We start from the raw sequence: 144,179 nt of genomic DNA, 5'->3' as shown, positions 1-144,179 counted from the left end.
TAATATGGTCAGTGACAAATTTTTAAGAGTGTCAAAATGTATTAACCAGTTACTATCTTCATTTGCAGGAAAATGGTTTAGGAGACAGAGAAAGGTAAGTTATACGCTATCTTGAAGTTGGTTACATAAAGAAAGTGAGTATCTCTTCTGTTAATGTCAATTTAGAGTTTACTTAAAAGTCAGTGTGACAGATCTTTGCCTCTTTAATCTTGCCTTAGAGCAAGGGACTGGACTGAAACTGCTTTGCAGTCCTTCAATTTGATATTTCTGTGATTTCTGTAACATAATTCCATTTATTGTTGTGCTCATTCTCCACGGCAAATGAAACTATCTGGTCTCGGGAGAAATTTCTTCTTAACACTTCTTAACTACTGCTCAACACACCGAGAATTCTGAAAATCCTTCAACTGCTTCTCTTTCCTTCCTTTAGAAATGAGTTAAAATTGTATTAATCTTATTACTGTTCAAACCAGTTTTGTAGCTGCATCAGCAGGTGCTGCCTTGCATTCCAAAAAATTATTTCATCAGCTATTTGTTAATTCATAGTTTAAATCACTGCTCTTTGATTTTATTTATTCTTTTAAACTAAGAAACTCCTAACAGGAATTCCACTGTATTTGAGATTTCTTAAAGCAGAACAAGAATTGACAAACTGACATACCTACTTCAGATAGAAAAGGGTCACAAAGGTCAAAAGCTTATACTGGATGACTTGTGCATGGCCAAAGATAGAGAACATTTATACAGCTGTGCATATGAGTCAGGAATTCTGTAATCCATAACTTTACCAGATGTAAAACTACTCAGCAGCTCTATCAAACATTCGAAGTTTAGCAAGTGAGTTTGGGGAAAGAATGTAAGGTTTCAATTTCTCCAATATTTTCATTCATTAAGATTTTTACAAACTATTTTTTTAAACTCACATTTTAGGAAGAGAAAAACAGAATAATTATACTGTTGCAATATTCACACTTACCATCATTGTAGTCTTGCTGATGATATGAAATATGGTATCTTCGGGGATAAGTCCCCCCCTTTCCAAATTTCTCAAATATTGGGATATCATACTCTACTAGAAAATAAAAAGATTAAAAAAATTAAAAAAATTTAAAACTAATCACTTTGGCATTAAAAAATTAAACATGGGGGAACATATCAGAGGATATGCTTCAAGTTGAAACATCAGAGCAAAACCAGATTATACAACAAAAGCCACAAATCCGTCAACCCACAAGAACTAAAAGGACATTCAGTCATAAGTTCCAGGGATCAAGAATTCAACAGCTCAAGAGATTTGCTTAAAATAAAGTCAGAGGACTACAGCAGGCATAATTACTCCAGTTTTAAAAGTAGTTTCTAGAGCAGAAACTACTCTAAAGAATGTAATTTAAAGATGCATAAATATGAAAAGTTGGTGAATGAGTCAACACAGCTTGAATTACTGAACTACAATCAATAGGTCTAATTTTAAAAATTATTAAAGGAGAAAAGTATTCACAAAATAAAGGAAAAAGTCCCTCATGCATAAATAATTGGTTAGAAGATAAGTACATAGGAAGGGAGAAAACGGTCAACAGTTTGACAGGAATCTGGGCTAAAACTCATGCAGTTTAATTATGTATGAATTCTCTGTACAGAATAATGAACAGTGAGGTGACAAAATCATTCTGAGAAATAAAGCCAACTGAAGAATTAGAGAAAGCCCTTAAGAATCTACGTGACTGGATGTTAAAGTGGCAAATGAAATTGAATGTAGGTTTGCATAAAGGTTTGTGATAGAGACTTCCAGTAAGCAGTAGCTGAACTCTATATTGGCTAGGAAGCAAATTAAATGCTGTAAATCATTAAGATACACTGAACAAAGTTTTGATTTACTCCTTCATAAAGAATGTAGGCCCCCATATACTAGAAAAGTAACAGCTCAAAGGGAGACAAAGAGGTCTATAAAAAACCCAAAACAAAACAATCCCCCTCCCCCCCAAAAAAACTCTAACGAAAAAAACACCTCCAAAAAAACGGAATCATGAAGTGCATACTTCTTCATAAAATACAATAAATTGCACAACTTCTTGTTGCAACATACTGTTGATGCTGAAAAAGTTTATACAAGTTGAAATAGGGACAGGAAAACTTTGCAAAAGGAAAAAGATCCAGCAAATCACAGACGAATATTTTGAATTTGCAGAACCCTAGAGCTATACACGACTAGGAAGATATCCTGAGGGAGGAATACTACATGCTCCTCTGCAGAAGCCTGGTACTGGTTGTGGCAGGAGGAGAAACTAGGCCAGATGGACATTTTTTCTGCTTTTGTTACACGTCAAATCATGAGAATAAATACTGAATATGGAATTAATGATTGCTGTCTATCCCACTGTTAACATACCAGAGCATCCCACAGGAAAAAAACTAAACTCACAGAAAAAAAAATATTTCAAGATCATCCTATTAGTAAAGTAACCCTAATAAACACAAGTAAATTAGATTAAGATTACAGGAAAGACAAATTATTTCTGACATTTCCAACTTTTTTGGTGTTTATCTCTGCCACCTAAATGTTCCTTATACATAGTTTTGTCTTATTTTCATTTAAAAGTGGGGCAATCTGTTAAGCAATCTAGAATCCTTAAAGGAGAAAACTCACCATTGCACAATTACCTAGATAAAGCTTCACAAACAAAATAAAAAGAAGCCTTAAAAGTATGTAATAGACCAAAAAAATACAAACCTCCTTTGATTTACTGGAAACTAATTATTGTTCAACAGCAAAATTCTGTAGTGAGACGTGACCATGACAGACACTTCAGAGCACTTTCAAGGTTACCCACTGCACTTCACAGCCTGAACCCTGCACAGCAACTTGGATTCAAGCCAGAGTATGGTATGAAAAAAACATTAGTGCTGATGATTAATTTATAGGCACAGCACACAGTCCTCCTTCATCCTTTCACTTTGCAGTGCTTTGAACTACAGAAGTTATGAGCATTTCAAAGTGATCATTATTTCACATAGGAGAAAATGAAGGCCCCACATACTGGTTTTGGCTGGGAGAGAGTTAATTTTCTTCATAGTGCCTCCCATGGTACTGTGTTTTGGATCTGTGACCAAAACACGGTTGATAACAAAGGGATATTTTAGTTATTGCTGAAGCACACTTGCACATAATCAAGGAGTTTTTTTGTTTCACACACTGCCTTGCCAGCTGGTAGAGTAGGTTAAGGGCACAGGAAGTTGGAAGGACACACCTTAGACAGCTGGCCCCATATGACCCAAGGGATATCCCATACTGTCTGAAGTTGTGCTCTGCAGTAAAAGCTGGGAGAAAGAAGGAAGAAGGGAAGACATTCAGAGTGGTGGTGTTTGTCTTCCCAGGTAATCATTAGCTGTGATGGAGCCCTACTTTCCCGGAAATGGCTGAACACCTGCCTGTGGATGGGAAGTGGTAAATGAATTCCTTGTTTCGTTCTGCTTGAGTGTGCAGCTTTTGCTTTACCTCTTCAACTATCTTTATCTTAATTCACGAGTTTTCTTACTTTTACCCTTTGATTCTCTCCCTGATCCCATGCAGGGGAGCGAGAGGGCGGCTGTGTGGGGCTTAGCTGCCTACTGGGGTTAAACCACAGCACCCAAAATGAAATAAATTAACAACAGTTATATGACAACTTAGAGATGAATGTTACAGTCCAGTTTAACCAACTGCTGTGTGCCCCTATGCACTGCAAGGTTTGTTCTTTTCACAGAAGCAGACAGTTACACTATGAACACTAACAGTGGCATCACAACAATAATCTGGAAGAAAACATTTAGAAATTGTGTTCCCATGGTATCTTTTACTGTGTTCATTTGGATTGGATTTTGTTGCTTTGTCTTATCCCACCACACTAAGTTTGTGTAATACAATAGCTGTCAATGTGAATGTACCTTCTCAGCCTTATTATTTGCTGCAAGAGGAACAGTTCTGGAAAGCTAGTATGTCCAGAGATTTGTACCTACCTGAGAATTCCTGATGATTATCTGGATAGCTCTGTGCTCTTGGCATCCGAGTTTTGGGATAGTTGTCCCTGGAAATGTAAAACATTCAGAAGCTAAAAACTGCTGTTAATCTACTGCTTGAACATCTAATATTACTGTCTCACAATTCCTTACAATCATTGAAAAGCTACCGCTATAGAAGAAGTTGTTGCACCAGTTTAACTGGGTGGAACTCAATTCTGAAACTCAGATCTAGTAGTTATCTATAACAACTGAAGATCAGTAACAATGGAAAAGCTTATTGAGTTTAATGTAGTAAGAAAGCAACAGACTGTTAATGAGCAATAATATTAGTAAAAACATTAATTATCACAGATAAAGCCACAAAGAAACACTGTTATGTTTAACATCTTTATGGCTAAACACAAAGGTTTACAGACTGGCAAAATCTGTTATACAGCCTACAAAAACTGGTGGGGAAATTTAACCAAAGAAATTGTAGAACCTTTTGATGAGAAAAATATTTCCTCTTCTCTCCATGAAAGTCATAGGATTAAGAGAGTGATTTTGTTAAGTTATAGAATGATGAAGAATTTTTGGTTCTTACATGATCACACTGTTTCTTACCTACAGTTGGTATGTAACTCCCAGCCACCAAAAGGAATGGATGGGATTGCCAGTCAGAGCAATCGATTACAGTATATTTCCATAAACATACCAAAACAATGTCCTCCTTTTTCTGGTAAGAATTTCTCTAATGGGTAACAGAAGCTAAATGGAGACACAAAACCTACATCTTTGTAGGAAATATTTCAATGGGGAAAAAAAAAAAAAAAGGAAAACAGACTAAGTAGAGGTGACAAATTAAGTAAATAAAAAACAACCAAAAGAAGTTCTGAAGAAAAAATATGAGTTGTATTAAGATTGCTTTGTTTCCCCTTCTTCCACCTACCCTTACCCCACAAAAAACATAAAAATTTGGCAATCTGGTAGAATTTCTATTCTTTGGAGCTACATTAAATATTATGTGTGTATAACCTACCACACTACAACCACAAAATACTTTTCATGTCTATTGTCTTCTTGCTTGTGAAATGAAGACTCATTATTTAACTCAAAAATGTGTATGTTAGACCAAATGTATTTGTGTTCTCAAATCGCACCTTCTCATATGAGACAGTAATATGGAATATTATAACTCTGATTCGATTGCCACAGGCAGTGATTTCCAATTCTTTACCTTTTTATCAATTAAATTAAATAGCACTATTTGTATAGGAGTTCCAAATAAACAAGTAGCCAATCTGCACAACATTACACCCAAGGTTATTTTCCTGACCAACCACAAGCCAAACAGGAGTATGTTTTGCTTGGCTTCGCTGGTAGACAGCGACCCTCTCAAAACAGGAATCCCTTCAGAGGTCAACACATTACAGACCTACAGACCTTCCCCAGTACATGCTGCCTCTTGCTAAATGACGGGCTTTAACAAAGGAAAATCTGTGGAAAGCCTGCAGTGGGGAAAAAAGGGAGAGGAATGGACAGTGATCGCCTAGAAAAGGATGGGATTGTCTGCTGAGTCTATAAATGATTCCACCATCTTCTTGAAGTGGGTACCCTCTGCCTTGGCAAAGGAAAGCCTCCTTCATATGCCAGTACCTTAGAACTGTAAATGTAATGGGGTGGTTCACCGCCAGGAAATATACTTCACACATATGTAAAACCCGGCAACGTCTAGTAAAAATCTTCAGTGCGTTTTTGTAGAATGTGAAGTCTAATTTTTTTTTTGTTTGTTTCAAACACAAATTATTTAAAAAAAATAAAGCTAATGTATTTTCCAAGTATTAGTAAGTAATTAAGTTTCAATAAGCTTTTATAAATGTTCTGTAACTTAGAGAGGGATTTCTGGAAGAAATTCTGTCACTGGAGAGTTGTTATACGTTACAACTGATAAATTATGCAATCTAATACAGCTAAATAATGAATGTAAATATTTTTTACCCATCTAACGGGCTGTCAAGTGAGGGACAGCTTCCCGAGCCAGAGTTTTCAGGACTGCTTAAAGACAATGGATCCAGCATCTAATAAATAACAAACAGAGGAAGATCGACAAGTTCAAGTATGTTTTTTGAAATTTTTTTAAATACTTTAAGGTTTCTGCTTTGAAACAGCTAATGAAAAAATCCATATCAGATAAGACCTGGTAAAAACAGAGTGGAAAGCTCATCTGTTGTCTTAAAATAAGCTCCCTCCTAAAATGAAGATTTCTTTTGTATATTATGTAACATCTATTATTTCCTATGAACTACACACCAGTCTTTTGCTGTAAATTAAGCAGTTACCCCTCCAATTTTTATCGTCTGTGCTGCATCTTAAAGGTCCTGGGCATAAACTTTGCTGAACACCAATCAAGGACTTATTAAAGAAATGTTGTCCAGAAAGTGAGTTTGTACTCTGCAAGTCAACACTTTAATAAACTCTGTACTGGGGAGGATGACATTTACAAGTTCAGCAGTTTTACTCCTCTTTTCTCATGCTGAACAGTGGGTCTTGAAAGGGAAAAAAAGCCCACTTGCTGCCATATTAATTACCTCTATAATCTAATGCAGTATGGCCCAAATGGCAGCCCACTTTTACCCAACCCATCATCTCTTCTGTACAAGTGTGGGGTCTGCTGTCAGTGTGAATGGCTGTGCTCACACAGATCAACAGCAGAACAAAGCCCTCCACTCTCAAATTCCCTTCTTGTCTTTGTGAGGCAGGCTGTGACAGATAAAAGCAGCATGGCCAACACTTGCCAAGGTGATGTGGCACCTTAGTGGGGAGGAAGGAAACAGAATTTGTGAGTTCCCAACATCTGAAACTGGTCCTTGAGGCTGTTAAGGCTGAACTAGCCTGGCTTCCCATGAAAGTAAAATTCATTAATTTAAACCTGCTGACAGTTTACACAGCAATGCATACATGACAGATTACATATTTCTTGAATACTGAGAAGCAAATGGACATCCCACGCCTCAGGTGTATCGTCTGTCTGACCAGTCATGGTCAGACCAAAAATGACTTGGCCCAGGTTAAAAGTAATCATTTCATTGAATGAATCTAGACCTGGGATGGATCTGACCATGTGACTATGATAAAGAATAGCACCCAGCTCTAGAAAGTAGGAAATTCAGTCTCTATTCTCAGCTCAGTCATTAAAATTGTGCAACAAATTGCACAATCCCTTTGCCTCTGTTTTTATTCTATCATCTGTCTCTCATTTAGTCAGCTCATAAAAACCACTGCCTCTTGCCATTTGTAAATACAGTGCCAATGTCAACAACAACCTAAAGTGATTTAGGTATGCAGCATTATTTTTCTTTCCTCCTTAAAACATCTTTCTCCATTGCCAATTCTGTGAGCCATTACATTCCTGCTTCAATTTTGATATTCAGAGACCAGAATTTTTAGTCTTGCTGAGTGTGCTGATATCCTGCATTAGCGATGCAGGCGAGTAAGAACAACAAAATAACATACATTTGTGATCTTTACACAAAAAACAAGTGACTTTGGAAAGTATTTCAGAGCTTACTTATGCCAGGCCCACTGCCATCCCCTTGCCTCTACCTCAACACAGTATCACAGAGAATCAGAGAATATTCTGAGTTGGAAGGGACCCACAAGGATCATTAAGTCCAACTCTTAAGCATCAGTTAAGCCCAAATAACTCTGACAAATCCAAAATCTTTCCTAAATTCTCTTTAATTACCTGGAAAGGTGGTAAAACTGTCTTTCTTACATATCCTTCTCATTAAAATAAAAGGGTTTGTGCTTTCTAATGTAGACATTTCTGCTGTTATTTATATTTATCACTACCTCACTCAGCTATCATGGGAATTAAGAATACTATCTTTGTCCTTGTAGCAACATATTGAATAAATTGAAGAGACTTACAGAGAAAATAAACTGGGTTCTACAAGACTAAACAGCACAATTATTTAAAGCTTCTCTCACCAATCATGTCTTCTAGAGTTAGCCTCAGTTTTTTTGTTGTTCTTTTGAACAATTCCATACCCTTAAGCAGTATTTCATAAAGCAACCTAACAAAAACTTTAATTTTAATAAATCACACACCTACCTGATCCATACTTTCTGGAATGAATTCACCCTCACTGTTGATACTGGTGAAGGACCCATTTCGAGCCACCTGATGCAGCTCATCTGGAATGTATCCTGGGGGAGGTGAACTCCTATCACGAGTATTAGAACCTTGTGAAAGAAAAGGGCCAGTCAGAGTCTCTGCATTAACACAGAATCCAGGGGTTTTACTCAAATGCTTCACGGGCACTGAGCCTGCCTGAATCACTTCTTCCTTTGGGCATTTCCCAAATGCCTGTGCAATGCAACACTTAAGTACAGCATTTAAAATCTGCAATCTAGGAATTATGAAAAATCTGGGGCAGAGTTGCCTCAACGGCATTAAAAAGAATTTTCATTATACAGGAACAGAAACCCAATTTGCTCACAGATCTAGTTGGGTAAATTTCTTCTTTTGAACAAAATCAAAATCCAAACCCTTCCATCTATGTCAACTAATCGTTTCCAACTCTTGAGAATTTCAGTTTTTCTTTGTAGAATACTAAGTCTATAAGAACATGAATATATATATTCATAATAAATGCATAATAATTAAATTGTCTGGAAAATTATTCATGAAACTTTCTAGTTTCATAATTAAATTTTGAAGTTTACATCACACCAATTTCAAAATATTAACAAGCAAAAAACATTATCTCAATGCCTAAATAAGCATCTTACAAAAATGTTCACACATTAAAAAAAATGAGGGTCCTAAACTGTGCAAGAAAACATGCTGCCATAGAAACAGATTTTTCAGTAGCTCATTCCTGTACCTGAAAATAAAGGGGAGTACTAACATCAGCTTCTTAGATTACCCATCAGTTACCTCAAATAATTCTACATACATTTATTTACCTGTGGGGTTTTTGGGTAATTTTCTTTTGACTTAAATTCCAAATCCACTCCCCCAAGTGCAAACTCTACATTAGAGTCACTGATGAGTATGAGAAATTCAAACACTGTGTGGTGAGAGCAAAATCCTCATGAACAGAATACCACAAAAGAAAAGCTTTTACAATTAAAGCTATTGAAATATGCACCTTACCTATTACAGACAGTCGCCTTTTCCTGTCTGCCACACCGAACACTGTATTATCTAAATCTTCCAGTGAGGGCAAGGGTTCCATATTATTTACACTGGGTGACTGAAAATGCATAAATATTACAACCTGTTATTATTACTCTTCACAATGAAAATACTTTGTAAACTTTACAGGTTTTGTGCAGTACAGTTCTTTTTTCAAGCAGTCAAAAAAGCAGCTTGCCAATTTATATCACAATCCCTCTATTTTAGTAGCTCATTCTTACTCTTTAAAAATAATTTTCACTATGTACCAGTATACAAATCCTATGAATATCAATGCCATAGTTTGTTAGATAATACCAAAATACCTCAGCATTTAGTCTACAGTCCACTACTCTTTGCTGCAACAAACACTGAACTTCCCACAAAGGAGTGTCAACAATGTGTGACTTAAAGAATAGTTTCAAATAACTACTGTTATTTAATTTTTATGTGCTTTTCAAATCTGTATCACTTTATCATCCTACTAAGGAACACTTTTCTACCACTGTAGGGAAGACAAACAAAGAGAGGGACCTAAGAGAGAGTTAAAACTGAGTAAATACTAAATGCTAATGGATGTTTGAAGTGAAATCAAGAAGCAATTAGTATTATTTTTAATTGGAAAAACGACATCTTTAAGAAAAGATACAAATTATACTTCAATATGAAAACTTGGGAAAAAGACATTTAGCATGTCAACTCATACCTGTGTATTTCCATGTATTACAAGCAATATCTTCAGACTCTTCATATGTACGCTACGGTCAAGCAGTTCAACAGCTTTGTCCAGGTCATCCTGTGTGGTTAATGGAATTACAAGCTACAAAAAAGGGAGGGGGAAAAAAAGTCTTAAACAGGACACAAGAAAGAAATGAGAAAGTCAAGTGCAGAGAAACAAATAAAGGGAATATTTTCTTTCATTCCAAACAACTTGAAAATAAAATTCATTAAATGATCCCTTTAAGTTAGCATCAAAATGTCTGAAGTTCAACCTTAACTCTTCCTTTAGATACCTTCACTAATTGCAGCAGGTGGAACAAGTCTTCATAATCAAAGAGAAACCATTTTGCATATATGCAGTTTAACATCCTACAAGTTTCAGAGAAACGGGTGCAACAGGGTCAATGTATTTACCATTGCCTAAATTATCACAAGTCTGTAAGATAAACAGAAGTCTTATTTTACAGAGCATAAAACAGACTTTTCTATCTCAAATATTACAACTATACTTGCTTGAAATTGCATCACTAACAAAATTTCTCCATTGAAAAGCAAAATTTGTCAAGGAAGTATATCCTTACTTCCTTAAGGAAGACGTGATCCACATGCAGCAACTCTAGTCCTCACTAGAATCTTACTTGGATCTAATTAATTAGAATTAACTTGGCATACATGTATCTTTAGAACAGAAAACGTTACACCAGTTAAGTGCTATTGAGATCTGAATTCTATAACATGTAAGATCGAGTTGTGTTTCAGGAGTGTACCTTACAACTTCTGCTTGTAACAAAGGAACAGCCCAACACAGAGTTTTAAATCTATTCTACTTGTAAACAGAATCAGTCAGTAATGCTTAAATACACCACTGGTCAAAATACAGTAGTTTTATATAAAAAGAAATTGGATTGATGAAGAAGGTCTCGATAAAATGAAGAGTTTGTACATTTGTTAAGTTGCAGTTTTAATGCTAATGATACACTATTACCATCCCATTTCTGAAAGGTGATGGGATGATTCGCCAACTAGTGTAGAGGTTGACAAGAAGAAAACCTACTCAAATGCCCAAGACTCTATCAGTGGAAGGAGCTGAGGCTCAAGCATTATGAAGGGCCATTGTTTCTGACCTTCCTAATCTCCAAAAGCCTTCTGTTGGAATTCTTAATTTTGAGGATCAGTTTCACAGAAGTGCCTGGTAATGTTACCAACAAACAGCAATTACTGGCATTTTCTTCTGCAAAGATGCAGATTAGATACAGCAATTATGTTGTGCATAACCACAGGAATATTCCTTTATGAACTTTGCTGACTCATGGTAAAACCCAGAAGTAATTCATAAGAATGGATCCTGTATCTGTAAATTTATGTGTTATAATTCCATCTCTGCTTCTAAAGGAAACCTGGAAGTAATATTGATCAAGCATAAGTGGCTTGACAGTGCTGGCACTGTTTCCAAGAAATCTTTGGGAACCAGCCACTTTAAGAGGAGCAACAGTTAAGCCTATTTCTCCAATTTAAACAGTAAATAAATGCAGCATTCTAGCAATTATCTAACAAGATTAATTAAGGAGTTTACAAGAAAGGATAAATGTTACTTCAAATTTACAAACACAACAAAGCTCAAAGAGCTAAAGACTTTCCCAAAGTCATATAACAGAACTGTGGCAGATCAGGAAGACAATTTATCCATTCTTAACTCAGTCTGAGACATAATTCATTAGGATACTCATGAAACATTTCACCTATTTCCTGCCTATCCTAATTTGGACAAGACTTACATATTTGAGAAAACACACACACATACTAAAAACCTGGGGGTTTGTCACAGGAGTAAGTTTTGTCACAGGAGTGGTTCCCACTACTTATGAGAACAAATTTCAGCCTTAAAGCAATCAATGTCCAAGGGAAGAATTCAGAAGACACAGAATATTACCTCATTATTGCTGTAATGTAAATCCATAGTCTGTCCAAAAGCAACTTTAGCTTTAGCTGCAAGATCTTCAAGTTTAACAGGCCTCGGTAATTGCAGGATCCTGAAAAACAATTTAAGTTTTAAAGAATTTTTGTCCATTACCTATGAAAATCTGGCAACTCATTACTTAAGAACTATCTTAGAACTAAATTTATTACTAAAAAGATCGTAAGAGTCTATGCTTTATTCACTGTCCTCCATATTTTGAAACTTTAAAAAAAAGAAAGAAAAGCAGTGAGAAAGTTAAAAGGGATAATCAGGGACAGAATTAGAATTCATTATGACTATTGTACTTGCTTCCATATGGCTTGCTTAATTCTTTGCAAGCCTCCATTTCAGAGGCAAATTCTTAGAAACTTCTAAAATTTTCTACTCCAGAAAACTAAGACAGTGGAGTACCACAGGCTGACAAGCATAAGCATTCAGAAAGGAATTACTCCCTTTTTTGGAAATCTGAAAGACTATCTTACCTGAGGAAGGTAACTTAATGTCACCATCTTTACCATAATGAACTACACTCTCAAACTGCCCAGTCCATCACTAACTGTGCTTCAACTGTGCTCCTGTAAGAATGGTGCAGTTGTAGGTCAACAATTCAGATTTTGTTGTAACTCAATGTCTCATCAAACCAGTTAGCCCAAACTGCCCTTTTACTACAGAAAACTACTGTATTTTTTTGAGATACAACAGCATTAAACAAAAAAAGCATTTAAAAATGATTAAGCTACTGAGGTACTTCCAATTCACATTCAAAACAGAAAGAGCACTCAAATTCTGTAAAGCAGAAAGGTTAGCAAAGGGTAACTGTTCCTTTCATCAGTGATTCAGTTACTACTACACTGGTTAGGGGACAACTTGCCTCACTGAAATGAGGATAGAAGCCAGGTCACTTCCAATTAAAAATTATTTAAAAAAAAATAAAATCTTAAAAAAACCACCCCAAACAACAAGTAGCTAACACTAACTCTCACTGTAGTTAACAGTTTGTGCAACAAGCTTACAACTCTACCCATCACACCACCAGCTCCTTGGAACAAAGTGCCACATTCACCACAGAAAGCAAGTCTGAAATTACTTCTGTTTTTCACTTCTCTTTTTCAAAGCTAGTGAGAAAGCCATTGCATAGCTTATTTTTCCTGCATAATTTCACTACTTCATCTTTAGATCTACATATTCAGGCAACAAAAGTATTATAACTCCTGCTGAGCAATGAGTCAGGGCTGCTCAGTACCTCCGGGCAAGTAGGCTCAGGTCACTTGGGAAGGTGCAGAACAGAGCTAGGCCCATCAGCATAAAAGCTTGGGAAAAGTATCTTTCCACACACTTATGTTATGCTTGTTAATCAATTCATATTGAATTGATTAACTCAGTCCACTGTGAAAGTGAATTATGATAAACTGCAAAATGCACTGTCCATGCAGACTGGCAGCGAGTAAACACCTCTGTTTTAAATTCATGCTTCCCCTTATTTCACAAGAAATAGTTAGGTAGAAGAGTCCTCAATTTTCAAAGCTTTCAAAAAGACTTATTTCCTCCAAATTACTTACAGCACTCAGCCATTACTGATGCACTTTAATGTGTGATGTTCAGAGAAGCGATAGAAAGAAGCTGAAGAATGTTAATACTGAGGGGACTTACTGCTATTTTCCCTCTCCCTGCACAGAAAGGGCACACACTCTACTGCACGTCACACCAAGGGCTGCCCAGAAGTAGTATAGGTTTCATTCTGAAGCAATTAAGAAATTTACAATTTCTACTGATGAACAGCATGACCAGGATATTATTTCCTTTTTCCTTAAGTATTTTCAAAGATCTTATTCTATAACCATTTCTCTGCAGGCAGAATGAAACTTTATGCTCTCAGAAAGAGATAGGCGGGCAAAATAAGTTGTCCACAACCAGTTCTGCATGGAGTTGTGCACTGAATTCTGTAAAGGTTTTTAAGCAGGCATTAGAGCAGTGATATATACAGATGCTTGTATACTTTAGGCAGGTACCTCTCATAAACAAAATGAACATAAATTTTAACTGATTAAATGAAAACAACAATAAATTTTCCACTTACAGTTCTCAGACTGGTCCCTTCAAAGTAAAATTCAATACTGAGATTTAAGATCTAGATCTCTTTCTCTAGGTGTTACAGTAACAATAAATTATCACGCATTTATTACATGCACAATGAAGCAAACAAAATTTTTTTCTGGTCTATTCAAACTATTCTAATGATCTAAGTAATTGATCAAGGCTACAAACACCTATCTGAAGGGTAACCAAATGAAGGATGCTCCATAGGACATAGGTACAGTATGATACTTCCACATTTATGTACACTTAGAGCCCACATTTCAAACAGCTAATTCTCTTTAAACTGTGTTCACATAACAATTAAAGCTCAAACCAAATACACTTAGAGATCTGAAACATTTTGAAACTTTATGATAGAAGCACAACAAAACTCTATAAATAATTAAGAGATAAGGCTGTTTCCTTACCTTTTTTCACCTCGATGTTCAAATTTGACTCTAACATCATTCTGTAAGAAAAGACATAAAGGAACCACTCTTATTTTTTTTAATACCTCCTTTAATGAAGGCCATGAACTCCCTTTCAATAATCCTACACTAGAACTACATTCCATAATTATTTTCTGTCCTTTCCAATACAACAAGTATCTAAACAAGCTACCTCTGCTGAAGTAACTGAAGGGGTTTAAAGTGTGTAAAAAATACAAAAACTTATTCTGAAGTACAATGAATGCTTCTGTAAGTAAACACATTATTTTCTATCAACATATTTTAATATTATAACAGATTTATGACTTCAAATTCAGTGTGGAACTGGTTACCAAAAAGTTCAGTATCCTGGACAGGCAGGTAGATTTAGCTACCAATAACAGGTTTTTACATACACTTTGCAGCTGAGCATTCCAGGCTTAAGAAACATATCTTCTTTCATAACCATTACCATAGAAACCCACACATGTAATTATGCCAGAAGTCATGCAATAAATTTCCCAGTAACCATATCTGTATATATTTGCAGTAGAAATAAAATTTGCTTTTTGCAAAACAATAATTTTAAGAATCAAATTGTATTAGCACCTATTGCAGGAAAACCAAGAATGCATTATCCAAGTAACAACGCTGCATTCTTCCAAAACAACTGATTATCAAATTATTACCTTCAAAATTCATAAACTGAAAGAGAAGGATAAACATTTTTTCTAACTTTCTAAACACGTATTATGCTCAAATCATTTTGGATCATAAATGCATTTTACCACAATGTCTAAAGTCACAGCTCAGACATGAGTTACATGACACCAGCAAAGCAGCACTGTGATATACACGGAACTCCTGCAACTTTTAAAGCACACAATTAAAAAGATGCAGCCATTGGATTTCGACAGTTTAAAAGCCAAATATATAGGAATATATATTAAAAGGTTAAAATAAGCACAAACTGAAATTTCATTAAATATTGAACTGTAAATTAAAAATCCAATCAAATAAACATACAGTTAATTCAATTAGGGCAAAAGTCTTTGTCCTCTCCTAATCTAAGTATTTACTACTTATTCCATTTCTGTTTAGTATCTAGAGAAAACAAATACAGCTGAAAAGAACTCACATTTCCAGCACATGAACAAACAAGAAATCGAGGCCAAAGATGCAGTAAAACAGCTTAAGCATGTTCCTGCTGCTTGTACTGACATTCTTTGGTATGATAGAGGTGACAACTGGACAATCTACTAAACCTATAAAATTCTTTCTTGATATTTTAAAACAGTATAGCACCAATATAATAATAACAACAACTATAAAAACACTCTACATACAATGTCAAAATATCTCTATGATCTTCAGTTTATCAGTACAAGAGTTATTTAGGCAGATACTATGATCTGCTCTCAAATGCCCCCATTTCATTTTGCTGCTAATACAAGAACATGAACACAGAAAATGGCAGCACATGCGGGAGACTAACAGCTCATTCTGGTATGCTCACTGGTCTGGCAAGAAGAACAATTACAGAAGTCACAGCAGGACATTCCATGTTCAGTAGGTTAGTGAGGATATTAAAAATTACCTGTTTTTTAGGTGAAGATGACTTTGGTTTTCCTGTTTCTTGCTGGGGCAATACAGGACGACTGGCCTTATGAAGCACAGCCAAATCCTGCATGATTGAATTCAAAGCTTGCTGCTCATCTGCTCAGGGAAAGAGACCAGACAAGTGTAAAAGACTGTTACATTTGAAGGGCATTACTGTCTCATTTCACAATTAGGCAGGCATTATTCTAAAATCCAAAAGTCCTCATTACACTCCAATACATAATTGCCAAACTAAAAAAAAATTGCTGCTGCGTTGCAAATGTTTTTATTTTATTTATCATTAACAGTGCTTAAGGAAATAAACAGCTTAATCAGTAACCACATTTAAATAGCAAGTTTAAAAAAACTGAGGTCATAACAGAGACTTTGGCTCTACACAACTGCAGGCTGTACTAATAAGAGAAAGGGGGTGTAGGTGGAAAAGCCTTATCTACTTTGTTTCAAATAATACCCACGGCAGAGACATTTACTAGAAATTACATTTCCTGCCTCTCTCAGAAAATAAGAAAAAAACATAAGCACTTTTGAACCATTTTCCCTCTGTCCTGAACAGGTATGATCATGCCCATTGGAAGCATATACAAACTCCCAGAGGAACACCTCAACTGTTTGAGCATCTGCTGATAGCTCATGAAGTAATTAAAAGAAAAACCAAAACAAAAACCAATAATAAAAAACCAACACATAAACCAAAAACAAAACACCACAGAACTTTTCCAGGACTGAAAATACAGAGGATCTTAGGGCTTAAAGGAAGAATTTATAAGGAGAAACAGAAGCACTGAACCCAGGGAACAAGTTAGGGGCAGGAGTGCTACATAACTTAGGTTTCAATTTCACAAAAAACCCTAAATCCTGAACATCTGCCGCAGCTGTGATGGCCTGAGGCCGTGATAGGCAAGATATGCCCTAGAAATGGGATACAGATAGGCTATAGATAGGCTCCTTTAGATAGGAAAACACTTAGGAGCTCAAAAGCCTGAACATCCATCACTAAGAGAAATTTATTTCTAATGTTTTGTATTAATTCCTTGCCCGAGCAATAGTACCTGCACTCAGCATGCATCTGGAACACTGGATGACAAAATTTATCTGCAAAGGTATTGACTGTGGACCTTCATGGCCCTTCACAATGAAGGAACATTGTGAACAATGCAATGTTTGTTGAAGAATTCATTGCTAAATGCTGTGATTTACAAAGAAACGTATTTCTCAAACAAGGACCTGAGAAGAGCTCCACATTAAAATCAGCAAGTAACCATTCTAAGTGTTCAGCAACCATGAGAATTCCGTCACATTCTATTAAAATACAACCAAATATAGTTATTATACAAGGAAATTGTGGGATTTAAGTGTTCTAATTTAATAGATTCCTAACAGATCAGAAAGCTGCTCTGAAAATGAGTACCTTTGATCATCACTCATGCTGTCATTATTCATAACTCTACTAAGATATGCAAATCTATAAAAGCAAGTTTTACTAGGAATATTTGGCAGAACTGAAGGCGTTCTTGCAGCTCAGTTATTCTTTTCTCACACTAAAACACGCTTCAAGATTTGCCAAAATTAAAAAAGTTGAACTATTTTATTATGTTATAGCCTATTCTAGTGCTCAGCAATGGTAAAAAATAAATTGATGTTTTAGCAGTTGATTGGAGGTTTCATTCCCAGTGGTCACTGTGTTGCATATTTCATGAAACCAAAGAACTGTGGCAAAGCGTTCAAAGTTTACTGAATACCCATCATGACTCAACAGTCACTTCTCTCATGCAAAATGTTGCAGAAGATCAGAAATCTGAAGAGTGCTGTATTCCCAGATTAGGCAACTTGATTATTGAGCATAAGGTCAGGAACACTAGCATAACAATAAAAGATGAAAAAAAACAATACGAAAATGTGTGTGTTGTTGGTTTGCTGGGATTTTTTTGAGAGGGAGCACCGATAAATGATTACAATAACAACGTGGTCAACTCATTAAAAAGCACGCACAGCTTGAAAAACTGGCCTAAAATCTAAAGTAATACAAATGTGCCACATATTTAGAAAAACAGACCATCTACACAGTCCTGGCTTTGCACTGCAATGATACAAGGCAACAACAGAAAATTCTTTAAAATAGACTTTGTGGTTTGTTTTTTTCCAACAGTCATTACCATTTAGAGCACAGTAAATACTGTTGAGTACTCTATTACCATCAATCTCAATTTCCTACACTTAAATCTTTAAGTTACCACATAATGAGGGAAAAAGTGCTATATTACAAGGAAAAAAAAAAAAAGAGAAATATTTTGAATACTGCAAAGCTGCTGAACACTGCCTTTCATACAGGTGCTCCACTGCATTAAACAGTCAAAGCACACATTTCCTAGGAATTTTAGTACATTAATGGTTTTAGTGCTCAGTAGAAATGAAGAGTATCTAAACTAAATTTTTATATATGTTACACATAAGACTTACCCATTATGGCAGTGAGACTGAAAACTCGAACTTCAAGGAAAGGGTTGCTTCATTAGCATTGTTTTATTCCCTAAAAAGCAAAATAAAAAAACCCACAATTATTGAAGTTTTCAAAGCCATGTAAAACAGTCAACTCTTCATTGTTTATGGGCAGTTTTTCTAATATTCTACATAGCAAATACAATTGCATAAGGCACATATACAATGCGTGGAGAAAACATACTGTCCCCAAAGCCTCACCAGCCTCTGAGCAATGTACATACTTTACTAAGACACAAAAGCCTGAACTAAATATTCTTCTAGACTTAAGCTGATTTTAGTCTCTACCTATATCCCTAAATGATGATTAGTAGCTTAATTAACTATAACACTCTACTATGTGGGATACCCACTACTCCAGACTATTAAAAACTGATTCTTTTTCTACAGTTTTACATTGTATCTGGTGTGTAAAGTTCTGTGTCCAGAACTCCAGATATAAAAGGTCCATATATTTAAATACATATCAGACTCACAGCACAAATCAAGAGTCATCAATACCTACTGATCATATAAACTAGAAAACTTTGTGTTATTTTTCACCATAATTCAAGATCATAACATAGATATCCTAACGTTCCTGAAAGTAAATGGCTCTGGAAGACAGCAAGTATTAACTTTTAGTATACAATATAAGTTATCCAGAAAAGCAGAAACATAAGGAGCACTTTTATGAAAAAAACCTGTCAGAGTATCTTCAGAATTGGCCAACTGAAAAAAAAAACAAACAACCAATAATGAAGGACCAATTAAAATAATCTTTCTATGAGATGTCATTATGGAGATTAACAGCAAAAACGGAAAGACATATCCCTAAACAGACGATGAGATTGTTGCAATACAGGCTACCACAGGAAAAATTTAATTTTCTTAATGCAAGAGAAGAAAATTCTAATTTCTTAAGCAGTCACTGTAACCAAGTAGGGAAGGCCTATGTCCCTCCTCCCTTTTGTTGACTGCAGTGGACCACCCTTCCTTGGGACTCAAGAGAAAAAATATTCATCTTACTCTGACAAAACCAAATTATTTCCCTACTAGTTCATTCAAGGAGCTACACTAATAGAATATGACTCTTTTTCCCGCCCTTCTTTAATCAGAATTTTCTTTCCTTTGGTTTAGTTCCTTACAAGTGTCAAACAACCCCTGAGACCAGCACAGGGTAGCCTGTGGGAGCACATGGCTGAGAAGAGAGGGGAGGAGCTCTTTCAGCACCAGTCAGTCAGGTTTCCTTGCTTGAATATTCTGTCAATTTTCTATCTAACAACAAATTAATTGTAGTTGTTCAAAAGACTTCTGAGCATCTTCAATTCAGCATCTAAGATTCTGGAACTGTCTCCTACATTGGACTTGAGAGTCATATGAAGGTCTCTCCTAAATAGTGCCTTTTACCTACATATCAGGTGAGTCACCTACTACTGTCTGTTTCAAGCTCAGGCTTTTAATGAAAACCCAGAGGTTTTCATTATGTAATCAGAAATCAGTTTGGTTGAGAGCACACAAAAGAGCACATTCGAACTAAAATGAATCTGAAAATATGATGGATGTGCATTCAGAGTTACAAACTCCTAAGTCTATGGACAGCCTCAAAACAGTACCTGAAACAGCTTCCAAGCGTTGTGGAAAAGACACTCCCATCTAATGCCTTGCAAAGTCTGTAACTAAACCTGGCCTGGGTGGCCCACAGCCTCTGCTTTTCCTACTAACATGGTCTCCAGCCCCTTGATGCCACGACAGCAGACGACAGAAAATTCTGTTTAAAAAACCCCCCATAAACCAACCAACCAAACAAATACAAACCCCAAAGCAAAAACAAAAACTAAAAAGGAAAAAGCTTCTGTTGCACCCTCACAGAAAAGGAAATACATGAAGACACAAAAGCAGCCGATTTGTACTAATCTTCAGAGAGAAAAATGGACTGAATTTTCAATTATTTACTAAATGATAGTGCCCAATATCATTCAAAATAAGGAAAGTATCTTTGGACCTTGCTCTCACGTAAGACGCCAGGAGAACTGGTTTACTTAGTGAACTGGGATTACCTTTACAGCCTTAAATATCTCAACTAACATTTCTGTCCCATGTCTGATTCTTTGCACCCTTTGCATCAAAAAAGCAAAGCAGAACATACATGAAATTATTTTCTATGCTGTTTTTTGTATCAGCAGTTGTCTTGGGGGATCTCCCAAATAATTACTCATTAAAGATGCTCATAAAACATCTTTTTAATTCTGTATTTGATTCAACTGTCTTTAAATGAGAGCTAATGTAATTTTCTTATGCCTGTTTTAATTATGTCTTAATACATTAAACATAAAAATATGTTTCATGACTTTGGATGAAGTACTTCTGTAATACTTCCTTGAAAACACTTCAAAGAAATACAGTGGTTCTGTGAGGCATTTTAAATCTTCTGCCACACCTGAAGAATACCACACCAAGTTACATCTCCAAACAAAACCATTCCAGATGTTCTTTCTAAACCTAGCTGAAAAAAAAATCAAAACAACTTGGAATCTCGAGATATTTGAGCTACAGGGCTCATAGAGGGCTGAAGAAGAAACATTTTAAAAATATCTTCTCCAAGTTGCTCCAGCTACAAGAATTCATTCTTTATTGTTTATGTGTCATCTCTCATAAAAGAACATAAGCTAATAAGTGAACATTCATTTATTTTCTCTTCCACTCCCTTATTCCTTAAAAAAAAACAAACAAACAAACAAACAAACAAAAAAAACTTAGGAAAATTAAATTTCTCTGAGTAACTTATATATGTCTTACTTTATCATCCCTTTTAACCAAAATTCTTTCTGTTCAAATATAAAATACAATTAATCACCAACTAAACAGCTTAACAGTCTTTCTGTTTTTAACCGCTCATTTTTACAATGGGCTGTAACAACAGGGTGGTTGTGGAGAGTGAGCAAAAACAAGCTAACAAAAATCACCATTTTTTCAAACAGAAGTATATACATTCTGTAGAAAGGGAAAAAAGCATACCCTAATCCATAGTTGCACAGTAGAGACAGCATAGTGCACACACACAAGAGTAAATTACAATGTAGGACAAAAAAGGAAGCGAAACAAAAAACTGGAACTCAGGAGAAGCAAAGGCTGCAAAACACAAAGAGCAGATGCAAAGGTAGAATAAGATTATGTCAAGGTCTTGCAGAGAGACACAAGCAGCCTGAATTTGAATGTAATTAAAGAAAGGATAACAGAGAGTGAATTTCAAAAAGGTGTTTGCTACTCTTATCACATCATCAAAGAAGAATATCCTAGCAACAGCATTTTGGAAATAAGGGTGGAGAGACGCTGATTCATATTCATGATTCACTTCGCACCAGCCACCTTCCAGAGCCTGGAAGTCTTTCAGAATCTGAGAAAGCCACCGAAGAAAGAAAATATTCAGGTGATTCTTGGAAATAGTTTTTAGCTTTCTCAATGCAAATGAAACAAAGCCTGAAGGCAAGCAAGTCATGCGGCCGATAACGAGCTGTTCAAACACCCCGTGCTAATTGCCCGTACGCGCTGCTGTCATAAACACAACACGGTGCCCTCTCGGTTACTGACAGACAAAAGTGTACAAGCACTGCCACACATATTACATCGTCTCTCATGACTGACTTGGTCACATTCAAAAGCTTGTAGGCTAGGAAAAAAAAAGACTTTAACCTCACATAGTAGAGGAAGTAACCAAGCAGGTGCTATATAGAGTGAATATTTATTAAGTGAGATAGAAAAGGTGTTGTAGTTCTGTGAAATATAAAGATCCATGGTGTTCTGAAATGAAATGGCTCCTGCAGCATTCAACTTCATAAGAGAAGTACAATTTTTAAAGAGTAAAATTAGCTATGGCTACAACAAGTGCCATAAACGAATCATCTGAGAACACTACAGGCAGTATGAAACCACTTAAGAGCATAAGGCAGCTTTAATGCTGCTCATGTTACAAATCAAGAACAAAAGAAACAGTGAAGCCAGCAATCTACCTTAGCTTAATTTTGTATGAATTTCAGACTTTATACAGTAATACTTTATCTACATATAAAGGTGCATTACACCTTGGGAGTCCAAACCTGTTTCAACAGTGGCGCAAGAATCTCAAAGATATCAATTTCCTACAATAAATTTTCTCTAAAATAAATGAGTGCAAGAATACATGGCTTCCAGCTCTTACACCAAAGCAAAATGATACTGTGCAAACTCAGTAAGAAAGATGCATTGTAATTATTTCCATCACAGGTAAAGATTAAATCAGACTTCTACTATATTAGATACAAGCTAAGCAAGTTAAACCAAAACAAGAAGAAATCAAAGTCTGTGAGCATTGCTATTCAGACACACACTTCTCTATAAAAAACAGATGATGCAAAGAGCAAAGTAAAAATCAAGAGTGAGCATTCACAGGTAATTTCTCAGACTACAGAATGGACAATCAGAATACAAAGTAAGATCATAAAAATTTATTTCATAGCCAGAAGAGTAAGCCAGACAAAATGGTTTTACTCTAAAAATGTTATTCCTAAAGAATCAAATGCTTGGTCTCACACAACCAATCTCAAATAAATCACAGTAAGCAAGGCTGAAGTGATCACCCACTCAAATACATCTACTTAACCTTTAACCAAAAAATAATGTGCAGCACCACTTGTCACAGGTTTTATTAAAAAAAACCAACAAAACAAAACAGTGTCTGTTAACAAGACAAACGGTAATACCTAAACCTGAACTTTCGTAGCCTTTTTCATAGCTCAAAGCAACTGCTGGCATAAATGACAATAATGGCAGTACATACTGTGACAAGCATAGAAGTCAGCATTGTTACAAGACATAGCAGATACCTAAAAAAAGGTAACTCCATAGAAATGAACAAAAAGAAGAGGATTTTATATGGAAATACACACAAATGAACACTGGACAAAAAGCCTTTTTTTCAAAGACTATGAAAGTAGCAGCAATATAATAAAATCATGAAGGACTGAGAAAACAGAAGCAAAGAGCAGTAATGAGAAAAAGTCTAGGACTGACACATCAGATGTGAGATCGGCTTTAGAAAAACTTGGGTCTTTAAAATATTGTAATAATATATAGGAAAAGGTGTTCACAGGAAAAGTAGGAAAAGGAGAAAAAGGTTAAACCAACCCAATCAAAAGCCAACAACAATGATAACTGATAAATTAAGGTAACACTTGGAAAACAAAATGAAAAATAAGACTCACTGGGTCTAATTTGGAACATTAGAAATGGAAGTTTATTTTTTTAATTCACCCAGTAAAAAATATTATTCCTGTCACAGTACTGTGGGATCTTTTAAAATTAAAAGACACGGCAGGGGAATGAATGAATGAATGAATAAATGAATGAATGAATGAATGAATGTTTCTTAGCCAGCAGGGAGGAATCTTGTCTATCAATAGCACGCCAGCAAGGGCAAGAGCCACAGAGCAGTAATATTCTCCTCCTTAGGTCTTTCTCTGTCATGTAACCCCTTCTACTCTGAAGCACTTTCTTCCTCCTTCAATTTATCCAAATTTGGAGATGAATTGCACCGGACAGGACACACTGCGAAGGCCCACTCACTTGTGCTGTTCTAGGAGAGACTGGCAAAACAGCAGAACCAACCAAGCTCTGTCAGCTGACGGCCCAGAGTAAGGAAGGCACACAACCTAAAGCAGCATCTCTTACAACCAGGGCAGTAATTCAGGATTAGTTACCTGTCCTGGTCTCAGGTAACATCAGACAGAAATTGTATTCCCCTTTATTTTTACTTCATAGAATCATTATGTTGCAAAAGACCTCCAAGACTGAGTCCAACCTTTGACCAAACACCACCACATCAATGAACCCAGAGCACTAAGTGTCACATTCAGACACTTCTTGAACACTTCCAGGGATGGTGACTCCTCCACTACCCTGGGCAGCTTAGTTCCGATGCCTGACAACCCTCTCAGTGAATAAATTCTTCCTAATGTCCAATGTGAACCTCCTGGGGGCACAGCCTATGGCCATCTCCTCTTGTCCCATTGCTGGTTTCCTGGATGAAGAGGCCAACCCCCACCTTGCTACAGGAGCACCTCACTGCATGATTTTCCGTAGTTGCCATCATTCAACAATTCCATCCTGAACCACTGAACTAAACCCTTCTACCAACAGAATGACTGTTTGACAAAATAAGCAACATAAACACATCAAATACTTTTTTACCGGAAGAACAATTCTGGCTTATTTCCTGGAAAAGTACTTCGACTTATTTTTAAAAATATTTTAAGCCTTGTTCTGATTGCATGTAGCTTAGTTGATATACTTCCAAATTTCACCCTGAATTTTCTCCCTCTCTTATAATGAAACCAGTCCATTCAGCACCCCAAGCTATTTTAACCTGTTGTACAGAGGCCAAACAACCTTAAACACAGTAACATGAGCCAGCAACCTCTATGAGCATGATGGGCTTCATAAAATAATAGCAACCAACTCATTCAAAGTTAACACTTATTTTTTAATTACTAATGAAAATATATTAAGGGACAAAAAACTCTTCAGATACCTGTTTTTTACTGAGTTTAGACAGTGAAATAGCAAGTGATGATAAAAAAAAACAGGAAGAAATAGCCAGCATCCATTTTTTGTTCCAGTTTTGGAAAAAAAAATCCAGTGGTTGTGTCCAAACCACAGCAGTGTAACTGGAATAGAAATTTCACCATCCACAAGAACAAACAGATACAATGCAGAATGTAATATGCTTCAGATCAAACATTTAAAATTCACGATCCAGGGACTTATAAAAGTCTAACTAACACTCTTCACAAACTCAGGGGTTCAGTTTTCTAGATAATTCTTGCAAATATTTGTAAATATCTGGAAAAGAAGAAGATTCTGGTGAATTGTAAATATTATATAAGTAACTGAGAAGGATAGAGGAAAGGGTCCAAGAACTGCCAATTGTTTATCTTCACATCAATTGAAAGTAAAATATTGCAACACTTAGCTTGGTTTCTACCACAGTATTAAATGCAAAAAACACAGTAAATCCCATGATTTCAAGGTTTATTATCAGTGCCAAGCAAAACACATCTTCTTGAAATGATTACAGATTAGTTAACAGAACTAACTACAGCAATTATCCTACTTAGGTTTTTCCAACATATCTGGCTAAATATCACATGACATTTTAGTTCTTTGCTTTCAAACCTCAATTGACTAACAGGAAATTATCAGTTGATGGATTAAAATGAAATACTTTGAGATACATATTCCTGCTTAAAAAAAATACCAGAGAACACGACTCCCTGTGCAGCCCCCTGGAGACCAGCAATCATCAGACAGGCACAACAGGACAGATAAGTTATGGCTTAAACAAATGACCTGAATCATGTAAAAACAGTCACAGTCCAGCAAAAAAAAAATTTAAACACCATTAAATATTTGAAACACACATAATAATTTATTGTGGTTTCCCTTCATTAATTATTAATCAAAAAATAACATAAAACACATTAAAAAAAAAGATATTAACTTAATTTATGTGCTAAAATTAACAGAACTGCTTTTTGAACTTTTATGCTCCCTGCAACCAGGAGGGCACCGCCCATAGTTAGAAGCTGTATTTTATGCAAATCTAAATATTGTAGTTTATTACATTTATTTAGTAATGGTTTCACATTGAATGCATTTTGACACAAAGACAATCATTTAAGAAATTGAAAAAAAGTTGTGGCTAAAAGACTGGACAGTTTGGCAAGAAACAATTCAGAAGAATTATTAAATCATGATGTGTAATTATCTAACATAAGTGCAGTACAACATTAAAGAGGTATTATGGAATCCTTGTGTGTATAAAAATATAGTGTATGCAGAAGCCACCTTGCTTCTGTACACAACCTACTGGGACACTGCTCAGCGCAGAGCATTGGGAAGGCTGCACACGGCAACTGTGGGATGGCTGATCAGTATCAGATGTATCAGGTGTCTCTACAATCTGCTGCACACTTGAGATTTCCTAAACTGAAGACATTTAAAATCTTCCTAGCAAGGAAAAAAAGCGAATTTATGTCTCACTGAGCCCATATGACCATGCAGACTTGCCTCATCTGTACAGTTACAGACACGATTCGGTATTTGTTTGTTTTCTGAAAAGAATGGTTTCTAACTGCAATCCTTACAGAGATCAATTTCATAAACAAACAAAAACCCAAACCACAAACCAAAACAAAACTAACAGCAACAAAACCCAAAATAAAAACAAACAAAAAACCAACCCTAAAACAATAAATGGGACTTGCATAAAATACAACTTCTATGGATAGTATCCTTCCAGTTCCAGGAAGGATAAGACCTTGAAAAACAGTGTGGTCAGTTCTAGCACCATAAATGCAGCTCTCTCTCAAATTACCTTGAGAAACAGAAGTTTCATAATGAACTGAAGGATCCAACATGCCCAGTGACAACAGCAAAACTTCATCCTACTCAGATTATATCTTTAGTTACTGTTGTTCTAGAAACTGTAATTTGACACATTCATATAATATTTATCAGCTTGATGAACAATGATCTTGATTTGAAAAACTTAAAATGTGCTGGAAGGTTTGAGTATATGAGGACACAGTTTTTAAGGACTGTTCTCATAAAAATGCAAAGTAGCAATTCAAGATGAGTTTATAGCAAAATTAGGCTTTTGAGATAAATATCTTAGCACTTACAGCAATATTCTCAAAGAGTAACCATAGTCTAGGAAAGCTAATCTCTCTACGCTTCCTTTACAGTTGATAGGGAGAGATAAGCATATTTAGAGAGTTTCAAGGCACTTAAATGCAAGTTTCCTGCTTTGAATGAACCTCTTCTTTCCAAGAAGTATCAAGAGCCTCTATTACCTAACCCTTCATAAGCCCACCCCAGTTCAAGTACACAAAAAAAGATAAGACTGTAATTGGCCTCAAACAGAAAAGCATCTATTTTCCTCAACAAGATCTCTTTCTTCATCTAATTCAAGTTTTACAGAACTTCTCCATTTCCTGTATCTGTCATTGCCTCGGCAGCAGCCAAAGCACTCGACAGCTCATTTCTCAATCTAACTGAAGAATGACTGCTGATACATCAAGCAAATCTGTCTTGAAAGTCATGATACTTTCTAAAGATCTGTTCATGATTCCAAGGGAATAAACCATCATTATTATGAAACAAACATGAATTTTAAATTGAAGAAGGGTCACAACAGCTGAAACTTGGAGATAGGTACCACAACATCACCTTGGAAAATACTTTAGTGCTGCCAATTTTGCAACAGAACATACTGGTTACAAATTGACTGCTCATACTCCTCTACTCTTATCCAAGACCAGATTTTCTCACAAAGTATGTTAAAAAGTAATAGACACAGTTCAATGGACTAGAAATAACTGCATCACTGCCTCCAGAGCACTTGGGCGTCTTGGAAATTTATCACCACCACTGTGGTGGAAAGTCTCAGAGCATCACAACACTAAGAACATATTCCTTACCATTAACTAAGCTATATGCTAAACAAACCGCTTAGGGCTACTCACATCACAAAAACATCTAAGGCTAACTCAAGATATTAAGATAACACCATAGTGCTCACAAACTCACACAATAAAACACTTCCATGATGTTCATAAATTTTTCCTAATTTACTATCTTATGTGAACTGAGTAGCTGCGTAAAAGGTGTCTCAAACAAAACAGGAGCAGGAAATTTTCAGAATCACAGAATCCCGGGAAACGTGCACTACAGTGAATGTCACAATCAGATTTAGATCATCTGTTTCTCCTTCTAAAATATCTCAGTTGCACTCTCAGCTCAGCACCTGTTGCTGCCATTCAGAGCTCTCCTGCTGAGGCTGTCATGAGTGGCATCAATATTAGTTTTACTCCAAACTTACTACCAGCAAGTCTAATATATTTGTGACAAAGGGTTAAAGGTGTTACAATGAAAACCATTCCCCACTACAAGTGTAAACTGCATGTCCCCTATCCAAGATCCTACAGGAAGACAACCGTTTTGGTTCTTTTTTGGTTGGTTGTTTTTTGGTTTTTTTTGTTCAACAGACATGCAGTACATACCTTAAAAGAATACAGAATAGCTCTCTTCCTTGTGACACCACCCAAGTTCAGCCAAAGAACTAACTGTACATGGTATGTAAACTTATTCTTACTAGCACTAAGGGTATTGGCAATTCCTGCAACCTTCACTACTCTAAGAAGACGAGGCTACATCCAGGGACAAATAAATGAATTTTAAAAGTAACCATTCACTAAAAATGGTTACTAAATTTTTACTAAAAAAGTAAACCTATCACAAACCACTTCTTATATATACAAATAAAAACAAAGTACATCAGAAAAAATGCAGGCTTCCAGCAGAAACTGAGTATTGCAAACAACTAAAGCATTTCAATTAACATACAAGAGTGATTACACACAAATCATCAGTCAGATACTGCTTTTGAGGATATACATAAGAAAGCACCTCCTTAAACTCCAGTAACTAGTTCTATCCTTTTCAATTAACGTTCCAGTTTTGTGACTGTGATGGATTGAAATATGACCATTTTCAGAAACAAACCAGAGAAATAAACCCAATCTCCATATCTACAGCATTTGTTTTATCTATGTATGGTTGCAAATCGCACCACCATCATTTCAAATCAAGTACCAAAAAAAATTAACATAAGGACCCATATGAGTCCTTCTGATTAACATGATCCACCTGGCATTTTGCTTGACACCAGCAAAAACAGAATCTAAATCTCCAAGGCCATATTTGTGTCTTCACTGTGAAGACATCTCAGTCTCATTTACTACACATCTTCCAAATTTTGCAACAAATCAAGGAGGAATCCTCCTCAGTGAACTGCTACAAGCTATCTTACTCATTCCTCAAAGCACAGTTGTTCCTCAAAGCACAGTTCTCCCTGCACACTACACAAGGCAGCAATATAATAAGGAAATCCAGAATACCACAATATAACAATGATTTTTATCATCTTCTTCTTCTACCCTGTTGTCATGTTTTCCTACTCCACTGACTCAACATAACCTTTAACTTCTGCCTAAAATGCCTTTCCTGGCTCACACTCCCATCTTCCTAGTTCAGTACCCCACTTGCTCTCCCCATCATAACTCAAATTAACTTTGTAAATTCAGTTAGACAGTTCTTCCATTATTTCCATCCTCAATGGTAAGAGCATAAAATGCAGGACAATCTCATAACACACTAACATGGAATATTTAAGCAGGATAAGACATTCATGAGCCATACAGATTTCCAAAACAGCATAGAAAAACACACTACTGAATCAATCTCCAATTCAAGATTATATACTCAATAATGACAAGAACAAACAGCAATGAATTTAACCAGGGAGCCCCAGTTATGGATAGACTAGGACCACTTGTGCTTGGAACGCCACAGAGAGCTCAATAATACCACCAAGAAGACAGACAAGTGTGCATCCAATATACAGTAATGGAAATTGAAAAAACTCTTGTGTGCATCTGTGGGTAACATGTACTACGGAAAATCCAAATATTCTTTTACCACACACATAACATGACTGTTCAGCATTTTTGTAGCCAGCAGGTCTCACTGAACTGGTCTAAACGGACAAACTTTGAAGTTTTTATCCATATGCAGTAGGCACTGTTTTTTAAACTGGATGACTCATATAGGCAAACATATGAAGATATTGCTAAGCTATCAAATACACAAACTCTTTGTCCCTTTGTACTTTTGTGAATCTGAAAAAAACCCACGTTATTCAACCCAATACCTCATAACATTTAAACAAAAATATAACAATAGAAAAATAGTTTTGTCAACATACTCCAAAACAAAATGCAAAGATGCAAAAACAAGGTATTGTCCTAATGCTTCTTTCATGCATCTCCCGTAGCACAGTGGGTACCAAACTGACATAATGACATTTGTGATGTTTTATAATTATACTTTTCCCTTAAGTGATAAAAATGTAAGAACCCTCATAAATACAGCTATTAAGGTAAACTAACTAGAGACTCAAAAGTTCCAGAGGAAGGATTACTATGTCCGTGCCCACACCTAATCACCACCTTTAAGACAAGAGTCCCACTGCTAAGGCTGCATTTCTGTTGAGGGAGTACTCCTGCTTGTCCACAGTAACTGCTGCTTTCCAGATGAATCCCAGTGACAAGCCGGAGATCCGGAGCAAGCAGATGATCCAACTGAAAACTATTTATTTATGTGTTAATTAACCATCAGCTTTTCTAACTGATCTCACACTTTTACAGTACCAACACTAACATAAAGAAATGAGCAAGAACTCATGCTGGAACCATCCCTCTTGGCCACTGCACACATCTGGATGTTGTAAAAAGATCCTTTAAAAGATAGTCATGCATAAGGCAGGGATTCCAGGAAACGACACACAGTTAAGTGCAACCTGTAACAAATAAACCACAAATAATGGGCATATGGATATTTACGACAGAACAGGGAAGAGCAGATAAGCCTGTTGCAAGAAGAGATCCTGACTTTCAAATTTTGGTGCACTCTGAACCTGTGTATAAAGAACTGATCTCAATCACTATCATGGTCTACTTGGATTTCTGGTGCTGCAGAAGTCTCACCAAAGGATTTCTTGCAGTCACAGCATAAAAAGACTCACCCTTGCATGAATAAATTGGTTAAAATATATAAAACATAAGACAGACGTTGTTTTCACAACAGTTTTCACCAGTGGGGCTCCACAAGAGTCTGTGTTGTTCGATATATTCTAAATTATCCAGGAAAGAGGAGCAAGGTAAAAAGTTTTCTAACATTCCAGTGCCTATTTGTGAGAGCAGGGAAAGGGCTGACTACAGTAGAGGCAGAGGTCTTTATCAGACACCACAGATGAATGAAAGTGATGCTAGTTGGGTGGAGGGGAGGAAGGAGAGCAGCAGGTTCTAACTTTGCACAAAAGAAACCAGTGGACTTTGCACTGAATCCTGCCAGCACCCAGAAATTAGGCCAATGTTAGGAATTATGAAAAAAAAAAAATCACAAAAACCCAATCTGAAACAGATCACTGTTTTCACATCTTGAACCCTTCAGCTCTAGAAGAGGATATAGCAAAGCAAGAGGGCATCTATTAAAGGTATCTATTGAAGACATCCAGGGGAAAACAAATTGGCAAGTTAGGACTCTGGTTTCAGTAAGATTTGGGTGGAAGGAGAAAGTGGTAAAGGGCTACAGAATTGTATGAGGAACAGAGAGATATATTGTTGTGTTGGACAGAGATAGATTGTCCAATCTCCTCCAATTGAAATGTGGTACCAAAGGAAACCAGTACAAACCAGTACAAGTTAAAAAAAAAAAAAAAAGGTAGATTTTAAAAGAACAAATAGCATACCTATAGAATTTCTTACCAAAGGATATTTGGATGCCAGGCATTTAGCTTCATGCAAAAAAAAAAAAAAAAAAGACTGGTCAAGTCTGAGGATAAAAATCCAAACGTTACTAACTACACAAAAACCACATAAGATTTAGAACCAACCTTTACTGGAAATAGTTTGGGATTGAAAGATTATTCAAGCTAAATATTATGTGTGCTTACACTGTTCTCAATCTGCCATAAGCATTAATTCATGCTCACCACTGAGGGAAGAATACAGGATTATCTTTTGTTCGATTTCACTATGGATTAAGATTTTAACTAAAACTTGCCAGGTACTTCACCAATAACATTGATATTTTCATTTTCAAGTCTCACTCAGTATTCACAATACTGCCAATAGCACAAAGGCACAACAGATACTCTGTAAAAGGAAGTAGCTGAGGCAGCTTAAGAAATCACTGATTACACGATCCAACCTCATTCCTGCCTGACGTTACTGTGCTTACTGGTACCAGCAGTGCAAGAAATGCTTTCCTGACTACTACTTTATACCAAATCAGTTATTATCAGGGCAATATGGGGGAAAAAAAAACAAAGCAAACCAAAAAGAAACACAGGGAGTTGTTACTCAAATTGATTTTTATTAAAAAAATAAAAAAGGCTCATGCTGGATTTATAGTAATTGTAGTACTGCTAACAGCACACATAGTGTGACAAAACAACAATTAGATACAGGTTGACCTTTACCAATCAGTTTTTAGCAGTTCCATTAATAAAAATATTTAGAGTGACAATTCCTCACACTCTTCTGCAGAATGTCATATCTTCTTTAGAAGTTTAATTACTGCTTGTGGCAGTGTTTTAGTTCTCTATTCTCTTTTTTTAATAAAGTCAATCCACAACTTGATCAAGATGTTTTCCAATTTTCAAATTTTTGTTCAAAGGTGAGACTATGGCTCCCATTGTTATCATTTTCGTAACATGCCATTCAAACTGTTGGCATTAACAGAACTCTTGTCTAAATTATTTTAAAATAATTTTGAGGACAGGTAAGAGATAAGCAACACTGACTGCTTTAATACTTCTTCCTGCAAGAAACCAAAAGAAGTCTTCTTTAATAATCATTATTGGTGTCTGCTTCATTTTTTTGTGAAGAAAGTGCTGATGAAAGAATCACAAAATCTGTCCCATCTGTGATCTAGACTCAAAAATTATGGATAAAATCATTTACATAAGTCAGACAAAATGGAGTAAAAACAGGGAACATGTTGAACACATCTGTTTTGTAGCTGACTCTGCAATTCTTCCAGTAAAGCATGCCTAGAGGATAAAAATTTCTTCTACTATGTCACTGGACCATATGACATCTCAAAATGGCAAAAGGCTTGTTCAGGTACAGTTACAGTGACAGAAGTTATCGCAGCAATGCAATTCACAGTGTTATACAGCACATGTATAACACAGACCAATAAAGACACATTTTTGCCAACAGAAGCCATATCTAACCCTAGGAGAACCTTTTCTCAATCAAGTTCCCTGTTGTAGAGCAGGCTTACGTTCAAAAGCCACAGGGATTGTATGTGCTGGAAAACAGATATGGAAGAGCTGTGGCTGCATATTCTCCTGTAGAACAACTTACTGAAAAGTGATTCTACTAAGTCTAGAAACGCTTAATAGAAGAAAATTAACCTGAAATGAAGACTGAATTCAATGGAGTGTCAGACTGTATTCTTTCGAAAGATAACTCCAATTTGTCTATGTGAAGAAAGAGATGCCTGATTTAACAAATGTTAATAGGAGCTCCCGTGTTAGCAAATGCAAGAGCCAAGAACCTGATGTTGTTGGCAAGGAAAAAACCCCAACAACAAAACAAAAACAAAACCCAACCATACCTGTATGCACACACCCTAGAATGACATTTTAACAAGGCTGACACGTTACTTCTGCAACTTACAGATTAAGTCAATTACTCGGTTGCTCAAAGACTTTGTCTGGAGAACTCGGAAAAAGATACAGACAAATCACACAGAGCCCAGCGAGAGCGAACAACAAAAATCCTGTTTGCACAGTTTAGTAAAGAGAAGTCTGAAATAAAAGGAGACAGAGGAACAGTTTTCATGTACGCAAACAGTTGGTGAAATGAGCACTGAACTCATTATCCCGCATGAGTAATAAAAGTTGGATGAGAATTAACTGGCTTAACTAGAACCAAGGCAGAGACTTAAGTTAAACGTTAAGAAAAGCCTCCAAACGATAGTAATAGTCATGTACTAGCTATAAATAGATCAGTGAAGAGGTGTGGTATTCTCCTCTTCTGAGTTTTTTAAGAAAAGATGAAACAAATGTCCGCCAGACACTATTGCAGCATATTTACTTCTGCCTCGAGTAGGGGCTGACCTCATGAAATCCCTTCCCTTCTTACATATCCATCATTTATTCCTTCATCCAAATGAGAACTGTTCATTAGTGTTATCATACTTGAACTTCAAAAGTAGAGCATAAACATCTGAAGCATTATGAATTTTATTACACTGTTCTTGTCAGATTGTAAGTGCACTTAGCACAAAACATCTCAGAAAAACAAAAGCAACATCTTTTACTGCTGCAGACAATCCACAGAAATGGACAAATGATGAATGGAAATAGAAAAGAAGTAAGTGAGAATGACATAGTGAAGGATTCAAATAAAAAAATGGCTGAAAACAAAGTTACAGCAAAGAAAAAATACTTCAGCCTAAAGAAAGTTATTTTCCTCTTGTGAAAAAGCAAGTTACACTTTGTTGGTATATTTTCAAAAATATGCAATAATTTGAGATATAGAAATAAACATTAGTAAGAGTTCACAAATGGACAAGAAAAAGACACGTCTCTACAGGCCTCCCTGTGGTACCAATTCCTGACTCTCAGTTTTTAAAGGACAATGCAAATCCTTCTGCTTTGGCCAACTTCAAATAACCTCATTATGCTGGGCCCTAAACTATGCCATACGTGTATTTGTGGGTAAACTGTCTCTAGAGCAGTGGTTCCCAAGGAAATCCCTGCAATATCCAAATACAGAATTCTGTTTTTCCTTTTTTATTGTCACCAAACCTTCCAGAGTTAAAAAACTGCTCTTAAGGTGAATACATTAAAAACATTCCAGGAAAACCTGCAAACAAGCATGTTTAGCCTAAGAAATTGAGTTAACATAGAGCCCTAAACTGCATTTATCATCTCAAGATCTCATGCCAAGATCCAGAAGTGAGAAGTGAATCACAGCTAACACACTGCATTCTGAACATGTTCCCACTGCCCAATTACGTTTCCAATGTTATTCTGCAAGCTATGTGCAATTATAGCATGCATGATCTATTTTGACCTATTCCTTAGCACTACAAAATGCCAGAATACTAAAATAGCAAATGCAGTATTTATTCTTTTAAAAAAAGATTTTTCTTCCTTCCCACAGAAAAATTGCTGTGTTTAACAGAATTCACAGATTTTTTTTTCTTTAATTTAATACTGTGTCAATTCTACTTCAGTGTTAAAAGCTCACATTTAGAAATTAAACTCGCAGGTCGACAAACTCAATTGCTAATTAGATAAAGCTAGGTGGAGTCACTAGCCCATATACATATTTACCTTAGCTCGTCATACATACGAAAATGCGAGACATTTTCTGCAAATGTATTTAAGCTGCATTTAACTGCATAAATCAGTCACATTTTCACCATTCATTTATTTTTCTCCAAATAGTAGTCTAAACAGAAGATAACGTTAACAGCAAATATCTAAAAAGATATTACTAGAAAATACATTCATTACTCCAAACTAAATGTGTACCTCTCCTTAGATCAGAACACCCGTGGTTGTGTGTTTGGTGGAAGAGAGAGAACAAATAAACAAAATCAATCCATTATCATTCTCAGGTTGCATTTTATAAGAAAACATTAGTTCACAGAATGCCCAGGTAGAGAGCCACTGAACAACCTATCACAAAAGTAAATTACCTGTTACTCATTTCTTTTGACTTAGTTTGCTGACATAAAAAGTCAGCCTGCAGTAAAGATGAAAGACAAGAAATAAAACTTAAGATTGCTAAAATACACAAAGCTTTTTTTCCAGTCATTCTTCATAAATACTTATTATTAGTGATAGGGTTTTAAAAACCAATAATTCTGATTTGTACTTAACTACAAGCACTTTATTTTAGGAAATGTTAAGGAAAAAATGTGAAGTAAAAATGACAAATGTGTACTAAATTTACAGCACGATCAACTTCTTTGCTTTCTCCAGAACAAAACTTTATAATAAAGCATCTCTTCTGCATTTATCCTCAACAGGCTTTAAATTCCACAACCCTGTGCACTGACTAGCTTTCCAAACAACCACAACAAAGAACCACTGACAAGTCTATGACCAAAATTGAAAGGTTATTTTTACCATAAATTAGCTAGTTTTATCAATGTAAAGCAAATAAAACCAACCAACCAACCAAAAAAAAGCTTCCCTACCACAATATTAAACAAGATCATGCTCCTGTTTCACTACATTAATAAATTCTACCTGTCACAGCTCTCTGCCCACTCACATATACTATAAAAGCTCCCAAGATTACTAAACATCACAGCTATCTTAAAAAGTTTCCTCCGACAGTTTAGAAATCTCAGCAAGCCAAGGCAAGCAACTTAAAAACATTTGTTTTCTTCGCCATAGTCTTCCATTAGTGCCAGGTAAACCACCTGTTTAAACACTGACACAGAGTTCATCAAGGCAAACTCTACACAGAATCATTTTTTTCTCCAGCAATGATTCAATCTGATAAACGTTATCTTCCTATTCTGCTTTATCAAAATACAATAAAACCTTAAGAAAATCAAGTTAATTATATACAGTCTCATTACCTGAATCAATATCTGAATCAAATTTGGGTTCAATACATTTCAGTGGCAATCATGATGGAACACAAAGCGTAATGAAAACAGGAACTACAGCAAGTTCTCATTTTTAAATAGATTTCCGAGGAAAGCAGTTAATTACCAGGTCACTGTAAGCAAGGGCATATGTGAAAGCAGGAAAAAACAGCAACCAAGAAAATTCTTCTAAGGTTTTTCAGTGTGGCATAAATACTAACTCATCAATGCCTCTTTCTTTAAAAATAACCATAGGGAATTCCATAGGAAAAGAATGCTTTGTAGGGTATTCTGCTGGTAAGTCCTTTGCCACGAGAGAATGCAAGACAAGCCTGTAGACATTCATTCTGCAAACACGTCTTTGCCATGCACACAGCAACACAGTTCTGAAGGCCTCTAACTCTGCAACGTGCTGCATTGTTTAAAGAAGAGAAATGTAGTTGAGAGACATTTTCTGCATGGACTAGAAATCTCCCTTATTTCAAGGTGGGCTTCTATTATCTTTCACCACCCTCTTAGTGGACACTTCATGACAAAATACAGCTTAGGAGTGCTCAGCTAAATTAGCGCTTTGATCTTCAGTAATTCCACAGCCAAAAACTAAAACCAGATTTATGAAGCAAGAGAGGAAACCGGGGAAAAAAAAAACCCTTCCTCGTGGGTGCTGCAATGCACTTCAAATGCAACAGGGGAATAAATAATCCAACATTCACTTTTTCCCCTGACAGAAACATCTCGCAGTATCTGACCTACATACCCAATTCACAGCACCGCTACCACTGCAGAGCAATCTGAAGACGAGAGCCCACAGCATCACCTCGCGATCGCGGCGAGGGTTACGAGGGGCACAGGAATATTTGCAAAGCTCGTAAAATACTTAAGGTTTCGCAGCTGCAATTTAAGCAGCGAATATCACCGAGTGCGTCCCCGGCTCCTCAAACAACTGCACCGCCGCGCAGCTCCACCTGCACCGGGCCGGGGCCGTGCCCCCCGGGGCGCCCGGACAGACCCGCCCGCGGGGCTCCCGCAGCCCGGGGCCGCCCCGCGCCCGCCCCTTCTCCGCGCACCCACCGACCTGTGTGACGGCGGAGGCCGGGCGGCCGCCGGGGACCCCCCGCGCTGCCCGGCGGCGGCGGGCGCAGCCCCGGCTGGGCGGGCGGCGCGGAGGGAGCGGCCAGGTTTCCGGAGCGGAGCCCACCCCCCCGGGGGCGGGGGGGAAGGGGCCGGGGCCTGCCCGCGCCGGGGCACGGCGGGGACGGTGACAGGCGGCGCCGAGGCCGGCGCGGCGGGAGCGGGTGGTGGCAGGGGCGGCGGGAGCGGTGCCGGTGGCGGTGCCGGTGGCTGTGGCGGTGCCGGTGCAGCCGCGGCCGGGCCGGTGCGGGGGTCCCGTGGGGCTCGAGGCGCCGCCGCCGCCGCCCGAGAGCTCCGCCCCGCGCGCGCCGGGCCCCGTGACGGGCAGGGAGCGCGAGGCGTCACCGCGCGGCGCCGTCACGGCGACGGGGCGGCGCGCGACCGGGGCTGCCGAGGCGCGTGCGCGCCGGGACCCCCCTCCCGCCCCCAGGACCCCGGTTCGAGTCCCGGCCGGGGCCGGACCCTCCGCGGCACCCGCGGGCCCGAGGGCAGCGGGGCCCTGCCGGCTCCTGCCGCCGGTTTCAGCCAGGCGACTCGAGTCTAAGGGATCTGCGGGATCTGCGCCGTTGAAGGGCAGGGTGTGAACGCGCACCCCGGTACCACCATGGCCAGCGCTCACTGCAACAAATCCGTCGCCCCTGCCAGGCCCGAAGCGGCAGCTGCCTCAGCCCCCCCAGTGACGCTTTTTAAGACAATTCAGAACGGCGCTGACGCCTTCAGGTTGCCCATTTCTCCTAGGACTGGCTGAGCCCTCTCTGCAGGAGCCACCTGCTTCCCTCAGGAAGTCAATACACGCAAGGAAGAAGGATGCTATCCCAAATTAATCAGCGAGGAAGCAGTCCCTGATATGTAGCAGGACAGCTATTACTGCAACCCTTGAAGTCTAAGTAGCCGATGACTGTAAATAATTCCGTGGCACTGTAATTAGTTTTATACAGGTTTAACAATAACCTTACAGGCACGAACCATTGTGTAGGAGATGCACGAATGACCTGTGCATGTTTAACAAACGCCCTTCTGAGACACCCTGGCAGGCGATGCGTGTTCGGAGAGCGCTGGACCGAGGCACAGCGATCTGTGATCTGTGCTGCGGCACCTGACTCCAGAGAGCACAGTAATCCCCGCTGAGCTGCTGCTCACATGCTGCTTTCTGGTCATGTGCTCAGAGGTATTTAACATGTAAGACAATTAGAGGTTTGCGAAGCCTGCACAAGCCCTCAAAACCTACCCAAAACAAGGGCTGGGGGGTTATTTTGATCACTCTAAACAAACCCAAGGAAAAAACACTTGAACGGAAGTTTAAGCTTTACATGTCAATGTCCATTGAAATTGACACATGAAACTAAAAAATTGCACATCAGGTCCATTGCTGGATTGTTTTGCGATGTTCCACTGAAATAGGCTGCAGAGAATGATAAAATCAAATACTAGCATTATTTTAAAAATCGATTGAAGAGGACGGTGCTAAAGAAAGACCAACTGATGAAGCACATCCAAGAAAGGCACAGGGCACTGAATCACACTGATTCCAGAGCCAACATGAAGGAGACATAGTCATCTCCCAAAGCTAAGACATTCTGTTCCACATTTGGCAAAATTGTCAGCGGTGTTCATGAGACACTTGTCATGACCACGAGTCTTGAACCAGACGGTTAAAAAGGTGACCTTTTTTGCCAAATGACAGGGCCAAGAAATAAATAGAGCCAAGAAAACTGCTGATGTGTAATGCTCCTGCACCATCAAGCAAGATCAATGAGCCGCAGCTGCTTACACAGCTCTGAAAACACATCCAGTGTTTCCCTTGCCTTAATGTTACAGTTCATGGCCATTTGTCAGCTTTAGCACCCTGCAAATGGATTTCACTAATGGAGGATGGGTTAGTGAACAGTTTGTTTTCAAGACAAAGTTCCCTCACTTCAGAAGAAGCCAGCAAGGGTTGTGGAAAATCATCCCACATTCCTCTGCCCATGTGGTCCTTTGTCTATCTGCACAAAGCCTGTGCAGCTCAGAGCACTCTCACATTGCAACAGTGCTTTGCAGAGGCATCAGTACTAACGCACCATAATCCCTAAATCACAGCATCTTCAATATAAGGAACAGGATAAACAGCTAAATATTGACTTTGAGATAAAAAATATCTATCGACACCAGGGACCAGGACTTATGACAGTGGCTCACACTGAGCTCAGCCCAAACCCAGGGGCATGTTTCTGGGATCAGGTGTCATGCTACAGGAGCAAAATAAAGCTTACAGAAACAGTGTAATTGCTGATATGGAAAATAACAGTATAAAAATAGCTGACAGGAGCTACAATAAAGTATATCAGTTATTTATGCATTCAGTACAAATCCTGTACAGGCGACAGAAACTGGGAGATGTGGGGGTGGAAATTACAGGGTAAGCACATCTTAGGATAGTGTACGCAGGCAATTGACTGAAATCTGGCAGAATGGCTCTCCCTGAATTCCAGAATCAATACCTCATTGCAGTAAGAGGTTCTCACCTCCTACATGTATTGCTTGAGGCTAACCAGCGCCTGTATAAGTCAACACTACAGTTGTAGCTTCTAAACTTTAAAATGGGAACAAACCAGCCCCTTTTCATAGCCATGACATCCTCCTCCTTTTTCTCCTCAAGTTTCTCAGCCTCCCCAGCACTCCTTCCTATAGCTGGCACCATATTACCACATTTTGAACTACATCCAGAAAAGGATCTAGTTACATTAGAGATTAATTTCACATGTATTTAAGCAAATGAGGGGGTTAACTGGTAAAGGAACAAGCTGCTGCAGACAGAGCAGATAAGGGAAGACAAAATGGCTTCTTCTGGGAACAGAAGTAGTGTAAAGTTTGTGATGCCAGAATGTTATAACATGATCCAGTCTTTCCTCACCAGTAGGAGGGCCAACAGTGCTTACAAATTTAAATCCAGCTCACATGCATTAAGCAAACAGCAGCATTATTTCAAACCTTTGCTAGTCATGTCTGCTACACTCCTCTGCCTTTCCATGTCAAAAAGAAACATGTGCCTGCATCTCAGCAGTTCCAGTTTCTCCCAATACAATGCACCATCACTGGAATGCTGATGCCAAAAGAGAGGAAGAACAAATAGCTTAGGGAGGACAGTCCTAAACCATTGCTAGAAGATTCATAAAGATGTACTGTACACTCTAAGTGAGCTTGGGTAGCAGTACTGGTAGGTTTCTCTGCTCCAACCCCATCACTGAAGTTTATGAAGCAACTCATTTACCTTTAGGACTCAGCCACATTCAGTAACCCCGAACACAGATGCTCTTGACTTTACTAATACGACAATTCCCCCAAAGCCTGCAGCGCTCAGCCATTTAACACAGGTCTGCTACTTGAGATGGCAAGAGGAAACTGGGAGATGCTGATGAGAAGTTTATGAAATTACACTATCTGGCAAAGAGCACACTTTCTCAAAGATTATATGGGATATTCTATACAACTATTCAGAAGACTAAACATAGCCACAAATGCTTGTTACAAGCAAAGGTTGCCTCGTATTTTTTAATTTACATCTTAAGGTAGACAATGGAATTACTGCAGAATGACACTGCACGGACTATATTCCCTTTACCAAACACAAAACCTGTAAATCTTTAAAGAATGAAGATTTTTTACAACACAGACTTCATTTTACATTAAGTAAACTCACAGAATAATCAAACTTCATTTTATGCTAAATAAGTACCCTGAATGAGCAGATTTCTGCTTAACATACAGAGTATCTGTAAAACATAAGGCAAGTACAATTGACAGTTGAACTACACTGCTGTCACAAATGTAAAGTTTTACGACACTTCAAGATATAACACCAGAGAGTGGAGCAAAGTAGCAGTTGATAAGCACCTATTCATCAGTCAAATAAATATCTGGTAAGGGATAGGCAGAATAGGTACAGGTTTAGCCAGAGGTAAATATTAAAGCAACCAAAGTGGGATTTCTAACAGAATGGCAAGTGTAACTGTCATTCCAACAGTCTTCTCTTTGCTTATTACAACTGTGCAGTGCAGCAAACATTTAAGTTTCAGTGTTTGGACAGTATATTTCCTTGATTCCTCAGCCCTTTTCTCATAGTTGCCTTCACCTTCCTTGTAAAATAAATAAAATAACATCAAGCCCTGTTCTCTGAACTTCAGATACCCAAATCTTACACAGGTCGAGGATATTTTGCTACCACACCCATCTTTTTAACCTCTCAATGCCCTTTGATCAAGGGCTGTTGGCATAGGAAGAGCTTTGCTGCAGCTGATACTATCTGCAGCACTAACAGCACAAACATTCATGCTGCCAGCTGACACAACACTGGGTTCCTGCAAGGTGCTGCAAAACTTTTTAAATCATTTTAATCTGCATAAAAATGGACCAAAGAGACAAGACCAAAATAAAACCTCTGTTCTGAGAATTAAACATTTCATGTCCACCATGGTGCAAGAAGAGAACACAAAACCCAAACAAATATAAATAAACAAAACAAAACCAACCAACAAACAAGGATGCCTGTGATTACTGCTAAACCATTACAGCGAGGAGTTACTATCCTGATATCTAACAAACTGTGATAAGCATTTTAACATTGGTCACAGTAAGGGGAATGTTAGTAGTATTACTGGTGAAAAAAAAAGAAAAAGAAAAAAAGTGGAGAACACTGATGTTTCCCCTTCTCCTTTCGAGGATGCATCTTCTGTATGCTTACACCAGAGCATTCTATTTTCCTACTGTACTAAGCTGCAGCACTTTATGGCTCTGCAAATGCTGGCTGTTTCAGCTTCCTGCCAGGGAAAAAGCACACACAGCCTCTTCTAAAGAACTAGCTTTTATCTTCATGGTGCATCCATTGCTTTGCTGAAAGCTGAAGAAGGAGAGGTCAAATAAAAGGTCCTTTAATTCATCCCAAGCAGAAAGGTTTGTTATAGTTCTTACTTGTGAAGGAGTTTATTAATTGCAGACTGAACCTATCACCCACACAGGTGAATGTTCACCTTTCTAATATTCCATTTCCTGAGATGAATGATGCATTTCACCATCACGACATATATAAGACCCCTCTTAATGAATATTCACACTCCAGCATAGTTAAAGAGGAAATTTGCAGGATGAAAAATTTATTATTTCCAAGTTTATACTCAAATTCTGCAGTGAACAGTTCTGGGATATAATAAAAGTAATTTAGTTTTAGCAATTCACTTCCATCTCACATCAAATCCACAGTCCATGTGTATCATAGAAACTCACATTCAAACAAAGAGAAAGTAAATTCCACAAGTCTCAAGCACACACATTCACATTTAACTTTCTTTTCCAGAAAGACGTTAAGAACGTAGAAATAATGTCTTAATAAACTAAATAATTTCATTCAATGCAATGGGCTAGACTTCTAGAGTTAGTTATCTAACAGGTGCTTTTGCTTCCAGGAATTCTCTTACTGCACACCCTGCACACACTAATATTTGCAATAATCAAAATATACCTTCCACAACAGGTTTGAAAAAGCTGACTTCATCTCTGAACAAGTTTCTCACAACTGCATAAATGATCGTCCAGTTACTAAGGAAGGAGAATACACCCGAAAGAGCACATATTTAGACTCAAACCTCTCTTCCCACCCAAAAACGGAATTCAGATTTTCATGAAAAGCAATCTATATGTACCTACGTAAGAACCCCTATTTTACTGAAAAACATGAAGGCCAAACATCTTTGCAGAGTACAAGCAACTGGCAGACTCTTACATTCAGTTCAAAATGAAGTATTAAAAGTTCACTTCTATTGCAGCAACTTGATTCCACAAATTTCAATTGTTACAGCAAACACAGTCATTACTTATTTTTTATATTTTCACTAAAGATGGCAGACATGAGAATATTTGCCTTAAAGCCTTTTCAAGTGATACACTGCAAGATTTCTGGTTTTTAAATGGCATCTCCGCATTATTCACAAAAATCACATCTATTTTAGAGACACTGATAAACAAAGTTCTGTAAGATATGGATAAAGCATTTTAACTGGTAAACAAAGGATTATAAATCTCTCCTTTACAAGTATAGCACGTTGAAGAGAGCACTGCACTACACACCACAGATTTTGCTTCAAGATTTTGCATGATGAATCCCTACCACTTTCCATCCAACTTTAACTGTATATTCAAGTTTAAATTCATCTGAGTTATTCTATTATCACATTTAAGCAGCAGTCAGTTTAACTCTATTGTGTGACTGTATTTGCAAGCAATTCAAAATATTCCCAATACAATATGCCAATTTATTTTAAATATTAATAAGAGTATTCCACCTTATTTTTAATTATTTTCAGAGAAATACTTACTGTACTTGGTCTTTAAAACCATTGTTGAGCACTCAGTGTGTGGCTGAACAGAAATAGTGTACAGATAACAGTTACCTCAATGGTTATTGATGCAACTAATAACAAGATATTTAAAGTACCTTCTCCCTTAATTGAAGGATTCCAAAACATTCCCTCTCGGCTCCCTTCACTTAAAATCTATTCACTTCTGGCTGGGATTCTTGATTACTTAATCTCTATGCAAATGGACAATTTGTCTTTTATACCTCCCCTTTCCAAAAGACTGAATGGCAAGTGTTTTCAAAGAAGATATTTCCTGTGTACAGTCTTTCAAGTTTTAAATATAGACCAATGAAAATCAAGGCACTCAGTGTAGTTACACATGAGAAATCAAATTATTAATGAGAATTATAAGCTCAAATCACAAAGTCAGATTATCAGCAAGTGTGTAACTGGGAATAAGGTGAAATCTCCTTCTTTTACAGCTTTGGCTTGAACTCGCCAGAAAGAAGCTTTTTCAGCATTTCAGAATTTTTTCCTTCTGGTGGTGCAGGCCATCTGTCATGATCTGAGGAAAACAAATAAAAGGAAATATTTAGCTGACTGAGAAACCAGGCATTTTACATTTGTGTCCTCCCATTGCCCAACCTCATTCACTAGAAGGGCATTATTTTGTAGCCCATTTCTTACCAGGTATTTCTAGGGTATGGCTGTATAAACTTTGGCCACCATCCACAACCATGGTTATCCCAGTTATGAAAGAAGCAGCTGGAGATAGTAGGAAACACACTGCAGGAGAGATCTGTCAAAAGAATTACAATTTTAATCCTTCTTAGACCACTGGGAACTGTACATGTCAAAGAGGCTTGTAAAAACTTACACAGGTAAGGCACACTAATATTTTTTACTCAGTGAAAACTGTAACAGTCCTAAAACCATCCTCCTAGCGATGAACATCAAGTACTTAACAAAAGAAAAACAATAAGCTCTCAGCACCAAATGCTTAAAAATCAAACAAAAATGCGGACCAATTTATCAAATAAGCACATTTTTGGTAGAAGAGAGCTAAGTACTTTTAGGATACAATTTTTTTCACTTTAATATTCATTCTTTCATTCATCCCTGCTGGAAGTCAATTTCTTCAGGAACTAATGTCTACCATGAAACACTTCAGCTGTAAGAGGCAGCTGAATTAAATTTTCAGTATATCAGTTACTACTGGTTAAGTCTCCCACTTGGCATGACTACACATTACTACAAGCTTTTTTTCTTTTTAAATATTCCATCACAGTGCAGAATTAAGTCTTTTTTTTCTCCACATAATAAAATGGCTTCTAAATAGAGACACAGAAGTAGAAATATCACAAATGTTTTGAAATACATTACCTCCTCAGGAACTGCTGACCTCTTGGCAGGAACTTTTGGTATGCTCTTTAACCACATCATTATACCTTGCTCTCCATAGTTTGCAACAGCAGTTTCCGAAAATACTAGTCCCTAGTAATTTTAAAACAGCACAGTAAAAATTAAGTTCTCTTGCATATGTTTAAATGGATCATTCTAAAATTGTGAAGTTGTCATCACTGATTTCCCGTGGGATTAAACTATCTAAAGAGCACTTGAATGCAAGTTTTTAAATGTAATGGAATAGCATAATTTATACAAGAAGGTAATTTGGCTGCCAGCCACTTCTCTATTCAAGCACAATACTTCTGATTATTCCAATTCTCCGCTGTCACTTCAATAACTAAAAAATGGAGTATAAAGAAACTCAGAGGCTGCTTTGAAATTACAAGCATTTCATGTTAGCTTACAGTGGGAAACTACAAAGCCCCATGAACAAGTTCTCAATAGCATCTTGTCATCTGTAAAAACACGAGACGGATTTATTGCGAATTATGGAAGCAGATTTCAGTCAGAATTCCAACTCTCCCTACATAGCTGCTGTAGAAACAGAAAAAGGTGACTATGTTTGTTCTGATGATTATTCAGTCCAATTTAGTCTTGAGAGGGAAGATGAAGGCTACAGCAATGGAACACCGTCAGGACACAATCTTTGGGACTGAAGTTTAAGTCAAATAACAAAATTTGAATTCATCCACGAAGTACATACTAAGATTTCTAAGAGATCTGTATAATGTGAGCATGCACAACCATTTTCTTCAGAATGCACGTTTCCCTCTCTGAGAATCGATTCCCTATAGGTTAGTCTGCTCCTCTAATGTAGTAACAGTTTTGTATTGTTACCACAGACCTGGAGTGTCCACAAAGGTGACAGAAGTATCACTGTAACTACAACATGGACTTTTGTTACCAGTACAGTAACAAAGCTAGCAAATACTTAGGAAAGAGCCAAACCCCTGAAGTGTTTGCTTGTCAAAAACTTCTTTTGACATGTGCTATAATGTATAATCACCATGATTCATTAGGTAATTAGCATGCCTGAAAAGTATATTCACATAATAATGCTGTCTTAATTACTTACTTCCCCAAGACTTGATAAATCAGAAAAAACAAATAAACAGGAAGTGCAAGCCAGTAGATGTTAATATTTAACGAGTCCCCAGATGAATTGGGTCTCACAAAGGCTACATAAAAGCCACTACCTGAATGATCATCACACATCGGCCATTAAGCATTCTCTGCTATGCCAGTCAAAGAGAGCCAGATGTTTTAGGACAAGGGGCTTAACAGGATATACAGACATTCTACAAAAATAGTAGCGACACTTTCCTAGGGTTCACTTAAACAAATATGACACCTCACTTATGACACTCACTTATGTGAGGTAGGATAATTCCTGAATGTAGAAGTAGCTGCACAAAATTTACATTTCCTCTTTTGATTTCGAAAGAGTAAATGTGCAAAATAAACTGTGGTTGAGAGCAGATTACAAAAATCACAACAAAACACACAATCTCAAAATTTAAAGCTAGAGATTCCATATAACCTCTGTATCTGCAGTACTATCCTTTACAAAATATAGCTGCTCTTTCCATACTGTTATTTAAAAAAAAAAAACTATCTGCTGCCTACTTCCTCAGAAATGTGGCAGGCATATTTTAGCTGACCTGTATAGTGGTTTCCTGTCTGCATGAATTTGATAAGAAAAAAAATCAGAACGCACATTTTTACATGTGATTTCTCTGAGAGAAGGTTCACTCCAAATAAGTTCTCTTCATGTCTAAAGCAAATCTAACTTAACATGTACAACACAGAGTAAAAGGCACCATGTTAACACTCAGAGATTTTTAAAGTAACTTTGTAAACACAGGTTGAAACCATCAGCATACCTGAACCTCAAAACAGAAAAAGCTTCATGAACTCAGAAATAATGTATGCATCACCGAAACACAAAGCATTCAGTAATTTCATGTCAAGGCTTTGTAAGACAGGTTACCACCTTGTACCAGTATCATTTCATTAAGCTACAAAAAAACCAACTAGAGTGCTGAGTCAAAGCAGAAAGCAGAAGCAATTTTATCCCAAATCCTCTGACTCATCATCCAGAAAGTACAAAACACTCTCAAATGACCCAAAGAACACAGATGAGGTGATTATAAATAAATGAATGCATAAACAATCCAAAATCAGTTACAGATTTTAGTTATAGATTATATAATAACAGTTATAGATTTTAAAACCCCTTTTGGCCTGAAAGCTTTAATTATGAACATGTACAATTGCTAAGTTTAATCATATAATTTGCCATTACTTACAGGAGCAACACTGTTGATTCTTACTCCACTGTGGGCCCATTCCAGTGCTAAAGTCTTGGTCAGGTTATCCACTGCAGCTCTTGCAGCTCCTGTGTGCCTATTGAGAGAAGAAAGCAAAGGAAGCACCTGTTCCCTCAGCTAGGAGTGCCCAATATAAATTCTACTGCAGTCTCACTGGGGTAGTCAGAGTAGCTTTCTGTGGCTGGACCAACCCTCTGAGAGACAGCAATTCTCTAGTTTGTAAGTCTGACCATAGGTTCACTGCTTCAACAAGCTGTGCTATGACTTCCTGTCATTGCTGGAAATACTTACAATCCCTCCCCCAGTGTGACACGAGGTCAGCTACTCTATGGCAGAGGGAGGCTTATAAAATGTGAAACAAGGAGGTAAAGTTCAAGCTGTGTAAAACTACCTGTAGGCTGCAGAGGTAAAACAAGATTTGGAAGGGCAGTGGTCTGAAAAACAGTTTAAACCTTCTGACAGACATGATTAAAATCAGTCACTACTCAAAAATTACTCTAGATGGATGGAGATAGAGACAAGAGTTGAAGTCATACACCTTGCTGCTATAGGAGACTAGTCTGAAATGATTACAAGCTTGAACAAACGCAGACAAAATTACTGCATAAGGAATAGTAGACAGTTGGATTGATAGAAAACGAACAGAATTTAGATTCTTTAGCCTAACAAAGAAGACTTAGAGGAGATGAAACAACAGCTTCTCAAATACCAGGGAAAGAATACAAAAGCGTGAAGAAAAATGTAAGAAAATATAACTCATTTATTTATGGTCTAAACGTATGAATGACCCCCAAGTACACTATGAGCAAACTTGACAAGTTTTATGTTCAAAATTAATACTTATGGAAAACTGTACCGGGTGACTTTCAGCAAAAGTGGTGGCTGGAATTGTAAAGCCAAATCTTTTTCAATAGCACCTTTCTACAATGAGTATCCATTCAGCAGGAATTTAATTTGTAAGTAATTTTGTCTATCCACCTACATCTAGGAACATTAGTTATTTAGGAAAATTTGTTCACCGTTACACAGAATTAGCTTTTTCTTGTGGTTCAACTCTCAAAAGCAGCTTCAGCATATTTGCTGAGATAATTCAGGTAGATTTTACCACAGCGGAGAACCTCAAATAACTGCAGCTTCAGCACCACCCTGTGGATCTCGACATTCATTCTGTACTGCCAAGAACAAGCTACGGAGAAAATATTCTGCTGTTCCTTAAAATATGTTATTTTTGAAAACTTTCAATGCTGGACAAAGAGATGTAATGCAACACATTGCTCAAAGTATATTGTTGCCTAAATGCTCTGAGGCATCATATTTTTTGTGTTTTCTTCAATAGAAACTCAATTTCAAAGTTAAAAAGAAAAAGAGGAAAAGTTTCAAAGAAGAAATTCAGATTTTTTTTTTTTTCAAGAAACTGTCAACATGCAGCACATTGACAACTTCAAAATTTCTTTTGAAAAGAAAATAACCGAAACAATTGATTTCCTGAGCATTACTCCCTTTCAACACATTGGAACTTTTGTGGTAGCAAGTTTCAAATTGGAAAACTCCTGCTCACCTCCATTTTCAGGGTAAAGAAACAAATATAGTACATGTACAAGTATGGATAGGAGGCTACCTTTTCATGGCTGTAATCATTTGCATCAGTATAAAACAACTACAAACATGGCAGTATGTTTGTAGCCATGAGCCTCCTCCCAGTCAAGAAAGGAGCAGAGCAAATAGAATTGATTCTATTTGCATCAGAAACCTTCTCCAAGAAAGATGTCTACAAAGTGGGAGTAAAAAGGAAAACAGGAAAGGCAGGCATTATGTGAGCTGAAGGACAAAGCCAAAACCTGGTAACGTACTAGAAATGTTCCTCCTACTCCCCTGCTCCTGGTCCAATTTCCTTAACTCATTGCACCATCAAGATCTGCAAACTGAGCATAGAAGAGAAAAGTAACTGGTGCCAAGTTCTTGCAAACTTTCCAGCAATTTGGACAAAGAGCATTTCAGTCCACTAGCACACCATTTCCAATGAAAGCTCCACTGGAAATGGTGTGCTGCATAGTTTCTTACAAAACAGTTGAGAGAGATCAGAGATGCCATTTACTCCTGTAGTCCCTACTGGATTAATAAGAGATCCCCACACATTCAGCCAAGTGATACTCTTGCTCTCTCTTGACCAAACTGCTATATTTCTATACTCTGCTGCTGAAGTGTTTAAGAGCAACTAGTACTTCTAGGGGAAAAACATAGGAAAATGTAAAAAGAAAATATATATATATAAAATATATATATATAAAATATATATTACGACATTCCAGGAAACCCATTTCTCACGGCAGCAGTAATGTTGACAATGACTCCTCCATGTTCCTGCATCCAGGCATTGTACACTGTATGAAGGAGGAAGATAACCTATAAATATCAGAAGAAATGCATACAAATGAACTTGCCAATTGGAAGACAAATTTGGAGTCCTAACTGCAACCACAGCACACATTTTCCCAAATCTGCTCTTTGAACCGCACTCTTGCCAAGCCAGAGGTGAGGTTATGGGATGACAGGTGTAGTACAGGTAAGGCTCAATGATTGTCAAGAGGCATTTGGTGGAAATCAAGATTTCATGGTTTTACTATTTATGTAATGTAAATTACTTTCACTTCCACATTCCAACTATTATCTGAGAATCACATGCCATACTTAAATTTAAGCTTAAATTTATATCCATGAAGGGAAAGTATTTTCCTGTGTTACACACAGTAAATACAGGCCCCAGAAGTTAAGTGGTTTTCCTATAGTGTATTAAGTGAGTATCCAAGCCAACTGTCTCCCCAAACCTGGTCTTAACCAGAAGATCATACTTGCCTAAATGTATCTTTGTATATATGAACAAATGTAATGTACCATTTAATGCAAAACTTTGGATGAGATTCATGAAAACAAATACCCACTGTCAGATAAGAATGTGTCTTCTGGTATTGCTGTAAAAAAAGTGAAAAAATAAACAAAACAAAAAAAAGCTTTATGTTCAGACCTTACCTGCTTTGCAGCAATAGAAGGTCCCTGTCAGATTCGTGTCTATTACAGCATTCCAGCCTTTTGCACGGATGGCTTCAGATGGACTTGCAAATTGGCCCCCTCCATTATTCACCAGGAAATCAATCTTCCCATGCAGACTCAGTGTAGACTTCACCAAAGCTTCTACCTGAAATAATATTTGTTAGTGTGGTATGCTGATTAAGCCCTGTACCCAATTTCATTCTCAGACAATATTTTCTCTCTCATACCCCTTCACAGAACAAGAGGAGGTCCAGCCTTCAAAGAGGCTGTAAGGTTTAGTTATCCAAGAAGGGCTGAGCTGTGTCCATGTTTATTTAGGAAATCTTGCTGGTATAATGCAGGTGCTACATAAAATACCAGCACCAAAAGAAGAAGGGGATTTAAGCTGCTGAAGATCTGTATAGTCAAACACACACAGAAGCTACACAAGTCTTACCGAGAAAATCCCCTGACATTTTTCAAAAGGGTGGGGGTGCTCACATCAGATGCTCGAAGAGCTCCATAGAGGGTAACTACTGCTTTTTTATTTGGCCAGTACACCTGAGCATTCTAAATAGAAAACGTAAGTCATCTTGTGGAGTTTTAACATTCTTACCTAGAAATTTTGTACATTCACTAAAACTATGACATATGAGTTGGCAACAGTCAATCTTCTTACACAGACCAAGAAGGTTAGTTACCCTACAAAACATGAGCTCTAAAAAATGCTGGAAATGCAAGTTATCTTCTTTAGCAAAAATATTATTACAAGATAGTAGTAAGAACTCCATAGCAGCTAATAAATAATTTAACCTTTATCTCAAAAAATGGGAAATGGGACAACATGACTGTTTCCTGCTTACATCATCAATCATAACTAGATACCATGCATCAGTTTTGCCTACTCAAGCATACATGAAGTTATTAGCATCTGTGGTTAAATAAAACACAGACCAAAAAACCAACAGAAAAATAAACAATTGCAGTGATGCTGCTGCTCAAACAGATTGGACTAGGGGAAGGATATCTATCAGCCTTTCTCTGTATATAGTTAACAATAGAAAACATCAGAAAAAAAAGAGCAAGCAATGCGTGATCTGTATCTCACCATGTCAGCTACTCAATCTCATAAATAGCTGCCTGATATCTTTTGTTGCTAACAGTTTCAGATGATTTAACAGGATAGTATGGATCCTGCGAGGATGCACCTCTCTGAAGAAAAAAATGTAAACAAACATAAAGTGACTGAAGCCTGACTGAAAAACCAATGCCTGCTGAGAAAGAAGGCCTCAAGGAAATAATTTTGATACTTAAACCACCATCTTTAAATTCTGAATGTCATCTTATTTCTAACATCAGCTACTGCACCTTGAGATGCACTTCTGAGGGGAAAAAGCCCTAGAAAACCAAAACATGACAGCTGTAATACACTGGATTATTATAATAATTACAGGCTCAGACCAACTCCAGTGTGTATGTGGAGGGGGGGGGGGGCGAGGGACTGTTCAAATTTTAATTCTGTTCACGAAAAGCAGGAATGGCCAGCAGGCTCTCTAGTGACAGCTCAGGTGCCTCCAAATATAGCAATTTTCACAATGTCTTCTGTGTTGTAGAAAAAACATCGTTGCAGTGCTTCTCCCAGTCACCACCCAGTAAACATGACAGCAGCCAGCAGCACAGAGAGGAGGAGAGTCTGGTAGAACACATTTAAATCACAGCAAGAACTCAAGAAGATTCTTTTCCAGTCCTATAATTTCAAAATGCACTTAGAAAAGTTACTAAACACTCTCTTTGTAAGCAAAGCAAAGCCTCAAGAGGTAGAGCTACTAGTTTAGGACATTCTTCTGGAAAAGACTGAAAAGAGCAAAATCAGGCATTTCAGACATAACCAGAACATTGGAGCTCTTCAATAAGGGACATTTGTGTGTGACTGCAACTCAAAAGTATTATGCAGTAGCACACTTTCACAGATAACCAAGATGACAGTAGTTGGACAAATGTCCACAAGCATTCACAGGTCACTCTGAACTTAAATAAAACTCACAGGCAAACAACCCACTACAGAGTGTTGGAGATTTACTATTTGGGAACTGAAACTAGTAGGTATTCTGGCACAGTGATAACAGGCATTTTTACTTCATGTTTTTGCTTTGTTATTTAAAAGTACAACAACAGGAATCTCTTACCCACAACTCCCCTCCAAGCCACGGTCTTCCAGTACAGGCTTCATAGAGACAGGCATTAAGCATTTATAAACCAACGGAGCCTACGCTAAGCTACAGCTTTATTGGAAAAGAAAAACTACTAGTGAACTCAGACACAAGGTAAGTGCTAAGTAGTACTATATATGGAGTCTGTCTGAAGAAGTCCTGTTTGTCAGATGTCCAAGTGACAGGTTTTACCCTTGGGGTCTGGTCCAGCAGCAGGAGCTTGAGTGTGAAAATTCTGTGCACAGGATTCTGAATTGTTGACTACAAGAACAGAAGTGGCTTACCAGAAGTACAAGGTTTTATCTTCCACTTACCTATACATGTCTTCTACTTATCTAAGTGCCAGTTAAAGAAACGTTTGTCCATAGCATATAGCAAAAAGGCTTTACAAAGGTAAAAAGTTCCTCATGTCTTGCCTCATCAATAGATTTGTCATAGCTCCCCATTTAAGATGCTCAAATACTTTCTTCCCCTTCCAAATACATAGAGAGGTAAATAGAAAGCTCTTTTCATAATGGAGAAAGGATGGGGTCTCTCCCCTCTGCTCTGGTCACTGTTACATTAAGGCAGTGAAATTGATTAAATATGTCCTTGGATTTTGGACAAAGAGCTTGGTTGGAAAAGACACACATGACAGAGCTGTCTGGTTTGCATCTCAGCAAGAGCAAACTGACCTGCTCTCAACAGGTTATGTGGGCAGTGCTAGCAAATATGCAAACAATTAAAATCACTTCAGCTTCATAATCATAAAGAAGCAACATCTATCACTACCTACAGACAACAGGATAAGGGAGAGGCGCATAACCACTGCTCCAGGATAAGGCCCTACAACAGAATACAGGAGCCTCAGATCCTCTTACTGGCATCCCAGAACCCTCTACTCTTCCATTCTAAAAAATAAAAACGGGGTTTTATCCTTTACAGAACACTCAATGGAAAACTAGTAAAAATAAGCAGCAAACTCATGACAAAAATAAGCTTGACAGGTTATGCAGTAGCTGAAAATCCTCCATCAAGGTGGATTATTTCCTGCAAATTAAACGAAAAGTAAGCTTTGCTAGAAAGCAAGAGGGCTTCTGAGGATGAAGATTTAGAGACTTAAAAATGTGAATTAATTAAGCTATCCCCGTGATATCCGCCATCAAGCTTCTGCAGCAATTAATTCACTGCACTTTATTTGACTCTTGCTAAGCCAGAAAGAGCTCTAACAAATATATTGCATTATGTGATGAGTGATAAATCTTCTAGTGCTTGAATTTCACAGATCAAAACTAGAGGAATGAACTGTGTCATCTTCAAAGTAGGTCAGTTACTTTAAGATTTGCAATAGGAGGTAAAAAAAATAATAATCTGGCAATTTGAATGTACCTTCATCTTTCTGAAATGTCCTCTATTCTAAGTTCCTCCTTCCAGTTTGCCTGGTTATAAAATGAAAACCAGGACAGGATTCATAGAGGCCTTTAGAAAAATGCAGAACTGATGGAGAAGAAGGGATGAAAAAAAAAAAAAAAGCATGTTACAGTAACAACAGATGGCTTGTTCCTACAGGTGATCATGGTGGCTTCCTTAAAAAGAAAGATTTACTCTTAGAAAGACTTCAGTGAGATGTCAGACAGAAGGATATACTAAATGAACTATGGAGTTGCTCAGGAAGCTTCCTGGGCTTTGTAGCTTGTGATGGATCAGTTCTGACATCTAAGAGGGCTTGAACTCCTAAGGTTTTTTTTCCCTTGTTGAAACATTTATAATGTTTTTCTCCTGCACAAGTTCTTTGGTACCCGGTATAAGAGCTGAGAAAGAGGATATAATGGTTCACATGGAATCCTTGCAGAGGCTGTTCTCTCACCCAACAATGTGTTTCCTTAATTTCTGAGGTAAATACTCTTCACTAATACTAAACTGAAAGCAGACAATGAGTTGTAAAACTACTAATGAGTAGCATACAGAGCCAACACAGTTGTACAAGTCTTGTTGCTTTCTGTATTTGTGAAAATACTGAAATGAGTTGTGTTACTGTGTTGCCTTTACTTAAGATTAAACTCTGAGGCTAGAAAATCCTCCACTACATCTCTTACTGATCCCTGGTTTTAAGACTTGAAGTCCCAGGCACGAAATTTTAGGTTAAGAATGGAGTACATTTTGAAAGTGGATGTACGATGCTCTTTGAATCAAAGTAATGCCCAAAGGTACTTCTCCTCTAGTTTCCCCAAGGCAATCAAGTGCAAATTAGAAAGAAGTATTCACCACTGCTGCTCTTAGCAAACATCATAAATGAGCAATAGTAAGCAATGGGTTGTGGAAAACCTGCCACAAGTCTCAGTTCTGACAGTTTTCAGCAGTTTAAGTTAACGATTGTTAATTTGAGCTTATCTAGTTTCAACTTACAAACAAACAGAAATACCTAAGTGTAAAGAAGTGCTATCCTCACTACAAACTGAAAACCTGAAAACATGATCCACATATTTCTGGTTCAACAGTAATTTTAGAAATTAAATAACAAGTGGCTGTGATTTAGTAATCTCTGAGAATTTCAAGCATTGAAGAACTAAAGGAGAACAGAGACAGAAAACCAAGAGCTAAAGAACAAAAATTGCAGGATGTCTCTAACCAGCAAAATAAATCTGGTCTTGGAGATGGGCATCTGGAATGGACAAATATTTGTTTAACAGATACACAAGTTCTTATGTTAACATATAACAGAAATTGCATTCCTTATTCAAATCTTCAGCAAAGAGCTTAAGAAATTTTCAGAGTGATTTTTTTCTGAAAAGGAGTTCAACAGAAAGAAGTAAGAGCAGCTGAAGAACTGAAGTGAGTCAAACTATAAAACTGGACCAACAACTGATAAATTCAAGACTGGAGCTTAATCTGCCTTACTCCTCTGAACCCTTTCTTCAATAGATACAGATCTGAAAAGACAGTGTTTAAAGAGAACTTCCACTGGCAGATGACACCCAATAGAAGCTTCACCAATATCATGTGGAAAGTTCTAAGAAAGTTCTGGCATGTCTCTAAATGAACAGAGCTTAAAACTAAACTGGAAAGAGGACAATTCTGTGATAAAACTGCAGGGTAATAGCAAAGACAAAAGTTTCTTCAAGTATCAGCATGGCTACCTGTAAGACAGAATAATGCCTAAACACTTTACACAGCACTATAAAGAAGGCTTCAAAAGCACCTTCAAAAATTTTCAAAGCCACTTAAGCCTGTCAAATAGTTATTTAGCCAAAGAAGGAAACAAAGGAGGAATGGCAGCTTAGTGAAGAGTACCTCATTTCACCATTAAGCCCTGTACCATCTCATTGAGCACTTTAGTTCCCACTAAATCATTTTTAAACTGATACAGAAATGAGACTCACATGCAGATGGTTATTAAGCCTCACAGAGTACTTTCTGCAAGAAAAAGACATTTTTCTCTCTTTACCCCTTTTCTGTAGCTTTAATCACGTAAGTTGCCCTCTGACATCTGTCATAACCTATTATGTTGCACTGCTGATGCTAGTAAATACAAATCTAAAATTCACTGCTAGGTGAAGTGACATACTGCACAGCCCCAGGGTTCACCTCCTTCAGGAGAGAAAGTCTGAGTATATAGCTATAAATATTTTATGGCACGCACTGTTTCAGGAGGGAAAAAATTTTATTTTTTATTTGTTTTATGGTTATATATTAGGTTATTTCCAGAATCTTCATAGCTTCTGAAGGTCATTAATATGTAAGTTATTCAACAGAGACCTTGAGAGGTTAAAAAAATGTAGTAATCAGTGGTTACTGGAAGCTTTTCTAGCTGTCTTCAATAAGCTAAAAATCCAACCTGAAGTTGGACTTTTAAATATTTAATTATACAGATAAAAAATTAGGAGATGCATGCAAACTTCTGAAGAACCTGGATTAAGGACTTTGGCTCTTGATCTTTCATTTTTTGGAATAAAAAGAAAATAGAAAAAAAAACAACTGGAATAGTAATAAAGTTTGCAATGAGGCACACCTCAAACTGTAACCAAAATTTAAACATGGCTAAAATATTATAAATCTGTGGGGAGATTTTTGGCTTTAATACAAACTAAAATGAAAATGCATGGCACTTGTGTCAAGTCACAAGCACTGAAATCCCATGCCTTCTTGTTTGAAGGAACTATTCTGAGGTCTCCATCTTCACAAGTTTACACCCCCTCACTTCTGTCACAGAAATGTGACGAATAATCATACTAAGTAGGCTCTGGCTCGGCTGTAGAACATGCCAGTTCCAAGGCCTGCTTCTCCCAAAAACTTCTGAAATATGTAAGCCTGGTCAGAAGAACATCTGCAATTACAAATGCTTTCTTGCTGAGGTAGCTAACAAATGTCTTTCCTCGGAAAGCACATACTCTGATCTAAGCTACTTTTGGCGGGGGTAGAGACCTTTGGAGATGTGAGAATTTATATACACAATATGCTTTTGACATATGAAGCCTCAGAACAAGATCACTAGTCTTTACCTCTTCTTCCTTGCGGATATTGCACTGTATGGGTGTCACTTTGGCAGGACTCATGGAAGAAAACATACAATTTAGTTCTTCTGCAGCAGCTTTTAATCGGTCAAATTTACGAGAGGCAATAACAACACTGCAACCTGTAGAGACAAAATGAAACATTCTTCAGCTAATGGAATTATGCTATTTTTTTAATACCATCATGGAGATACCTGGAAAACTGCACCATCATTAGTCACTGACTAGAAGATACAGTGTTGAATTTCTTGCAAGAGAGAGAAATGACTGATGTCAGGCGCTTCTTAGCAACAAGATCCCTTTGTGCCAGGAAAAGAGCAATCAAAAAAAAAAAAAAGTCCACAAGGCTCCCTCTCCTTCCTGCAGAGGGGAAGATAGCCTGTGAATTGCAGAGTCAGCAAAGCAGCTTTCAAATATCACTTTTGCTGCCTCTGCTCACAGCTGCCTCATTTATCAATTAAGTGATTTAAAGATGTTTCAGCAGGTCTTGATTACAAAAAAATGCTTGCTTCTAAAGACACAAAAATATTCTTACTGTGTGACTGGCTGTAATTTTGACTAGCAGTGAGCAAATGTAACGCTCTGCTTTTTAACCCTACAGAGACCGAAGGAAAGGATAATAGGCTCACGAGATTAATCCCTATCTGCAGACTACAGACAGCAGGAAGAGGCTTTCCTGTGGCACTGCAGAATCCTAGCTGCAGAAAGGAGAGGGAAAAAATAGGCAGGAGCTCAAGTATTCTGGGTTTTTTCAGCATTTGGAGGCAGAAGGACTTATTCTACAGAGAAAAAATAATGCAAATGCCAAATTAAAGGCAACCACTCACATTACAACCAGTCTAGTTTCTTCTGTCACACCAGTGGACTCAGGATAGCTTTAAGGATTCAACAACTGCTACCACATAGACTAAACCAAAGCACACTGAATTAATTCCTAGTGCAAATCCAGTAGGCATGCAATTTCATATCGTGGATAAGCAAATTACTAGCTCCCACTGCCAAGCAGACAAGGAAGTCTTATTCCCAGTTTGCTCTGCTGCTCCCATAATCTTAGTACCCCAGCAGAAGTCATCCATTCCTCATACCAGGTTAACTGCTTATCTGCTTTAACAAAAACCAATTCAACACTCGCAATTAGTAAAAAAAAAAAAAAAAAAAAATTCACATCTCGCCAGGTGTAGGGGTTTTTTTTCCCCTCCTCTGTTGCCAAGTGGAATTTGGCCTCTCATGTGATCAAACACCAGAATCAACTCGAAATAACTAGTGGGAGGAAGAAGCAGCAAGCTGTTAATTTGACTCAGGCTGTCTTATGAAAATATACATAAAACAAAACAAAAAACCTAACCAACAAAAAACAAACAAAAACCCCAAAAAACCCCAAAACAAAAACAAACAAAACCAAAAAAAACCCAAACCAAAACAAACAAGCAAAAATAAAAACCAGCCAAAAAATAGTTGAATTCTCCCAGAAAAAGTGCTGCAACTACCTATCCCTAGGAATGGGAGCTTCACCTTTAATCAGTGACCATCTTAAAACAATATACATAAAGATAGTAGTCTCTGAGGTCTCCTGATATTTTAAATTAAGAACTCCAGTCACTTGAACAACCACCTGACAAACGCAGAGTCCTTAAAATGGCACACACAATTACCAATTAACACAAATACTGAGCCAGAGTAGCACAGTTATATTTATCAACTTAACTGCTTACTAATATACACACTGATAAAGTCCAGTAAAAGACTATGTTTTTGCTAACTATGCTAATTGGGAGAGGGAGCTATTACAACTCATTAGAAACACTTGGTACCTACTACACAAGCTGACACTACTTCATTTATTTTTCTTCATGACAGTCATGACTGGCATTATGTGTCATTGCTCAGCCCACAGTGAAGATGTTCTTCAACTTCAGGACATGCCTGTCACAGGCACTGAGAGAGAAGCACCACGTTTCTAATATTACTGTGTGGACAGCAGTTCAAAACGACTCTGCTCCGCAAGGCTCCGTTCAACAAACCGATAAATCCTCCAGTGAACGCAAGATGAAAACTCACTGAAGGAAGAGTCTGAGAGAAAGGGTCCGGGTTTAACATGACCTCACTGTGACCGCTGTGTTTAAAACCTTTTACGTGCCAGCGGGCCGAAAGGCACAGCCCCGCACCAACCTCACCTTGTGGCCCTCGCCGTTCACCGCCCCTGTCACAGCGTCCCACCCACTCGCTCCTGGCAGCGCCGCCAGCCCCCCAAAAGCACCGCAGCCCGCGGGGCGCTCCCCGGCCGTCCCTCAAACCTCATCCGACCCCCTGCACCCTCCTCGCTCCGCTGCCCCACCGGGGCTCCCCGCGGAGCCCCCGCCCCTCCCCGCGCCCACCTAGCGCCAGCAGGTCGGCGGCGATGGCCTTGCCGATGCCGGTGCCGCCGCCGGTGACGATGGCGACCCGCCCGCGGAACAGCCCCGCCGCCAGCAGCCCGCGCCCCGCGGCCGCCATCTTCCCCCTCCCTCCGTGCCCGCACACCGCCCCCGCCGAGTGACGCGCGGCCCCGCCCGCCCGGGGCTCAGCGCCGGGGACGGAGGCAGCGGAGCGGCGGCACCAGCGCTGCCGGCGGTGCCCGGGGTCCTGCGGCGCAGCTCCGCGGGCGGCAGGTAAGGGCGGGCGGCTGTACGGGGTCAGGAACGCCCAGGTCCGACCCCGACCCCGCGGGGGACACACCGCTCAGCAGCGGGGAGGGGTCGGTGGCGCCCCGGGGTCGCCGCTGCAGCGAGCGCCCACCTGCCCCCAGCCGCGGTCGGGTTGCCGTGTTTTTCCGCACCGCTCCGGGTCACCTTCCCCATGGATGCGGGCAGGCACGCTCAGGATCAGCGGGAGCGGAGCCCGGGCCGGGGGAATGCCCATGAGGTGTCACGGTGCGCAGGGAAAGGTGCTGGTGTGCGCCGGCCGCGGACCCGCGGGCGGGGAGTCCTCTCTCCGCGCCCTGGAGGCTGAGGATGTAGCGTTTACCATGTCCCCAGTATAGTAATTTTGGGCTAAGATGCCTTTGTGGTGCTGTTCCCCCCCCCCCCACCCCCCCCCAGCCCCAGAAATCGCCCTAACTAAGCGCAGTATTTATTGCTCAATTGTTCAGTGAACAGCCAACATTATTTTCCTTTCTATCCTACAGTGAAGTGACAGAGCATCTTTGTCAATTGCAGGTGATATTAACCAGCGCTGATGTGCCCAGCAGCGTCTGTGTGCATGTTCAGTGTCTTTCCAGGCATCTCCTCTGCCCTTTTCAATAGAAGAGATGTTTGAAAGTATGTCTTAATTTTGTCTTGTCATTTTTGCTTTAGGAGGGTTGGCTAATATGAGAAGACAGTGAGAATTGTTTTTTTTAAAAAGACACATATAGGTAAAGTGGGAGAATCACTGAGTCTGTTGTGGTTTTCTCATTTGTTAAACAAATTTATTTACTTTTCCCAAAACATTTTCTGAGGTTTAATGCTTTAAATCTGAGACAATTTTAGGATAACATCTTTATCCTGCAGTTCAGTGTTTTTCAACAGAAACTGTATATCCTCCTTTAAAGTGTAGGGAAGAGAAGGCACAGAGAAGTTAGCAGTATGTCCAGGCTCATTCAGCAAAGGGTGGCAAGACAGGAGTGGATTTATGCACAGTGGCTTAGGCCAGTGAGACAACCATTAGAAAAATTTGCATTTTTTTGGGTGGGTTAATGTTTGTAGAATCCTTTAATGTTTTATAGCACTCCACTTTCTGGAGGTAAAACATGAAGCACTGTGAGTGACACTGCAAAAAAAAAAATTTCCCCTCCTTTAATTATCTTCCACAATCTGAGACTTCACAGATCCCTATTAACTGTCTCTGGCTGCCCTACATATCTCAGGCAGGCTGTATCAGAGTGATCATTAATTAATCCCAGGGAGAAGCACTCATCTGTGCTAGTGAATTAGATTTTTCATACTCCAACCTGCCTGCCATCCCAACTGAGCTGCAGGGCTCCAAAGGAAATCCGGAGAGCCTCTATGCTCATGTGACCTCCTTGATATCACTATTAAATGATTTTTTCCCCCCCTATCAGGATATATTGCTTGGTTTTTGGAATTTCTCAGTAGCCACAGAAATGCAATTAATAAGGGACTGAAGGTGTTGGTTAAGATTCTGTTAGTGATGGGTGGGAGGAGAAAGGGGAAAGGTATACAGACTAGAGATGAAGAAGGAGAGAAAAGGAGACATCCATTCCTTGGCCACCAATGGAGGGTAGCCCCTTCTGGTACAAAATCTATCCACAGAGAATAGAGCTGAGATAACAAATACTCACAGACATTTTCAGCAAGGCAGTGGCTTCTGTTCACTGTTGTGTAGGTTGCCTTTGAACCAAGGATTCAAACTGTACCTTTGTGTGACTTGATTTTACTTCAGGGCTTGAAATTCAAAATTATTTAAGCTGAAAGGGAGAAAATCTTATTAACTAAAATAAATTTTAATCTTCTCATATGCTTGTTCTTTCTTAATCACAAAGGAATGTTAATTTTATTGGTAGCACTAAAACATGTTGGTCTGTCACTACATGCAGCCATAGTGGTAAATTAGTAAGCAGAAGGCTCTTACGTATTTATGTTACTCTATAAACTTAATGTTCAGATTCTGAATTTTTATGTGTTAGAAAATAGTGTCTGATTAGACAGCTTATTCTTTATTTATTTTTTCAGTATATGTCAGCTTGAATTTGGAAGAAAATAAATCTGCATTTAAAGCCTCGGAGTCAAAATTTTCATTTTTTGGAGTTAACTGTCTGAATTTTTTTTGCCTTGGTATATCTATCACTTTAAAAATTCAAAAAACAAAATGACACATTTAGGAAAAAGAATTAATCTGTAGTTTTTTCCAGTTGTCATCTCCTTTGGAGTTGTGGGATTAGCACATGTCATTCTTGAACATTTACTTTTTTTATTTATATATCAAAGAGGAAAAACTAGATTTCCTGTTTTTACAGCTCCCAGATTGTATCTTGGCTTTGAATGAACTAGTTCAATTTGTTGAGATGAATAGGAAACTCCGCATTTTCAGAAAAGGCTACTTTTGTCCAAAACTGATGTGCTTTGCCAGCCTATGGCTCAGCTATTCAGCTGATGACATCTGCCAGTCCAGAACTCTGCCATGCTTTAAAAATCCTGGCACTGATAGGTACTGCCTTAATAATTCCTTGTATCATGCTATCCTTCAGGGTGTCTGTGCCCTCCTGTAGCTTATAATCCTTTTTGGCAAGGGGGAAGGTCTCACGGTTGTTAAATACCAACCTGATGTGAGAAAACAGATGGCTCCAAACAGGAGAGAAACCTCCACAGGATCCAAACCCCAGGAGAGGTATCCCTGGGGTCAGCAATCTGACAAGGAGGCAAGAGCAGAAGAGATTTAATGAAAAGCATCTTAGTGCCAGAAACAAAATTTTAATGTCAGAGACCATTTCTAACAGAGGGCTTTTGCAAAAAAAAAGTGGTTCCACTGCAGCAGCCTCTGCTTTTGCAGACCCCACTCTTATAGGTGCTCCAGGTTCGTATCTTCTCCTGGGATACCGAACTACACAAAGTATCACAACACTAATTTCTTCCCTCCCCATACCTATTACAAGAAATGCCTGGATTGAGTCAAAACCAAATGAAAACCAGTGTGAGTTTCAGTGTCTTTATCTCTCTGGACCTTTCAGTGGGATTATGCAACAGGCCTCGTTGGAAATCCCTGCTACTTTCACCTCCTGTACATTCTTCCCTGAGACTGTTCTTCCTTTCATTGTTTCTCACCAGCAAGTGAGAGCGTTGCTGTTTTGTGGCCTCTGGTTTCCATGTCAGAACAGCCTCCTGGTCAGCCCCAGCTGATGTTCAGGCTCTCTGGTCAATTAATCTCTTTAGGGACTTCCTCTCTGGAAAGGTACTTTACTCTCAGCCGTATCTTGGGGGATTTCAGTCTAATTAGGAGATAATCAGGATTTTACAGCCTTTCATTATTATCCCTAGGAATTTCATTCCAGTGATAAAAAAAAATGCAGGAGATACCAAGAAAGACATCCCACTCAAAGCAGAGTTTGTAGTGGTGCAAGATGTAATATATCAGCATCAAACAGTTTGAAACAGGTACGTTGACAGATTTTCTTAATAATCACACACCCTGCTAATACCTTACTAATGATACTAAATCATTCACTTGTCTGCAATTCAAAGTGCTGCATTTTTAATATCCCGGCATCATGGATCTCTATCTGCACTTGTATCCAATCGCAAGTCCCCTGAGCCAAGTAATTCCTGCTGCTGGAGATACTGTCTAAATACCTTAGATTATATTTACTGTGCAATGCATTAAACAATCCTGAATCACTCCCAGGGGAATCTTCCAGTTCTCTCTCTGTGCAGTTGTGCTCTCCAGCAGTTCCTGGGCTGCAGCCAGGCGTTACTCTGAGCAAGTTCTGATTGAAGCCCCCAGATATCTTGCCTAAATAAGAATCATAGACTGTATCCTCATCTCAGTATTTTTCAGATGACCCTTTCCAGACCAGATTTACAATTGACTGCGTTTTCCATTAGGCTGTATGACTGCAACTGCTTCCTCTCTAATTCCAATTATTTTGATGTGTGGTCTCCTCATTTTGTCTGAGTAAAACATCAGGGTGCTTGATCTTGCCGGTACAGAGCAGGGCAAGAAAGGGGACTGAGACGGTCAGGGGTCTTCTGAGCAGTGAGGAAGGAAAAAGAGCCTGAGATGTCAACAAGGATCCTTGTTTTTAATTATTGTCAAGGTCAGACAATAGTCTAGCATGCATTAAAACATCCTCTTGAGAGCAGTGCATGATGGAGTCCTTCACTGACATCACCTGCCAGCCAGGTCTGTAGCAGATGTTTTGTGTCAGCCCAAGTGTGTCACACCCACCACTGGTGCTTCATGCCTTTGGAGGCTTCAGGCACAGCAACTCCTGGTGTTTTTTACTTGCGTGTATACGTATGTGTATACACTCTGTAGAAGGTATTTTCTCTGCATGCTGGTAAGGGAGGTGAGCAGCTCAAAACTCCATTTTCACATACTACATGCTTGTTCTGTTACTGTTTTCTAGGCATCTGCTTGGATGCCTGAAGGGGATGAGGCACACCTCTGGTTTGTCGTATGCAGTAAGTTCCTAGTGCATCGTCCAATCACAAGGTAGAACAAATTGGGTATTACACCAATAAAAATAGATGCTACACATGATCCTAGCCTAATAAAAGCACTGCTGTGGAGGCAGGATATTGGACTAAAATTGGTGGGATTGACTAAGTTCAGCTGTTCCTATGGTATGGTGTATGGATGGGGTAGGGATTACAATCAGCACCTGATGTTTCAAGGTGCAAGATGGCCTGTTTTGGCAAATGCAGAACTGAGGGGTAGAGCAGGGGAACAGAGAAAGTGTCTCTCCACTTTACGGTTGACATTTTTTTTCCACACAAGATTTAGGGACTTCTGTTTGCTCAAGATTCATATCTAAATGCTTGGTTTGCTTTGAAGATTTCAAACCAACTTCCATTTCCAAGTCATGCTGCTTTGAAAGCCTTGGTTGTCTTTAAAGGCTAATGTGCACATGCCATTCCTTGACATTTTTAGCATTGTATAATAAAGAAACAAATATAATCCATGTGGAGGTACAGGAAAGCTTTGTGTCCTTTGTCTCAATTTTTCTTTCTTTTAGCAGTCTGGACAAAGAAGTGGGAGGACGAGGGCAGGACAGCACTTCAGGCTTTTGCTCTAAAAGAAGATAGACCAGTACAGTTTGAGGATTTAAAAAAAGTTGGTATGCAAGAAATCGATTAGGCATTTCATTTAATATAAAATAAAAATGCTCAGCTATTTTTTATGCTGTCTTCCAGTCTTCAGTAATAAGTGATCTACACAGCAGTTATTATTCTGTGACATTTGGAAAAGTTATGGAACAGCAGAGGAAAATAAAAAGACCTGATTCATAAAACATATGCTCTGTAAAATGTCCTTGACTTTAAAAAAAATCCTTTGAAAATGTCATTCAGAAACAATATAGTAATACTTTGGAATGCTACTTCTTTTTTTTACTTTTTTTTTTTTTTTTTTTTTTGGTATCTGTACAATACTGTCAGCAAGCATTTGGATGTCTTATGGAAGGCTGGAAGGGAGAGCAGGGGGCCTGAGCAACCCAGCATGGCCTCGGGAGCCAGTAAGCCCTTAATCCACACACAAGCAAGTCTAGTCTTGCTGCTCTTTCAGTGATGGTCGACCAGCTGAGTTGGCCAATGCAGATCTGGCTCATAGTGCCAGCAGGATGGGCTCAGTAGCTGCTCAGCAGTGTGATGCAGGCTGGCACTAGTGCCACCTGCCTACAGGCAGGAGCTGTGTGCCAGTGATAAATTGGAAGGACTGGGCAAACTTGGGTCTGTCATTGCTTGTCTGCAGAAGTTGTGTCGCCTGCCCACAGCTCCCTCTGCTTTTAGCTTGAGCTTTTAGCACCTTCTGCTCCTGAGGAGAAGACATGAAGCAGAGAAGGGGCTCCATTAGCAAACACCCATAAAGTTTTTGGTGGCATGAGTCATATTACTGTGCTATCCCTTCTGCTTGGGTGCTCTGTGCCTGTCTCTGCTTTTGGCCATCCAGCCTGAAGTCTGCTCCTGCTTGGATGCACGCCCAGAGCATGGTCATTTTTCTTGTCTCTCTCTCCAGGACATGAAAGTGCTTTGAACTCTGTAGATTAAGCAGGAAGGGAAAGATGGGTGTTATCTATGAACTTGGCCATTTGCTTTCTTTTACCTTGCTGGGGTGGCAGAGGCGGATGTTCCTCTTTGTGCCTCTTGCTGTTACACAGACACTTAATGCAGCCTCAGAACGGGCCACTGCCAGGAGAGGTAGTTTTCTCTTCCTTGCTTGGACATTCTTTCCTCTAGAAGGAGCTACACAGTGAACCTGATGAGCGAATCCATCTGGCTAAAAATAACATTTTATTATTTTCTGTGAGATAAATCCCCCTGTCAAGCTTACCACAAGTTGCACAGACACTAGTACTGATAGGGAGGGGCTGTTCTTACCTTGCCATCTAATATGTCATTCATCCCAGCCTTGAGTCTTTGCTAGATTCCGTGCAATCTAGTTTGAGCTATTTCACCATGAAACAAAGAGAAGACAGGCATCCTGTGTTTCAGTAGGTGAAGATGCATATGTGAAAGATAACGTGGAGTCATTAAGTATTTAAAACAGATACAAAGCTGTTGAGGGAGCCCAACTATTTGGCCCCTTCCCTACATAAGATCTGAATTAAATATGCTTTCTTACATAGGTCTTGCACATGTTTTTGTTGGGTCTGGGGCTGTATTTCTGCATTAGACCAATGCACTTTGTTATAACACAATTGACTGGTGACAGACAGATCTGTCCTGAACAGCTGGATGCATCTAATACCATCTATTTTTCATGTATACAATCTGCCAGCAGATAACCCCTTTAAAAATTACTAGGGATTGAAAAAGATCTTTTTGGGTAACATGCCTGCTTAAAAACATACATGCATATGCACAAAATCAGGGGCAGGCTTGGGTGGAGATAGGGTTGGGGATGCAGTGGTTATGGAAGCAAAGGAAGATCCAGGGCTGGGAAGCTCTCTCTTGAGGTGTGTCTCTGGGGTAAATTTCCCTTTATCTTTTTCCTGTCCTGCATAACTCACAGTGCTTCTAAAGCACCAGTTGTTTTTTTTTTTCTGCAGACAACCCCTGCATGATGTGACTGAAGATACAGTGCCACTTCTTCTTATGTTATACATTTTCTGTGACTATAAAAATAAAAATTGATGCTCCTTGCTGCTTACTGTCTACATTTTTTCCTCTCCTGTCTGCTCTGAGCAGTCATAAAAAGGTTACTTGTGCTATAGCAGGGATTTAAGATAAAGGATTTTATTAGCTTGCAGGAGGGCTCTTCCTTCCTATCTGCATTCAAACCGGATAATTTCTCTTCTGTTAGTAGCAGGATCAAGCCCTGAAAACCAAGGGAAGAAGCTTTCTTTGACCTAAATGGTGCAAGGCCAAGCTTTTAGGCTCCTGTTTTGTGTGTCAAAGACTATTCCTGTCATGGGAAGCATAAGTAGCAGTAGCTTTCCTGCATAGTAACAGAAGACTCTGCTTCTAAAAATTCCTCTACTGAGTGTTTTTGCAGAGTTGCCTCCCCAGGGTTCTCCATCTGTTTTCATATGGAGATTAATAACAAATTGTTTGGCTAATAAACTGCTCCCTGCTATCTCTGAAATGTGACCATTTCTTTCCCTTCCCTCCCATGGACAGTTATTAGATTCCTGTCTGTCCCTGTGCTCCCACATGGGAGACATCACTAATATGAGATGCTCAGCTTTTGTCATGCTGCAGCTCCACAGCAAGGCTTTTAAGGGGTGAAGATTTTGGTGTGTGGCTGAAAGAACTGATGCTGTGGACAGCTGTGTAGTGCTTGGAGCTGGCCTTGTTCTTAGAGGCTGTAAAAAAAAAGAAAGAGAGAAAAATTTTGTTTACACTACTACAGAGAAAATATTCCCAGGAAACACGGGAGTGGAGCTTGAACCTGTTTGACTCCCAGCACCAGCTGCAGGATGTGGGGCTGCTGGTGGTACTTTGAAGTGTTGTGTTCAGAAGGTCTGGACCAGCTGGCAGAGGGTATTCCAGCCACTTTGTTGGGAAACATGAGAAAAAAATAAACATGATGTGAAAACAGGCATGAGATCAAGAAGGATCTTTGTGATCTACGATCTGACTGCTCCCTAGTACAAATCAGAGGACTTCACAACACTAACAGCTCTTCTGGTCCAGTACAGGTGACCAAACTGCTGCCTAGATAGCCAGTCCAGATTTGGAAGTTTCCAGTGACAGTATATCAGTCATCCAGTGATGTATATCAAGTGACAACTACCCACTTTGTTAAAACACCTACCTAATGTCTGCCCTGTATTTGTATCTTGCAGCTTTTTATCTTGCTGCATCCTCGTCTGCTGGATCAGAGGGATCTCTTTCATGATTTTGTTTTTGATGTAGATAGATTGACATTAGATTTTACCTTCTTGTGCCTTAAACAGAATAATCTGAGCTCCTTCACTTCCTTATCCCAAGGGCTCTGACTCAGCCACAGGAACAGTGCTTCTTAGGGGCTTGTCCCCTATTGCCCATTCCCTCTTCTTTTATCAACAAGAAAAGAAACTGAGCTGCCACCCTTTGATAACCCTGCTGTGGAGGTGTTTCTAGTCCTGGTTGTAATTCACAGTGGGGGTAGCTGCTACGGTGGGGGTGGGAATGTCAGGCATAGCAAAATAACTCGGCGATCATAGGTACCTTCTGATCATTAATCATCATTCTGCCTGACTGCTGAGCACAAGAGTGGGACACAGATTTCCAGTGCCAGAGATTTCTGTGACAGAGACAAAAGTAACATAACCTCACTCCTCCTATGTCAGCCAAGGCTGATATAGTCCTTTTGGCTTTGGCATCACACTGAAGACTGACGTCAGCTTATCATTCACTGGGAGTTTAAGCAAGGCCACAGCTGGATCAGCTTGAAGAAAAAAAGAAGCCCAACCACAAATCTTTGCCTGTAGCTTTGTGTTATTTTTAAATGTTATTTGCAAGTCATCCCTTTCTCAAGTCAGTAGGTACTGAGCATGGAACTACAGCCAGGAACTTTGGGAATCTAATCCCCAACCAACTTCTGTGTGTCCAGGCTTGTAGTACATTATCCCAGCAGTGATCCTTTTGGTTTCTCTCTTTCCAGGCCTGTTTTCATCACTTCTAGGGGCAGAATCTCACTGTTGTTCCAGGGGCTCATTAGGCTCAGTCAGGTGATTTTAGGATTTCATAGATGCAAAACATGAAGTTTTACTGCTGATTTTCAGAGAAAAATGTTAGATCATATTGTACCTCCCGGATGAATTTACTACAAAGAGTGAGTTTATCCTATAGCATAAATTCATTCCATTTGCCCGAATCTTGGGTTTTTTTTAAATTCCATTTTATGTGTCTTCTGATCACCTGGGAAGATTTATTTTCTATAATGCAAAAAAATAATCTGAATTGTTGAGTTCCACAAAGCCCCATAGAGCCAACTGATCACATTCTTAGGTGTTAAGGTGATACAGTTAAAAGTTTTGTGTGTGGGAGATGTGTGTACGTGTGAGTGTATGAGACATAAATGGTTGATCTAAAGTTCTGCACAAAATTTCAAAACAGACCAGGAAAATCTTAGATCTGTGGGAAGACCAGGACCATATTGCCAAATATAAAAATGCTCAACTTTTTTTACAGCATCTGTTCAAGTAAAACAATTTCCCCAGCGTTGTGGGGGCTACAAATTATGATAATTGTGTTTCTTAGTTTCCTGTTAAGGAGATGACTCAGTTACTAGGTAGAAGCTTAATTACTGGTCACGTGCATTCTTTTAAATACAAATGTTCATGTAAATGTTCAACAGAGCTCTTCAGAGATGTTAAAGCATTATTCAGTGTATTCAGATTTGTACCTAAATACTTCATGAATACTTGGCACAGTCAGTTTCTTAAATGTTATGAAATCTGAGAACCATTAATCCTGTGTCTTCCATATTCATGGAACAGGAGTTGTCTGCCTCAATGCATGTTTAATTATGTGGCTTTTACTTAGGCAGCTTCCCCATAGATAACAGTTCACGTGGTATTAGTGTTAATTTTACTTGAATGAGGAGCAAAAAAATGGAGCCTTCATATTTGTACAAAGATTTGTGAAGACTTATGTTGTTTTCACTGCACAATCAGGAGACTTCTGTGGTTCCCAATTCCCTCCCTAACAAAGTCATCTTAATAATAATTTTGCTTTAAATACACTGTATGTACTGTATTTTTCCAAGCTTAGCAACACTGAATATTGCTAAATTGCTGAGGTTTGAAACATCATTCATTTTGACAGACTTTGACATAATTTGATTAATTTTTGTAATATCCTTGCAATGGTCAGTAAATCAGAAGATGCTCAAAATGAGAAAGGCTGAAACCAATATAGCTGTAGTAATGCCAGACAGATGCAGTGTTCCTATTGCAGTTGTCTCTAATCTGGTCCCTTAAATGGGTCAACTTCTTTTTTAGTCCTTTATTCTCATACATTTGGACCCAAACTATTGTCTTCTGTTTGTTTCTAGCATTGCAGAGGAATGTTAAATTCATCCAGCGAGCTGTGCTTGTTTACTCCCTTCTCATAAATATTAATACTATTTCCTTTTCCAGTAGCTTTGATTTGTTATATTTAAAATTGGACGCTGAAAATCAAGATTAGATTAGATACAACAAAAATTCTGTTAGTAGAATTTGATGTTCAGGGCAGTAGTAGAGATCTTCAGATGGCATTTAAACCAGTTGGAAGTAACCCTTTTTGTGAAAACACTGCCAATTTTTTTCTGCTTGGTAAGAAAAAGACACTTTTTCAGACTTCTCTCTCATTTTAGGCTGGGAATGGAGTGCGTGGATGTCAGCAGGGAGACATTTTACCAAAACAAAGCATCCATGGGACCGTTGTCTAATCAATGACTTTTAAGTGCAGGATTGGTGCTGTTAGATTGGAAACAGGTGCTAGAAGATGCCAAGTGAAGTGCTTGAGACCAGCAGCGGGATGGAGGAGACGGTGCAGAAAGACAGCAAGTCTGGAGGCCAGAGCCCTCGGTCTGGCACAATGAGAAGGGCTGTGGCAACCACTGTCACCTTTGATGGGGAAGCCACTATGGACCGGAGGAAAAAGAAGAAAAAAGAGTCCCGTCCCGAGTCAATAATAGTGTATCGGTCAGAGAGTGACAATAAGGTGGAAGAAGAACAGGTGGATGAAGAAGGAGGGGAGAGGAGCTCCGAGGAAGGCTCCAAGTTCCTGGGTCAGTCTATGGCAGATGGTATGTATTCCTGGGAACACCCACTTCCCATAAACTTTTTGATGACAGCTTGCTTTAAAGTCAAATGGAAATGACAGGGGCACCAACCCTCTCCAAGACTGCAGGCAAAAGGAGTTTGAGTTCATACGTGAAAATGCTCTGAAATAATAAGCACTACAGGCTGACTGGGGATGTCTCCTGCAGTTCTTTGCAGAGTTTGGATGTTGCCACACTCTTAGTTTTAAATGTATATGCCAGTTGGAGTTGATCCAGAAAAATGCTGTGCATGCTTTAAACAAATGATTCTGTGACCAAGATGCTGTCCATGGCTGAACAACTGCCTATTAAGTGAAAGGATGGAAGCAGATGGATTTAGTGGCTCTACCCCTGATAGGGATTTTTACTCATTATCTAGGATTTCCTTTTTATTTGTGTACTCTCAGCACAGCTTCCTCTTGAAGAGTGATTATTTGGCAAGGCCATCATGGGGCACCTTGGAGCCACTTTTACTTCTGATGTCTGTCCTGGTCACCCTTTCAGGAGGAAGGGAAGAAGTGTGAAAGGCAGGGCCTGTGGCTAATACTTTTGTGAGTCAGCAGTGCAGACTGAGAGGGGCTTAAATGTGAGTTCAAGCTCCTGGTCCATCAGATACACCAGATTCCCCCTTGATCCCAACCCCTGTCCTCATGGCTTATCTGCTACCTTCCTTTTGTGGACCACTTCAAACTGCTCAGCCTGTTTTTAAGAGTTTCTGAACACCTCCTTCCAAGCTAGTCAGAATTAATACCACCAGGAAACATATTTTAGCGCCATGGAAGAGTTTATGGCTAGTATCACTGCAGGAACCATCCTATACCAACGTCACTTGAACACTAAGGCAGTCTATTTGAAACTTCAACACATATACCATCACTATCCTGCTTACTGATCTCTTAAAATGCAAATATAATTATATGACAGTTTGTGAGTTTTTTCCAAATGTCAAAAATTATTTTGAAATGAGATACAGTGAAAATGTAAAGCGAAATATTAGCTATTCAGGTATAACTCCATGTGTGGACGTGCTTATTCCAGAACAAGAGTCTCAGTCACATTTATCTAATTCATCCCAAGTGTCCATGATGTTCAGGAATAAATCCATGAGGGAAACAAAGAAAACAGGCATACGAGTTTTGGTTCAGTTACTCTGTCTCATCTCATTCTCATGTACTCCTACAGCACTTGCCCTTCACATATTGTCTCTAGGGGAGATGTTGGAGTCTTTTCCCTTGTGATTTCTATCAGCTGGAATTCCTGTCTTCTCCCTTATTAGCTCTTCTTCCATTTTTCTCTATGATAATTTTCTTCATACTGCATTGCTTCTTGCCTTCCATCTTTTTTTATTTTATTTTTACTATAACTCCGTATGCACTACCTAATTGTCTTTGGGGTCTTTGAGGATTTACACAAAGTACTTCATACAGAAAATGAATCTAATGTAGATGAGTTTATCTATGTTGTAGGTGTCTGGAACATGCCTTTAGACAGCCGATATGTCACCCTGACTGGAACAATCACCAGGGGAAAGAAGAAGGGTCAGATGGTGGACATCCATGTCACGCTGACAGACAAAGAGCTGCAGGAACTGGCTAAGTCAAAGGAACCTCCTAAAGAGGACGTACCTGAGAAGAAGAAATGTGATGTTGGGTTGGACAGAGGACCCCACGTTGTCCTCTGGACCATCATCTGCCTCCCCATCGTTTTTGTAGTGTCCTTCGTGGTTTCATTCTACTACGGAACCATTACATGGTACAACATCTTCTTGGTGTACAATGAAGAGAGGACCTTCTGGCACAAAATCACCTTTTGTCCCTTTTTGATTATCTTCTATCCAATTATAATTATGATTGTTTCTTTTTCCCTAGGCCTGTATTCAGCTGTGGCCCAGGTAGCATGGTCCTTTGGGTACTGGTGGCGTGCTGTCAGGGATATGGAGAAGGGCTTCTGTGGCTGGCTCTGCAGCAAGCTGGGCTTGGAAGATTGTTCTCCCTACAGCATTGTTGAGCTGCTAGATTCTGACAATATCTCAGGTAGTCTCTCTGGCAAGAGCTCTGCGCAGGGTGTTGAGACCTCAGCAGTTTGAGCCTTTGTCCTGGATGACTATGTTGGTCATATGAGAGCGGTTTTCACCTAAAAAATAACACACTGATTTTTTTTTTCCAAATATATATATATTTAAACACAAACAATGAATAAAATATTGGGCTGGAAGTGCTCTTTAAATGTCACAGAATGCAGGAATGCTAGCTTTGCTTGCTCTGGGTGGGGAGGTGCATGGCTCTCCAAGGATTTGTCATCTGTTTTATCTAATTACAGCTTCTGGGAATGGTAAGAAAATCCAGATTTGCAGGGCTCAGGCTGTTTGTGGAGTGGCAGAGGTACATGATGCCAAGTCTGCTTCTGCCACATTAGACTTTACTTTTCAGAAATAGGGAGTACCAGTGACCCGCTGACCCAGAAAAGAATTCTCTGTTCAGGGGATGAACTTCCAGAGGTAGGACTCCATTCAGAGGTGAAGGCTAAATTGCAAAATCTGTGATGTTGCTGCAGTTTTCCTAGAAACGGTGCTTTTCCAGTCCTTCCAACAAGTGCAGCTAACTTAGGTAGGCTGACTGCTTAGACAGTAGTCAGAGTTTTACAAACAGACCACTGGAGTAGTTATTCCCAGCCTTTCGCTGGGAGAGGAAAGCAGAGCTGCCAGCAATGGCGTGTGAGCTCTATGCTGACCTAAAACACCCCCATCACACAAAGAAAGAGCAGGGCTTGCTTTGTAAGGCAACACGTGGGGACCTGATGAGCCTGTCACCAAGCAGCTTGAGGTAGCTGTAGGTGCATAGATGGGTGCTTGGGACACACCTGCATATGATCTCTGGGTAGGTGCACTGCTAGGAAGGACTGAGCTATGGGAGTGGTACACAAGGTGCAGTGCAAACAGTTGCGTTATGGGGAAGAAACACCTGCTCTGAAGAAAGGTGATCAGTTTGCATCTCAGTGCAATGCAGGTGCGGACTGGCAGCGCCTGGATTTAGGGAGGTAGAGTTGAAGGTACTTGGGATAGAAAGGTCTCACTGAAACAAGTTATTCTGGTTTTCAAGTTGCTCTTATGGAAGAGCTGTCGGACCTCCCTTTCAGAATAGGAGCCTTTCAGAGCCTATGTCTATTAGTGCCTCCGCTCTGGAAATCTGTGTCCACTTCTTCCCTCCCCTTTTCCTGGTTAGTTATATGGAAGAGCAATGGATCATACATCCTCTTCCCCTCAAGTCTCATTTTCATAATTGGTTTCCCTTTGTTTGGGACTTTGCATGTCATAGTGGGCTTCCTGACCAGGTTGATGTGGCCACTAGGGCCTGGAGAAATTTTGTCTCTTTAAAAAAAATGACTGGCAGAAAAGTTCTTTTTTACTGCATTGACTATTGGGGTTTTGGCCTATGAAGGATGTGAGAAAAGTAAAAGAGAGTTATGATGGATTCTAATGGGGACAGAGTTACACATCTGAAACGATTTATTTTCTGAGTGCTGTCATTCAGCTGGTGCTACTAGAAAGTCTGTCTGAGCCCCAACCCAGAGGAGCCCACCATTTGCATGTGTGTAGGTAGGTAAGTTGTGGTGTGCAGTCTTGTCAGCTGCACAGCCACTCATGTCTGTGTAGATGTTTCACTTTCCCAGTCTCCCTCCCAGATGGAGAGCTGCTCTAGTTTTAGGATGGTAAAAAGAAGCATTCAGAAGCTCGATTTCACAGGAACTAATGCTTTGTGTTGCATTTTAAGGATGACCTCAAGACTACACTGTCTGTCCTGATTAGAACGTCTGGGAACTAGTGATGTATAAACAAGTCCATCCGATCCTCTAGGCCTGACACTGAGAAATAAGTAGTTCCTGCTGCATTATTGGTCCATAAAAGGCATGGCCAAAGGAGCCTCTTAGCACTGGCTAGAGGATTAACAATGTGCATGGTGTACAAGCCCAGTATCAAGGGCAGGCTTGGCCCTACACTTTATTGACAAAGCAGAGGTGCTCCCTGGTACAGGTACAACCAGGCTGTGTTTGCTTCTTCCTGCTTTCAGTTTTTACTGATGAAGTCTTTCAAGGCAATGACCAACTTCCATAAAAAAACAAACAAAACAAAACAAAACAACCACAAAAAAACTCCCACCTGTGAGACAATATCAGGTAGTTCAGTGGGGTTCAAAGAGGCTGACATATGCTGGGGACTGGTTCAAGCAGTGAAATGCCTTTCAGATGTCTGTCCCAAACAGGCAGGTTGATATGCCTCTGAATTAGCTGAGCACAAGTCATGCTAGTGCTGACAGTCTGTAGTGATCCAGTGCATCCACTCTGCTTAGTACAGCTCCACATGGAAATCACAGGCTCCCACATGGCTGGAGGGTGGGAAGAAGTGATGCTTAACAAGCATTAAGGAGAAGGAAGGTCCACTGGCAAGTGTTCTCACACTTTGCCTGAACGGACACTGCTGGCATGAAAAGAGTGGATTGTGTATCTTGGCCCCAACATGCAGCAAATAAGTTTGGGGGAAGGATGGCTGGCAAGTGTGCATTGCTGTGGAGGGAGAAAACCCAATTCAGCTGTCACTGCCAAACAGCAGCTGTTCAAGGCTAGATGAAAGGCTGGGGTCAGTAGCACAAAGAGCCTTTAGCTTACAGAGGGCTTGAATGATAAATACTAGCTCATTACAGAATACAGGCATGTGAAATGTCTGCTGAGCTGCAGGATTTGCTTTCAGGATTGCAAATAGCCCGCTGGAGTGGAGACAAAACCATATCTGTGCCTCTTACTGCTATGTAGACACAAAGGAGTGTCAGAGGAGTCAGAGCACCCTCCCTCTGCCATGGCAGCTGTGCTTCTGGGTTTGGAGATCCCCTTTGGGAGGATATACTGGGACAATCCACAATGTGTTTTCTACTTGTTTATACTTAACCAAGCTTGCCTTGGCTCCTGCTAAAGTTAAGGTGTTCTGCCACTGATTTTCGTGGGGGCTATTTTAAGCTTGGGGTTAGTTCTGGTGCTATTTGTACAAGTTTAATTCAAACTTTTCTCCAAACAACTCTGAATAGCTTTCTCTCTTGCCCATTATCCTCTTGTAGCGGTTTGCCTGCTGCAAAATAATAGTTTTCAATATCACTATCAATTATTGTAATAGAAAGAAGCACAAATTTTTGTCTTGTTCTACCCGCTTTCAGTAACTTCTGCTTATGTGCCACTGTCCAACTGCAGGAAATTCCGGTTCCCCTGATTGTTGAGTGTGTTTCTGGCTGCTCTAGTCTGTTGTTTTTTTTTTTTTTTTTTTTTTTTTTTTTTTTTTTTTTTTTTTTTTTTTTTTTTTTTTTTTTTTTTTTTTTTTTTTTTTTTTTTTTTTTTTTTTTTTAAGTAAAGATAGTGTGTGTTTGCTGATTGTTATTTTTAATTGCATTCCCTTTTCCCATCCTTGCTGGCCTGGGTGGAGAATAAAGATGTATGTGGCTTTACAAGAGTGTTGTTCTCATGCTTCTGCTTGAATTTGGGTTAGAAACAGTGTTGTGGGATTGACACAGTCATTCTATGCTGATAATTGATTATAATTAATTCTATTTGAAGATCAACGTTAAAGTGTGTCTGAAATGGGTCTCGATTCTACCTCTTGTTAACCAGTACTTGTCTGGAATTGTCATATCTCTGGGTTCTGGGTTCTTAGTTTTTACTTCATAGTGCACAAATGAAAACTTTTGATTTAATTTCACTTGTTGGGAGTCTGTTTAGCATTAGCCACAAGGGTATACAGGGAGGGACAAAATGTCCCAAAATAGGAAGTACTTTTAACTCTACAAATATGCTCTGCGTGTCTTGGAGCTGCTATTTACAGCTGTGCTGGGAAGATTTTCTTACAATCCCTGAGTACTTCAGGTGTATCTCTGATCAGTCAAAGGAGGATGCATCAGTAGAGTTCTTCAAGGTGTGAAAATATTATATGCCACCCTCAGTGCTCTCCCACACAGTCTGATTACAGTCCTATCCTCCTGCTAGCACAGGGAAAACACTTATTTGAAATCTTCTTTCTTCTAAGAAGGAGACGTGTCTTTGGAAAACTCGAATGAAATTCCTAGCTGAGGGCTAGCACAGCTTCAGTGTCACAGCTCTCTGAGCCAAAACACTACCTGCAGGTGATTTCCTCAAACTGGCAGTGCCATGTCCAATACAGCAGCTGGAAGTAGCAAGAAGATGCTTTAGGTTTTATGCCTGCTGCAAACACGGCCAAGAAAACAGAATTCCCTGTGCGGTAGATGTGGAGAACTTTCCACGTCCAATGAAGAGCATAGTGAAGGACACTTGGCTTACTGGTGTGACAGGGTGAGATGGAGAAAGTGGGCCCAGAGGATTAGCTCATTAGCCTTTGCAGTTCTCAGCTCTGAGGTACAAGGTAATAATTTTATAAGATAATGGTTAGCAGTGTGAGAGACTCCTGTTGAAGACCTCTGCACCAGGCAAAACACACCTGTATGGCTGCACCGTGTACCTCATCGGGGCAAGAGAAGGTGTTAATTTTGCTTGCTGACTTACCTAGCCCATTCAGCTCCTTTGAGGACTGAAGCAATCACAGAATGAACTGTGCTTTTGTCCACAGTTAGTCCCTTGAATTCACCCTTCTAATCCCTCGTCATACTGCTTCAGATCTCAAGGCCAGGATACTGAAATTTCTCAAAGATTATCAGCAGAGGCTGCTCCGTGGATCCATGTAACCACCCCCATGGGTACCTTTTACTAGTTGCACACCGAAGCATGCAATTAGACTAGCATTACAGAGAAAATAAGGATGCACAGCCCACATTCCTACACTGTAATGGACACAAATTTGCTTAAAATATATGCAAGCTCCTTTTATCCCAGGCCATGGGATAATCACAGGCCATCTGTGGGACCAGTGCCTTTCCTGCTTCTTTCCAAACACTTGACAACATTGAGGCAGTTGGATTAATATGTTTTCATTTCTGAGTGGGTTAGTCCATGCACATTTTTCCCCTGCATGGAAATGGGAAGTCACAAAAAGAAGAGAGGCTGATGCTGAGAGGCTGAATCAGGGGGCTAATCCACTTGGAAATACAACTTTTCAATTAATTTGGTGAATTAGAAGGGACATCATGTTTGCTTGTCTTAACTACTAAAGCATGATTTCTCTTCCAACAGGCAGCCACTTAATGATGAGAGAGGGCTTGTGGTTGTGTGTTTGACCCAGGTAAATTGCCAGAGGGTTCAAAAAGTCCCCTAAACATCCTTTCTCATAACAGGTGAAGTGTGACTGTGTTGCAAACAAGCAGCCCAGAGAAACAGGGCTTGAGGCTCTCTCGTGTATCCCCCTTGGTCACCCAGTTCCATTAACTTTCAGTTTTCCTAATTTCATGTCATTACACGGTAGCTGAAGTCTGTCAGAATGCATTAAAATAAAGAGAATGCCTGAGTCAGGCCAACAATGCATTTTTCCCCATGTTAAAAAAGTGCCCTTGCTTTTAGTGTGCTAAAACATAAACCCCTGTCCCCAGAATACAGCAGCTAAAATCCATTGTGGTTTGCATCCATTGAAATTAGATATGCAGTGGATGAATTTGACCTGGAGCCCTTTATGATACAAAACTTAGATGTGATCTCCCTGTCTTAGGGCTCCTTTTCCCAGCCATTTCTTCCCGGTGGAAATTCAACTTTGCAAGATAAAAAAGGATAACTACTGAATTTGATAGTATGTTCTGCCTGCAAATACGATAAAAGCCCACCTCCCAGGCAACATGTTCCCTCAGGGCTTGGTTTATTACAAGTTGCCCCATCAGTGATGTATATTAAGGCCAATATATTTGAAGGTGCCTTTGACTATCTTTAATTGTAAGCTATGAGCTTTCTGCTCCTACAGTGATAAGGTAAGGAAATAAATTATTTCTGCTACAAAATAACAGCAAACTGGCTCATTGGGATATAACACAAAAACAGCTTAATTTATTCTAGCATGATTATCTGAGTCACCTGCAGTTGTGATCTGAACAACCCAAAATATTGTAAATGAACTGAATGGCTTTTACAGTGTCAGTGCTGGGCATGAATCCAACAGCTTCTGGGATAGTCAGCCTAAGGAGAGCATGCCTTTTATTCAGTCTTTCTTTCTAAAATACATTACTTGTCCTAAAGTATGGATGTGTCAGCTTCTAATGATGTACTTAAATATATTTGTAACAAGATGCCCTTATAATTACAGGCAATTACTATCATTCCATCATAATGGAGATTTTCCTTAACACTTTAACCATATCAAAGTTGCATGCAGAATTAATAAATACAAGCAATTTTAACCTACCTTAATTTATTCAAATGAGCTCCTCTGTGACTTAAGAAAGGAGCAGAAATAATTCCTAGTATCTGCATGTGGTAAAGAAAAAAGTGAAATATTTCGTATAATGAGCTGTATCATCCCAGGGCACACATAGTGTCATTGCTAAATGACATCTCGATTCTCCCCAGATAGTGTTGGTGGAGCTACTTTCAGTGACTGAAAGCAATAATAGCAGTGGCTCCTCTCTAATGCGATTAAACACCACTGAAGTGATGAACTCTAATATCGAAACAGGCTCTAAGGCAAAAGTTTCATGACATGGTGGTGACTTCTGCCAGCCCCATAATTACAGCAGGATTGCTCTGAGGCTCCAATTCCACCCTAAAGCCAAATCTCTTTCAATGGCTAAATTTGCCATTTGTTTCAATAGGAAGCTGTAAAAATTTTAATGTCTGCCTTGAATGTCTAGCACAAAGAACCTGCAGAAATCACTGTGATCTTGATGACTACTTTCCCTCCAAGGGATTACTACAAAAAATAACTGACAAGGAAAGCTTGAAATTATTCTTCCCCTGCCTCTGCATCTGACACTGTCACATATCTGCTCGTGTCGTGGGTTAACATCAATTTACGCAAATAAAACCCAAATCTGATCCCTTCTTTCCTCTCAAATAGCAGCTCCTTCCTTCACACTGCTGCTTTGTCCCCCATAGCTGTACAAACTGGCAACTCAGAAGAACTAAAAGATTTAAAACCTGATGTCCCATCCTCCATGTTGCAGAGCTCCATTTTTAAAGTGCATCAAAGCTGGTATTTCTCTAAAGATCTGATATTTCAGCCTGTCACTCTGATTTCAATCTGCATCCAGATGCAGGCAAACAGATAGAAATTTAAAATGGGATCCCCCTCTCCCAGCTTGGAAAGAGCCTTGTTTGGTGGCTGAAGACTCCTCATTCCTTCCCACAGGTCAGAGGGATAAGGGACAAAATCCTGTGCTGTGAGGATTAAATTAGATTATTAGCCAGTGTGTGCATGCATACGTGCACGATGCTGGTGGGGAAGGATGAAACAGGGAGGATACGAAAGGCTTATCCTTGTGCATCCGCAAAGCAAACCCTTCACACAGTGAGTTATCCTGGCTGTCTTGTCCTGAACAATCCTGCTGCATGAAAGCGCTTTCCAGAGATGCTGCAAACACAGCTGGATTGCCAATGGCTGCAAACAAAGAGTTACTGCACAGGCAGTGCTGGGATAGAGAGAAAGACTGTGAAATGAAGAGCATGTGGAGAACGAGATGGATCCGATTCTGCTTCAGCAATACCCCAATCTGAAATTGGCAGCAGCCAATACATGACTACTGGGGAAAATGTTGTGGGTTTGCTGTGTCCTTTAATACATTTCCCCACAGTTTCTAAGGTACCATTTAATTTTTATTGGTATCTACTTTGTACTTACTACCTCCTCCTAAAACGTCAGTATTAACTTTTTCCAAACACTATTTGATACTTGGGCTATTGCTTTCCCCAAAGCAAACATATCTGACACGATCTCTCTGGTCTTCTCCAGGAACCCAGGTGCTCTGCAGTCAGCTGAGCTCGACTATTTCAATTATTTTAAAGCAAATCAGACCCTACACCACTGGTAGTCTTATAAAACATAATAAACAAATAATCTATTGATAACAGATTTAACAACTAGTCCAGAAAAGTCTGCCAGTGTTATTGCAAGTGGAGAAACATGTCTCAGGTTTTCATTTACCTAGCAGTGGGAAATATTTCACCTCTTGTGATACCAGGCTGAGTGGGCCATGCATGGTCTCCTGCAGAAATCCTTTGGCTAATCCACAGATTTAGAACCCATGAAGCAATCCTAAATAGAAACCCAGTTTTTAGACATAGGATGAAATTTTTAAATCTGCCTTCCAAAAAAGTGCAATGTAAGAGCTCATGTTTTTTCTGCTGTTGTTGTCTAATTTCTGCCATACCCATATGAAGAAATTCCTCTGCAGTTCGGCGGTGCTTGCTGGGTGCACGCTCCCTAATCCTAGGGGCTGCAGGGCTGCCTCTGCCTGGTGGCTGGGATAACGTTGCCCTCCAGTGGCTAAACTGAAAAAATGGGATAAAAGCCCACTGCAGAAGTCTGCACACTATGAGATTGCAATAGAAAATATTAAGAAGTTATATCATGCTAATTTTTAATTTATTAATATAAAATTATTCCCTCCCTCCCTGTTTCTTGTAAGCATGCAATCTGGAACAATCTTCATCCACAGAACTTCTTGCTATTCTTTCCTGGCTTGCCAGGCTTATATAGTGGGGTATGGGAAAACATTTAATGAGAAGCCAACACAGCATTTTGGTTTGTCCCTATATTTCAAAGTGTGGCCAAACCCCATTTTCAGAGATTGTGCAAAGCAATCTCTCAGTATTACATGCCACTGTAGCATGTAAGTACTTCTCAAAAATACTCTTGATGTTTGTTTCCAATAGCATGTGACACAAATGCTGATGAACTAATACGTGGCAGCAAAGGCACAAGGATTTTAAAAGGTACAAAGGCGTATGAAGTCTCAGTGCCCCTCTGAGATGCCTCACAGCTTATATTTCTTTTGAATATTCACCATAATAAGGCATTTTCTGTGTTGGAAGTGAAGCTCCATTCATGAAAGCCTGTGAGGGCTCAGCACATACACAGATATGACTGCATCTCAAATTTAGCACCAAGAAAGCGTGACTCACACAATGAGTGCTTGCTGGTTTGAGATTTGGGTTCAAGTGATTTGTAAAGCAGATTACAGGGAACCTACTGAACAAAACTAGAGAGTTTAATTCTTAAAATGCTATTCAGTTACCACACTCATAAGAATTTCTTCTTTCACTCTGTCTCCCAATTTTTGTAACAAATGAGGCTAGAGTCTCATGACTCCTTCAGTGGACAGCCCTAATTTTATCCCAGTTTGGATTGAAATAGATTATGATATTGCAGGACAAAAAGTACCTGCTCCTGTTGTTGAACCTGTATCATACTATACTAAAATAACATAATAAAATATTTGGTTAAGGTTGTGAGAGAAACTTTAATGTCAGAATTTCCTCTCATTTTGGAGCTGGACTTTTGCACCTTTAATGTTCTCTTTGCTTCTTACAGAAAACCACACTAGATAAATAAAATGAAATTACTTTAAATAGATTCCTCCTGACAGTTACATGAGATTCAGCTGGGAGGAAAACTTTGGACCCACAGCATATGCTTCTGCCTTTTGAGCTAATTAAATAATTGACAACTGTGGAAGACTGTCCATTTACAAAGGTCATCTGCAATGAGGCAGCAACACAATTAACACCAGCAGCAAAAAGTAACTCAAGATAAAACAGGAAATGTCAGAGAGTGCTTAAATAGTAGAGATGTTTTCAAATCAACTGAGCCAGGTGAATTCCTTCCAAGGCAAATATAAAACTGGTGAAAGCAAGCTCAGGAGCATTAATAATTTCCCTTGGAAAGATGTGTGAGATTACAAATATAACATCTACTTTAAAAAAGGATGAGAGAGTACAAAGGTGTCAGGGAGTTATAGACTATTTGTGTTTCAGATGCTGGAAAGTAGCACAGCAAATAATTAAACCTTTGATAGGTGCTCAGAAAATAATAAGTAAAAAAAAAAGAGGTTATTTTTAAAGGACAAATGGTGTTAAATAATACCACACCATTTGGATTTTGTTTGTTTTCTGTTTGATTGGTTGGTTTTTTGTTTTTGCTTTGTTTTGTTTTGGTTTGGTTTTTAATTTGGAGAGAGAGAAGGGACCTTTCTAGGTAGGAATTATTTACCTTAATGAGGCTTTGATGCTATTTTAAATTACATTCTCATATGGAGGCTGGGAAGTGTTGTACATTTTGGTGTATGATAAAAGAGCTGCAAAAGCAACTAGAATGACATATCTAGAGCTGTGTAGAGCTTTATCTAGAGTGTCTAGTGGTTATTTGCAGGGATGGCCATCTCAAGCTGAACACTGTTCTTTCATGATGTGGCTGAAGACAAAATGGCTCTTAAGAAATCTGGAAATGCCACCAAAGTGAGAGGTATGGTAAGCACAATGACTGAGAAGATTAGAACTAAAAAAAAAATATATAATTTCAAATTTCATTAATGGACTGAATCAGGAAAAAACCCAGGATTCAACCTCTTAGACAAATGTGTCATTCAGTTCATCAAGAATAACAAACAGCAGGTGGAGGAACTACTGGCTGGGCAGTCATTCTGCAGGACAGTACATGCATGCAATGAAAGACCATGATTATCAACTGTGACTCATGTGCAAAGGGTAAATATAACATGGAGAAAAGGGGTTGTAAGCACAGTTTGCTTGCTTTCCCCCTCTGTGCCCCTTGATAAGGCTGGTGTATGACATCCAGTGAAATTTTTTCTTTCTGCCTGAGCAGTGTGTAGTCACTGCATAGTCTGGAAAAGAGAAAGGGAGTGCTTGGAGGGAAAGAGGAAGCTGGAAATTCAGAAGCTGGGGTGGGGGACAGTGAGGAGGAAAAGCAACAGTGATGTTCTTTTCACAGAGGAACTATAAACACAGAGCCTCAGAGTATCTCAGCTCCATGCAGAAGAATTTGTGGAGCTATTTCTCCTTTGTGGTGCTGTGGGATTAGGAGTTCTGGGTGTGCTGCTTTGAAATAGCTCGTGTGTCAGCTGTGATCCACCCATTTGTCACTGTTCAGGAGCCCCTGAGCTGGAATGTGCCTGGCAGGATGCACCAATATACTCTCCTAACTCATTACCTCTCATTATGTTTTTAATTTTTTTTTTTGTTTTCAAGCAAGGTTGGATGGTGTGGTATAACCCTATTTAGCTTTCTAATTTTCCTACTGCAGAGATTTCTTTGTTTCCTAATAGACTAATTTCCTTCCATTGCATGAGCTAAGCTGAAAATGGACAGAGCAGGCAGATGAATTGATGGGAGCTGTTAAACTCCCTGAAAGATTTTTTAAAAATTATTTTTCACTTTATTAAAGGCACAGTTCTGTCGTGTGTCAAGTGTTCATGAGTTACAGACAGAGGATAAGCCCTGGGCACTTACAGCTGATCCTCAAAGTCAAAGACCAGTTTTGCTTTTGAGAGTGGAACCAGTTTGAGATCTTTTCCCTGCAGGCGTATTTCACAGAAACAACCAAGGAAAGACTGTGTGTTAGGCTTGCATCCCTTGGGAAAGACCATCAGGAATCACTAAACAGGCATAATAAATACTAGTGTTGGTCTGCACCACAGTTTTGGCATATGCTTGCAAGCAGGTGTTCAGAAAGGCCTCTTGGGAGAAGACAACTGTGAGCACCTCATGAAAAGCAGTGCAGGAAGATGCTAACAGATGTGCTTCCAAGCTTTGTTTTGCCTTATTTGGGGTGCCAATTTCCCATCTACTTTGTCTTCCAGCTTGCTGCCAAGCTTGTACGGATGGAAACACAAAGTGTCAAAGTGTCCTTGCCCTGCTTTGTTTATCTCTGTAGGAAATTCAGTTCATAATTCCTAAGTTTGCAGTTAGTGCCCACTTTTATGTACAAACCCAGGCAAAGAGTACGTAATGATTGCAAACTTAACACTATTTTTCTGTAGAAAGTTCTACTTCACGTACCTCCTTCAATAAAACTATTGGACAAGATCCTGTGTGGCTATGGTATTCTTCTTTCCACCAGGCATTTATCCCAAGTTTTACCCTGTGGGTAAAGAAGAACAAAGGCCAAGTCATCAGTCTACTTTTACATCGAAGCCATTCACATTTGCTCAGAGCTGCCATAAGCAGCTGGGTCTCAGCTATAACTGTCTGGATAATATATTTCTACTTGTAAAAAAATCCCCCCAAAGTGGGGAAACAATTTTCCTTCATGCCTTGTAAAGGCATTGAGAGAAGTTAAACACAAGACAAGCCCTTCATTACTGCTTCCCAAGAGCATGCTTATTTCATTCATCCAGGCTTGTTTTTTGAGGGAGACATAATCAAAAAAGGAGTAAGCAGAGCAATGAGTGAGAACCTAACTGGAACTGAGGTCTGACTCGCTTTGGCGTAAATGAGATTACAGCTGATCACTCTGGATCTTCAGTCCTCTGAGATAGCACACATTTATTATTTATACCCAGAGACTGACATTCTGTAAAATGGAAATGGCCAATTAATCACAAGCATCTTTTGGCAAGCTTTTGCAAGCAAAGAACTTCAAATCTTCATCCAGGCTAACCAAGCTCCAGTGACCCCAGATGGAGTTGATTAGTCAGATCTGGTGATTGCCTATAAGAGAGCTCTGTGCAGACTCGCAAAGGAAAAAGGAAATGGGGATTAAGGTTTGTTTCAGGAACGATTAGACAGTTTTTCCTTTGAATGGTGGAAATAGCTCTGAGGAAATCTGACAGGATGAAGGTGCAAAGGGGGAATGTTTGGGTTTATTGTTAGTGTGTTTTGCCAGAGAGCTAAAAGCCCTAATTAATGTCAGACTGAGAGTTAAAGGATAGGAACATCGCAGATGGAGTTTGATGGTTACAGGTATCTGCAGTTTTGCTCAGACTTTGTAAAGGAGCAGGGTGCTGGTACCTGGGCTGGGCATGCAAACCTTCTGCAAAGCAGAGGTTCCCACTTCTGGCCCAAATTGGGTTTTCTTGAATAATGTTTGCAATTACTGCTCTAGCTGTGAGAGTTTGGACCAAAGTCTGGGATTCAGCTTTTGTGTCAAATCTAGGATTCAGAGAGGACTATGGAAGGGTTTGTGTCAATATTCCATGTCAGCACTTGGGGCAGCATAAAAATGAAATGTTCATTGATTATGATGCCTTGCAAAATGCTTTTCTGCTGGTGTGTGAAAAGCCACTGCTGATGAAATCGATCAGTTCTTGTTTCTCTTTTCTTCCAGTGTGTGTGAGCACACCTGTGTCTGGTGCCTAGACTGCAAGCTGTGCTGGAAATCAGTTGGACTGGGGTTTTCCTTGATTGTGAGCCTAAGGGAGGGCTTTTGGACTAAGATAACATCAGGAATAATAATGATAGTAAGCAGACCTGATTTTCTTGGCTGATTAATCTGAAATCTCCTTAGAGACATTCAGGAAGACAATGCATGATTTTCTCTGGCAGTAGCTGACTGGGGTTTTTTGTCGACTGGTTTCCTCTAAAACGTTTTTCACGTTGCCAAGCTGCTCTGTTCCTTTGATATGCAAAGTACTTTGAAGAGAGAATCCCTCAATTACCAATATTCCCAAAGCATGGCAATGTAGTAAGGAGGGAAAGGAGATTTTTGTCTTCAGACAACTCTCAATATAAAAAGGAAACACTTGTGTTTGCAGGGTTGTTCTTCTGGTACAAGGTTTTTGGAGTGTTTGTGTGAGATTTACTCTTCTGTAGCTATAGTAGTATCACCACTTTGTTCTCTGTTTTGAGAATACTTATGGAAAATAATGCGGGTTTTGAGATATATCTAGAAATGAAAGAGCACTGGTAATAATACCCTCAAAGGGCATGGGGAAGGTAATGCAGAACAAGAAGTACTCAATATATGTGATGAAATATTTGCTATTCTCATACATCTCTGATAATTTAATATCCAACAAGCACCAAGATATACATGATATAGCATGCATTATACTTGGACTTCTTAGAGTGAGTGGGTTCCAGTTTGATCAAACAGCCTGGATGTAATGTGGTTCAGAAATTCTCTGTTGCTCATAGTGGGGGAAATCTACTGTTTAATGAAACAATCTTCACCTGCTGGTGAGTCATGGGCAGAATGCAACTTGGGAGACGCTTCCAGCCAGCCTTGTCCTGGTGGTGATGGAATGGCTGCTCCCCCAGCAGGCTGTGTCCTGTGGGATTCTGCAGCGCCGTGAGGAGGAGGCTGGAGAGCCCTGGGGACAGGCCCTGTGGGGACAGGCCCTGTGGGGTGTTGTGCTGGTTTTGGCTGGGGTAGAGTGAATTTTCTTCACAGCGGCTGGTATGTGGTTGTGCTTCGGATTTGTGCTGAACAAAGGTTGATAACACAGAGATGTTTTTGCTGTCGCCGAGCAGGGCTTACGCAGAGCCAAGGCCTTGCCTGCTTTTTGTACTGCCAAGGGGGGGCCCTTCCCGCGGCCCGCCGCCAGGCGGCGCTGCCCCCCCCAGCGGAACGCGAGGCGCCGCCGCCGTGTTCCGGGCGGAGCACTGAGTGCGCGCACCGAGCCCCGGCTGCACCGCCATGGCTCCCGGCGGGAAGGTACGGCTGGGCTGGGCTGGGGTGGGGAACGGGGGGCACCTGGAACATCATCTCTCACTGGGTAACTGGAACACTATTTCTCGCTCCGGTGACTCCTCCCCGGGCCGGCCTCCGAGCTGCCGGTGCCAAGCTGAGTAGCTCCAAGGGAGCGCGGTGTTTTCCTGCAGCAGTAAATTGCCACTGCGCTTGCTAAAGTTACAGTGGAATTGGGTTTGCCCCGTTGAAAATGCGGTTTGCGCGCGTGTTATGTTTAAGGAGCCGTGTTGGTGAAAGCTGCGTTGAGGTCTCTTCTGATACGGGGCAGTTTAGTACCAGTTAAGCAGAGGGTTTGTGTGTGTTTAACGCAGGTGTGCTGCTGTAGCCATCTCTGTCTTTAAATAACTCTTTGTTATAACTACTTCGGCACCGAGAGGTCAGAGATAAAGGCAGGTTTGTTTCGTGTCCGCCCTTATTAGAGCTTGGGCGAAGCAGGTTGGTTCAGCTCAGGTGTGACAGTATTGTCCTACAGAAACACGGGCTGAGCATCCTAAAGTGTCAGCTGAACGCGGCATTACCAGGTGCTCGGAGGTGAGAAGCGCAGAGGTTATAACAGATACAGAGATGTACAGAGGAGGATTACCAAAAGAGAGACCTGCCCTCTTCCTTCCTCTTCCTGACAGAAGGAGGATTCCACGTACCCGCATGGGCACCGAGCTGGGAGTTTGCTTCCTCCTAGAAGAGCATGTCAGCACTTGCCACTTGATTGCTGCAAAACAGCAGCTCTTCACTCCTGCACTGGTTTTGGTTTCTTTGCTGTCTTCTTGCCAGCTGTGAAGGGAATTTTACCTGTTTTGGACAACAGGATTGATTCAGCCATTGTGTGTCCTGAGGCAGGACAGCAGCAAAACAAGGCTCTGCAGTTGCTGATAGAGTAATTCCCCAGGCTGGCAGGTAAGCAGCAGCAAGGCTCTTATGAGAGTGAAGTGCAGCCTCAGTTACAGCCTCTGTTCCACTCTGAGCTTCTGCAGACCTAGCTGACTCCAGAGACATTCATTCCTGACTCCCTGACAGGCCATTGGTGGAGGCAGAATGAGGAACAGAGTGCCAAGACTGAGTGTAACCTCCTGGTCAACTCAGGCTCCTCAGCCTTCTTTCTTTCTTTCTCTTTTCCTTCTTCCTGTTCTCAGAGGAGGCAGGGAGTTAAACCAGTGTTTGTTATGCTGACAGGGGAGGTGCACAATGTATCATGTTCTTTTGACTGATGCTTGAAAAGGTACTTGTAATTGCTTGCAAGGCCGTATGCAAAAGAACTTAGACCAATACTTTTTTTATGTTCATTCCTTTTGCTTTGCAAAAGCAGACTTGTGTATCTTGTGTCTCTTCACAGTCTTCTAATTTATTGCCCACGTCATTTTGGTAGCTTCACTTCTTACAGAATTGGATATATTTTGTGTTTTAAAAAAAGGTGACTGGTTCCAATCTAAGTAATACCCAACTTTCCTGTGTTCTGGCGAACAGTAATTTTTTGCAGGCAGTGTAATCTAAGCCACTGGCAGCCCACCAAGCAAGATTTTACTGTATATTTAGGAAAACTTGGTTTAATCAGTGACAATAAATTTGAGCTGGCCTTGGTGGTGCTGGACATAATTTTGCTGAATTCCTCTTGCAGCTATATTCAGATGGATGATAAAATTATTCAGATTAGTCAGGGTAAGTGGAGTCTGTGGAAGAACTTTAGAGGAACTTTGCGAGACTTGAACAAGAGAAGTTACAAGAAGCAATTTTACTGTATTCATATACTAGTGTATAAATCAATTTCGAGTAAGACTTGGCCAGTGTTATGTGTAAATCAGTTAAAGTGATGATCAGAAATGCAAAAACATAGGCTAGCTGTGGGGGTTTAAGCCCCTAAATTGAAATTGGAATTCATCCTTTGCAATTTTCAGTTAAAATGTCTCTGTTTAATTTCCTAGTGTAGAACAGCCCTCAGATCCCTAATACATTTGTGGGGTTGTACAGAAATTGCCCCCTTGACAGATTGTGTAAAGTAGGATTTTTTTGTATTTTCCACTGAAGCATCTGGAACATGATACAGGATTAAATAAATTTCTGTACAATGCAGTTATACCAGCTCTGTCTTCCACCACTGTGTCATATTAAGAGTTACTGTAAAAGAAACCAGTAGTGATACAGATTGATTTTCAGGTTTTGTATGTATCCTTTTAACCTTTTAAGTAATTATGTTTATATTGGCCCTTTTTCATTCTTATTCAGTATTGTCTTTCCTTTCCAGGTGGCGACAGTACTGTGCCTGGATGTGGGCTGTACAATGAGCAATTCCTCCCCTGGTGAAGAGTCCTCACTTGAGCAAGCCAAGAAGATTATGACAAAGTTTGTGCAACGACAGGTATGTGTGACTCTATATGTGTAAAAAAAGCTGTTAAAAAGGGAAAAGAGGCAATAGTATCTATGAAATATTTTCCTCATTTACTTGTAATTGAAATAAATGAGAAATGATTAAGAATTAATCTGTTTTTATGCAGGAGTGAAAGTACTCTTTGTTTCAGCTGTGTTTTTTGTGCATGAGATTGGATAGGTCACTCTTTTTATTCAGGGCATTGGAAACTTTTAGGGAAAACAAGTATTCCTCTCTCTTATTCCTAATACAGCATTCCTAATTTTCAACATTCCTAATCCCACCCTGAAGATTAATTTCATGGACCGAGTCAGCCAATTTTACTTGTTTTTCCTAGTTCTCCTCATGTCAATCTGTTAATTAATTATATCTCCCCTTAGTGAATTCCCTGTAAGATGACATTTTGAGAGAATAGCATTGAAGTAAGGAAAAGTAAATGCCTTGTATTTGACGTTAGTTCATGTTGCTGGAATGTGCCTCATATAGTTGTGAATGAATCCACCTGTGTTTTTATACCTGTTTTTTATTTTCTGTGTCTCCAGGTTTTCTCTGAGAGTAAAGATGAGATTGCTGTAGTTTTGTTTGGCACTAATGGTACCAGGAATGGCCTTGCCAGTGGGGACCAATACCAAAACATTACTGTACACAGGTCACTAATGCTGCCAGATTTTGATCTGCTGGAAGACATTCAAGATGTGATTAAAGGAGGCTCTGAACAAGCAGACTGTATCCTTTTGCTGTAGAAGACTTCTTGGGCAGACTCAGCTATGGAGGAGACAGGAGGCCAGCGTTGTGAAATGGGCTCACATTTGCCCCCCAAGTTTTAACTACTATCAGAGTTAAGCTAATTATTGGTTGTAAGTTTGTCCAAAAGCAGATTAGCTGCTTTTTGACATTCTTTTAGGCTAGCAGATGGAGTCTTGGCCTTTGGGAATAATTGCTTTTATGAAGTGTTCTGCTAATTAAGGAGAACAAAGATAATATAATTTTAGGCCTCAAATAAGCCATGTGTTTTTAAAAATAGCGTTGCAGAATTTGGTTTATGCTTTTTAATCAAATAAAAATATTATTTATGCAATGTATCAGCACAAGTACTAGAAACCAGACTGTCGTGGTTTAAGCCCAGCTGGCAGCTCAGCCCCACGCAGCCACTCACTCCCCACCAGCAGGGTGGGAAGAGAATTGGAAGAGTGAAAGCTGGAAAACCTGTGGGTTGAGATCAAACCAGGTTAATAGGTAAAATAAAAGCCATGCACGCAAGCAGAGTAAAACAAGGAATTCATTCACTGCTTCCCATGAGCAGGCAGGTGTTCAACCATCTCCAGGAAAGCAGGGCTCCATCAAACCTTAGACCTGGGAAGACAAACACCCGAACTCTGAATGTCCTCCCTTCCTCCTTCTTTCTCCAAGCTTTATGTGCTGAGCATGATGCCGTGTGGTGTGGGATATCCCTTTGGTCATTTGGGGTCAGCTGTCCTGGCTGTGTTGCTCTCTGCTTCTTGTGTCCCCCCAGGCCTCCTCCCTTGCAGTGTGGTACAAGGACCAGAAAAAGCCTTTGCTCTGTGCAAACACTGCTCAGCAGTAACTAAAAGATCTCTATGTTATCGTTGCTGTTTCCAGCACAAATCCAAAACACAGCCCCATACCAATTACTGTGAAGAAAATCAACTCTCCCCTAGACAAAGCAAAATAGAGATTTATCAGATTGATTAATGTATAAAGTACTTCTAACATTGCCAAAATCACTTCCTGGTTTGAATGTTGTTCATATTTGAAAGTATTCTGTTGTTAGTTGCACAAGGTGTAGAGTTTTAAAAGAAGGTGATCTATGTAGTGTTCCTTTGTGTGTTTCATGAACATACAGTTCAATTTCTTGGGTTGTCTTCCCTTTTTCTGGCCATAGAATGATTGCTGTGAGCTCCTCTCAAGTAGTCAGAGCTGTTTCAGAGAAGTGTGCAGCCAGTCAGCTGGCTCACATGTTCCCAGTTGTGATGAGGAAGAAACCATTAAGAGATTGTCAGACACAGGTGGTTTGAAGGGAAAACTTACAGGAGAAATTGGTATCATATATTTGTTGGTCGATTCAAAGGAACTTTCTGAAGATTATATTGTTCCTTCATTGGACTTGGACCTCTCATTGACATTTAAAGGACTGGGATCTGAAGCAGTCTTTTTACTGTTCCAGCAGATAAATGAGGCAGAAATAAGATCGCAAAACAGACAAGTTATATAGAAACCTCTTGCACAGTAGTTATTTTAAAAGTATCTCAGAAGAGTGTTCCTCAACTAAAATGCATGTTTGTCAATGTTTGCGAGGGAGTGAAAACATGAAATTGTTTCAAAAAAAACCCCACTTGTGACATGGTTCATGTTCTAAATAATATTTTTCTTAAATTTGCTTAGTTCTGGATGCAGTTATTGTGTGTATGGACTTGCTTCAGAAGGAAACAATGTGAGTATGTAACTCAAAGCCTTTTACAGAATTCTGACTTTGCACTTTGAAGCTGATTTGATCTGATTGCCAATATTACATTTCCAGTATGTGTAAATATGGAAAATGTTTTTTTTTAAACTACCAAACATTAAAAATAAACAGCACACTAAAGGAGTCTATCTCTGGAGTCCTCTTGAGACATCTGACTTCTGCAGACAATCTGAGAGCTTTCTGAGGCAACTGGTAACTTTGTAGTACAGTTATGAGTCATGCCATTATAGAAGGCACAAAGGCTTTACTTTCTGTCACATTCTTTGTGATCTGTTTTCAGAAAGCGTTAATTCGGATGCTAAAATGCTTAGGAAAGGGCTATCAAATTTATATTGTGTATGGTACAAATTAAACAAGAAAGGTGACTTTGTTCAGCCTAGCAATTTAAAACCCGTTGGAAGTAAGGTTTAACTTTGTGAATATGCAGACTATGGGAAATGAACTTGCAGGATGAAATACCGTTTAAGGTGAGGAAAAAATATTGAGGCAAGTGTTACAAAGTTGTCAGTGAATACATTCAGGCTGGAAATGTGTTTCTAACACTCAGTGAGCTAATGGTCCAGGGAAAGGAAGGTGACTGTACTTCCTCTCAAAGCAGACCTTGAAGATGTTGCTAAAAAGGTTATATGATCTAACTGTGAGTGCAGAAGGTGAGACTTAGTGATGCAATTTGTATTTCTGTGAATAAGGTCTAATCAGTGTGGAAAACCGTATGAATTTAATGGTTAAAACTGAGTTGTGAATTAAATTCACTGTATTTATGGCAGTATAACCTTAAATATCTATGGAGCAACTGCTTTTGTTGTTTTGTAGGAAGGTGCCTGTATATGCTAAAACCTTTAATATGGAGTTTACCTTCAGTTGAGAAAATACTGTAGGGTAAAAATTCGAGGAAATCACCCTTATGCAAGAATATGCAGGTCTCAACTGTGTCATTTTAACTGAATTTTGTTCTGTCGCTGGCAGACCTTCCTGATGTGTATTGTTACTACTTCTTAGTGTATTAAGTGGTCTTGAAAGTCCCTGTTATCCAATGAATCTACTGAATTAGAGTACTGAAATGGAGTCCCCACCAGCAGCAGTAATTTAAAATACATTTTCACAAGAACATACTTACAGCTGCAAAGGAAATATCCAGTGTAACCAATAAGAAACCTAACATATTTTGTTAGCATTTTATCTACATTGGTGAAAATTGGCAGAATTCCACTCGTTTAGATGTAGTTAGCAATTTATACAGTCACAGAGCTGGAGTCCTCAATTTTAGAGGGTAGGAGGGAATAGGGGGAATCATATAAAGATAAAAATCCTATCATAAATGGGATAACCTATGCTAGAATAGTTACTACCAAGTAGGGATATTATTTGTTTGGGTTTTTTTCTATTAGAAGTTAATTACTTTGGTAAAGTGTCAGTTTTGAAAGGAAATATTTAGCAAAAGGCCTTATAGATAATATTTTCAATATATGTATTTTTTCTTATACTTTAAGAGGAAAGAAATATGAGAAGAGACATATTGAACTATTTACAGACCTTCGTAGTCCTGTCAGTGAGGATCAGCTGGAAATTATCATTGCTAACTTGAAGAAAACGGGAACTTCACTTCAGTTCTTGTAAGTATGAAAGTGGCTGTTACACACGATGCCATTTCTTTAAAGAGACACTGTTATTCTTTCTTAGTAATGATCTCGAAAGAGCTGGTGGTCTGTTGGTGTATGGTTTCTGTAGAGGTGTACTAGTAAGTAATATGATTATTATAAGTACTTCTTTGATACATGCCATGAAATCCAGTTCTGGACCAAGTCCTCTTGATTAAGTGACATGCAAATAAATGTGAAGATGATGGCTTCTCCTCCACTTATCCTTATAGCTTAGAACCACAGTCTAAAATGAGAGACAAAAGATCTATATAAGCAGAGGAAGGGGAAACAGTGAGCCAGAAATAGCCTCAGAAACAGTGGGTTTATCACAGCAACAGCCTAGATCCTTTTAGATGAGGAATTTACTGGCAAAAAATAATAAGGTAGTGTTGCAGATATTTATAGCCTGATTCTGGTGTCAGTAGAAGAGCAAGTCTGAAGAGAAGGGTTTTATATTCACAGCAATGGGCTTGGAAAATGGAAACAATGTCTTACATGTTATAACAGGAGTCCCTTGATTGTCATGGTATGGGCATTGATCTGAAGATTCAGTGTTGGTGCTGAGATCTGTATTAGCTGTTGCATGTGATGGTAACATAGGAAGCCACTGGCCTTCTGGAGAAATTTATTTAAATGCAAATGTTAATGTTTGCTATTTATAACAAATAATTTCACAGGAGAAAGTTAAAGCTGTAGTTTTACTTCCGACCATTTTAGTATTTACTTCTACCTAGATCCACCATTCTGTAAGGAAGAATGTTTGAACTTAATAAATTCATTGAAGCCATTTGCCAATCCCTCTGCAAGATAACGAGAGAGATTAGGTAGGAAAACATGACTGAAAATGATAGACTGATTGTCCACAAAAGATCTTTTTTTGCCAGTGTTTAGGGGAGGCTGAAAGTAAAAATGTCAGGTTCTGTCTACACAGCAAAAGCAGGTATGCTTGTAATGTGCCTTGACATGACCCTCCTGCTTACTTGAGTCGTTGTTGGCAGTGGAGGTGCAACACCATGAACCCTCCAGCCAGTCAGAGTACATCTTTTGGAGACCTGATATTTAGCTCCTGCTTCCTTGTTTCCATACCTGCTTGCTGTGCAGGCTGGCACAGACGTTGATACCATAAGTTGCAGGTTTTTTTCTGTGAGATTTCTGATACATCTTTACGTTTTCTTTGTAATATAGCAAAGAAAAAGGCCCTGGGCTAAGAGAAGCTCAAGGGAAATGTTGCTGTTACAGCATTGGCTGCAAATTTACACGCTGTCTCCCAGCCACATGAGCAGAGGTTGATTTGAGAAATACATGTACAAATGTAAAATACTCGAGGTACTAGTTTAAAAATAATTTCTTGCTGAACCTTGTTGTTTTGTTATAGCCCATGCTTCCCTCTCTTCGGCCCTGTTTATAGATTAGATTGTAAGTTATGGCAGATAGTTGTTTTTCCTCCCTGTTATCAGGTGCCAAGCACACACTGAGCACTGTGAGGGCTGGGTATCATGCAGTTCTCATCACAGTAGTCTCTAGGCATTGTGTAGTGAAAGTAGCCTAACTTTTATGTATCAAAGGTTTGAAACTTTTTGTTGTTGTCATAATAGCTTTAAAATACAGTTTCTCTGTTTATCAGTGGATGCTGCTTCCTAAAAAAGCTTGATCTTTAATTTTGCTCAATTTGATATTGTTGTGTGTATTGTTAACTCTGCTTATTATATATTTCTTGATAAGTTTAGTGAGGACTAATGAGGTGGAAGTATGGTAAGGATCTGTAGGCTACTTTTTTGAAAACATAATACAGTGGTGAACTTATTTTACTTTGTGGAAATGTGGGAAAAAGCATCATGTGGCTCATTCAAAATTGAATCAGATAAAAGACTTGAAAAATCTGCAGGTGTTATGAGGCGCACAGAGTAGAGGATCTTACACATCTTTCTTTTCTGTGTTTATTATACCTAGTTAACTCTCCTATATTTTGAAGAGCAGCAAAATCGTTTTATCTATAACCCCTGGCTAAATTTTTAAGTCTGATTCATGAAGTGCAGGAAAATGTGTCATCTTCAGTCAGAAATTCACCAAGTGTTGTAAGCTATTAAAATCTCAAAGAGTAGCATTTAATGCAGAAATACCTAATAGCCTCACTGCAGAGAACGTCCCATTTGCTGACATTTGGAGCCAATACAGAATCACAGGCCTGGAATGGCCTTTAACAAGTCATCTAGAGCAGTCCTCTGCTTCAGACTGGGCTGGGTGTATGCATGTCACTGCCGACCAGTGTTTGTCTAATCTTCTGGTAAAGATTTACTGTGAGAGTGGAGACTGTTTTCTCTCCTCAGGCAGTTGGTTTTAGAGATTATGGTTTGAAATGCCTTTATGAGGTTTTTGAATATCTGACCTGACTCCATGTGATTGGAGTGCAGGCTGAATATGAAGAACTCATTGTTTCCTTCTTCTCTGCAACAGCCTTTTATATGTAAGGCTGTCTTGCCATCTGATTCACTTCTCTATGGACTTTATTTTGTTGAATCTTTTTTCACAGATCTGCTTTTTAATGAGCATTAACTTTACTATCTAATTCATTCCTATATGTGGACGTCTTTATTGCTGCATGATACCCAGAAATGGTGCATCACTCTGGTCAAGATGTTACCAATGCCAGTTAAACCCAACAGACTACTTCATTTGTTTTCCAAGCCATGTGGCTCTTTATACATCTGACTGCAGCTAAATAGAATTATTGATCCTTATAAAAATTTTCTTTTGTTTTGATTGGTTATTTTAATAAAGAAAAAATCAAACTAACTGCTTCTGCTTGTGTTCTTAGTCTACCATTTCAAGTGGTTATTGATGATGGAAGTGGAGATAAAATTGCCAGTGTACATTCGCGTATGCACAGAAACTCATTTCCAATAAAGGGTTTAACTGAACAACAGAAACAAGGTATTGATGTGGTGAGGAAACTCATGCATACTTTGGATGAAGAAGGAGGACTGGAAGAAATTTATACTTTCAGGTAAACTTGGCTAATCCTATTTATTGTATTATAAATTTACTTTCTGGTTTCTTCTCTGAAAGATGAAATTAATTAAGTAGTCAATCCCTTGACTTACTGTTTCAGTGAAGTCAGTGAATTTTATAACTTACTGTACACTTAGTCCCTTCCATGCAGCTTCTTAGTAACTTTAGAATAAGTAGAAGAGCTTACAGATTTCAGAGGAAAATGAATTTTCTATATCTATATTTAAAGAAAAAAATGGTTGTCTTACATCTTTAGTGTTGGAAGATTTTGGAGGTAGTGTTTCTGTATATGACATTTCATGAGCATATTATGGAAGGAGATGAAATTTGTGACATAGTACAGCTAGAACATTTGCATTTAATGGTAACCTGTGTTCCTTGGTCTCAAACTTCTTTTAGCTCACTTTGATAAACTCCTACAAATGTTTTGAGTAGTGTTGTTTGTTGAATCCTGCGCTCTAACCACAGTCAACTGTGACAAACCATGTATTTTTTCAGCAGCATTCCTAATGCAAGAATTGAAAGACGGTTTTTCACTTCTTGTTTCCCCAATGAAAGAAGAAAAATTTGTGTCTCTGAAAAACTGTAGCTAATGAAATATCCAAGACTTTTCCACATAGGGGTTGTCTCACTTGGGCAACAGGCAAAATGCATCTACATACCTTATTGAAGTCTGATGTTACTGACTTAGTTTCTTTTCTGCAGTTATGAAGTGTGGTCTTTTAGACCACAGAAAGCTCAGCAGACCATAGCTGTAATGTGATTATCCAGTGTAATTTTTACATAAGGATGGTACCTGTAGGTTTACATGCTGTTATTCATCTTTTTATTTGTGGGGTTTCCTTTCCTCACCCAGCTCAGCTGATGGTCTTTGTATCTCAGCAACCAGTTAAACTGCTACTTGAGTGTTACTGTGCAACAGTGAAGAAATATGTACCACTGTATATGTGTGCCATATTAGTCAAGAGAGCAATCTGAGTCTCTAGAAAAAAGCAGGCTTTGTCATTGCATCAAAAGACTGCACAGAAAATTGGTATCTTTCCTGGACCATTTATCTTTTAGGATAATCCATATGCATGAAGCTACCATGTGGCTTGGCCTCTTCTTTATACTTTTTTTATCCCAGGCTGTGGCTGCTGTATAAGCTGTTTTTGTGCCATACTTTCAGGGCAAATCCAAAATCTCTGAATAAATAGGCATTTGGCTAATAGATTAAAGCTTTAGTTGAAAAAGTTGTTAAGGAATATGTGAGGGTTTAGATGTAATTAAGTTGCTTATCAAGCTTTAAGAGGCCAGCTTTGCAAATCTGTCATGATAATTGACCAACTCAGATACACTCTCCGTTTTCCTAGAGTTATTATTCCTGCTGGTAAAAATATTTCAACACTTGTAGAAATAAATTAGCCATGCCAGGAAAGCAAGTGAGGAAGTTTTGTTGAGATTTTTTTAAGTTGTGATATTCTGGACAGGAATGTCCTGTGCCTCTAGGGGAGGGGATTGGAGAGCACAGGACAAGGGACATGTTCTTAAAATACAAGTTGAATGTACATTTACTAGAGTTTGATTTTATGAGCTGTCTTTGATAACAGGCAGCATTTTTCTTCAGTAAGAAATTAAAGGATGGAGTTAAGGAATTGAGCTTAAATGACATTCTTAGGCATTTGGCAGTTACATATTTGATTTTCACATTTGTCCTGGAGTCTGTGTGTTGCAGTACTTTTAATGATGTAGTAACAGATTCTTCTTAAAAATCCTATATTGGCATCTTTGCTAGGAAAAAAAAAAAAGTCCTCCCTTCCTTTCCCTAAGGAAAAAAAATAAAAGAGGAAATTCAGTGTTTATCTTGTTATAAAAATCCCAGTACGTTTTCCCCTTTCATTGTGCTTCTGTTAGAATTTAAAAAAAAAAAACAAACCAACTCATCCTAAGAAACCTGAAAAGTAGAATGAATTTTGTACTGGTGTTTTTAGCAGTTGATCTTGATTTCTACCAGAGAAGTGCTTTAATCAAGAGAGAGGTAGATTTTGAGTTTTATCATAATGTGAAAAAAGATGAGGTCAGCATTGTTCTATCTGTGCTTCATGCAATAAAAAAATTTGAGAGCTTTCTTTGTGTTGGAATTTTACAGCTAAATAGCCAGTACAGTTTATATGAGCTGAAAACTGTTCTGGAGTGTCAACCTATTTGAATTCACAATGATATATTATAAATTACTGTGAATTTTTAATTGTTGGCCTCCATTGCTTAAAGTTGTGGAATTAAATTAACGCTTTCTAATATAAAATCATTACAGTTCTTTTTTTTTGTGTATGTTTTTTTAATTTTTGTGTCTACTGATTGGGCTAGGAACAGTCAAAGTGACTTCTTTCATTCTGACAAAATGCCCTTAAAATAATGAGTTCATTAGTACTGTATTAAAAGAACTGTCAAAAGTTAAGTTGTACAGGAACAAAATCCTTGCACTGGAAATTGGATTCTTCACCTTCACTGTAGAAAATGTTTTACCACTTAGAGACCCTTTTCTAATTTGTGAGGTTCAGCTATAGCTCCATGTCCAAACTGGGTGAGCACAGATAAATGTGAAATGCATAGTAAGCGATTGTGTAGTTTCACCACAAGACCTAACACAGCATCTTTAAACCTTAATGTCACAGCACCCACCATAAAGGCTCAACATGGGCATAATCTACTGTACCACCTCTTTTTTCCATTCTCTTTTCTGACAGTGTTTAATGATACAGTTTGTTTTCTAACGCTTAGTGCAGTCTAAGATAAAACAAACAGTTGGACTTAAACATTTCCTTAAAGAGAGTGTATTGTCTAAAATATTTTGTTATAGTTCACCAGAGTTTATTTGTTTTCCCAATTCCTTCCTTTAGAGAGAGTCTGGAACGTCTTTCAATGTTTAAGAAAATAGAAAGAAGGCCTATGCCTTGGCCCTGCCAGCTCACTATTGGTTCTAATCTGTCCATAAGGATTGTGGCCTACAAAGCAGTAAGTTCATAAAATCATGTATTTTAATGTAATTTGGCAACAAGTTAGGTGCAGCTGCATCTTTTTTTCCTTAAAGCTAAGAAAATAAAAGATAAAACAACAACCCAGATAATTAGGATAGAGATTTCTATGTGCTTAGAAGCCAGTACATCTAAAACTGTGGTTCCCACAGCAACTTCACCATACTTTATACATGTTAAATAACTAAAATTTACAATGTACAGAAATAGAAGTAATTGCTGTCTACGCTGTGACACTTAATGGTATTGAAGTCCACGAACCTGATTAAGAATGCTGTGGTTGTTGAAGCTTTACATTCAGCATCACTGATATGTCTGCAACTCCAGTGAGACATAAATATCTCCCCAGGCATGAGAGGAATTTTGCACATGTGTGTGTAAAACGGTGGCTTTAAATGTTTTACCAGCCATTGTTTCAAATCCTATCTCTTGTTATTTCAGACTTGGAAAAAAAAAAAGGTGCATTTTTTCAGCTTGTTTGTCTTGTACTGTTTGGTGGAGCTTGGGCCCGATCTGTTTCCCTTACATTTTTATTGGGTCCTTCATGCAGTGCTAGGAAGAAGTAAGTGTATTTAAGCACAGAAAATGTGCAAATTTCCAGTTATAAAATAGTTAATGGGTAACTATATAGTGTGGCAGTATTGATGGATCTGGTGAGATAGAGATTAATTGGTTTGTTATTTGAACTCAGGACTAGGAGTCTGGTATAAAAGTAGAAATATATCTGATTTCTGACAGATAAGCATACTCGCCTTGAAAGAGGTCAGCTTTCTATTTATACTTATTCATAATTTTTTATTAGGCTATTGTGCCAGACCTGTGCAAATATGCAGGAAGAGTCCCCTCCCAGAGGTTCTTACACAGAAAATAAACTAAGTTTGGAAGAATAAGGAACATGAACTGAGTGACTGGCCTGAGGTCATACAGCAGTCCTGCTGATGTAATCTATTTGCTGTTTCTGCCTATTCTACACTTTTCTTCTCATGGACTAACTATACCATCAGTTACACTTAAGTTGAGAGAAAAGAGAGGGCTATAGGAAGTAAAATAAATAACAAGCAAGTAACATGTTATCCTGTGACTTAGACTTCCGAAAATGACTTAATCTAAGGGTTTAATGAGTAACCAAGAGAAATATGCAGTCAATGTGCTGCAGTTCACGTGTGAATCTGATACAGATGAAACAGTGTGGTGGAAGCACTGTGGTAGCAGCCAGAAATGCATATTTGGGGCTGTCATTATTGGTCCTTTATTGGCAAAACAGGGCAGCACTGTGTTGAAAAAAATTTTTTTTTTTTGTCCTTTTCTGTTAAGTACTCTGTGTCCCATTGAAATGTTAAACATTCCTTTTGTTTGAATTCTGATATCAAGGTCACAGAAGAGAAGGTGAAAAAAATTTGGACAGTTGTGGATGCTAAAACCCTTAGAAGAGAGGATGTGCAGAAAGAAACTGTTTACTGCTTGAATGATGACGATGAGACAGAGGTTCAAAAAGATGATACTATTCAAGGTACAACATCTTTATGTGCACCCTGAAGACAAACTGAAGATAATGGCTTATACTCTTAAGTCATTTAAGTGCCTTTTAGTTTATACCTTGATGCCTAACTGGGATCTTAGAATGTGAACTCTGCAGGCTGATGGAACACAGCAACTGTTATGTGAGACTCTTTGTCTTCCCATATTTTAGAAATTCTTACTTTTGCCAGTATTAGGAATAATAGCAATATCCCCACGTGGAACTTGGGGGGCACTACAGCTTCCTAAACTATACTCCGTGGGGGTCCATACCTCAATTCTGTAGTGAGTAGTGCTGCTACTTTTGTTCTGTTTTCAGGTCTTCTGCTGTACTGATAACACAAATGCTTTCATAGCACTGCTTTTTTCTAGATGAGCAACTTCTCTAGTTATTCTGCAATTGGAAAGATGAAACCATCAAAGGAAGGTTTAGTGTTCAAGAGTCTTTTAGCTTTAAGAGGTTCAATCTGAAGTAGTGGTATGCAGAACACTTCTCTTAGAACCTGCAGCTTCTTTCTGAGCAGATTAATTTCCTTAGAAGACTAAGGCCCCAGAAACAGCAGGAAATATGTACTTATTTTTAAAAATGGAGTTAAGCAAATCTGTTTAATGTTTTGCAATTGTATAGATGTATTTTGTTACTAGTTTTTCTTCTTTCCTTTGCTGTTTGAATCCCACACAATTAGGGCAACTATGTTAACTATAAAGGGCAGAACTATTCAGATAACAGTGCTGTTGAATGAATAACATAAATCGAAAATTAAGATAAATACTGGGTTTTTTTTGTTAAATCTTTTTCAATTGGAGTATTCATGGAGGTGTTTTGTAGCAGTATCAGGTAAAGTCCCAATGACAGTGTGATTTTCTTTAAGTAGAAATGGTAGTTAGAAGCTAATAGTCTATTTATGTTTTATAACTTGAAAACTGTGTAAAAAAAATCCACTTCTTACAGTGAATATATTTCGAAGCATTTGTGACTGTTCTCAGTTAATCTGCTGACTGCTTATGTTAGTAAGTAGTGGTGGGATACTAGTAAAAAAGAACTTATGAACAGTTCAATGTGAACAAAAGAACCAAAAATTTCTCTATCAGTGGTGTGATATTTCTTATGTTTTATAGAGCTACTGATGCCTCCTGGACTTTTGCAGATCATTTGAGAAATGTCATAATTAGAGAATACTTTGTCTTTGCAGCACCCACACTGCAATTTCTTTCATTCTAGCAGTGTGATTGCTTTTCCGATTGCAGGAAAATATATCTGCTTGTAGGTTTTTCCTCCAGGGATTTACCTCTGCTCCTTCTGCTTTCTTTGCACATGAGGATATCATCCTTAATCTGTGGCAGTATAATAAAGTGATGATGTTACAGTGAGGATATTGGAGCTTGAGGTAGGGGCATAAGCAGTTGGAACAGATGATACCTCTGAGAAATTACAGCTTCCGACTTAGTGGAGATATACCTGTAGTGTAAGGCATGGGAAGTAAAACACGAATATGTATAGAAAGACTAGTTCTGCATACAAGAGTGTTTTGGTTTTCCATTGTGTGAGGGTGTATTTTGCTTCCATTGTTAATACATTTTATTCCCTGAGTCTTTTCAGGTGTCATCTCCTGTAGTATGATTTGTGGTGTGTTTGAAGTTTTTCATATTATATTTGCAGAGAGTGTTGCAATCTGTTTGCTGAAATCTATTCTGTGAGCATAACTTTGGGCAAGATGTTCGGTTCCCTTACTTTCATTCCTGCTCTCTGAGGGTTCTTTTGTTACATAAAATGATGTACAAGGAGTGCAACTGCTGTTCATGAAGTACAAAATGTGTATATGGGTGTGTGGTTTTTTTTGTTAACAGAGAAAGTAATTTGATGAGCATGTGTGGAACTTAGCTGTGGGGCATGAATGCATTGTTAAAATATTCAGAGAGCTAATTCTGGTGTTAAAATTGTGGGCCCATATGCTTACCAGATGCTCTTCTCTTGTTCTCCAGGTTTTCGGTATGGGAGTGATATAGTTCCTTTTTCCAAGGAAGATGAAGAGCAAATGAAATACAAAACAGAAGGGAAATGTTTTTCTGTTTTGGGATTCACTAGATCCTCTCAGGTATGGTAATAAATTTCTTCCTATTCAACTTCCTGGGTTATTCAGTACAATTGATCTTGGTTTGAATTCACTAAAGTCAAGGTATTGTACTGGATTTCAGTATTGGGAATTGGGCATCTGCAGTCAGGTATGCAGGAGTGACTTGCTGATTCTAGTGCATGTAAGCAGTATGTGGTCTTGTGAAGGAGAGAAGCTCATAAATGTGGCTATTGGACCCTCAGGTGAAGCCAGAACCACTGAACTCAGATCTCTGCAAAGTGAAGACTGAGGTATTGCGGTCTCATTTCATCTCACAAACTTAAATATTGATGCCAGACCTGCAGCAGAAGATGGTCTGTCTTGTCTTCAGCTCATGCAGCAGCCTTTCTGGCTTTGTCCAGCCACGAGTGTGGCTTCTTTTTAACAGAAGAAGCTTAACATTATCGTTAAAAAAAGTGTGAGAGCTGGGTCCATTAATTCAGTTTCATAAGGATTAGTTTGTGAACTGTAACTTTCTTATTTCTACTGTTAAAAAAAACTAAATGTAGCGAAGGCTTCTTAGGACTTAGACAAAGATAATATCGTTCAAAAACTCTCCATATTTCCATGAGGTTCTTGGTGTTTGTGTGCACTTACCTGTACTTGGGATATTGACTTTGCTATTCTTTTTCCCTGACAATTTTAAGAAACTTACATTAAGCAAGTACCTTAATAAAAGTTATCTAGCACAAGGTGATTTCCTGCAGGAAATCCAGGACTTAGGAATTAGGAAAGCCTTAGGCAAAGGCTTATCAAAGCTATTCTTGAAGCAGGACACATGACGAGAAGGTACAGAGATGTAAGTGCCAAGTAATTGCTGGGGATGTTAGCTACTCCCTCTCTTTTTTCTCCAGGATATTTCAGCACAAGGTGACTGAAACTTTTACTCTTCTTGGAGTTGTCTGCACCCAGTTCTCTTCACCAGTCAAAACTGAAATGAAATCATAGGGCAGCTGTACACCTTCTGTTTTGACAGCTCCCAGCCCTCCTGCTCTTTGACATGTCTCAGTGCCTGAACAAAGTAGAACCCCTGTTGAAGGCTGAGGAATCATTACCTCTACCAGGAAGGAAATAATAGAATAGGAGGTATCTGAGGGAGCTTATTCCCAAGCAGGTGTAACTAAACATAGTTTTACTTTACTGTACAGTTGGCACAGAGGCTCGTGTGTGTTGCTGGATGTGTGCTTAAGACTACTGCAGTGCAGTGTTCAAAAACATATTATTAACTGAGAAGCCAGGAAGTTATGTTGATTTATTGAAATGCAAAGCCAGCCTAAATGAAAAGTGTATCCTGATTGTTCCTTGAGGACTTTTGGAACTTAGTTGTTAAGAAACACGGGAGCTTGTGTACTGCAAGTAATTGATGGAGGAAACGTATTGGGCTTGAGCTTATGTGCCCTAAATTAGTGTTGAGAACTGCCAAATCCTGCACCAGAAAGTAGATCTAACAAGGGAAATGTGTGTGAATCCAGTGTTTCAATGAGACAGTTTCTTGCATCTCTTCATATGTCATTAGCTTACAACTGACTCTTATTGTCTTCATTTAATTCTTAAGATGTATTTCACAATGAGTAGAGTTTTCTTATGCTGGAGGTTGACCTCCTCTTTTGACTTGAAATCTGACTTTTATTGAAAATGGAAACTAAAAGGGAAACAGATGAGAAAAATTATGCTCCTGTAAGTGAGCTGTTATCTTATATGGGTTTTTATTTTCCCACCTGTGGTCAGATAGTGCAGTAATACCTCCAACTACATAGTTAATAATTGTAGGAATACTATCAGTTTTAGGAATATTTTTGATTCACATAAATATGCATTGAAGAATTAACAATTTGGTTTTCTAATTTTTCCATGCACAAAATACTGTGCGTTAGCAAAATATGCTTTTGCAAATATTTGCAGAAAGAAATACTGCTTTTGATTAGTATATAATTTTGTTGTCTGTGGATTTTGTAATGAATAGAAATTATATCTAAGTGTGCTCTGGTCCTGTAGCTAGGAGTGTGAGTAGTTATGACCAGTAGTAGAAGCATATACCTCAGTGGAATAAAATTATTCAGGTGTGATTGCAGAATTAAAATTACAGTGTATAGATAATAATATCAGAAACTTTTTGACTAAAACTGGAATTTTCAAGACCTGTGCTTTCCTTAAGTTTTGGATCCTAAATGTTATTGTTTGGAATCATAAAACTGACACTATTCAACTATATGTTTTATAAAAATTTTTTCTTCTTAAAACTTAGGAGGAAAGATAATTTATTATTAACTAGAAAAACTGGAACAACTCCAAATACATAATTAAAGAAGGAATAGAACAACCTTATATTATTTTCTTGAGTTATTCACATCCCTCAGGAAAGAAGATCAGAGGGCGCTTAAACTTTGATTTTTAATTTATAAGCCGTGCCATGTAAATTGAGAAATAATACTTAAAAATGTTACAAAGGGACAATTTTTTTTTTTTTGCAAACAAAAAAGGTGTAGTGATACACACATCTAGTTGCTTGTGCTATACTGAACATAAAATTTCCTGAGCTTTTAAAGACAGAAAGCAAAGAATGATTGCAGGTAGAATAATCTGAGCTGAAGAATTGTGCTGTAACAGTAAATAGGTCTGCTCTGGTGCAATTGTCACTGACTTCAACAAACCTATAGTAAGTTGCTAAATGAAGAAGATATAATAAAAAGATGAAAGAAAAAATTAAAAAAAAAAAGTAATGATATTAGTTTTGAGACTAATTTGAAGAATTTTTTTGTTTAACAGAGAGAGGTCATTTTAACCAGCGTTCATAGTAGTGTGCAGTCTTTGTGACAGGTTTTCCACTATTGCAGTGTATCTGTGCTTGTGTCTCAGTCTTTGTAGCTCCAACTATGCCAGTGATGTCCCTTCATGAAACTAAATTTTTTTGTTTCTGAGCCAGCCATGTTCATGAACAGAATAAACTCTGCTAACAGAACTACTTCTTTGCCAGCACAGCTGTATATACTCCATGTTACTGTCAAAGTAGGTTTATTAATTAAGGATGCAACATTTTTCAGCTCCTTTTTGATGTATCTTTGCTAGAAAAAATGAATAACATAGATGTGATGTCATTTGGATTAGGTCTTGTATTAACTACTGTGGTTTTTCACACTGACTTTTGAGTTACTGCATTATTATTCAGACTGGTAACAGCTGCAGATACCAGTCTTTCATTCCTGCCCATTGGTAGGAAGATATGAGAATATCCTGCCCAGTATGATTGAATATCCATATTGTGTGATAAATGGAGATGTAGGCTTACAATGCATTAACATACAGGGCTTTAACCTCTTTGCACAGTAATGATTCAAGTGAGAAGCCACAAAATTTGATGTTAGTTGTTTTGTAATTTAATTGGTCCGGTTGCATTAGTGATGTTTTCTTTACATCAAGCTACCTTTTGACCATTTGCATCTAGATCCAGAGGCATTACTACATGGGCAACCAGGTTCTGAAGGTCTTTGCAGCCAAAGATGATGAGGTAAGGTGAACTGAAGTTTAATGCTATTTAATGCTGAAGGTATTTTACTGTGGAATAGAAAAGAATAGTAGTGGCGCTTGAGATTGTCTTGTCTTCCTGCCTTAATAAATACTTTTAATGAAACTTACAGAAGTCTTGTTCCATTGCCCTTTAGGGTGAAAAGAATTTTAGGGTGAAATGAATACAGTATCTCATGAATAATGAGCAACTGGTAGATACTATGTTTGTGCGAGGGCATGTGGAACCTGAAATTGGTGCTTAAGTCCATTCTCCTGCAGAGCAACAGTGTGTCCTATCCCGTGTTATTTAGAACAGACCTCCAAATTATTTTAAGTATTGGAGGTAAAAAATTCACTGTAGTGCATTTAATGAGTTCCTTTCAGGGTCTGACTTCCCTCCCTTTCTCTTTCCCTTGTAATACTTCTGAGAGCTCTTTTTTTGCTGATGAAAAAGGTGGAATGTGCTGGATCTGAAGTTTACTCAGCTTTGAATGGATCCACTATCAGGATGAGGTTTGACCTTTCTGCTTCTTCAGTTTTTGAGCATGAAAAATGCTTGTGTTCAAGTTACAGCTGAAATGGGAACTAGTCTTCACTAAATCGGTGCTTTTGAATTCACTGTGAAAGATGTATTTTGGCAGATGAATAAGAACTTGCATGATTCTGTTACCTCTTTTCCCCCACTCCCCCCAGAATGCAGCAGTTGCTTTTTCTGCCCTTGTTCGTGCGCTGGATGAGTTGAAAGTGGTAGCTATTGTGCGCTACGCTTATGACAGAAGGAGCAACCCGCAAATTGGAGTAGCTTTTCCGTATATCAAAGAGGCATATGAGGTAATTTTTCACTCTTACCCTTCTGCAGAGAGCCTTCTGAGAGACCAGAAGCAACACAGTATGTCAGAATTTTTGCAGCATATGTTTCAGCTGATCTTAGTTACGAGCGACTATTGAAAGAGCTAAATATGTATATGGCTGAGCAGTGACGGAGGTGGGGGCGGATGCAACAATCTTCAGACTTTTGAAGGATATAAACATAAAGGACAGAAAGGAATTTTTTAGGGTGGCATGAACTGGAGGAGGTATTTGAGTAAAGAAAAAATGAGGCAGAGAATGTTAAAAACCAAAACCAACTTTTGATTCTGAAACACAGTAAGCTATGATAAAACCTCCCAAAGCGCCAGTATATGGATTATTTAAAACATGGCTGGTTGGAACTGTGCACAAGAAAAAGGGATCAGAAGGCCTGGGAGATCTTTATTCCACCAGTAGAAAAATGAGGAATGCAGCCATCAGTAAATTATAAAATATAATTGTGTGTTTTATTTTGATTAAAACTGTTGCTCTGTAAATATTTTATTTTAATTTTTGAATACACACAGGCAGTAGGTCTTCAGATTTTTCTTATGTTTATATTGTCCTGATAAGGCACTCTGGGGATACAGATTCCTTTTTTCTTCAGGCTCAGTTGTTTCTTCTTTGCTCTTGCTCAGTGTCTCATCTATGTGCAACTACCCTACATGGAAGACCTAAGACAGTACATATTTTCATCCTTGAAAAACAATAAAAAATGCATTCCTACAGGTAAGGTATTTGCTGGTCACCTGGAAGAGTAACCTTCTTGTCATCTTCTAAGATGCTCTAAAAGAGTTAAAATATTTGACTGTCCAATGAAAACATAAGTTATGTCATTATTTTGCCTTGGGGGAAAAAATCCCAGCCATTTGGGCATCCTTTATGGTGATGTCATCTTGAAGTGTAAGCGTGTATCGAAGCATTGCCACAGAGTTGCAGGCTCATCAGACTTGGAGTTTGCAGGCTGTCCTTTAAACTGTCCTGTTAAATGACTAAATGGCCAAACCTTGTGGGATCTACAGTGTGTGATTATCAGGCTAGAATTAGAACAGAGGCAGCTGCTCCACTGGTGCAAAGCTGGTCCTGCAGCCAGTTGCAGTATGGCCTGTTAATATAGTGCATAAAGACTGTATTTTCTGTGGTGTGTTGTTTATTAAAGTGTGCACCTACTGGTGTCCAGATTCAGGTGGAGGGCATCTTTGGAGAACCATAGAACATTCAACCACACAAAGCTTGACTCGCTGTTCTGAGAATTTTGCACAGCAATGAGTCTCTGAATGGATGTAGTTTAAAATCCACTCCTACTTCTTTCAGTTGTTATGAGATCCATTGAATGGGCACCTGCACATTAGGGTATACATAGCCTGCTGGTTTGTTTCTTTAACAGTTTCTATTTTCTTGCCTGTAACCAGCAGTTTGAGAACAAATTTAAAACTTGTCTTACCAAAGCAGTAGTTGACTGTTGTGAACTGTGTTAATTTGCATTCATAACTTAAAAAATTTATATTATGCCATTTAGTTTTTCAAACCAACTGTTCTCCTTATTTTCTAAGTGGCCTATAAACCTTCTGTTGCAAATGAAAACATCTTGAAAAAGAAAAGAAAATTAAAGCAGAAAGGCAACAATAATTGAGGTCTTGGGGAAAAAAAGAAAAGGCTTTATGACTTTACACTGCAGTCCTTAAATACAGAAGGGGTTTATTATTCTGTCCATTATCCAAATTCTTTATTAGTACATCTAAAAGTGCAGTGTATTCTTGGCATGTAATGACTTGGTAAAAATCTCATGTTGTGAACCGAATCTTCATTTATAAATTGTTTCAAGAAATGCATCCATCTGGAAGTGTATTTAATTTCTCTTTGTATGTAATTGCTGCCTTAGCGGATCAGTTGTCTGCTGTTGACTCATTGATTGATTCAATGAATTTGGTTCATGAAGATGGAGAAACTTTTGAGGACCTGTTTAAGCCCAGCAAAATCCCAAACCCTCACTTTCAGAGGTTATATCAGGTGAGGTGAACTCTATGACATTTTTTTAAAACTTCTTTTGTTAAGACTTTTCATCTCTCTGTCTTTCTCTGATTCACAGTGGAAAGATCTGCATTGTGAAGATGCAGCTATAGAATCTTTTGCATTTTAAGTATGGGGTAGCTGGTGACTTTTATGTTGTCCCTGACATAGATTTATTTTAAAAATTTCCAGTTCCCAGGAAGCAAGAGAAATTATAGCTGTGCTGAGGTCTCTGCAGCACCATCAGTGATATTCACAGGCACTTAGACTAGACAAATAAAAACTTGAATCTCCAGACTGTATTGGGGTGATCACAGCACGGACATAGGCTGAGTCTTCAGCTTTTGGGCAAAGAGAAAAATCAGCTGAAAATCATGGATCTCTTAAGCTTCTCATTCTGTGTCCTATCACTTTTCTCTGCATTATTGCATCTAACAGTTATTTTAAAACAGGTCAGTCTGAGGTTAACTTGGTCAGTAGTAAATGGTTAACGTTGTTGATATTTCAAATGTTCCATTTGGGTGTCTAAGCTGATGCACTTTATGGGCAAGCAGAGTGGTTCACACTTCTTGCAATTATTGTATCAAACTGTCTACATTTTGATTTACATCCTTTCATATCGTGAAGACTTTCATTGTAACTGTGAGGATGAGAGACTTAATTATACATTGGAATTCAAGTATTCAAAAAATGACACAGCAAATTTAAAAATAAGGAAAATTATGTTGCAATTTATGCAGCTGCAGAATTGTGTAGTATACAGAACCATGGAGATATATTGAGTGTGTGACTCTGAAAATTGACCAAAAATGGTATTATAGCAACTATGTTCATCATATCTCAGCAATTCTGAATGATTTATTTCAGTTTACAAGTAGCAAGAAGATGCTTTTTAAGTTAAGAAAACTTACCCTAACTTCCCAAAGCCTTACTACCTTAGTACTTTCAAAAGAGCCAAGGGATCTGAAGGTCACTGAGTGTTTCAGGAACACATGTAAGCCCAGTCTTCAAATCCTACTCTGATTGACACCTGAGGAACTCACTGTTCTCTTCAAATTCTGCCAGTCATACTGACAAGACAATGTGCAACTGAATGCAAGATTTGATCAGTAGAGGGTTATTGCAGGGCAAGAGCTTAAAATGAATTGACCTCTTCACAACTCTTATTTTAGGAAGGATTGTTAAGCTTGGGTGTTACAAAACAAATACGGCTTTTCTTGTAAATGAAACACATAGGGGATAGAATTTCCTCTGTTATATTGCTAGATGCAATTTTGCATTTTTTTGGTTTAGTGGATGTCACCTATCAATGAAAGAGGGTTTTTTTTTGGGGGGTGTGCTGTTTGTCTTCTGAAACAGTGTGATGATGTTGTCCCAGCATTTGAGTCAAGTGCTACTGGAAGAGACTGAGTAACTCACCAGTTTCCTTAGAGGATAATGGGATTTTGTAAGGGTGAATGCTATTGGTAGAAAAAGTATTTATGGACTGTTTGAATGTAGAAGGTAGGATACAGTTTCTATCCATAATGCTTCCTGTTTAGAAAGTTGTAAATTACCAGTCCTCTTAGTGGTTTTTTTGGCTATGAACAGCCCCATTTGTATGTCTTAGTACAAAATTGCTGTTAATCTATATAAGTTATTCTTTGCTGAAAAAAATGTTCCAGATTTTTAGTATTTTGCTCTTAGGCCAAGTGGCACTTCTGGTTCCTTAAGAACCATGAAGAAAAATTATACATCATCTTTTGATTGTAGCCAGTAAATTGATTGGGCTGAACAGGACCTATAAATGGTTTTGAAAAATAACTCTGATGAACTCCTCCTTCATTTCCTTGCTTTGTTGCCTCATGAAGATATTTGGAATGATAAGTGACAAGAGCCAGAATTTAAACAGAAACATCAAGCTAAATTATATCCCTGGAAGTAGTGGTAGGCATTAGGAAATGACAGAGTGGGTGGAAAATAGTTGTTAATGCTTGCTGGAGTGGAAGATGAGGAGTATCCTATATCCAGAGTTTCAACTTTTATTCCTTGCTTCCAGAAAAGCCTAAATGAACTTCCATAGCTTTTGTAGTGACAGACTTCCAGCGTTATTGTTTAAGTTGTCCCTCTTAAATACAGGGATTTGAAGCACCTAAGATACTTGGGGAATGCAGTGCATTTTATTTGCTAGCCAAATAAACAAGTTGTTCAACAATGACTGTACAGAGACAGACCTGGGGAGAGGTTTGTTGGGATGGTACCGTGCAGCATTTCATAGTTCATGGAATCCAACTGCAGAGTCTCCATCTGAATGTGCTGTCATGGCTCTCGTTAAACCATGGGTAAGAGACCTTAGAGGATTAAGCTGATTTATAAGTGATTGGACTGTGTGGATGTTCTCTTTCAAAACCCAGAGCAACTGGGGAGGTGAGGTTGCTCATGGATGTCTGTGAGGGCTTTCAGCGACAAGTAATCTTATCTTTGGTTGAATGGTTGTTGGAAGGTCATTTTGAAATCGTCACAAATTGGGTGTAAACTGAACTCTGAAGACATTTGTGTCAGGATGCAGTTCACACAGGTTTAACCTCAAAAGCCAACCATCTAGTGTAAACTGAGTTTTCCAAATCTTTTCCATAATTATGAAAAAAGAACTTTGACCAAGTGATTGATCCTTCTTATTTTGGAGATCATAAGTACATGATAGTTGTGGTTTTGTAGAGTGAGTAGGTGACTGATAGAGACTAAATGCTTATCTTTTAGATAGCTGAATCTCTCTCCCATCTTCTAAGGCTTTAAGTACTATCAGATTCCAGTAGAATGTATAGATTTGCTAAAATATGGTTCTACAGAAGTGTTTTCCTAGATGCTGTTTGAAAGGAAACAAGGCAGAATGCTTTCTTGCAGTAAATTTCTGCCCGTTTGTGCGTTTGTGCCATTCCTTATCATGGGATTAATGATGTGAAAAGCCCACTTCATTACTTCTGTTGACCAGTAGCTTAGTGTGAGCTCTGTTCCTGAAAGCTGGCTATGTCTCTGAAGTGGAAATGTAAGGAAATTAGGAAGAGCAATGAGGAACTAGTGTGTTTGACAACATGTGTGAATAGAACGGCGAGTCTAGAAGGCAGTGACAGTGTGGGTTGCCTTCTAGCCTGTGAGGGTAGGAATAGTTCTTGCTGGGCACAGAAGGAAGGGGCAGCAAGGTCAAGAGGGACTGTGTGGGTTTAGAAACTCCAGGTTGTCTGTTTAACTTAATTTCCATTTAGTACCTGAGTTCTGATGGTACCTGCTATCACAGATCATCTACTTTAAAAACAGGTACAAGTGGAGGCTGTTGTTATTCATGGCAGTTTGCTCAGCTCTTACAGCTGCACACATAAAGATTTCAGATATGAAAGCCTGAAAAACATTCGCAACAGGGGAATTAGTTTTTTTGCTTTGTCAGTTTAATTCAATTCCCTAATGTTTTTTTAATACGGGGAGGGGGGGTGTGTGTATCAGAAGAGCCATTACTGCAGCTTCCAGCAACATTTTTACTCTTTCAAAATAATTATGTCTTAAATCATTACAAGTGTTTCCAAATCGGTAGCCTTATACGGCTGCCTCCTTTGGACACTATGTTCTCTAGTATGGATTGGAATTTTAATGGCAGCATGAAAACACATTAGTATTGATGTGTACCATATGGTCTGGATTTTCTTTATTGGCAGCTTTTCAACGTGAATAGGGGGTTTTACTTGCTTTGATTTTTTTTGAATTAATGTCATGCCTGACAGCCAACAGGGGAGCAGATCTATTGTATTCCTTCACACTGGTGTCTAATGCACCCAGTACAGTGGTAGTGGAAAAAAATTTGTCTCCCATGTACATCACATGTTTTATATATGTGTATGTCTGCTCTGCTATCTGTGTATATATTTGTAAATGCACAAACTTCTCTAATGCTATCTCACAGTTCACAAAGTTGTAAAGATATCTACTTTGCTTTCAAAATTCGCAATGGAATTTCTGTAGCCCGCCTCATTAATCTTATCTCTTTCCCTCTGTTTGGCTCCTTGACTGTGTGCACTGACTTTACGCTTGGTGAAACAGCCTCCTCTGTATCTCCTACCATCTCTTCCAACTGTGGTGTGCATCTGTCAGCCTCCTTCATTCCCTTCTCCTTTCAAAGCTAAGTTCTAAACATACATATATTCTGTGCCTCACCTGTGCACATTTAGCATTCTCTTTCCATTTGCTCTTAAACTGGTGAAAGTTTCTCCTGTGTGCATACTGAGTTTTACTTACCAAGAAGAAAAATTTTCTGTGAGGGAGAGTGGACTGTGACAATAACTGGAATACATGGTTGAGATATATTGCATTGCCTAATTTTGCAGTGTGTTGAAATTTTTCCTATGCAACTGTTCTGTAATAGAACTGCATTTTAAAGGTAGTAAAAAGTTAAAAATATGAACAGTTGCAGATGATTGTTTCATTCCTGGAATTTCCTAATAATTTTCGTAAAACTCTTTCCAGTGAGTGTGGAAACACTCATCTGCATCACTATCCTTATTTAATATCATTATTAATCTCCATAAACAGCTGATCATAGACTTTCAATGCACTTGTGAGCTGGAACGTTTTTAAGCAATACAAAAGTAGTTTCTTTATTATGGAAGATATTTTGCACATACCATATGGTATCAGGCATACAGGCATTATATTAAAAGCACATAAAAGTTTTACTTTTTGAAAGTTTTACTTCGCTCAAACTGTTTTGTCTCTTGCAGTGTTTGCAGCATAAGGCTTTTCACCCTGACAAACCATTGCCACCAATAGAGCAGCACCTTTTAGAGATGCTGGAGATGCCCTCTGTGGTAAAAGAAAGGTGTCAGGCTCCTCTGGAAAGAGTTAAAACACTTTTCCCCCTGAAGGAAGTTGGCAAGAAAAAAGAAGAGAAGACTGCTCAAGACATCTTCAAAGACAAGTAAGTTGGAGATGTATTATGGATTTTTTTGAAACTTTTTTTTTTTTTTTTTTTTACACTTCAAGTTGCTTTTGCTGGATGAAGCAGGCTCAGAGTCTTTTGAACAGCAAATCAATGAGTTACACACTGGAAAAGGTGCTGATAGATGGAGAATATTGTGGTGCCACAGTGTGTCTGGAGTATCTTGTGAGTAGTGGTAGTCATACTGTTAAGGTGCTAGACACACCAGGAACCAGTTTGTATCTTCCACATGTCTGTATTTGCTGTCACAGAATCACAAAATCCATCAGGTTGGAATGGACCTCAGGAGGTTTCTTGTACAACCTGCTGCTCAAAGCAAGATCACCCGTGAGGTCTAAACAGGCCTTCATCCACTCTGGTGTTGAAAACTGCCAGGGATGGTGACTGCACAACCTGTTCCATTGCTTACTGTCTTTTGATCAGACAGTTTGTCCTACTGGTGGTTATAAGATAGTTCAAACAGCACTAAGGTAGTCTAATTTAGTTTAGAATAATTTAAAGCCATGAAGCTTTAAATTAGCCATAAAGTGGAGTCATTTTAGAATGCATGATTTAGGTCATTTGATAGTTTCATTTTGAATACCAATCAAAAGAAAAGCAGCTTCATTATTATCAGCTGTGCAATTAATGTGGTTTTTTTGGAAAAAAAAATCAAACTGTTAATGGTCTCTTCCTGGAACACCTACTGTTTGAACAATTTCAAGATAGGATTTTTTTGTTGTTGTTGTTGAATATCCTGTGTTTAGTTAATTTGTGCTGCAAATAGGAAGAATAAATGCTGACTTGCTACTGCATTGCTGTCATCCCAGCCAAATCAATTTGCTCAAATAAAATCTGCTTCTTACAGCTTAACTTACTGAAATCTGTAGTATAACTAGTGGGGACCTGTAGGAGAATTAGAGACCTTTTGGGTTAGGGCAGGAATGGACCAGCTGATGGGAATTTGAGGAGTTTCAAGGACTAAGTGTTTTGAGAACATGATAAGGACTGGACATCTGCAGGAATGAGAAAAACAACACCTGCAGATGGGAGGTTGAGCTGGATCTGCCAGGAGGCATGTAAATAGTGTGTTATAGTTAGATTTAGAAGAAGAAAAATTTAGAAAAATAAGATATGTTGACTAACCAGTAAGAATGTAGTTTAGTCGTGTGAACAATTTATATTTTGTGTGTGTGACCACTGACAAGTTAAGTGGTCAAATATGCGGTAGTTATTGAATTGTATAAAAGTAAGTATAATTTCCAATAAAGAAGAAGCTTCCAAAACATCCTATTGGTGTATGTGAAGTTTCCACTGAGGCTCGCACGAGGCAACAGGGGCCCTGCGATGTTGGAGTGTTCTCAGTTAGCTCCTTCTCCCTTCTTTTTGTCATTTTTGGTTCAGTCATTTCAGCACTAGGAACAACGTCACTGAGGTATTTTGAGTTCTTTCTTAGCTGAGCTGTCATATATCCTTTACCTTGGGCTGGCTAGAACCTCCTCCCTAGTTTTCTCTGGGAAAACATGACATAAGACTTCTCACTTTGCTGCTTGAGATTGATGACCACATTTCTCTATACAGACTGGGAAACACCTTACTTTTTGTTGTTGATTTTGATTTCAGTGCGTGCCAGTGTTACCTTGGTGTGTCTGTGAATTGGTACTGATTGAATTCTCTTTTCCTTACTCTGTGCCCCAGTTTCTCTATGTGTGTGTGTACATACATACATTTACATGTGGATTTTAAGAAGGGATAGAACCAGTTTAAAAAAAAAGTGAGGTAAAATTTGGGTTCAAGCAAGCTAGAGAGAGAATTTAAACAAGAAGCAGTGCCCTATTCCTGGTAGTTGCTTAAAAATATATCTTCCGAAAAGCATCTATTTGACAAGGAAGAAGGAAATCTATTTTGTTTAAAAACTGATTTCCTTTAGAGAGGTGATAAAAGCAGCTATAAAATTGAGATTAATTGAGAGTAATTGAGATGGAAATTGATGCAGGGCATTAAAATGATTTTTAAAAAAATCTGTAAAGGAAGTGAAAGAATACAAACTTAACTATTAACAGAAGAATGAATGGTAATAGGATTTTTAAAAATTGCAAATAAAAATGGTATTGCTGTAGTAATGAATGGGAGCAGTAGTACTGTCATTGCTACAACAGTACTGCTAACTGTATGGTTTTGTTCTGTGGGGAAAAGCTGAGTGATACAACTTATTTACTTGATAAAGACAAGCACATCACTCTGCAACTGCACTGGCACAGGTTGCTCAGAGAAGCTGTGGATGCCCCATTCCTGGAGGTGCTCAAGACCAGGTTGGATGAAGCTCTGAGCAACCTGATCTAGTGGAAGGTGTCCCTGCCCATGGCAGGGATTTGGAATGAGGTAATAAAGTTCCCTTCCAACCCAAACCATTCTATATTCTATGAGATTCAACTTATTAAAACTATCATATGTAGATAGTTTGCGCCAAAGTATTGTGAAAAAGTTGGCTAGAAGATCTATTGATCATTCTTTTTGTTTCCTAAAACTTATTTGTGTCTCCTATCATATTAACCAGATTCTTCTCTCCTTAATTTTTGAAGTCTGATGAGACTAAGGCAGCATAATTGTAGACATCATATCTTAATACAGATTTCAGTATTCAGCATTCATTTGTATCACTTTTGCTAAGCTCTCTAGTTAAAAAAAATCCAGTAAAATAGAAAGCATTACCTTTTTCCTTCTTAGGTTGGCTGTGGAGAGGATGTTACCTCATCCAGCTTTGCAGCATGTGAGAGGCTTCTATATTAATGTAGAAGTGGGTGTTTTAAATTAATCTTGTATTTTATTAATTTTTCTCAAATAGTAATTGCACGTTTTGCAGTTTAAAAATACTGTTAATCAGTGCATATTCTAAATGTCAGATCCTTGGCTGGTATAAATGGGTATGGATTCATTAGTTTCTGCTGTGCTGCACTGATTAATGACAACTGTAGATCTGGTCCTAGGCAGTTAAATGTAGTGTCGTCATTTATTTTCTCCTTCCTACAATCAATCCCAAAGCATTTTGAATCAGTAAAAATAATACAGGAAGAAAAAGGTTTCAAGATATTTCAATTGACTGCCACACACCTTTTGGAGAAAGAGAATTTTCATTGTTCTTTGCACCTTCCATCAAATCACATCAGTATACAAGATTTTTGGTTTCAGTAGAAGTTCTAAACTCACTGGTGTTGATAAGTATCAGTTTCTCCATTTTACAGAGAGACAGAGGCTGTTCAAAACAATCAAGCAACTTGTTCAAGGTTAGTCAGAAAGTCAGTGGAGTTGAGAATGAAGCAAGGTATCCTATCCTTGTCCTGAGGCATAACTAAAGTCATCATTCCTCCTAGAGTGATAAGTAAGGTTATGCTGAGTGACAGGAGTTGCTGAGGAGAAGGGATTTCATTTCAGTAGTGACAAAATGAAGTAAAGTATGAGAAGACTGCAGAAACAAAGTGAGATAGACACTGATTATAAAGTAGGGGAGGAGTGTGTTACAGAAAGCAAAAAGAAAGACTGTGCAAGTTCTTTCCAATAGTTGATTGCTTCTGTAACTTGCAATGCAGTTTTTGCAATCAGTTCCACCCTGTAGAATGCAAAGTGGCACCTTGTCCAGGATCTCTGGCTTTGTCCCTACGTCCTCAAGCAGTTTCTGTTTTTCACTGCAGTAGTAGAATTTTTCATAAAAACTTGTTACTTTGTTTTGAGATTCCTTGAACACAAATCCTGCTGGTTTGATTGCTGAGTAGCTTTCAGTCATTCTTAAACTGAAATCAATTCTTCTGTGTTAGTAGCCTGTCACATTGTGTGACACAGAACATAGTATCTGATTTTCTTCCCCTTTTGTGATTATCTGGATTTTTCTCCTGTTGCCAAAATGTGCTCTAAAGTTTAATATGTTCCATGTGACAGTTAAGCTCCTAGCATGAATGTACACCTTGGTATATGTTACCTGTAAGGACAAAGGGAGAAAGAAGCCTAAAATCACAATTAGCTTTTTAAAATAACAAATAGTCCTCTTGCAAGCATTTTGAGATGTAGCCTCAAGTGTTGTAAGAGAGTTGTGCTGTGTTTAGTTGGGGTTTGTCTAGCAGATTTTGATAACCTTATAAAGCTCTCATGTGCAGATGAAGAATAGGGTTGTTAGACTCAAAAGCCACTGTGTAAACAGGTTTGTATTAGCTATAAATTCCAAGACAGGAACTAGCAGGTAGTGACTGAAGAGTAAACTAATTGCTTACCTAAGTGTTATATTTTCATTGCTGTTTCATGTTTAAAACAAATCTGGTGAGAACACCAAATGTCATGTTACATAGTGTAGATTATTAAGGTTAACTCAACATGCAGGTTCCAAATAAAATGAATGGAGGTATTTTGTATTTAAAAAGGTGAAGGAGTGTATAAGTAAATTCACACCTAGAATAAGCGTGAGTAATCTCATACCTTCAACAAGAGATGCCTTTGCTTTATGCTCAGATAAAGTTTGATCTCTGTTTCTGCTGTCTGCTTTGTGCAGTCTGTGGGGAAAAATGAGGCATGGTTTAGTGTTGATTTTGGAACAATGAGGTTATGAAGTTTAGTTCAGTGCATATTTTATTAATTTACTGACTCCCTAGTTAGTAGGCAGGACAGTTTACTTCAAGTGTTTATATTCAGTTTTGTCCTTCTCATTTTCAGCAGCGAAGATGAACCCCGCCTTAAAAAGCCAAAAACTGAAGATGAGGAAGAGAGCTTTAGCATCCTAAAACTTGCTGAAGGCAATATTACCTCTGTAAGCATATTTTTACAAATCTGATTATTAAGGGGGAAGATTAATTCTCTGAGTGTATTATAGTGAATATACAGAATTACTGATAAAAGGAGGGTTTCTAGCTGAAACATGACTGAAATACTGTCTACTTGTACATTTGTGTCTCTGCTAGAGATCATAAAGACAACTTTCTCTGCCCTTGAGCATATGTTAGCACAGGTTTCTGTCAGTCTTGGATATTTTAGGACAGAATTCTTTCCTGTTGTTTAGAACTCTAAAAGGCAAGCCTGAGGATCTGAAGAAAACAATCTCAGAATTGGAGTTCAGTGGTTGCTGTCTTTCATATCATGTGCAACATAGAAGTTGCCTCTGTATATGTAATTAAAGGTATTGCTGAGATTTTAGACACTGTTTTCTGCATTAGCAGAAATTTGGCTTCATCTTGCTGCTAGATCTAACTTAATTCTATGGATAGATGAAACCTGTATCAGAACTGTGCCCTTCCTTTATATGAATTTCTTTTCCTATTATGGGGAAAAAAAAAAGATTTTGTATAGAGATAATTGCACTTGTTTTCAACCATCCTGTTCTTTAAGGTTCATTTTAAAAAATGGATTATTGATATTTATAGATTTAAAATCTGAAATTATTTCAATATTCTGTACTATATTCTGATATAAATTTCTGATATTTCCTGAAAATTGGCATTACCACATTTAGAAGAAACATGATGAGACCAAGCAAGCTTACTGAAAGGTCTACAAATTATTTTGACAGCAAAGCATAAAAATTTCAAAAAAGACTTAGGAGAATTTTCATTCCTGATAGGAAATTTTAAGCAGCATAGGGTTTTTTTTTTGTTAGAGTTAATGCATCTATTTTTCAGTAAGTGTTAATTTGTATTTGACCTGGTTTTAGTTCCTTTTTAAGGTTTTTGCACCTATATGTCCATTTAGAGCTTTGGTTTTAAGATGTCAGACTGTGCCAGAAATGGTAGATGACTTGAGGGCAAGGTTTTAATTTTGAGCTTCCTCTTGGAGTGGCAAATCACTGATTCTGTACTCATGTGCATGGAAGCTTCCACTCCTCAGTAGGCAGCTGGCAGGATTAGGGAAGTCTGAGAGATCTGTGGTGCAGAAGGTCTCAAAGCTGAACTAGCAGGTAACCTGAATTACTGTCCTTGTGTCCTCTCAGCACCAGAGAATGTGACTGACTGTAACAGTGCAGCATAGTGAGTGTGGGTTTATCTTGCTCATGACATAACTAACCTTTGCTGGGAGTACTGTGCATTAACACACATTGAAAAATTTAACATTTTATGAGTCTGCATGCAGAGAAGTGTAGAGCTTCTGCTTCTATATTAAAATTAAAAGAAATTCAAAGATTCTTTTTGCCCTGCAGGAAGGGAGAGATGTGTATTGGCAGACAATTGTATAATTCTTGTACCTTTCTAGGTAGGCAGTGTTAACCCAGCAGAAGATTTCCGAATTCTTGTGAGGAAGAGAAACGCTGACTTCAAAGATGGTAAATGACTTTTTTTTCTCTTAATTATATTGGTGGCATCTTCAGGGTTCAGTAAATGCAATCTCTTTGTCTAAACTTAAGTATCTATGTGAGGTGCTATGGAATTTACAGGTTAGTTTCTAGTGTCACTTAGCAAAGAAAGGTGTCCCCCGTAATTCCCATGTCAATACTTGCCTTCCCCAGTTAAAATTCTCAGGTACCTGTGTTTGAGTAAAACAGCATTAGACAGCTACACTGAGGCACCTGAGCAACCCCACAGGTGTTTCTAACAGAAGATCCCTTGGTACTCACTGATTGCCTCATTCAAAGTGAGTCTCAGCTTCTCGTTCCCAGGATCTTTCTGGCTGGATGTGGAGGGCTGTTGGCTATGCACAGTGTGAGAAACCTGTCTTCTGCAGTCTGCTTATTTTGTTCCATGTAGAAGAAAACAGACTCTGAGGCCTGGGATTTAAATCTTTACATGCAAAAATCCTTTCTCACTTCTTGTGAGCAAAAGAAAGCATAGGTGGCTTTAGGGTGTTGTAGGCAGATAGTCTGTGTATGTGAAAGATGAGAGGAGGCTCTGTGTGCACTGACTCTGTCCTCATCATACAAGAAGAAAGGGTTTTGATGCAGAGGAGAGAAGGAATACAAAGCACAGGTCAGACACTGTCTTGCATGCCCCAAGTCTGAAAATGCAATGGAACTGTCCTTTGTTTATATGGTATTACCCTAGGGGAATAGCTATACGGAGATGTATGTAATCCAGAGGTATCTTAAAAAAAGTGCACAAGATGGATGGGATCCTTTATCTTTTAAAGGGTCGTTTAAAGATTGTGGCAACTTCAACTTGATCTCACAAATAGTCGCTAGTGTAGCATTTCTTTTCAAAGAAAAATGTGCAGAGGTGCTTAAGTGAGGTGCTAGGTATTTCAATAAGGCATTTGGTCCTTATAGATGTAGTTGAGGGGTGTGTTGAGTAGTATATTGACTTGAGATATAGTCTGTTAAAGCCTACGTAGCCATTTCTCTCCAGAATATCCAGACCTGTAAACCAGCTAGCTAGCTTTTTACATGGAATTTGTATTAGATCCAGAAGAAATTGTTTATTGAAAAGATATTTGGAATTGTGTTCTTAAATCTCAGACGTATTAAGATGCAGTAAAAAAGCATTGTACACAACATTGTAGAATACAGACACTGTGAAACAGTTGACTACTTTGATATGGTAATAAATTTTATCATGTAGGAAAGTTAAGGCTGAAATGAGTATAATGATTACCCTTGGAGGTGGCTTAACTAAAGAGTGCTTATATATGTCCACTTGGTAGCTGTGCAAGATAGATAATTACAGTACATGTTTGGAAGGTTCTGAAATTCTGAGCAATTTGCTTTTATTCTGTGTGATCTGCTCTGTAATGATAAGGTGTAGTTAAACAGAATGTAGTGCAGTCACCCATTTAAAGGAGAGATAGGAGCCACTGTAAATAAAAACATGCTCTGCATATTATCTCTTTCTTCTGGCTAATCCTTTTTATGCTTTAGAGCCTTTTAGGTAGCTTAATACATAAAACGTTGCAGGCATGTTTTTAATGGCTTGGTGTATTGCACTCTGGTTATGTAAACAGGTTAATGGCACACATCCTTTTCAGTCCACAGCAAGTCTCTCACCAAAACTGTAAGATTAGCAGTACCAGAGGATGCCAAAGGGTTTTTTTTTTTCTTTTTAAACAGCTTGTAGGAAGTCCTGATGGTGTATTTATCATCGAAAATGAGTACCAATACATTTGCTGCCATGCCCTCACTGGGGTTTGATGATCAGGAGTTGTGCCATTCCCAGCAGAAGCCTAAGTGCAAGTTGTTCAATGTCTGATGCTGTGTCCCACAGCAGACCAGAGCAGGAGAAATGATGCATTCAGTGTTAGTGAGAACTGGGCCACTAATATGTTCATACATATTTTTAGAAAATCAAAGATTTTCAAACTGTTAAGGATCTTAGGGATAGGTTTTCTGAGACTGGCAGCTCAATTCCTGAAACGGTAATTGACTTTGGTTTTATCTGACAAATGGAGTTTATTACAGTAGGGACGTACTTAAGGGTTACATGATGAGTTGTGTTATATGGTGTCACTTAGTGGTTAATGTTGATGCTCGTGTAACTAGAATTATGTCTTTCTCCAGATACCTTTACTTTCTTATTTGTATTCACAGCCAGAGAGATGTCATTTTATGCAGGTCTTATTTTGAGCAGGTTACAAGTACACAGTCATCACAAAGAGATGTCTTCTGATAATACCTGCTGATGTTTTTGTCAAAGAATGCACATAAAATAGATTAGTTTACCTGAGTAGAATCTAATCATTGCTCCCAAGGATGTACAATGAGTTTCTTCATTGCTGTGGCTGCAAAGAGGATTCTCAAATGCTGTGAGTGCTTGCCATCTTTCTAATGCCATACGAGGAGCCACATGACTACCAGTTCATCCTGTTGGACTATTTAGATGTTTCCATCCACATCTGGAAAGCAGGTCGTGTCTGATGTGGTGTGTTGTATTTTCACAGACTTCTGTAGAAGAAGGATCAGGGGACTAAAAAAAAAAATACTGACACATGCATAGTATTTTCTTTGCTTTGTAAATTTTCTGTGTGAGTTTATAGGCCACATTTCACTGCATGTTACAGGACTCTTGTCTGAGAATATGATGTCTGAAGTCCTGTAGTTGAAAAGCTTTTTTTTTTTGGTTTTTTTATTTTACTGATTGTCAACAGGGAGGGAAGTCAGCAATGACAACTCAACAGTTTATGGACATAAGAAAAAATGTCCAGAGACAAACTGTACCAGACTCTCATTTTTATATTTATAGAAATTTTGTTAATATTTTTACTCCTAGGAACTTCTAGAAAAGTATAGTTAAAGGAGTCAGTAATTGCACAAGAACATGGATGATACTTTATTGCAAGATTTTATGTAGAAATAGGTATAGTTAATTACCTTTGTGGACCTAAGTTAGATTTTAGAAAAGGTAATATTTAATTTCATTTTTTGCTGGCATGTTTTGCAGTTTGTCTGCATTTTTATCTTACTGGATGTTTTTGTCTATTTCAGAGACTATTCATGCTTTACTGCTAGGTAGGCCAGATGCAATGACTGGTTTGAAAATTATTCAGTCATCAGAAGAGTATTTGCAAACCAAATACTTGAGTATATAGAATCACTTTGAAGTTTTCTGTGTATCTGCTTCACAGAGAAGTTGAAGCCAGATTCGACTTTGAAGGGCTCAGCAATTGGATGAGACTCAAAGCTCTGAGTTGCAACAAACAGAATTTGAATTAGACATTATGGGAAAAAGATAATAAAGATCACAATGATGGTACTCAAACAAAGAAAGAGGGGCCCAGAGAACCTGGAGACTCTCCATCTTTGGAGCTACATGGAGCTCAAATCTGTGCACCACTGAACCACCTGATCCACGGTGACTGTTTTGAGCAGGACTTGGGGTTTTATGTCCTTTAGACATTCAGCTTAAATCATTCTGATCCATACCCACAGGCTATTTAGAGAGACCATTTCAAAATTGAACAGCATCTCATAGGATATTGGAGTAGTTCAACAGCTCTTAGTCTTAAAATTCCTATTTCCTGGCTTAAAGATGATGGAAGTCCTCAAAAATTAGGACAGTTTTCAGTTCAGAATTTTTCTTCTTTTGAATTATAAAAAAGTCATACTTACAGGACAGTATTTTATAATTATCAGGTGGTTTAACACTGATTTGTCAGTGTTTCTTACTTTAACCACTGTCCCTGAATACAAATCATTACCATCACCAGCAGATAAATCAAATGATTGACAAAAACAGGACGCTTTTGTCTGAGGAAGAACTGTTTTCTTAACCTGATTTATTTTTGTAGGGGGGGGAAGAATCCCCAAGGAATTGAACTTGGACTGTAATAATAGACAGTTTTGTCTTTTATTATTGTGTAATCTGGTTGGCATAGTAATAAGACCAAGAACTGAACTGAACAAACAAGAAAATATAACTGCACTTTTGTACTATAAGTGTTCAGAGATAACAAGTGAATATAATTGTTCATGGCATATTTCACAAGAAATGACAGCACTACTGAATGTATTTTAGAGTAGCAAATGTATCTGAATGCCAAGGGGGAAGGGATTAAGTTCTGTTAGAACTAAAAGATCTTCTATGACTTTTTTTTTCCTGCCATTCTCCAACCTTTAATAGCTACATTTGTTATCTAACCAGTCAGGCATGGTAGAAGGAGGAAACAGAAGATTAAAATTTCTTGGGATGTTCTGCAGAATGTGGTGGTTATTAGGAGTGCTGGAATTCCTGTTAATGTGAAATGTAGAAGTCTGTTAGTTCACTTCCTTAAATATGTGTGTGGAATGAGGTAAGTTAGGGGGCAAGAAATTATAATTACACAGCAGTGGCCTGAATAGGATGTCAGTTTGTAACTCAAGGACCTACTCTTCAAAACTTCAATGCCTGAAATTTGTCTGGGACACATCAGAGTTAATGCTTATCACAGCTTAGTTGAAAAAAAAAAAAAAGACATCTTTATGTGGAATATGCCTTGCTCCAAAAACAGGGACATCTATTTTTTGCAACACCCAGCCCCAAAGATTCAGACTAATGAAAAGGCAACAGGAAATCAACCAAGTTCTCAGACCTAGAAGTGTAAAGGAACAGTCTACTTTGAAAATTTCCAGTTATAGTCCTTATCTGCTGTCTCTGATATTGTCTTTGGCCCCTTGAAATAATTTGGTAGTCTAATCAGAACACAGGAATTTTCTCTATTCAAGATTCATCAACCTGTCATTTAAGGGAGACCAGTGGACAGAACCAGCTTTAGCCAAGCTGTTTCAAGATGTTAGAGGAATCTGACTTAAAATACTGTTGCCATGTAACCTGTTTGCTGCATATATTATGGTCTTTCAATGTCTAGTAAAACATTTTAGGTTTCCTTTGGTTCCTTACAACAGATTTCAAAAGAAGGCAGCTCACAGTCAGTAGCAAGACGTCTTTTCTTCTGATGTCTGCCAGGGCAATCAAATGGAAAGGGATTTAAAAAAAATAAATGCAAAAGAAGTGGTAGAGTGTCTGATAATTTCAAACAGTATGTGCTGGAATCATTCTGACAATAAGGACTTTTATTGCACCCTCATAGTGCCTGGGGTTTTAATTTAACACATCAATGAAAAGGCAGTGTTTAAGAAACCACCACCACTACTGAAAACACCAGCAGGACTTGCTTTTATTAGTGCAATTCATAAGAAATTAGAACATTTAATGAGAAAATCATTAACCATGAAAAAAATGGACTGACTTAACTTGGGGAGCTTAAGTAGTGAGGCTTCAATTTAATTTGTCAGCTACTGGTGAAATAAATAGAGAGTGAGCTGATCACCTCTGGCACAGTAGGCACTTCAGCACACTTTCTTGTGCTATAGCTGTTGTTGAGCAGAACCATTTTCACCCTCCTTTTTTAAAAATTGTCAAAAACTAGTGGGAGAATGTCAAACATGCCTTTTTTCACTCTTCAGAGATGCTGTCCTTCAGATTCAGTTCAATTAGGCGTTTTATAGAAAATAATATAACAGCCTGTGCTGTGTATGCTCCCAGTGAGCAGAGTGGAATACAGTACTTAAACAATGTCTCCTTCTCAATGTGCTTACTTCTCCTTCTCTTCCACCACTCTGGAAGATGATTTTCTCTAGTGATGTATCCTTAGCTGAAATACTTGCAGTGACAACTATGCCCATAAGATCTGGACATAGGAAGGACTGTAGATCAGCCAAAATGTTCTACTAATCCAGTAACTGGTTTTTAATAGTACAAGAACAGGACAGGCAGATGCTATGTCTTGTTTAGAATGCTGTCCTGAATTTTCTTCCTCAATGGCAACATCACTAGTAATCTCCATTGATAGAGATCCTCTTTTAAGAGTTATAAGAACTTGTTCCAATATTTTGTTTAAGCTGTTAAAACCCCAAGCATCTGACAGCAACCTGTGGTGAAGGGGTTAACTGGTTTTTGTTTAAAGAGGTACTTTTTTTTTTTTTTTCTTTTTTTGTTCCTAACCCAACTGTTGGCTCATGTTTCGAGAGAGGCAGGGAACTATCAACTCCCTATTCATCTTTTTCAGAACGTTTCTGGGTTTATAGATCACTATTGTATCCTCCTCACACTTGTCATTTCCTAGGCTGAGGTGTCTGCCAGAGGGTAAAATTGGACAGTTCCTCATTTGTAATTAATCATGAAGAAAGTCGGGAACTAAAATCCAGCAGAAATTAGTAGGGCTTGCAGAACTCTTCGGTGACGTTTTTACTTGTCTTGTTTGCAGTGGTTTACAGCTATCTACCTTCTGGGAGCTGAACAGTAGGGATAAAACTGGTGTTCCCCTTCTTTTTAGTACAGGTCTCACTATTTACCTCTGCTCCTTTCTGCCAAGCATCCACAGTTTATAATACTTATCTCTATAATCGTAAACAGTGTTGCCCTGATGAAAAAATCATTGAACTACCTGTACAGAGACAAGATATACTCTAATGTCAATAAAAATAAGGTAGTCTTTTAACTGCAATCACCCTAGAGATGTTGTTTTGACATTATTACACCTTTCTTGTAAATTTAATGCTTTTATTGAAATATGCATCTATTTCAAAGGATGTTTAGGGGATATGGTGGTGGTGGTGTAGAACACAACCTCCCTAAGCTTTAGGATCCTGAATTTTATGGTTTTACTTTTTATCAAACAAGTGAGGCCAGTGCTTTTTTTCCTTGGCTTTCAGGGAAAAGACTTTTGTCTTGGACATGCTTGGGGTTCTTCCTAGAATATCTAGCTGTTCCAGGGAGTCTAAAGTAATTTTCAGTAGCTGAGATAACAATAATCAACTTGTGTAGCTTGAGGCATTGTGAGTGTGATTAACTATTTAGATATGTGTGGACCAGAAAGAAACATGTAAAAGAAAAATGGGTTTTTTTTCTTTGAAAGTGTGCATCCTTTGATTGATTTATTTATTTCTCATTGTCTTCCAGTGAGTCAGCAGCTGATAAACCGCATTGATCAGTTCCTGGAAAATAAAGGTTCACAGTACTACATGAAAGGTATCGATTGTATCAGAGTTTTCAGAGAGGAGGCCATGAAGGTAATGTTAACATGTGAATGCTCTTATCTTTTTCAAATTAAAGTCATGATGGGCCTATTTGCTGTATTAGAAACTTGATAATTTATTGCTGCAGCAAAAAGAATTGATTTTTAGATTAAATTATGTTTGAAAATTTAGAAGGAGTTGCATTTTATGGGGGTTTTTATTTTTATTGGAATGGGGACTGGCTTCTCTGGTGTTATTTGCTGTTGTTTGTTTTCTTTTAAACATAAAACAGAAGGCCTATGACCTGGTGCTGGTATAAGAAAAATAAGCAATCCTACAGTTTTCTTTTTCAGTAAAGCTATTTACAAGGAAGTCTTTCTAGCTTTCTGAAAGGCAGTTTTTGTGGCTCACCTTTCCTTAGAACTCGTAGTTTTAATACAGATAAAACCAAATTCTGTAGTGACTTCTGTGTTCACTGTGTTAGATGACTCATGAAGAATTAAGTTTGCAGTACTCTTTAGTAGTTTTAAGTATTTCTTGTTTACCGTTGCTGGTTTTTTTTTCAGCTGTCCAAGGTGCAGTGCTTTAATGACTTTCTGCAAGCCCTGAAATCAAAGTTGGAAGATAAAGCCTTAGCTGATTTCTGGGAGATCATGATACAAGGTAGGATGGCATTAAAAAAAAAGAAAAAAAAATTTCTAATTGTATCATCCATTTATCTGTTATGTAAGAGGACAACTTTGTTAGCAATGGGACACTTAAATTACCCCACAGCAGTATTTTGATGTGGTTCATTCCTGCAGCCTGTTTAAAAATGTCTAAAAATCTTTCCTGTTCCAGCTTCCCTTTCTTCAGTAATAGTTTCATATCAGCAATATTCATAATGCCTTGCCAAGTCTTGTTGCAATGGTAAATTAATTGTGGAAGAAGGGAGACAAATTAAATGTTACGGGGTAAGGAGAAGGAGACACAATTTCAGCTGAATTTCAGAATAAATGGAAGAAACTCATGCAGCAAAGATCTAAAAAGATTCTTCCAATTTAAGCTTCACAAAAGTCATAGATAGCATTGAAATATGTCACTGATCATTTTGTATTTAGTAACCTAAAGGACAGAAGATGTGGTAATATGACACCTACCTATGATTAAACCAGGAGATACAAGGCAGTGCCATTCTGAAAGACTCGCAGAGACTACGCAAGTGATAAATAAAGGAACATTTTCACAAATACGAAACATAGTAGACTAAAAAAATACTCTTTTATGTCATAGTCATGTTTTTAATTGGAGCCAATGCTAAGAAAATGTGTTAAATGCCCAGCTATATCTCTTAAGGGTGCATGGTATAAAATGTGCTTTTGTGTAGTACCTTTCAAAGTGATAAAGTCCAGGCACACTGTAATGTCTACTTCATCCAACTTTTGCAAAATGCAGGATGGGAATTTGTTTAGTAACCTGAAAAACCAGCACAAGACAACACTGACAAGACAATTCAGTAGTGTTGTGAGGGACCTTCTCTGAAGAAATTGGAAAAAAAAAAACAATAAACTTTGAAAGCAGGAAACTTTGATCTTTCAAAGCCATGCCAGAATAATTTTTAGATAGTACGAATCAGAGTTTTTGACAAACTGGAGTATACTTTTGAGGAAAAAAAACCCCAGTGGTGAGGAGATTTTCTGGGGGCAGGGGAACTGGGCAGGTTCAGTGCACAGGATGGAGGTCCTGGCACAACCAAGGAGCCAGGTGGGCCAGGACCAGCACTTTGGTAGTCAAGACTCCAAGTAATCACAACATAAGTGTCTGTATGCTAGGAGTTAATTTTTTCTAAGGACCTAATAGCATTCTGTGAATGACTGAAAGTGTAATTTCTAATAGATTTTCAGCATTTCATCTGTGATCTATGATTTCAGTGTCTCATTAGTTTGATTGTCATAATATTAGCAGTTTCCTAAATGGATACTTCCACAAGCTTATGAATATGCTCATTAATTTATTTTTATATCATAGTTTATATCATAGGTGACTCATTTATGCAAGTCACATTTTCCTTTGAGCAATTTTTTTTTTTTTTTTTTTGCTGGTAATGATGACACATTCAGAAGTTGGAATTTGGAACACGTTTTTCATTTGTAACATTAGGTGCATTTTTGGGAAGCCTTCTAATGATATTTTTATATATCTTTTTCATTTTTCAGACAGAATTTCTTTGATCAGTAAAGATGAAGCACAAGAAAGTTCGGTGACCAGTGAAGAGGCTGAAAAGGTATCTTTTTTTTAATTAGCATCTGTTTGTATTGAGACCTTGCTGTGGAATAGAAGACTTTCTTACATGGATAAACCTTTAGATGAATGAAACAAGATCAATATGAAGGAATAAGAGTGTCCTTTTGCCACACAATTGAAATTGCCCCAATACAGAGCAAAAATAATTCCTTAGCATGTACCATGATGTTTTACTTTAATTGGTCTTTAGAAAGTAGCATGTATTGGCATTATCTGAAAATACCCTCTACAAAGAGTAGAAACTTCAACTCAGTGTAGTGCAACAGCAGTATACTATTTACACATACAAGATCACTATTTGAACTTCATAGAAAGAAATGTCTTCTCACAGGTAGCACAAGCTCAAAAACCAAATACTTTTTATTGCCTAAATGTGTTGGGACCTCCAGCTGTTGAGTTTGCTATGGCTAGTTTTCACAATATATGCAATGATACCAATATTTTCTACTTTATGCAGCCCTTGTGATTGATGGATGTCACAGGTGGTGCTGGTTTATTCGTGATCATATGAGATCCTTTCAGAAATAAGAGTTTTGGAGTAATTTCACGTATAATTCCTACAGATACATAGCACTTCAGTATCTGCAGTGATGAATGAAGGATGTCACAGTTACAAATGTGAATTCTAACAGGCAGAATGGTGCCTTCTGTTTGGAATAAAGGAGAATTCAGAAGTGCTGTCAAAAATTGTATTTGTGTGGAGAGGGTAAGATGGGCATTATTGTATCAGGCTGCTAGTTTGGGAGAAAGAAGGTCCTTGTATTACAGACCCCCCGAAGGTAAAGCTGTGGCAAAAATCACTAACTATTTTGCAGAGAAGTAGCTTTTATAAAAGATGCCACATTGATTTTTGCAACTTTCAGGCCTTCCATTAGCAATAGCCAGAAGTGTGTAGAAGTAGGTTCTCAATTAATTAGTTAATGAGCAGGAAAAGGTTGTATTTTAGAAACTGCTTTTTTCATCTGTAACAATTTACCTCAAGGTGAAGAAGGCACAGAAATATGAAAATGGAGAGCTAACAAACTAGGAGTCCAGAAGGCTGAGCACAAGTGCAGGGTACAAATGGTGATTTTTCTAGACATGAAGGACCTACTGGCTGTTTCTCATTACAAATAAATGTACAGACCAACTTTTTTCCCCAGTGGTGGTTTTAAAGAGTATTGAGGTTTTTTTATTTATTTTAAGTGCTATGAATTTACTTGGAAACTTCTTAAGACAATGTTCTTCTTGAGAACTTTACTTTCTAGTCTGAAACTACCATTGATACTCAAAAAATATGCTGATGCTGTGTGAAATAGCTGTTCCTTAAGGATATCTCTACTAACCATCAAGCCCTTACAGCATTCTGTTATTTTAACTGTGAGCTTGTGGTAACTAAAAAGTACTATGCCTGCATAGGAATGCAGCAGAAATTATAGAGTACCAAGGACTAATTTGGAGCTGCCAGACTAAGCTGGAGCAAAGCGTTTGTAGAGTGACTTCAAATTTACATTTCTGTTTACCATCATCCTACAATCAGCCACATGTTGCAATACAGGAAACTATTTTGTGATTAATTGAAGGTCATACAATGTCCATATCTTCCCATTAAATTGGGGAAAATGAGAGAGTGCAAGAAATCAGCGCTGCAGCAGAGTTCTCTAACATGACAGTTACCTTAAATTCCAGAGTAATTGAGTTGCGTCTCTTTGCTAACTAGGCAGTTGGCAATCCTACTTACTCACTAGATAACCAGCTCCCCACACTCTGTCCAAATCCAAACCCAGAACCCTTATTTACCATTGTTCATCAAGGGCTCATACGACTTTTTACTTAAGCTGTAAGACTGCATATTCTTGGAGTAAGATCTGCAAGGATAGAAAATTTTATCTTGATGTTATGGTGCTGGTCTAAAATCTAGTCCTATTTGGTCCAGTTAAACCCAGTCACAGGTTTTCTGTGTGATACAAAGTCAGCATTTTCGTAGGTCTATAGCAGATTGCAGAAGTGGTTCATTTGTTTTCTGTACTGAACACAATATCTGTCACTAAAAGATTATATTGGATTTTTCAAATATCCCCTCAATAGGGTAAGAGGCAAGTTTTCTTCACCTCTGTAATAAATCACGTGCAAGCCTGTAGGTCACAGGGTTGGCTGTAAGTGTGGTCCTATGTGACACAAAAGCCTTTTCTCTTACGTCCTGGTTCCTGCATGATAGTTGTTTCAGGACTGTTTTGGCTATAAGATTTCAGGTTTTATAGGGCTGCTGTCTGCAGGAGAAAGGAAGGCTGCTTATTAGAGAGGTCACAGGTAAAAGTTTCCTTTTTCTTTTTTGCTTGAGGTAGCAATAGCCAAAAGTGAGTAGAAGTAGATTTTCCATGAGTTAGTTAATGAGTAGGAAAAGATTGTATTTTAGAAACTGCTTTTTTCATCTGTAACAAGGTAGGTTATCCTTGCATGTTTTCCTATCACTGAGAAAATGATTTTAGATAGTTTTGTTAGGGTTTGCTTTTTTCATAATAGCGGATGTACTCATTTTACAGCATGAGGATGATAGGTTAAAAGAGCAGAAATGTCAAGTGCTTTTTCTGGTTGCTTTGAGGAAGATAATGGATTTCAGCAAAGCTATTATATGTAATTTCCTTTTGCATAAATGTAAAACAGGCTTTTGGAGAAAAAACCCAACTTTCAATATTCAGCGTTTGATGGAAATTTCAGGTTTCAATTTATTGCAAATCTTCATTGAACGTTCCTCTGGCTTTTAGCTTTCTTTGCCTAATTTAGTGTGAGAAAGCTAATTTTGAAAACTTTGAAAAATGTGCTGCTTTCAGAAATGCCATTTGACTCCTAATTAAGTGTGTAAAAATGAAATTTGATCTGGCACAAAAAGCCTTTCAGAGCTGACAATGTCATTAGCTTTTAGTTTCATAGTATGTGCTTTATATTACTACTAGATTAGTAGATTAAGAACTCTTCCAACGAAAAGGATACACAGACATATAACATCTTGAAATTCTAATTCCTTCTGTCCTTGTCACATTCTGTTTTTTCAGTTACAAAATCTATATGATAAGTTGAACTCAGCATGTTAAAATGTGTGTTGTCTGTGGAGTGAGCTGTCTACATTCCTCTTGGATGCTGCTCTTTGGGATATAGGAAAAGGTCTGACCTTTGGGTTCTGAGACAAATAGGCAGAGGTTGTCTACGTCCTCTGTCTTTGGTGTTAACCAAATGTAATGTATTTGCTTTTCATCCTAATGCATATGATAGCTGGTTCTTTCCCACAAGTGGGATGCAACAGGTAACGACACAGTATTTTATCCCATATCTAAAGCTGTCACTAGTCCTCTACAGAAGTATCAGAATACTTTGTTTAAAATAGTGTTTAAGCTTTTCACAGTTCAGGTACATTGTCTCAGAGATTGGTGGTGCTGGTAGGGATCCCATGGCCTCTTACACCATAAAACCCTTTAAAAGCAATTTTATGAAATTTCTTGTAGTTGAAGATGATTTTGCAGAGTGGAAAAAACCAGAAAAAACTTTCTTCATGATTTTTAATTTCAGGTGGATTTGTTTTGATACAAAGAGGAGACATTCTGTTAATTTAAACTTAAATGCTCTCAGCTTTGTCAGTATCACATAAATACATTTGTATTTTCAGTTCTTGGCTCCGAAAGAAATTAAAAATGAAACTCTGCCTCCCACAGATGAAGGTGGCGATGTTGATGATTTGGTGAGTACCATAAAGATATGATGTGGCTTTAGAGTTAAACTGTAACTGAAAGGTGCAAGGAGAGAGCACGAGTACTTCTTAAAGCAATAGATTAGAGTGCATGGCTTAAAAAACACTAAGGGAATTGAATCAGAAAAGAGCCACATGAAATTACTTATTTCCTATTGTAAAAGTTAACCAGGTGTGTAATTTCATGATGGCAAATACTATGTTACAACATAACTTAGGTGTTTACATAGGCAAAATCTGTCCTCTAGTGTGTTTCAAAACAGCCAGTGAGGCTGCTCATTTGATAGTGGATTGTAATAATTTACTATAATAGCATTTAACAAAGCTTGTATTTCTTGATCAGCTATTTGTGTGGGTTGAAAACTAAAAATTGTTTAAGAAAAGATGTTTCAATTCTCTCAATTAAGTTTCGCTACATAGACTTGCTGCAATTCAGGCATTTCAAGAGGTTTTATAATAAATATTTTAGCCATCTTTTACAGGCTGGATAATGACAAGTCTGACTCCAAAGCTTAAGCTGATGGTGTAGATGGTTTTAAAGAAGCTTCAATAACAGACAGATTTCTACTTTTGGATTGTACTTTTTAATGTTTATAAATTGTGCATATGTTTATAGGAAGATGAAATTTTTAGGTTTGCTTTTGTACTTTACAGAAGCTTAGTGATAAGCTCTGTGCAATCCATTTATGTTACATGATAATGATTTCCAAATTTGCTGTGTATTCTAAGCACTAAACACATGTAAGACATAACTTGAATCCATTGTGGCTCCCTTCAAATCTGTTTCTTCTGTTTGCAGCTGGACATGATGTGACTGGGTGATATATGGGGACCATACAAGCAAAGTTTTGGAAGAGATCTCCCTGTGAGATGGGGCACAAAAAAGAAGCTAATGAGAAGATTGTACATCCATCTTTGTTTTCTCAAATGAGAGCAGAAATCCCAGAAACATTTCCAGTTGGTATAAATGTCATCTGACTTTTCAAAACTAGAACAGAAGACTGAAATTATTTGAAGTACTTTGGAAGTAATAATAGCTTTAAGGCATCTTTTTTTTTTTTTTTTCTTTAGAACACTGGATCTAGCTTGTTATTGGTATTGCTTTCAGCTAAACACTACTAAATTTAATGAGAATCTGCTCTGATGCCTGAAGTTCTTGTTACACTGCCTGGGAAGGAAGACAGAAATGTCACAGTGAGGTTACCAGGTCACACTGAATCTTTAGTGGAGGTAATCCCTTATTGTTACAGAAAGGAAAAAGTTACTATTTTCATGCTTTGAAAGAAACCCCAACCAACCCAAAACAAAAACAAATTAACAAAAAACAAATAAGAGAGAGGAGGGAAAAAAACACCTGTGACAGCTGATAATAGTTAATACTGGTAACCAGGAGAGCAATTCAAAGTAGTCAAATACTGCTTAGAAAGAGATACTCAAATTTGATTACAGATGGGAGAGACAGTAATGACACCTTCACACGTACTTGTTTGTTACAACCAGATTAATTCCATTATAATAAATCTATAAAGATACTGTGAAAAATGGTATTAAGATCATAAAAATAAGTCATGACCTGTAATTACAAAATGTTGTGGAATATGTGCACTTCATACTGACCAACAGCTTCCCTGTGGAAAACAGCAATTGCTTTTTTGCCCTACTTCCCTTGACAGCAACCTGCTCTCCCTTCTCTGGCATCCTGTCCCAGGTGAGTTCATTGAAAGGGTTTCTCAAATGCTGATGGCAGAGAGTAAGTGATCTTTGCAGACCTTTATGGCATTTTATATTTCTCAACTGTAAACAAGAAATATTTGATCAGTGTTTTGATTGTCTTTTAAGGCCAATTTATGGAGTACAGCATGGACTGGTTTGTTGGGGGGTTTTTTTACACTTCATTTTTGTTTGTTTGTTTGTTTAATAAAAATACTTTAAAAATTGTTTCTTCTTGTCTTCAGAATCATGTTTGCTAAAATCAGATGACCAGCTATTAAGTACTAAGAGAAACAATCTAAAGCCCCTGTTCTGGGCCTATACTGTGAACACTCAATATCAAAATTCCTCTACAGAAGCAGAGTGTAATTACTTATGCTGTTCTTTACAAACTGTTAAATTTCACAGCAACCCAATAAAATAATTTTTACCATATTGTAGAGATGATGAAAAAATCCCAGTCAAGACCTCAGATGAGATAGAATTACTTTGCAAATCAAAATAAGGATTAGGGCTTTCTGATTGTTTTGCAGCAGTTGACCACATTTCTAGAGTGAATTGCTTCTGGCAAACAGTAGACATTTAGTTCATGGAGCAGTGCTGCATCGATCTTATTGCTGCCTGTACGGCACGATATGTATGGGTAGGCTCAGTGTGCTAAGTGAGTGGATGGAATGAATGGCCAGTCTCTTCGCGAACGAAGAACCGGGGAAGGTCTTTCCACCTCCCAGCCTGCGCATTGGATTTTCGGGAGCCCCCGGTGGTCCAGGGGAAAATACACTGCACTGTCACTGCAGAGACCCGGGTTCGATTCCCGGTCGGGGCCCCTCCCTGGGCAGATGGAGCTCGTTAGCCCATAAGGCAATCCATCTACGTCCTGAGGACCTCGCTGCCACCGTCCAAGCTCGCTTGGCCCCGGCAGATGAACCTCAGGATTAAAGGGTGGGCTCAGTTCCGCGCACACTGTGTCTCACCTAAAAAATCCAAGTGAGTGGATAGTACTGAAGAGAAGGATGTGAATTTATGACTCAAAACAAGTGAAAGCAAATTCTTAAAAGACAAATAAAGTGTCTTTGATTCTGCCTAGCCTTCTGAGTATCAGTTATCAGAAGCTTCTGATCTGTCTTACTTAGGATCTGTCAAATAGCAGCCTGATTTTACATTTGTTCTTTGGCAAAGGGACAGCTTTCAGGTTCTTATTCAGTGACTGGAAGAGATCTTACACTTAGATTAAGCTTATTTTTCAGTTATAAAGTCTGACTTACTGTTTAGTAGGTCTGACTTACTGTTTCCATTGAGAATACTCATTTTGAATTGCTGTACTGGCCGGTCTTCAGAAGCACTAGAGGAGTTAGTTGTCCACTTCAGAAGCAAACATACAGGGAACACCACACAACTTTGTTTTCTTGCAAACAGGAGAGTATCCCTTATCCTGTACTTAATAGAAATTATCAAAGTGTCTAAAAAAAACCAAGACTGACTGTGATTTCTTTATATGTTACTGATGTATTTTCTCTTTTCCCCTGAAAGTAAAGCCTGTCTGGAAAGCTCTTTGGGTGCTACTAACATGAGGCAGTAACCTTGGTTAGGAAAAAACCCCTCTTGTTTGCCAAAAGATCAAACTTATGATTGTGGTGTCTTTCTGTTAATCTACTGCTCTGATCTCTCTTTTGCTCTTTGGGCAGAATCAGCTTTGATGGAGGGGCAGTGATTTCAGCATTATGTTTTAAAAGGTTTTTATGAAAGTTGATGTTGGGAAGAGGTGTAGGAGAAAGAAAGAAAGAAAGAGTTCAACCTTTTTTCCTCTTCTTTGGCTGGCCCAGTAGCTGAGCATATCTGCCAACAGCCTAATTGTTTTGTTACATCAGCCATATCATGTGTTGCCTGGTCTGCAGGTCCTCTTCTTTCTTCTTTTTCTTAATTAGGAGTGTGGACCAAAAACCCAATATTTTGCAGTGTGGACTTAGGGAGGTGGAAAGTATCCAGAGAGCTGGAATCGTAGCAAGAAACTCTGAGTACTCCACAGAAAGGACAAAATACTTGTTTGAGGAGTCACAGAGAAAGAATCAAGCTCTTCTGGTGACAATGTATTGTGAATCTGAAGTATCCAGGCCAGCCACATCAGTTTTGCAAATGAAGGTGGTTGCTCTGTCACTCAGTAGTGGGGTCTACCGACTAACACGGTCCTCAAGTTTGGTTTCATTCATTTTTGTATTCAAAAACCTAATTTTTGCTCTTGGGCAGTTGTAAAAATGCCACAAAAGTAGAGGAAAATGACTTCCAAAACATTACATAGTTGAAGACTTGTGATTTGTGTGATACTAATCATCTTGAAATGAATGTCGGATCAACAGTATGGTGGCAACAGGATTGGAGAGTTCTGGAAGTAAAGCTTCATCTCTGTCCTTAGAATGTGGCATAAAAGTGTTACACATACCATCAAAACACTTCTAATGCGAGGAGATCTGATCTGCTGCACTGTGGTCTCTTAGTTGCCAGGGTAGATTTTCATCTTCCTAACTTCCCTGATATTGTGGTTTTGACAGAACTATCTGGAGAAGGGTCTTTGGAATTAGAAAATGAGGAACTAAGATCAGTTATGCGTGGAAGAGTGGAGAATGTTTCAATTGCGAATTCTACAAATGGGGCCATCTTTATATTCTGCACTTGAACGTGACAGAAGGAAAAGGAGTTCCCTTGTGATCTCATGTGGGTTGGCAATAATCTGGAAAGAAGAGTTTTGGCTTGTATTTTGTTAAACTGACAAATACATTGTTTGATGTTCTTGTTGTGCTTGTAAGGAACAGAGTGGTTTTAGGTTTGTTCCACCTTGTGAAATAAGCAGTTGACTTCAGCAGTTGGTTTGTGACAGAGGAAAACTCATTTCCGCCCAACCTTCAGCTTTATTTCCTTTTCCTTTCTGTCTTCATTCTTCACAGTAATGGAACACAGTGCAAGGCAGCACTTAATGTCAGATGTAGAAAATCTCAGAGTTTTCTTGTCCCTCTTTTAAGATGCAGGTTACAAAGATTATTTAAAAAGGAAAATGTTCCTAATACCAGCACAGGACTGAATGCCCACCCGCACTTGTATTTCTAAATGCTTTGAAGAACTACTGCATAGAAAAGAACAGTTCTCTCTGTAAGCCTCCATCGCTTAAAGGTGCTGGTAAATGAAGGCAGCATTTTCTGCAAGAGGTGACTTGTCTTTCTGGGTGGTGGAGTTTATGGATATAGCATGGATGTGCACTGTTTTGAAGGCAGCTTTGAGAGAAGTTCTGTACCAGTTTGGACTCTTCTTGCGATTACTGAACCTGAAAGTTTTAGAGGAATGGATTACCATGTAGTAAAGAAAATAAAGGAAACCGGAATAGTTTTCTTTTGTAATACTGATATGGAAATCTGATATGGAAAACTAAAATAAATACATTAAAAAAGACAAGGCTGTGATTTTTAGCCTTTCTTACCTTTCTCAAAGGATGAAAAAACACATTGAACTCTGCATAAAAGTTTGGAATAGAGGCAGAGATACTTTTTGCTATACAAGAAAATTACTTGGAAAACATTTGAACATAGCTTAGCTTAAAAGTTTAATAATATTTTTCCATGCAGCAAGTTTTGATTAAGTGCAAAGATTAGTATCTCCCTCTAACCTCCCCATTTTAGTGTTTTGGAATAGTACTTGCATTCATGAAAATAAAAGAACTAAACAGAAACTAGAAAACCTGTCTCTTCTTCTAGTTTTTATGGGTGAGGCATAGCCTTAGTGCATCTGTGAGCTGAGCGCCTTACAATGGAACCTTCACTCATCTGACTTCCTCTGCACATATTTATTTTACTTCAGTGGCTCAAGTTGGACAGAAATTAATCTGCTGCTTCTTCCCAATAACTTTGTGAAGCCAGCATGACTAAGACATAATAAAATGAATTCTGTGCTTTCTGATGCCTCACCAGTACAAGTCTCAGCTGTTTACCATCAAAACAACGTCTTTTACCCGCAACCTGAAGTACTCACAGTACTTTTTACTGTTACCAAATACTGAATTATTTCACTCAAACTCATATATATATATATATATATATATATATTTACTGGTGTACTAATTTTTAGGACCCGTCTATGCATCAAGTCAACTGTATGCACTCCTATGAGAGTTTGGGAAGTCTGTGATTGAATGAGTAGGTTGACCATAGAAATGTATTTACTGTTGCTTTAAATGTATCAAACCAAAGGATTGTTTTTCTTCACAATCTTACTGAGTTCCAACTCTGTCTCATCCTTTCTTCCTATTTTAATGTGCAGTAATAGGCAGTAATAACTGTCATTTTCTTTTCCTCCAGAAGGGAGTGAATCTTGCAGCTTTCAAGATATTAACAGAAAACAGAAATGCCTCCAATGTAGGGTATAACTAGAAACATTTTCTATCTGCTGTCTGAGACAATGCATAAATGGAGAACAAGCCCCTGAGGAGACCAACTGTGGTGCAGATATTTTTGCCTGAAGCATGTGGATCAGACATAATGCTAGGTAAAGGAAGGTAAAATAGCTGTTAGTACCTGATTATGGGAGTTTTATATGGCTTGGATGTATGAGAATTCCTTCTCCAGCCTGCTAATGCAAGTAGTCAAATGATAAAGGTTCTCTCCCCATGGAGTCAGTGCATCCACAATGTGAAGAAATAGCCCCCTGTACTCTGTGACTTTTCACTAGAGTTATAGGAGCTGTATCAGGATGCTTAGGGTCCCTTTACTTACTAAAAGAGGAGGGGGTAGCAGGGAGAGAATTTTTTCCTTTGGTCCCAAGCAGGGCAGCACAGAAGGCCCTGGTCTGAATGCACTTTAGCTGGCTTGCAAACATGGAAAACTTGAGGACACCTGCCCTTGTAGGGACCATATGGATAGCTAAGCTGGTTGGGTTTGCTGCATGTTGTTTGTAAGGGGCCTGTGGCTTTATCAAAAGGGATGACTCAAAAATTTGTGAGATCTGGTGGCCAGGCTTCTTGGGAGATTAAGAAGGTACTTTAGATGAGGTGTGTTCTGTAACAGGTGGAATCCTCAGTGAGGTGCTAATACTAAATCAACCTGTAGACTAAACAGAGGAACAAGCTGTGTCCCCTGTAGCTCCATTAAATTTTTTTAATTGTCTTATTTCCTAAGAATGTAAAAGAGCTAATCTGGTTCACTAGTGGAGGACAGCAACATTAGTGTTTTATTCCTAGTTCAGCGGAAGACTCATCTGAGACCACTTACTCAATCTCTCTGCCTCTTGATTATCCTCCCTTTGCAATTGGGGAAAGTTGTTTACTTTTGGTGTCTCGCAGGGAAGGCAGTTGAAAGACTTTTAAAGGGACTTCAGTTGGATGAGACTTCATATAGAGAGGGTATGTCAGTGCAAAAGTTTTATGGCAAAAGATTTGGGAGGTGGGAGTAATTGAAGAAAATAGCAAGTTATTGTGACGCTCCCTGGGACATGAGGAGAACATGATCATTAGTCTTGAGAAGAAGTGGAGCAGCGGGAATTCCACTAAGTGTCTCACAGGCAGCAGGAATATGTGAGAGGCAGACATTAAACAGACAAAGATCGAGATATTCTGGAGAGATGGAGGATCAGTTATTCCACTTAATGACTTCGAAAGGCAAGGAGAGGAAACAGATGAGGTTTCAAAGCTTATTATTAAAAAGAACAGCCTTTCTATATCTCTTTCACAGTCCAGAAAGAATGAGCTGTTTTACATAATGAACTTACAGTTCTCCCAGACACACACACACTGACCTATTTAAAAATGCAAATGGTCACAAAGTTCCCTTCGGGCAGCAGTGACAAAATCAATGTGGAAGGAATAGGGTTAGTCCAGCAAGACAATACGTAATTGGGTTGCAGCTTGTCTGTAAGAGATTTCTCCCCAGTCCTCAGGAAATGGGAGCTTTAGCATTTGAATGACTCACAGCTCAAGGTCTACAAGAGATTGTGTATAATCCCCGTTAACTTAAAGCTGATGATGACTCAGAAGTAAGAACTGAGATGAAACAGAGGGCATGCGAAAAAGAACAAACAATGAAGAGAGAAAAACCTTTCTCTACCAACAGTTCACTGTAACTTGAAACTCAAGAACAACGCATACCCAAGGGGACCACTGGAAATCAAGGGACCATAAAATTAAGCAATTATTTTACAGAGCCAGTGTGTGCTGGAAGGCAGGACCAGCTTTACCTTCTGGACAATCTAGTTCTTCACAGAAAAGATGTGGGCAGTTTCAGAGATTTAGTGTGGGATAAAGAGAACTGAAAGACAAATCACAGCTACATGGAGAAATATGTGTTAGGTATTCACAGTAAATTGTTTGTTTCAGTTTAACTGCTGGAGTTTTTGTGCAGGAATTTCCTTGTGATGGAATCTGGCCTTTAGGTTGCCAGTATCTGGTCTTGAAAAATTACTCTGGGCCAGGCTGTAAATGGTTTGAGAGTGGTACCAAAACTTCTCCTACAGGATGAATGAAACTGAAGAAAATACTGAAGCTTCTGTGATTCACTCAGTAGCTGCAGAATGACCAGAATTGTTGGGATGCGGTCCTATATTTTGTTTGGCTTTAAGTCATAGAATAGTTTGAGTTGAAGTGGCCTTTAAAGGCCACTTAGTTGAAGCACTCTGCCATGTTTCTTTAAAGAAACCCCACCTTCCGAATCCTAGAAGAGCAAATGCATCTGAAGGTAACTTACCCGTGTCTGTAGCCTTCATTGTACAAAGATTTCCTGAAATCTCTGGGGATTTCCTGTGTGCTCTCAGAGACAGCATGAAACCAGCCAGTGGGGCAGAAGTTGATGTCATCACTGTACCACAGTTTTCCTCTGAATAGCAATGACTGCACACAGGATACAGAGGCAAAATCACCAGGTAAGCCAAGAACTGGCAGTCTGGTTTCTCAGGTTCTAAAAAGCTCTGGCAATAGGGTGCAGGGAAGCTTGCATGACTGCTGTGAATGCTGTTCCTCTATGCTCTTTTGGGGATTTGTTTGGTACCCAAAAAACCAGACATGTCTGTAGAGCACAAATTGCTCCCTGCATGAATTAAAGGCATCAAGGGAACTGAGAGAGGAGAAGGCAAAGATAAAATATATATACACAGTTTGGGATTAGATAGCAACTGAAAAAAAAATAGTGCTTCAAGACAAGGAGGGAAGAAATTGAATGGATGAAGGGATATCATTTAGTATGAGAAGTGAGCAAATCATGTCAAGCACATTCCCTTAGGATTCATTTAAACCAACACACCCAGGTCCTAAGAAGCAGCACAGTACTGCAGAAAGGAAAAAAAAAAAAGAAAATCTTTCTTGGACTTTCTGTGGCTTTTGGAACTTAGTTATGTGTCATCAGCTCAAAATGCTATTTGGTAATAGAGAGTTCTTGTAGCTTCTATTGCATGGAGCTTGTCTATATTTGTAGTGTATAAACCGGTCTGTATTAATGCCCATTAGCTGTTTGTAGGTAACACCCAGGTGTCTT

The 144,179-nt window shown here is 38.6% G+C and overlaps 4 protein-coding genes across 12 annotated transcripts in view; 2 read left to right on the top strand and 2 right to left on the bottom strand.

Moving 5' to 3' along the window:
* MAP3K2 (mitogen-activated protein kinase kinase kinase 2) overlaps positions 1-37,978 on the bottom strand; it is a 54,231-nt gene extending 16,253 nt beyond the window's left edge. The window contains exons 1-11 of one of the 3 annotated variants that reach the window (XM_027879813.1): positions 37,791-37,978; positions 18,416-18,485; positions 15,936-16,054; positions 14,339-14,379; positions 11,808-11,907; positions 9,864-9,977; positions 9,137-9,236; positions 8,090-8,220; positions 5,974-6,053; positions 3,994-4,061; positions 977-1,072 (exon numbers count right to left, since the gene is read on the bottom strand). In XM_027879813.1, the coding sequence (XP_027735614.1) occupies positions 977-1,072; positions 3,994-4,061; positions 5,974-6,053; positions 8,090-8,220; positions 9,137-9,236; positions 9,864-9,977; positions 11,808-11,907; positions 14,339-14,379; positions 15,936-16,054; positions 18,416-18,419 (853 nt within the window). In that variant the 5' untranslated portion in view covers positions 18,420-18,485; positions 37,791-37,978. Of the gene's footprint in view, positions 1-976; positions 1,073-3,993; positions 4,062-5,973; positions 6,054-8,089; positions 8,221-9,136; positions 9,237-9,863; positions 9,978-11,807; positions 11,908-14,338; positions 14,380-15,935; positions 16,055-18,415; positions 18,486-37,472; positions 37,596-37,790 lie in introns of those variants that run through there. The other 2 variants (XM_027879830.1, XM_027879822.1) reach the window with 2 other exon arrangements.
* Positions 37,979-44,371: 6,393 nt separating this feature from the next.
* PECR (peroxisomal trans-2-enoyl-CoA reductase) lies at positions 44,372-60,141 on the bottom strand. The gene is made up of 8 exons (XM_027879802.1): positions 60,015-60,141; positions 57,628-57,761; positions 50,940-51,105; positions 50,212-50,293; positions 47,892-47,988; positions 45,559-45,669; positions 44,863-44,974; positions 44,372-44,740 (listed from the first exon to the last, which is right to left on the bottom strand). Exons 1-8 carry the CDS (start codon positions 60,130-60,132, stop codon positions 44,652-44,654), a joined length of 909 nt encoding a protein of 302 aa, XP_027735603.1. The 5' UTR covers positions 60,133-60,141; the 3' UTR covers positions 44,372-44,651.
* Positions 60,142-60,148: 7 nt separating this feature from the next.
* On the top strand, positions 60,149-75,673 carry TMEM169 (transmembrane protein 169). 4 transcript variants are annotated; one of them, XM_027879774.1, is made up of 4 exons: positions 60,149-60,287; positions 60,834-60,935; positions 71,116-71,550; positions 73,032-75,673. In XM_027879774.1, the coding sequence occupies exons 3-4, from the start codon at positions 71,247-71,249 to the stop codon at positions 73,649-73,651; spliced, it is 924 nt and encodes a 307-aa protein (XP_027735575.1). In that variant the 5' UTR covers positions 60,149-60,287; positions 60,834-60,935; positions 71,116-71,246; the 3' UTR covers positions 73,652-75,673. The 4 variants fall into 4 exon arrangements, with proteins under 4 accessions (XP_027735575.1, XP_027735565.1, XP_027735581.1 ...); XM_027879791.1 differs by lacking the exons at positions 60,149-60,287; positions 60,834-60,935 and adding an exon at positions 63,651-63,767 and having other exon boundaries at positions 73,032-73,317; positions 73,434-73,598; XM_027879764.1 differs by lacking the exon at positions 60,834-60,935.
* A 12,389-nt stretch (positions 75,674-88,062) lies between these two features.
* Positions 88,063-136,111, top strand: XRCC5 (X-ray repair cross complementing 5). 4 transcript variants are annotated; one of them, XM_027879735.1, is made up of 21 exons: positions 88,063-88,099; positions 90,372-90,485; positions 91,037-91,220; positions 92,898-92,946; positions 94,470-94,592; positions 97,435-97,623; positions 100,508-100,622; positions 102,014-102,152; positions 104,144-104,256; positions 107,717-107,779; positions 108,472-108,609; positions 109,266-109,356; positions 110,510-110,637; positions 115,383-115,579; positions 120,278-120,371; positions 121,805-121,874; positions 128,911-129,020; positions 129,533-129,629; positions 131,162-131,229; positions 134,890-134,961; positions 135,770-136,111. In XM_027879735.1, the coding sequence occupies exons 1-21, from the start codon at positions 88,082-88,084 to the stop codon at positions 135,782-135,784; spliced, it is 2,187 nt and encodes a 728-aa protein (XP_027735536.1). In that variant the 5' UTR covers positions 88,063-88,081; the 3' UTR covers positions 135,785-136,111. The 4 variants fall into 4 exon arrangements, with proteins under 4 accessions (XP_027735536.1, XP_027735543.1, XP_027735528.1 ...); XM_027879742.1 differs by lacking the exon at positions 88,063-88,099 and adding an exon at positions 88,858-89,029; XM_027879727.1 differs by lacking the exon at positions 88,063-88,099 and adding an exon at positions 89,747-89,788.
* The last annotated feature ends 8,068 nt before the right edge of the window (positions 136,112-144,179 follow it).

This window comes from Empidonax traillii, unplaced genomic scaffold (assembly GCF_003031625.1).
Source record: "Empidonax traillii isolate 1590-97213 ecotype Southwest subspecies unplaced genomic scaffold, ASM303162v1 scaffold5:size3517227, whole genome shotgun sequence".
Classification (NCBI taxonomy): domain Eukaryota; kingdom Metazoa; phylum Chordata; class Aves; order Passeriformes; family Tyrannidae; genus Empidonax; species Empidonax traillii.
This window is presented reverse-complemented; position numbering and strand designations above follow the sequence as displayed.

What these genes read in the sequence shown, in the direction of transcription:
- PECR (XM_027879802.1), bottom strand. Translation starts at nt 60,132, where the DNA reads ATGGCGGCCGCGGGGCGCGGGCTGCTGGCGGCGGGGCTGTTCCGCGGG. An exon ending in AATGGGTTTCCTGGAATGTC is followed by an intron (nt 47,989 to 50,211) that starts GTAATATATATT and finishes TTCTCTCAATAG; the next exon opens with GCACACAGGAGCTGCAAGAG. An exon ending in CCATACCCTAGAAATACCTG is followed by an intron (nt 44,741 to 44,862) that starts GTAAGAAATGGG and finishes TGTTTTCCTCAG; the next exon opens with ATCATGACAGATGGCCTGCA.
- TMEM169 (XM_027879764.1), top strand. Translation starts at nt 71,247, where the DNA reads ATGCCAAGTGAAGTGCTTGAGACCAGCAGCGGGATGGAGGAGACGGTG. An exon ending in GGGTCAGTCTATGGCAGATG is followed by an intron (nt 71,551 to 73,031) that starts GTATGTATTCCT and finishes TCTATGTTGTAG; the next exon opens with GTGTCTGGAACATGCCTTTA.
- XRCC5 (XM_027879727.1), top strand. Translation starts at nt 89,762, where the DNA reads ATGATAAAATTATTCAGATTAGTCAGG. An exon ending in GGATTGTGGCCTACAAAGCA is followed by an intron (nt 100,623 to 102,013) that starts GTAAGTTCATAA and finishes TCTGATATCAAG; the next exon opens with GTCACAGAAGAGAAGGTGAA. An exon ending in ACTTTCAGAGGTTATATCAG is followed by an intron (nt 110,638 to 115,382) that starts GTGAGGTGAACT and finishes TGTCTCTTGCAG; the next exon opens with TGTTTGCAGCATAAGGCTTT.